This window comes from Lutjanus erythropterus, chromosome 15, assembly GCF_056507025.1.
Source record: "Lutjanus erythropterus isolate fLutEry1 chromosome 15, fLutEry1.hap2, whole genome shotgun sequence".
NCBI classification, from domain to species: domain Eukaryota; kingdom Metazoa; phylum Chordata; class Actinopteri; order Lutjaniformes; family Lutjanidae; genus Lutjanus; species Lutjanus erythropterus.
Window position 1 is genome coordinate 36,755,594 of NC_139331.1, and position 121,896 is coordinate 36,877,489.

At 40.4% G+C, this 121,896-nt stretch overlaps 1 protein-coding gene across 1 annotated transcript; it reads right to left on the bottom strand.

The window, feature by feature from the left end:
• Positions 1–57,936: 57,936 nt before the first annotated feature.
• nmbr (neuromedin B receptor) lies at positions 57,937–121,413 on the bottom strand. The gene is made up of 5 exons (XM_084738074.1): positions 120,986–121,413; positions 94,650–94,791; positions 92,677–92,892; positions 63,991–64,229; positions 57,937–61,001 (listed from the first exon to the last, which is right to left on the bottom strand). Exons 1-5 carry the CDS (start codon positions 121,411–121,413, stop codon positions 60,839–60,841), a joined length of 1,188 nt encoding a protein of 395 aa, XP_084594200.1. The 3' UTR covers positions 57,937–60,838.
• Between the last annotated feature and the right edge of the window lie 483 nt (positions 121,414–121,896).

Here is a 121,896-nt window from a genome sequence, read left to right on the forward strand (position 1 = left end):
ATTCATGTTCCCCAGAGGATAAACTGTAAGAACTTTGAAACAAATTTTCAAGGCAAACCATCAAATAGTTCTTGAGACTTTTCACTCAAAAATACAAATGTGAACCTGACGGTGGCGCTAGATCAATAAAGTCAGAAGAGTTTCTCCTCATTTCTTGGAGATCCATACAACAGGTGTAAGAAAACGATGTGAGTAAAGAGGGAATGAGGACACGAATTTTTGGAGAAATGAAGTGGCCTCTCTGAAGCAGCATCAACAGATCTGAAACCTGTGAGGGAAATGTATGTTTGTAAGACACTGAATCTTTCAGCGTCTTTGGTTTTGCTGTCCTCCTCACGGACGTTGCCCAGAACTGTCTTAAAGTACACATCAGGATGAGACACTTAGTTTGAAATGGACATTGTGTGAGACAGATTGCAGCTGTGACATTGAGCACCTCCCAGGTGTGAATCTTCTCAAGCATGAGAAGTGCAGCAGTGAAGAAAAGTCAAATATTTGCTCCGTCAGGCACCGGCTTTGAATTCAAATTAAAAGCTGCTTGTATCAAAGTGGTTCCTGTGTGTCCTCTTGAATGTATACCTGACTCGTGGGACCACACGTGTGGTTATGTCTATATGCATGTCTCTCTGTAACAGTTTTTTTATAACCATCATGCCCAGGGGAACCCGCCCGGCGCTGAGACCTTTTGCATGTTCCACTTCTCCCGTCTCCAGACAGCAGCGACGACCTTACAAGATGTCAGAGTCGATTCATATTAACGCTCGAGCTGCTGCCGTTAATCCCACTGACGGTAGCAAACACAGCGAGTGTCAGCCTCAACATTACTGAAACACAAACATCCATCTGCTCTGACTTTTCTTAAGTTTCTTTCTTAGTTTGTATTTTCTTTCTTACATTATACATTACATTACATTATGGCCAATGTTTAATCAGGGAAAACTGACTGAGCACTGAGCTCTTTTATACAACACAGCTCACATTCATATATGTATGATACAAATAATAATAGCAATAAAATGATGGAAAAAGGCAGAAATAAAGATGTAAAGTGGAATCTGCACATGCTTTCACAATGTTTATATCCACTTTTACATACAGTTCACTGCAGGAAAGTGACGCTAAACACAGCAAAATTACATTTTTCATCGTGTTTAAATTGAGTCAGAAATAACACATATGGTGTTTGACAATATAAAAGGTCATTTTTCAAGTCAAGAAAGTTTGTCAGTCCCTCCATGACTTTACTGGCCTTTTTTGAAGGGGGCGGGTGGAGGATTGTTCTTGCCTAAAATGCCTGATTTCACACAAATTATGAATATGAATGTGTGGGTTTAGTCAATTTTTTGGGAATAACCCCACAAATTCTGGGTTCACTCTGCTCTGGAGCAGGGCCAACTAGCCCACGGCTAAAGTCAGGGTTAGCCCACTTTCTTCACATGGTGTTGGAGTGGCAGCCACACCCGGTCCAGTTTTTAGGAATCAGTAGTTTAGAGTGAGGCAATGTCACATCATTCTTCTGGCCAACTTCAAACTGATTTCAGTTTTAATCAGTCAGAATAATAAATCACCCGTGTGGCTGTTTCAGAGCTGATGGCAAAACCACAAACACAATTAAAGACTAATTAGTTACAAATTCATGATTCTCAGTCTCCCGTGGTTAGAAAAACAATATTTCACGCTGTAGTGACACCAGGAATTTTTCTGCATTAAAAAAAAGCTGAATTTGTCAAGAAAGGAAAAAAGAAAAACACAAATCTCCATACGTCTGGACATCTTCTCTGGGTTTACGAGGGATCAAAATTTTTCAGCCTGTGGAGTCGACACAGATGGAGTTCGGTTTGTTTTGACCTCACCATCCTGTGCGTTTATTTACATGCTCTCGGTGTTCTGTCACACTTCTGTCTTATAATCAGTTTGTGTCTGTGTGTTTTTTTTATCTCTGAGAAAATTCACTCATCTTCTGCTCCTCAGTTTGTATCATTAGATTTTTGCTGAAGCACCTGTCTGTTTATGATCAAACACGTCTTTTATTTGACTTTGTTGCCTCTAATGACTGGAACTGATGACTGTTACAGAGACGCGGTCGAGCCACAGTGACTGATCATCTGATTAAAAAACTATTTCACTGCTCCGTCGTGTATTTGAACTCTTTGCCCTTGGAAAAGGGACAGCATGCAGGCTTATCGTTTGACCGGAACAACCTGCAGAGCCGCTCAGGTGGAAAGACTTGTTATTAAGGGCGTAACCATGGACTCTTTGGGGGGAGGGTAAGAGTCCATCCCAATACTGAGACACTGGGACAATCTGCCCCCCAGATATTCTGCAGAAAATATGTTAAATATGTCCTCATCTTCTGAACCCTGTCAGCAGATCTGTCTCTTGTCATTTCCTATAGTTTCTTTTCCCAGTTGAACCTTTGGTTGCTGACTGATGAGATGTGAGTTCAAGCTGTGCAGCAAATAATGTAAATTCTGCTGGTAGGGGTCTCCAACTTAAAAATACAATAATAAAACATAGTTCTAGAAGATTATTAATGATTTCTCACGACTTATTAAAAGACACTCATTAAATTTCAACAGACACAGGCACTGAAAGTGTTGCAAGTATCTCAAATTAACATTTTTCCTTGATCTCCGATGACACCATGGTCATTTTGATTATTACACTAAGTATAATATTATAGATTTCCTCTCTAAAACAATCAATGTTGACGACTGGTGTCACACAGAGACTGAACCTCAGTCTCCTGAGTGTAATCCTTGTGTTTGACTCACCTGTCCACCCAAAACTCCTCCTGATACCTGACTGACACTGGGCTGGACCTCCATGGTTAAACTAGACTTTTGAAATGTTGAAATTATTGAAACAAGTGACAAAGTAATATAATTGACTATAAACCAAAACGTACCAAGAATCCACCACAGAGTAATTTACCTGGTGTCTGTGTCAGTGAACTTAATCAGCTCCTTAGCCTCGCCAGCTTTTCAAAACTATTTACATGATAAAAAGTCGAAATTTGACCCTGATGTCCTCCATTTGCTTGAAACACTTTAATTTTCTCTTCAACTGAAATGCTGACTCATTTACATCCCTGACTGCTCCTGAATGGTTTGACAAAGTCGATGACTCATTAGTGTTTCATTGACAAGCCGAATGACAATGTGGAAATTTGACTTTCATGACGTCGCCCGGCCCTCTGTATAAAAATGTTAATGTCCCTGTCAATCTTATCTGATGCTCTGGTTGGTTGTCTGCCTTCAGAAGATCATCAGACTGATATTTTAACAATGTTTTTCCTTACAAATAACTTTCTGGAGCAGGTTTCAATGTGATCATCATTATTTTATCCCAAACCACAATCTTTTCCTAAACCTAACCACGTAGTTTTGTTCCCAACCCCTAACCCAGGGGTCTGCAACCTGTGACTCTCTGACTCCTCTCCAGTGACTCCCTGTGACTTTGCCAAAATATTATATGGCAGAATAAAAGTTATTTATCATTGCTGTAGGTCCACTCTGTAAAAACAAGAAACTTTAGAAAACTCAAACTTAAAGACAACATACTGCAGTGAGTTTTGAGCCCAGCTCAAATTCTCAAGCTTTCTTCTTTGGATAAACTTCAATCTTTGAGTTTTAGAACCCCCCCCTCCCAAAGAGTTGTGTTTAAAAAATCTTTGAGTAAATTTGTTGAAATGTGTCTCAGCATGTTTTATTTTATTGTCCAATTGATGTTTTATAATTCTAGTGAGCCTACATTAGCTTGAAAGTTCACAATCTGCAGTGGTAATGTGTTGACAGTGTACATCCTCAGATTGTGGCCTGATAGTTAACTGGACGTCTGTGTTATCAAAGTATGCAGTATTTCTCTAATTGTACTGGTCTGGATGAGTTAACAGCAGGTACCCAGTGCTTAAAGGACTTGGATTAGGATCAGGTGAATTGCATGTCTATATATTGAATTTACTTGGCAGGGTATCTGGGCTCCCCTCAGGGAGGAGCTGAGGAGCTGAGATAATCAGAAGGAGCTCATAGAAACCCTGTGTGTGTGTGTGTGCGTGTGTGTGTGTGTGTGTGTGTGTGTGTGTGTGTGTGTGTGTGTGTGTGTGTGTGTGTGTGTGTTAAAGGAGCCACTTGAAGTGATCAGGGCGCCTCAGAATGTGCCTTCTGCACACATTCGACTCGGAGAAGACGCCAGGGCCGACCCAGAGCACATTGGAGGGATTATAGGTCCCATCTGGCCTGACCTCAGGACCCCCAGGAAGAGCTGTAGGACATGACTGGGATGAAATCATCTGGATTATCTTGGTTTAGCCTGTTGCTATTGCAACCAAGACCACGATAAGCAGTTGGAAATAGGCTGATTGATCTGGAAGATGGACAGAACTTTTCAGTGCCTCTGTAACTGTTGTATACAGAGATTCATGAGGGTTTTCCACTCTGAGACCCCTGGGAACAATAGTTGTCTTTTAAACATGATCAAGAGAGGCTTTGTGACATTCAGCATCTTGTATCAGAGAAAGAAGCCATAACATGAGAGGGTTTGTTGGTATCAGCAACCGGCAGAACATAAAGTTACATGTCGTCTGCATCACAGTGGAAAATAATATTATATCTGTTGATTATTTGACTGAAAGGAAGCATATAAATGGAAAATAATACAGAACCAAGAACTGATCCCTGGGGAACACCACATGAGAAATGATGGCTGCAGATAGAAATAATTCTCCCTTTAAAACAGACAAAGATCTGTCAGTGGTGTACGACCAAAACATTATTAATACTCACGGTGACTCATGGTGACATCGTGGTCGATATGCAGAACTAAAATAGAGAAGAATTAGGATTGAACAAGTTCCAGAGTCAGTGGTGAACAGTTAAAAGACATCTTAAAGAAACAAGTTAAAATCAGTAGATCCTTTTAGCAGAGCTGTTAAAAATACACACATTCTGTACTCAAGCAGATGTACAGAAAAAAAAGGACTGATTCAACTTCTTTACTGCCGTAAAAGTAAAAAAGTACAGGTTCTGAAATGTACAAAAAAAAGTATAAAAGTACTCTTTCAGCTTGTTGCTTCAGTGAAGAACTATTTTTCTCAGCCATTGTTAAGAAGCAAGTAAGCAAAACTTGCTAACCAGTGTTAGCTTATGTATTCGGGGAGCTGTTTTTCCTTCACCTAAGCCCCGCCCACAACAAATATTATAACATTTACCAGAAAAGGGGTGTATACATCATATTATAATTAAATTGTTTTTGCTCCAGCCTTTATTACGAGTTTCAGTCTCTTAGTGACTTGATATAATTTTGGTCCTGTGTGCTGTAGTGAGCAGCTCCTCCTCTAGGGGTCAGTATCAGGGCTCTTCATGTTGACGTGTTTACAGCTGAACTCTGTCAGATAAAGACAGAGAGATGAGTCATGCTGGTGTTTTGGCTCGAGAGCCCCGAGCCATCGGAACAGACGGCCTCTCATCCACTTCCAAACACATCCGTCTTGTCTAATGACTTTACCCACTGTGACTGGTTTTCAACAGGCGAGCTGCTCCGAGCACAACGGAGACAGTCAGGACCCACTGACAGGGGATGAGGGATGAAGCGTGTGTGCGAAGGATAAAAAAAGATGGAAAGATGAAGTCAGAAGAAACAAGGAGAGGACGAGACGGTGAGGTGAGAGGAAGGAGGTCAGGAAGAGTAACATCCAAAGAACAAAAAAGTGGTTTAAAAGAGGAAATACAGTGCAGAAGAAGAGTGAGAGGTAGATAATTTAAAGGAAAAAAGAAGAAGAAAGCAAGAGAAGAAAGAGGAGGGTGAGAATCATGAGAGGAAGGTGTAGGAAAAATCTGCTATGAGATGAAGGAAGAAATGAAGAGTTGGATCAGAAGACAGAAGATGGAGAGAAATAGAAGAGAACAAACCAGAGGAACAAAGAGATGGTTATGATCAAGAAGAAGAGAAATATGATGAAGAGTACAGGGATGAGAGGAGGGCAGGATGGAGAACAACAGGTTTTCTGCAGGAACCCCTCTAATGCTTTGACTGGAACTGGGGGTGTGAGTGAAACCCCTAAAGGCCCTCACTAACAACCAGGCATTTCAAAAGACACCAGCAGACAACAAGAAACCTCCACCATCCCCAATTCAAAATACACAGTTCAGCAAAGAAACTATGAGTCCTTTTCTCAACAAAAGATCCTCGCAGGGATCCTGAGAAACAAATAAAAATGAGATTCTGTGCCCACAATGACCAACAGAGAGAAACACAACGGACACATCTTCTGTCTAATGTCTTTCGTCTTGGTCACATTCAGCAAAACCTCATCAAACCTCTTCATGAGTTCTGCAACACAATTAAAATACACATTGAATGACTGGGATTTTTACAGTGTGTAAGCTTCTGAGTCCTCCTGGTTTACTCAAAAGCTCTTGTGCATTTACAGTTTGAGGTGTAGACTCTGCTGCAGGGCTCAGAACTTTATGATAAATCCCTCATTTTACTCTTTGTCAACATTTAAGTGAAAGAAAACCCACACAGAGGAGAAGAGTCTGCGTACAGGTGGCATTTATCAGATCAAAACAAAAGATTTAGTCTGTAAATTGAGTTTGTTCAACACTTGTACAAGTAAACCTCACAGGAAGAAGTGAGACGTTCAAGGTAAGAACCCCAAACTTTGATTATATTTGAATGAAAGAAAGAAAACGTGATTAAAAAGTAAGAATAGAAAGAGGGAAATGAGAATGAATAAAGAAGCTGAAGAGGGGAGAAGGAGAGGATGATAGGAAGCAGAGCGACAAAGACTTATAATGAAGAAAGGATGGAGGACAAGAGGAAAAATAAATCTGATTTGTGGAGAGCAAATAGAGAAGGTGACATTGTCAGGAAATGAGAAACACCAGGGGAGGTCTAAGAAAGTAACTGAGGAGAGAGAAGAAGGATGGGGGGTTTGAAGAAGAGGACAAGAATAAAATGAAAAGAAAAAAAGATGGCTTTTCACGTAGAAAGAAATCTAAATGTTTTTCTCTTTGAGTTGTAGGAAGTGAAACTGATGTGGCAGCTCATCTCACCACCAAACCCACCAACAATCATCTGGTTCCAACCAAACATGAGGTCGGTTTCCACTTTAATATATTAGACTTAAATAAAACTGGTCTTCACAGGTTTGACTCTCTTCAGCTGTTTGATGAATCACACCTTCAAGCGACGGCAGCAGTGTTCAGCTGTCCTTGCAGGAAGAGAGTTAGTCAGCGGAGCAGTAATGTGTTCTTGGAGAAGTGTCACAGCAATTCATCACTCGGCCTGAATCGAGGGTGAAAGTTTCACCTCGGCCACAGTTTCAGGTTGATTCTGACAGAATCCATGAAGCTGCGGTGTGTCAGGGAAGCACTGTGAAATATTCATAAATATTCATAGGGAAGCTGTAGTTTTTTTCTTTTTTGTTGTTATTTTCAACATTGTTCTCATAGTCTGTAGAAATATAATTTTAAATATATCTCCTGTTTGTCTTGTGTTCTTTCCATTCTTAGCATGAAACAGGCTGAAGATTCTGTAGAAACATAAACATCACAAAAAATATTTCAGCTTAAAGCTGAAATTATGACCAATTTAATTTACTGGGCTCAAACTTCATTCACTCATGTAATTTTATTATTGAAAATTAGTTGGACTAACCCTATTAAATTAAGTTTAACTTAACCTTAATATTTTAAACAAAAAAAGTAAATAAAAGCAAAGAAGAAGCTGTTGTATTGACCCAGTCCTGGTAAATTTAGTTGGATCCACTTCTAGTGAATAAACTGAAGCCTTGATGGAGAAATATTTTCTTTGAGTGATATGGGGATCTACTGGCCAAATATGGCAGAAATAGAGTATTATATTCATAAATATATTTTCATTAGTGTCTAATCATCTGAAAATAAGAATTGTCGTGTTTCTGTTACCTGAGAATGAACCCTGTATTTCTACAGAGGGCCTGGATCCTCTGTTCAAACCAAACACTGGCTCTTCATTCGGCCTTTTGTGTTCTGTGAGTTTCATGGCCACTGCAGTTTCTCCTACATGCTTGGAAGGGGAGGGTGAGATGAAGTGTTTGAAACCTGCAAGCTCACCACGAAATCCTGCACACTGGTCCTTTAAGCTCTTAATGTGTGAACCTCCCTTCTTTGTCAGGATCCCGAACGAGCTGAGTTTAACAAGTGGGGGCTCGTCTGGGAGCAAAGAGACGTTCACTGACTTTCAAAGGAGACCTACCTGTGTCGCTCAAACCATTGAACAAATACCCGGGAACCATCCTGGATGACAAACTTACCTTTGAAGCCAACAAAGTGATTTTTCCTTAGGAATTCCGGTCTAACCTTTGTTATGATCTGCTGGTTTGGGAAACTCAGAATGAAGAGCAAAAACTTTGAAATTGTTAATGTGATCCAGAAAGTTACTGGTTAATGATATTTGCTCCTTGAAGTCAGAGCAGAACAGAAACTTCCAGAAACCCTTTACTCATTGACTTTCATTTGCTTCCATTGAGGCGAAGGTTTTACCTCCCAGAGATGCACCAGATCCGGATCCAGATCCAGAACCAGATCCAGATCCAGATCCAAATCCAGAGCTCTTTATTTCCTTCAGCTATTGACTTTTTAAACACATGGGCTCCAATTTCTTTTCTCTTTTTTTCTATTTATTTAACTCTCTCAGTATATACGTTGTTACTGTGTGTAGGCTGTTGTCTGATGTGTGCAGTCCTGTGGAAAGTAATTTGTCCTTTGGGGACAATGAAGTCTCAGTCTATTTTCCTGCTGATCTCCCTGATGGTTTCTGTGATGAATGACAATGAGCAACATCGACGTTGGCGTCAACCTGCTCACTTGTGCCTGTGTGTAGGTGTGTACTTATGGACCGCCAGCTTTTTTTATTAATTGTTGTATTTACTATTGACTGCAGTCTGTGAGCCAATTGGCCCCTCGAGGACATTAAAGCTGGACTCTACTCTAATAAAAGACCTGTGTAGATGCACATCAGCCGGGGTTCTGCAAACTGACAATGTTCCAGCTCGAGTGAAAGAATTCACACTTATTCAAACGCTTTATGAATGTAATTCATACACAAACACAGAGGAAATGAAAACCTTTAAGCTTGAAAGCATATTATATAAGATGCATGTAAATTACACATGTGATGCATATTTGAAAAAAAATAAATATTGGACCTCCAGATGGGAGTCTAATGGTACATTTGTGTCATGTGGGCTGAAAGGTGGTTTTAAAGGACGGCTCTGAATGGTTGCATGATTACAGAGGTGGTCTTATGACAGAATCCGTTTCCACATCTATAAAAATTTGAATCGAGTCACCTCGAGTGATGTTTTGACATTACTCGCCCATGTTTGCTGGCTTTATCAGGTGCAAGATTAAATATCTGAGCTTTCAGAGCTTTTAGTAAACTAGGATTTAAAGTCACTTTGATATGACATAAATGCAGCTTAATGGATCTGTCTTTCACTTGTCTCCCAACTCTCTTAAAGTGCCACACTGAGTAACCCTTTAAAGGAAGAGGCCAGCCACCGGCAGCCGTTCCATCAACTTTACATTTATTTATACAGAATTTCACATCTACAATAATAGAATTAACCACATGTTCTCAACCTCTACCTGTATTTCAGAATAAAATATATCAGAGGTGGGACCAATTCATTGTTCTGCAAGTCACAAATCTTTGCACTCAAGTCCCAAGTCCAAAAGCGGAGGAAAGAAACGCCAGCTTTACCTGGCTCATAACAAACAGAAGGTCTCTGGTGTCAGGAGGAGGAATAATCTGCTTTGTTTATTTCCAAGTTGGAATTTCTTCACAAATGACTAACTGACAGATCCATGAGAACTTGTTGTATATTTTACACATGATCACTGTTATTTAACTGTGAATACAGACGATGGTTTTTCAATCTTTATTTCCTGGTTTTGTTTGTTTTTGTGTGGGTCTGCGGTAAAACAGAAAACTTTTTGAGTTCTCTGTTTGTGAGCGTGAACTGGATTGGACTGGAACTATTTTATTGTTGGAAGTAAAACACATCTTGGTAAATTGATTTTAAAAGATGTAACAAGAGTTTTGGAGCTGGAACTGTTTGACATAAAAACATGTAGAGTTTGTTCTCATTGGTTCTTGCTGATGATTTTCTCGGACGTCACAGAGGAGGTGATGAAGTTTCATCTCTGAACGCAACCACCAACCCCACCCCAGTGCATTATGGGTAATTTTGTCCCCCTGCTATGGCACAGTAGGTGACTGAACCAATAAAAAAAAGGCTGTGAAACAAACATGTTCCCAACCTAAAGACACAACAGCAAAGTTGTGTGTGTGCATTTTGTGTCTGTAGCCTGTTTGTTATAGAGTATGTGTGTGTCTGTGTGTGTGAATCTCTTTGTAGACTATACACTAAACAGCAGAAAATAAAGTTAACTTAAAAATGCCTGCACGCACACAGATCTCATTTTTGTGTGTGGTGTTGAGAGAACAGGCTTGGAAGTCATTTTAGGGCACAGCTGCTTTGGCCTTTGATGAACACAAATTTATTGGGAGCAAAAAACCAGTGGTGCAAAAACAATAAGAGACCATTACAATCTACTGACTGATCAGGCTAATTATCTGCCACTTGTCTTCATAGAGACACATTTTAGACTGTAAACCATTAATCAAACCAGTAACTGCAGCCACTGTCACACAACCTCAGCTTTAGCAGTTACTCAGTGTTTCTGTGGCAAAATATAAATAAAAAAACTACATATTAGCTGTTTAAATTAAACTACCTGCACTCTCCAAGGAAAATATCAAGCCAAGCTCCCTTTTAAGAAAACTGACATTAACATTTCCTTTAGTGTCTGCAAAAATACACACGTCTAGAAACTCAAGGTCACCGACTGTCGTATGTTGAGAGTCGTCTCGTCAATTCAGTCTCGAGAGAGAGAGAGAGTGAGAGAGAGAGAGAGAGAGAGAGCACCGGAAGAATTCTGCGCTTCAGCCGATGTTTTCAGGTGAAGTGTGGTATTTTTCTGGTGCATCGACTGCTTTACACTGATGGAAAAATAGACAAACAAATGGGGACAGAATCACAAAAAGAAGTGCAAAATACTGAACACAGATGAAGAAAAAGCCAACGTCAAAATACATCTGCATGAATCTCAAGAATTAAGCTCCTCTGTTTCAGTGCTGCTGACGTGGGCTGTGTAGCTGCTCTAAACTGTTAATATGGCCACTGAAATGAAAAGTAAGACGTTCCAGGATACACAGACACTTTAAAATTTTCTTTTAAAAGAAAAAATCTGCTACTTTCTTTTAAGAGAAGAAAGGCCAGTCCAAAATAGGGCGTGCCAAACTGTCTGTGCTCTTAACAACACAGATTTATTCTCGATATCTGCGTCGGGTGTGAGCTTCTGATGCAGATGAACAAATATTAACTCAAGTATTTACACTCAGGGCTGTGTGTTCAGCAGCCTTTGAGGAAAATCCCAGAGTGCTGAATGTCTACAAGTAAATAAAGATCCTCTCTTCAACAGCAGCATATGGGAGTCAAAGTGTGCACAGATGGTTCTTATGAATGTTTATGATTCGGATCCATTGGCAGCCATATTTAAAATATGATCGCATCATTAAATGAATCAAAATATGCGTGTATGTTCAGCATGTATGAGTGTGAGTGTTTACAAGTCATTTAACTCAACAGGACACAGATGGTCAAGAGTGTACAAGAGCTCATATATGATTATGCTTCTTCACGCAACACTGCATTACCAGTAGGATGCTATATGTGTGTGTGTTGTGTGTCTTGTACTGCATCACAGACAGTATGGATCTTTTTCTCAGACTGCAGAGAATTTTTTTTAAATTTATTTTCAACGGAACAAAATAAAGTAACACAACTAAGATATATTTTAATACTTTCCCCAACATTGACAAGATATCTATCTGACGGATCATCTGACAGAACTTTTGTCACTCAAAGAAGAGGAGAACCACCAGAATTGAGCAGCAGAAGATGTTATGTAGAATCAAATACATCGGTGCTCAGATGCAGATCTGTGGGGCACAGAGCACCCTGACCTGGGCACAGAGTGGGGCTGCTCGCACCGCAGCCCCTGGGACTCCGGGCCTCTCAGACGGAGGGTTTTGGACAGTATACATGATGTTGTAGTGGATTGCTGCACAAAGTCGATAACCAAAGCTGCATTTTAGGCTGAATCAGAGGCATTTTCTGATACCAGCATCAGTACAGGTTTGGGCATCACATACAGCTGACCCATCCTGTTGTGTTGGTAGGAAGATGTGTTGTCTCATCTAATTATTTCTGAGCATATTTAAAAGCCTTTAATACCTTCCAGTTTGTGTCCAGTCTGGACTTAAAGGGACACACCAGCATGGTGACAGATGTGTAACCAGATAGAGTTTGGTAATCACACCTGTTCTTATATGAAATTATCTCATATTTCTGCCCTTTTTATAGAACAGTTTGAGCAACACAGCTGTTCCCTGCCTGGCAGGTGTGTGTGTGTGTGTGTGTGTACTGATATTGCTTTGACAATCAGGTTTTAAATCCTGTCAACGTAACAGAGAGTGAGAGGACGAGTGTGTGAAGCAGACAGATAGATGAGTGTGTGGTTTTTATTTTTGTGTGGTACTTACAGATGACAAGTTATGAGGGTTTACATGAATTAGATGTTATTAGATGTTTTACACACACACACACACACACACACACACACACACACACACACACACACACACACACACACACACACACACTCTGTTCAGGTGATTGATGAGGCTCAGGTGAGACAGTGTCTTTCACCCGATGACAGTCCCATCTCTTTCCACCAGAAAGTGCAGCTCAGTATTTTATCCTTTTATATATTTCAGGCTGTCTTTACTTCATAAAGTCGTTTTCATAAACTGTTTTTGTACCTTTTAAAAAGAACAAAGTTCTATAAGAGCGATATAGATCATGAACTGAGGAAAGACATTAAAAATGTTCGTGTATCACTGAACAAGCCTGCGTAAGGTAGAAATGTAACAGCAGCACAAACTGTCTGCATCATGTTGTCATGGTAACCTCCGTTTGGTGATGCAGAGTCATTTTTCCTGTTTGTTTCAGCTCATATTTACAGTGTATCATCCACACACTGATGGAGCAACTACAGACACTTTGAGTACTGTTTTCTAGTTAAAGTCTGTTCTGCATTGCTGATACTGCAGCTCAGAACACCGATTAGATCTTATTTATCATGGAAAACTTCAGTCATCTGCATGTCTCTGTCATCATGGAACAACATTCAGTCCATCGGTCATTTTCTGACACCACTCTTCTTCTCCTGCTTCATTTGCAGCAATAGTATTTCTTTTCACTGTGATATATTTCTTATATTTTCCACAGCTCTTCATTACAACAGTTTGTTCATCTTGATCGAAGTGAGCGGCTCAAGATCGCTTCACTTTGTGCAGAAGAAGAGTCACATGATGCACCAAAAGCCACAGAGTCTGAAGAAGAAAGCCTGAGTTCACAAAGCAAGCTGATAACAACTGTTGAGATACACATCAGCTTTAGGTTTTGTCTAGCAACTCATGTAAAGAAAGCCTGGCTGCTTCCTTTGTAGTGCTGAAGTCTGTGTCACATTAAACATGTATATTTAGGAGCCAAGTTAACTTCTGGAACGTACTTGAATTATGCCTCATATGTAACTTAACTTGCATAACTAGTGAACTTATTTTAATGTGAATGATGCTGTGGCACAAAGTCATGGTTTGTTCTGGAATTTGTCCACTTTCACACTGTTTCCTGGACTGAATAAAGTCTTGAGAATAACCACATGAATCCCTTCATGCTGTGTGACAGAAGTATGAGGATAACAGAAGGATATGAGCCACTGAGACGAGGCCTGGCTGGACGTTTATGGAGGTTGTAATTGAGCCACAGACCATAGCAGGTGATTCCACTGATTAGCACTCAGAAGGAGGAACACAGAGAGGAACTAATGAGTGAAATCAGCTGCTGGAGTTTGTTGTAGGATGAACTCTCTCACACCGTCTTCTGTCCTCTCCTCTCCTTTGTTTCTTCCCTCAATTTCTGCTTCAAAGGGAATACGAGGACAGTCTTCATCATTACATCCTCACAACCTCTGAAGCAAAACACAGTGTGCTGTGTGTGTGTGTGTGTGTGTGTGTGTGTGTGTGTGTTCAGTGTGTACTGGAGTCTAAGTCATTTCCGTCCTTTTACAGACTCATCTTTCTCTACTCGCACGTTGAGAGTGAGACTCTGCATGAAGTCAGGCTGACTGCTGAGGAGGAAACGGTCAGGAGGAAGGTTATTGAGAGAAAAAAAAGCTAACTGGTAGAAGCTTCTGGTCTCGTAGAAAACACTGAAAGGCAACTAAGAAAAACAGCTTTAGTTGAGTGTTTTGCAGACAGTGTTAACAGACCAACTGAAAGCCAGGTGTCATGGCTGTCTTTATTTTCTTGTGTTTCTTGTGTGTTTGCTCTTTTCCACCTTGTGTCTCTAGTTCTCCCTCGGTCTGTCTTTCTGTGAGTGCATCCCAGGTCTCTTAAATTGCATCCACGTCTCCCTCGCTTCTGCCTCGTCCTTGCATCTTAGTCTGTCCCACCGAGGCTTCATGGAGAGATGTGAGGAGGCTGTGCCTGGAGAGAGGACACGAGGAAATCTGTTTTAAGACACATGAGACGTCCTTTGCTCTGAAGCATTGAATGAAGTGTTGTCCGTTTGTCATGGCAGTGTCAGTCGGCTCTAACAGCTGTACAGACTTGTGATGGAGTCTGTGTCTGCACACATGTGCTCTGTGTTAGTAAAGACTCAGAGCAGGAACCTGTTTAACAAACACAGTGGAACCGTCTGCAGTTTGTTTTATTCTGTCCTGATCAGACGCAGAAAGGGTTTACATTTTTAATTCTTTGTTTGCATCTGTATTTATTGTTGTTCTGATTGTGAATTCATATGATCGGTGTCTTTTGAACATTAGAAATGCTTTACTAAGCTAAATGTTTCAGTGTTTTTCAGCCTTGACTAAAGGAAATGACGATTAATGATGTAAAAAGTTTCTCACTGGGAGACAGACTCTCCTGCTCTCTGTGACTTTAATTATAATCATAATAATAAAAAAAATAGGTCATAAAAAGAAAAATGCGTCTAATAAATGAAGAAGGTTGTTTGTGGTGATTTTTAGTGATGAGCCAATCGACTGACTTTATTTAAATCTGCATGTGTGCATAAATCCTCCACCTGGACCCAGACCTCTACAATGTCACTGTTAGATGAATTCACAAATGCCTGAAAAAGAAACCTACCTTTGCTTTAATAAGAAATATGCTTTATGCATCCATCTGAACACCCAAACAGGTTGTCTTTTTTCTTTCTCCCTTTGCTTGTGATTGAACAAAGCTCAGCTTTTTCTCACCTGCTCTGTAAAAGGATCACAGTTAATCATTTTATATTTTACTAAACTGAATGTGAACGGGGTGACAGGGCTTATTATTAGAGCGTACTTTGCCTCCTCTCATTTTTCATGTCATGTGTGCGATGTGAACTTTTTAAAGGGCAGTTTTCATCATTAATTTCTGACCTGCTGGAATCATTGCTGGAAACACGGAGGCGGATAAACATAGTGGACGGTTAATGGACAGACGAATGGATTGTTCCACTGATTCACATTGTGCTTCCACATCAAACAAATGGCCCTTGTTATTCATTCACATCTCCATCATGAGCAGCGCAGAATTTCAGCGGCAGATAATTAGATGTCATTTTCTTCCTTTATTCAATAATCCACCTCATTCTTTACAGCGTCCCAGCGCTTTTATCTTTTCTTTTATCCTTTTTTAATCAATTGAACTCATGTTTTTTTTCTTTTAGTCTAATACACATTCAGAGAAATGCATTTAGCTGCAGATGAGATCTTCAATTAGAGCTCAGTGTTGCACTTCAATTTGAATTGATTGTTTCAGTGTGAAGATGCTGATTCTTGTCATTATTGATCTCTCTGCACCAAATATCACTTTGAATTTGCATCAAAATACTCTGCACCAATCAAATTCAATTGAATTTCATTTTATTTTAAAATAGTCTCCTGTGTATTTGTGGAATCCTTTTTCATTCCTGTAATTTAGTTAATGATAAAATGGTGAGGACTTTTTTAATGCAAGCTGTCAGTAAAGTGGTTTGGAGCAGGAGCACAGAAGAGGTTCTTGGTGTTACGTTAACAAAGGGGGATTGTTCAGCTTTCTAATGCTAATGGGTGCAGGGTCCTACACGGTTAAAGAGAAGTCCAGACACTGAGTTTGTCATGGTGTTTGGGGACTTTCCCCTGATCTAAATATGTGCCGTCTGAGCAGAAGCGGATCAAGAGAAGAAGAGATCAAACTGTGAAAACAGGCAGTGTTGCTCAAATGTGAATCAAGATTCTGGGACTGCATTGCCTATTTCTCGCTTCAAATGTTTTCAGAAACACATTTTAGCTGTTTCTGAAAAGGCTAACTTTTTTCCCTGCTTCAAAATGGATCAACATGTCACTCAGAGCTACATCACATGTTTCACTGCTCTGATTGGTCAAAGGTCACATGTCAGTGCTCTCAGTTGTGTTGATTGGTTGTCAACACTTAAATTATTTTAATAGTTAATTGCTTTGAATAATTAAAAAAAAAATCAGATCAAATTCAGATTTCAGCTTCTCAAATGTGAACATATTCTGGTTTCTTTAGTCTTCTGATGTAAACTGAATCTTTGGGATGTTTGAGGACAAAACAAGACATTTGAGGACATCACCTTGGACTTGGAAACAGATCAACATTTTCATCATTTTCTGGACCAAACAACTAATTAATTCATTGAGAAAATTAGTTTGGTTTAGTTTATTTGATTTATAAAAGGGCAGTGTGTAATGACATTGATTTACAGGAAACAAAAACATAGTTGCACCAGATTTAGCGATTTAATTTCCATCTGTAGTCCTACAGGAAAAAAGTTGATGTATCAAATAAGAATTCAATGTGAAGTACAGGCTACAGTACATCCAAGAGCCTACCACAGTAGAAACGATAAGAACAAAGTGTACTTCAGAACATACAACATGAAATAATAACAATAACTAGTACAAGTACAAACTGCATGGTACAAAACTATCTTACAAAGTGACTGAGTTACCAGTACAGATGTCTTCCATTAAAAAGAAACTGTAAGGTCACACTGCATGGTCAAAATACAATATGAAATACAGTTATTATATTTTTAAGTGACCAAGTTACCAATGCCTCTGCCTTACACAATGGAAATGGTCGGTACAGGCTGCACAGTACAAATTACAGTAATAAATATACAACTGCTACATTATAAATGGCAAATTATCGACAGATTAATCAGTAATGAAATTAATGATTAGTTGAGGTTGATCAACACTACAATCTGGAAATACAGAAGAGGCTAAAATGATCTTGAAACATCTGAAGATGAATGGATGATGTTTAATTAAGACACAGACCACTTTTGAAATCTAATTATGACCAAATACGGGTTGTTCTAGTCACATGTTCCTAACAGGAGATGCAGAGAAAAAATGCTGCAACATTCTCAGCGGTATCCATGGAGCTCCTGGTGAGGAGGATGTTGGAGCATCCCTGGACTAACACGAGGTTAAGCGTGTAGCCTCAGTGATGCACTGTTGTACTCGGCTCACCTGCCTGTTCGTTCTGCTGCCTCCATTATGGAGCTGCCCTCTGAGATATTCAGCCTAACAGCCTCACTTCTCTCACTGAGAGAATATAGATTCTGTAACAGGTGCAGCATCCTGTTTGGAAAGAGGAAACAAAAAAGTAAAAATACTTTGTGTGCTTTGGCTCCAATGTTGTGGTTTATAAAACATCTGCACATACAGATGTTTTGTCCAGCTAACTTCTATTAATTAATCTGTGAGGACTGTGGAAAAACCTGCTTTTTTGTTCTCTTGAATCTCACCTTCACAGCATACTATCACTTCATTTTGAATCCTTTGACCTTATATCAAACGAAGATTTCCCTGTGAGGAAATTCTCTTAGACACAGCAGGCATGTTTCCATCCAAATGTATCACAAACTTTAACTGATTTTCAAGTAAATCAATGACTGAATGTTTTTCTCCATCCTCTGTTATGTGATTATTAGGAGCTGGTTCATCCAGATAAACAGTAGGTGGCACCAATACTTCTGTAAGAAACCCTTTAACACTCCGCCCCGTTTTGTCCTGTGCTCCAATAACAGTTGTGCAAGTCTGTTACCCAATGGAAAGAAAGAAAGAACCACATTCTGAAGATGGTTAAAAGATTTTGCTGTGGTGACATGAACACATCACACGTCACATCTTAAGTTGGCTAATCTTTGCAAAAGACAAGCTAGCAATCTAGCTAATAATTAATTTAGATTATTTTACATTTACAGGAAACCAGAAAGGAGACAGTTGATCGAGGTTTTTTCAGGCACCAAGCTTGCTCGACTGTAATTGTGAGCAAATAGGGGTGAGATGTAGGTTGCGTCAAATGAGGAAGTTTGTTCTATTTTTATTTTAATTTCTATCAACATTTTCTGCATAACATTTTTTGCATAAATGGAAACACAACTATTGATTATAATGTCTAGAATAGAAAGATGAGCTTTTTGAGAGTTTTACATTGACTGCAACATCCATGAACTAAACAAAAGTTCTCTGTTCAAGAGTTCAAGAGTTCTTTGGATTTCTCGATTGCAATCTCCAATGACATAAGGTCTGAAAACAGCAAGTCTAAGGGGTGCAGCTGCTGGAATATCTAGGTGGTCTCTAATCTGAGCATAGATCGAAACACCTGCTTCCATGAATCAGCCCAACCTGGTCAACATTTCTGGTCAGGGGGCACCACTGATGGATTAACGTGCCAGGTACATATAGACCAGTGACTGCGTTGAATCTGGCTGATGACAGCTGCACCAAACTGGTTGGACAGTTCTAGATGGAGTGATTGATGGTCCTCTCTTCTCTTCATTTTGAACTGCCTGGTCTGAATTGGTCACTGGCTTGACTGCAGGTGAGAATGTGTGCAAACCGTTGACAGAATCTCCTGCTGGTCCACGTTTTGCTGAAGTAGGGCAAATCCCTGTAGGAATGCAACCAGCCTACTCACTACTGAGTCTGAGCAGCTGCAAGCCTTTTAACATCCTCATCTGTCACTTTGGGGAATTTTGAATCTGCCCTGGTCGGAACCAGTTCAGATTACATCATGTTGTGAGTCCATTTTTGCTCTGACAGCCTGCAACAACTCATCAAGTGGTCTGAAACCACTGCTCAAAATTGCAATCAATAACTTTTCTGCACAGATCAGGTGACGTCTGTGTTCTAAGGCAACATATGAGCCCAAGGCAGAGGTTGTCACATGCATCGCAGTCAATCCAGATGTAGCTTCCTGTAGTTCCTGAAGGCATCTCTATCAAAGACAGTAATGTCCCTTATGTTAGGAGTTCTGAGTGAGCGAGTTCTGTCGACCAGAATGTCTCGTAGCATGCTGCTCAGAGGCATTTGTCTTTTTAAACGTTTCCTTCATTGCCTTTAGTTGTTGTGCGTCCGGTCTTCAGATTCATCGGCTTCATCATTTCATCAGTCCCAGCAGACTCCATGATGTGATTTATCTTGCAGCTGCTCAGAACAGATGCCCCTGGGTTACAGAATCTCCCCGCAGAATCTAAGCAGCAAAGACTTTCGGTCCTGATTAATTATCACTAATCATTTGTAAAAAATGTTTTCTTTTGACTGAAATAACCAAGTAGAATTGAAATTTCCTCAGTTTCAAAACTGCATGCCACCAAAAGGTTTTCAGGAATGGCTGTCCTACACGCCTGTGGTGCCTGATAAAAATGCATAAAATTTGAGGGATTATTTCAGGAATGCTTCCATTCACATGATGGGTATCAGTTACCTTGTGTAGCAGCTGGAGATTACGTGTGAATCCACCTTGCCAGGCTCCAAGTTATCCGTTTGTGTCTGCACCAGAGGTGGTGCAAGCCAATCAGCGTCCTCGGAGGAACTATTGGCAGCTACAGGCATAGTTTTAGGTACGCAGACAGCGAGAGGTGTCCATGGCAACGACTTGTCTCGAACAAACATTGATCACCTCTGAAGAGGTTAGCATAGATACTGTGATAGCATCAGTTATATCAGAACTGGAGAGTATTTCTTCTTTGAAAGAAGAACAAAGAACAACACTGAAGGCTTTTATCAGTGGAAAAGATGTTTTTACTCGTCTTCCAGCCAGCTTCAGTTTGGTGATTTTATCTGATTGGCTGAAATTAGCCCATGCCAGATGGGACAGATCCAATCACCTGCCAAGTGTTGTTTGAAAGTGCTTGCCCTTTTCCTAGCAGTCCCCATGGATGGCTCCCCAGATGGTTCTGTGTAACCGATACCTTAACCCGACACGCCAGATGTTCTGAGGAAAACGATCAGATTAACTACCTCACTTTTATCGATGTTAAAGGCTTTGGTACTGGAATAATAATTGTTTTTAAATGATCTCCAGCTGACAAATAATGTCAAATAGGTGCACAACATGACCAGGAATTTGATATTAAACAGTTAAAAAGGCATTTTTCATTTCATCTGGACTTTAAAATAACCAACCATCCGACAGGTTTTCATCAGGGTCGCTGTCAGCTGACCTGCTGATTGAGATCTTATTCCATCCACATAATGAACCCTTCACAGGAGGGAACAAGCACAGAGCACCTGAAGTATCCACAGAGCATCTGCATGTGATCACCACAGAGACACAGCAGCACGTCCACTTCGTTGTCCTCATGTAGAAATGTGTCTTTTTGATTGACATCAGCTGTCTCACCTCTAATTCCTCTCTACTCTCCTGCTGTCACCTCCCATCGAGCTTCATCTCTGCTTTGCACAACCTGCTCCTCGTCTCCCGTCTCCTCCTGTCTCTTTGTCTTCAACCTCAGTCTTTCTGTTCATTTCTCTCTCTTCTCCCTCGTCTTGTCATTCTCTCTCTCTCTCTCTCTCTCTCTCTCTCTCTCTCTCTCTCTCTCTCTCTCTCTCTCTCTCTCCATATATATATATTTATATATATATATATATTCACTGCCCAGGTCTCTCTTTCATTATGTACACCTTTATTTCATGTTTGTGTTGGGATTTTGTATCATTTTTTCAAATTCAAGATTTTATTAAGTGCAGTGACCTTCATCAGGCTCGTTTCTGTTGTCGACTCTTCACCCACACACCTGTCTACCTACAGGTGTGCATAAGTTTTCTGAGATTTAAATTATAAATTTGTCTTAAAGAATACAAACATAAGAAGAATGAGTTTGAAAATTATATATCTGAACAATACTAATAATACTGTATTCATAGTTTTCACGAGACTTCATTTCTGTGTGGGAACGTCCTCTTGGAAGGCAAAACAATGCTGCTGCCTGCCAGCTTTCGACCTGGATGGTCTCTGTTGTTGTGAGATTGGATGCACTGACCGACGAGGACAAAAGCCTGGTCTGAGTTTCTATAGAATCCCGTCCAACACACAAACGCCTGTAATGAGGAGATTTGTGCCTTTAAACGTGCAGTTGTCAAAAAGGTTTTTTATGTCATGAGATATTATGTTAACCCAACAAAATACTGCCTGACTTTAGTGACTCAAAAACGGCATTGGTTGCTGTAAATAGCAAGTGCAAGTGCTTAATTGCAAGTGTTCAAAACATGCAATTAGTTTCCATATTTTTGTTTTTCTTTAGTTGAGAACTGATCCAAATATTTGTGACTTAAAATAGAAGGAAATTTTCTGCTGTGTTTGTGCTGTGTCTCTACGGAGAGTCAAGTGTGAGCCGCCATGTTGGCCCATTGTTTTGCCCTCTAGGTCACAGTTCATATCACATGACTGAAAACTATGAATTATCACATTAAAACATGCCAGCTGTTTGTGTTGTAGTGAAGTTGAAGTCATTGTTTCCACTGTAATTAACAAGATTGTCATCAGGTCAGTTTTTGTTTGTGTTAGACAGCATCCTGGTCACAGTGGTCAGTACCTGCTCTTCCCCTCTCATCTTCATGATTCAATCACCCTCCTTCTTTCTTCTCCCAGATCTCTTCCCTTCATGAAGCTGAACTTTATTTCTCAGAGTCTTTTCATCTTCGTCTGTCTCAGTCAAGAAAGTAAACACAGGGTCGGCTGATATTTATATGCAGTGTTGAAGAAGCAGCTTTGAAAGCACAACTTTGCAAACTACCAATTACTTCACACTGGAGGAAGTTACAGCAAAGCTACTCGAGGGAGAAATCTAGTTTGGTTAAAGGGTAACTTCATTATTTTTCAGCCTGGACCTTCTTTAAATGTCTAATGGGAACAGTAAAGTTTGAAACTGGTCCAGTATTGAGGAAGAGTGCTGCATCCAGCAGAAGTAAAGCTAAGATACAGTCTACTCCCTTAAAGCAACTGCAAGCCATCAAAGTACGTCCACTAAAAGTGTTTGCTTTTTAAGTTGGTGAATTAGTTTTTACCCCAAGTGAGGGAGTTCAAGTATCTCAGGGTCTTCTCAAGTGAGGAGGTGTGAGATGGGAGGAGGGTGGCTGGCATCTCCGTTAGGGATAGGGTGAGAAGCTTAGTCTTCCGTGAGGGACATGGAGTAAAACTGGTGCTCTTTTGTGGACAAAGAAGCCAGTTGAGGTGGTTCGGACATCTCGCAAAGATGCCACCTGGTCACCTCCGTAGAGAGGTGCTCCAGGCAGGTCCAGCTGGGAGGAGACCACGGGGCAGACCGAGGACTAGGTGGAGGGATTATATCTCCATCCTGGCCTGGGAACGCTTTGGGATCCCACAGTCAGAGCTGGTTAATGTGACAGAGGATGTCCGCAAACCAAATGAGTTTAATGCAAAACCATAACCATAACCCTGCACTGCTCATGGTAAAGTGCATGAATGTTAGATTTGACACCTTTGCAGTAGAGAGTGTGTTACCTCTGGGCTTGCATAACTCACAAGTAAGAACATAAGTACATATAAGCATGCACTTGCTTTGAGGTTCCTTCCTGAAACACTTCTGCAACGATTAATATTTTGTTTCCCCACATAAAGAGTTAAAAAAAAACGAGAAACATTAAGATGGCAAGCAAAAAAACATCAGGGAGGTACTTGTTTGATTCCCAGTCAGACCCAGCTGATCTGACCTCCAACATGGCTGCTGGAGGGAATAATCAGAGCCCGATTGAACTGAGCAGATTTCTATTCAGCCCTTAGATCACTCAGCTGCTGCCTCAGTGCCACCAAGTCAAATACATCTGAAAATAGAATGTGTGGGCAAACCTACATCCATTATAAACATCATTATGGTGGGAAAAATAAACAGCACACAATGATAGCATGTGGGATTAGCAAGAACAAAGCTATTAGCTCACAGTTTATCTGTGTGCGCCTCTGATTGGCCCTCAACAGATAGCTAATTAGCTGCAATAGATAAGGGAACAGCTGTCCTCCCGGCTCAGTTTATATGTTAGCTGTTTAACAGATGCTGCCATCCACAGTGAGGAAAGAGCAGTTGGATCATCTGAGTATCTCTTCACTATGACGGTATGGTTTGTCCCTGTCCCGTTAAAAATAAAATAAAAATCATTTGGCCCTATGTTCTGCACACATCACCAACTCTGCTCCTTTAAAGAAACACGTGACATTTCATGTGTAGTGTTATATAATGGAAGGAAGTCTCCACCCATCCCAGACAAAACAACGCTGTGCCAGAAATATTTGGCCCTGCTTCCCTCTTAAGTTTATTAGAGTGATGGTCACTGCTGTAGTTGAGGGCAAATGACTCAGGCTCTACACCAGCCATGTGCATGAGAGCAGGAGGAACAAACTTCAGTTTAAAGGATACCAAGACAACAATATACTGGAAGAGAATATATACAAAAAAAGAAGTGGCTCATATGACATATTGTACAACCACATCAGAAATCTAAATGTTTATAGCTGTTTGACCTTCAAGGTGGCCTTTCAAAGTTTGTCAAGAGGTGTTAGACTATGGCATCGACAGCATACACTTGTTACCCCATGTTAGCATTAGGGTTAACGGCGCATATTCTAGCAATTTACCATAGATTTCAATTGCATCACTGCTTTTTGCAGATGACGTGGTTCTGATGGCGTCACCGGTCTGTGACCTGCAGCACTTACCGGATCCGTTCATAGACAAGTGTGAAGCGGCTGGGATGAGGATCAGCACCTTTAAATCTGAGACCATGGGTCTCAGCAGGAAACCAGTGGATTGTCTACTCTGAATAGGGAATGAGTCCTTACCTCAAGTGAGGAAGTTCAAGTATCTCGGGGTCTTCTTCTTGAGTGAGTAATAAAAGTGGCTGGTGAGTGTATGTCCATGATGGAAACAACAAGCATGTCCAAGCCATGTTCAGCACCTTATAGTGTCCTCTGGAAAAGCCTCTTTTTGTTTTGTTTTTTTCTTTTTTTGCAGGACAGTGTTTTCAAATTGCTACATGTGTTGTCAGACTAGTGAAGATCCATCCATCTGTCATGTGTAACTGCTTATTTTTTCCAGGGTCACTGGGGCTGGAGCGAATCCCAGCTCACATTGAGCAAGAGGCGGTGTGGACAGGTCGCCATTTAATCACAGGGCTGACACATGGAGACAAACGACAATTCACGCTCGCATTCACACCTACGGGCAATTTAGTCGCCAATTAACCTCCTAACCTTCATGTCTTTGGACTGTGGGTACTTCAGCCTCCTCTCAGAGAACAAGACATGGGAGAACAGTTAACTCCACACCACCACCGCCTTCTTGCTGTGAGGAAAGCATGCTAACCACTGCTCCACCATGCAAAAATGTAATAAAGATATTTTCTTAATTTGCTTGTGTTTTCTGAAGATGCAGTGTTGAGCCCTCAGGCCCACTGCGCATCAGGAAGCAGCTCAAAAACAATCTGCTTCCTGATTTCTTTTAGAGAAAACAACCTGAGAAAAGCAGCTGAAATTCAATGTTTCCTCAGCTTCTGTTGTCCAAACAGGTTTATCAAACGGTTTTGTTGCAATTGATGAGGTAAAAGAGTCTGTTGAAAAGAAACTCCATCCATCTTGTTTTGTTTTTTAAAAAGTAGAGAGACCGTAAAAGTCTCAGAGGAACAAACTGCAGTCAGCTGCTGCAGACGGCCGGAGTTTGGGTTTAAGGCTGAGCTCCAAACACAAGCAGTGCACCGTGAAATGTCTTCATTAGTGCGCTGTTGCCATCAGAGACAAGGTGACTCTTTGACTCAGTGAGACCTGCGGACCTTTCAGCATCAGCACACCTAATTTCTCCAAAATGATCCAAAAGACACATAAGGAAAAAGACACCTCTAAATTGGGACAAATTAATGTACATTTTCAAATGCATGTACTTGGACAGATTGAGGTCATTTTAATGAGTGTAATTAAGTAAAGAGATAACAGTGTAGTGTTTTTGTTGCGATATGTTATTTTTCTGGGTTATTTGATTTCTCCTGAGGGAATCATTTTAGCACTGTGTTTTTTATTTTCTCTCATTTCTGTTATGGAAGTTGGAGGGTTTGGTATTTCCAGTTAGTTTATTTTGGTATTTTTCACTGTGAAGCTCTTTAATTGAACAGAATAATAAAACTGCTGCTTTGGACATCCTGTCATTCATTTATTTAGATGCCATCTTCTGGAGTTCAGGGCTTCGGTTGAGTTCCAGTGTGTTTATTTTTCATCGCTTTTCACCCTGAAGCTCAAATAATAAACCTGCTACTTTTGACTGTCATTCTGTCTGCTGGTCAGCCTTGAAAGCGCTCAAAGAGGAGAGTCTTTACTTTTCATGTTGTCTGGGTTGTGACACGATAATAACGAGCCCTGTTTCCAACTAGCACAACCTCAGTGTGGTCTCCACAGACCTGGATGTTTTGACTTTGAAAAGGAAAATGAAAGGAAGGTCTGACTTTCCAGAGTTTTGGCAGAATGTATGAGTGAATATAGCACAAGTAAAAAGAGTAATAAAAGTCAGCAGTGATACTAAATCAGATTTGTGGCCATAAAAACATGAAAATGAAATGTCAAAAGAATCATTTTTGACATGAATCATGCAAACACGATGTTAGACTTTTAACTCTTTTAAGGACAACATTAAGGCTCATTGTAGCTTTGGTTAGAAGATAAACAGTCCCTCCAGGATACTGATGAATTCTGCACGACCTTGAAATTTTGTCTGAACTGTGCAACTTTACTGCAGATTGAATCATCACTGTTCTCTGCATCTTCATCTGCAAATAAAGCAGATTTTGTTTTTTGTAATTGTAAGCCTTTTAAATAAGGTTACTTAGAACTTTGAAGGAATTATATAAAAACAATTGCAACTTTCTTTTGCAATTTTAACTTCTCCTGCAATGCAATTGCAAAAAATACCTTAAAACATCACAACATTCATTGCAGTTTTTTAGGAAAGCTGCTGTGAAATCAGACATTATGGGCCACAACAATCCCAAAGACAGCCTATGAAATCCTGGAGGGACTGGATAAATATCAAATTATTTTTTGTTAATGACAAAATTAAGATCAGTCTAGTCATGCAACGGCTTTGCGATGCTGTTCTTAGGCACAACAATCCTCTGCTGCAGGTTGGTTTTTGCAGTTTTAAGGCGTGATGGAAGTGTCTGAAAAAATTCTGTGCCAATGCATCAACTTAATTACATGGGGTTGGGTGGAGGCAGCATTCATTGTATTTACTTGCACACACATTGACCAATAACAAGAGACATGATAATAAATCCAGTGCCTCTGAGAGGTGCAGTGACAGTGTCCTTATGCATTATCCTTATTAAATCACCAAAATACACCACCAGGCTGTTACAGTATAACCATACAGACCTGTACACACAACAAAACCTCGATTACCACTGCACAGACTCTTGGGCCAGATTATATCATCAGTGCAAGATGGCTCATATGCAAGATATTTTGGCTTTATTTTCTTTACACCTGGAGAAAGTGAAACCACGGTGTGTTTGTGGGATCACAGTGGGATCACTTCATAAATAACAGTGTGTCTGTCTTATGGATATGATTTGAGAAACAAATCTAAATTGCCTGCAATCTGAACACATTCTGTCTCTCAATCACTGTCCCAGTTCATCCCAAAGGTGTTGGACGAGGTTGAGGTCACATCTCTGTGAAGGCCAATTAAGTCTTTCCACACCAAACTGAGAGAACCGTTACTTCATGGAGCTGCTTAGAGCATAAACTGAAAAACAAACTGCTGATGCAAAATTTTAAGAAAATATTATCTAAAATATCACTGTGTGCTGAAGAATTTCCCTTTCTTTATACCTTTATATCTCTTTCTGAAACTTTGTTTATTTCGTAACCACAATTCAAGTTTTGAGACGAGCTGTTTCATCAGCTGCTCAGATCCTCTTCATTGAGGTCAACAATTCTTCAACAAAACTTTTTTCATCCAAAGAACCCTTTCTGGAGGAAAGAGTTCTTAATGGAACCCTTAGTCTTATAAAGAGCCCTTGTTCAACTTTTTTCTGCACAAAAGGTTTCTGGTTCTGGGTGAATCCTAAACCCTCCAGGAAGAAGGTTTTTGTGCTTGGTGCTCTTGTCCAACAGTATAATCGTCAAACACAAACTCTTCTTCTGCAAACTACTCAGGTCCTCTGTTAGTGTCATCCTCAGTCTTTTGCACATTTGAAATCATCCAGCCAGACAGAGGCCAAGAGCAACAAAGACAGACAACAATAAAGGGAAGACAGAGACAGAACCAGAGACAAAATAAATGGGAGCAGAAAGAGAATCTAAAGACAGGAGATGAAGAGCGAGAAGAAAGACGTCCATGGCAGTGGAGAGCAGGCGAGGGAGCTCATTACTGAAGGAGAGATGACCTACGTGGCTCTGTGCACACACTCAGAATGATTGATCCTCCATGTTACCGTCACTTACACTGGAGGAAATCCCATAAGGGCTTAACACTGCGGGACTCAATAAGGAATAAGGTCCTTCAGTTTAAAAGGATTCTCAAAACATTTGTGGATAAAACTGTCCATCAAATTTACTCCACCTGGAAAAAGCTTCCCAACTTTTGATTCCTTTTACTTTTCAGTTTAACTCTGCGTGCAAATGTGGCTGAATCATAAAAGTGCAGTCAGTATCAGAGCAAATTGGATGTAAAAATCCCCCAAAGACATTTATTCATAATGAAAAAGTACTTTGGCTACAATTTATAAGCAAAACTTTTAAGTAACTTTGTCAAACATGGACATGTAGTGTTATGTTTTAAATATCAGCACCATTTCTTCTGAACTTTAACCCTGCGGATGTGTGCAGTCGCTCAGCAGAAATACTGATGCACTGTGTTTGGAAATGAAAGTCTGTTTTTTGTGGCCTGTGCCACTGATACACACACTTTTTTGGTTTGGAGTGCTGTGACAACACATAAAACACATAAAACATGAAAGGTGTCACAGAGACATCAAGACCAAAACAAACCAAAAAGGAGCAGGTCCACAGTTGAGGTGATGCATGTGGTGGTATATTGATAATGGTGGGGGTAAGAGGTTACAGAGCTTTGTTGTTTGTTTGTTTCTGTGTGTGTTTGTCAGAGAGAAGTAATAATATGTGTGTTGAAAGCTGTGATAGGACCTGTGCTGCATATGAGAACAAGGTAGCGAAGAACAAAGATGAAAAGAAAGTGTGCACATTTGTGTGGATGTATAAAAGAGAGGATACAGCGGCGCATCTCATCGCTTTTCCAGAGCACAAATGTCACATCAGCATCACACTTGTGAGGCGACAGCGTTCACAGCAAACTGAAACGTCTGTTCACATAGGATCTTTTTTGTCCAACCATTTCAGAGAGTCCAGCAGCAAATGAGCACCCAAAGCTTCTGTGCAGCATGCAGTCTTCCTTTGATGTGAACATTCTTGATCTATTTTTCCATTAAAAAACAATGCATATGGTTCTGTGCATAAGTACAGCAGTGTTTCTGAGCATAGTGACTGTGGTTGAGCAGAAGAGAAAAAAGAAAAGGGTGCTGTTGGCTGCGCTGAGAGCAGACAGCTGTTTACGATCAGACCGCAGGTATTAAAGTTTAGTGGCAGTAAATGTACAGTTTGGCCATGAAAAAACACTGCAGGAAAAGTCCCTGTGTGTTGCTTCTCAGCCCCTGGCACTGGAGGGCCAATAGTAGATTTTGAAGTTTGTAATGTGCTAATATCTATGCTGATTATCATATATCAGCAACAACAATAGTAGCAATAAAAATAATAATAGTAAACATAATACCAGGGAGTGATGGGGACTTACAGTAGGCCAGACTGGGTCACTCAGGTATTGGCTGACATGCTCCCCATTTATATGATATCGGCACGTCATTGGTCAAGAGCTTTAAAATGAAGCATCAGCTTGAAATGAACATTGGCTGGTAAAATGATGCTGTCATTTTGCACATGCAACTTGAGCATCAGTCATATGAGGAGGAGCCAACAACACTAAGGATTTAATGTCCATCTTAAATGCTGTTGTTCCGATCATGACCATGAATTATGAAAAACAAAGACAAACAAGCACCAGTGAAAAAACATGTCAGCAGAAGATTTGTTATGTTATTAGTACTTATTTTGCTGCTGAATGTGAACATTCTGAAAAGCATTATATTTTGTGTCTCCCACCATGATAAGAGGTATAATTCACAGCAGGAGAGAGTCTCTGCAATTAGGAGGAAAAAGTATGTCAATATCAAATATGTGCAAGAGTGATCATCTCTGCCACACCCTACACACCACTGAACTCAATATTGATTTTACACCCCATAAAAAAGTTTTTTTCCCTCCAAACTTGAATTCTAACTCCTGTCTTCTTCTCTATGGTCTCTAAGCTCTGATCTTCTGCTCTGCTGTTTGTATCTTCAGTGCATCTGTGTGTTTGTATTCTGTGTTCTGCTGCCCTTCACCTCTGTAAGTCTTATTTTGTAGAAAATAAAGTTTCAGCTAACAGCCGAGACCAGATTCAGCCCCATTCAGCAGCCGGCGTCCAACAGCTTCATATGAAAGTTCAGTTATTTTGCCAGCAGCTCAAAGACCTTCTGTTATGTTACGTTCAAGTTTAATGAACTGCAGTGAGAGTAAAAACATAATGAGATGCTTCATCACCAACACATCTGGCTTCAGAGATGGAAAATGTTAATCTCATGTGCAAATGCAAAATGCTCCATGAGTTAAAAGTTATCCTTTATTGATCCTGTTGGGAAATTCATCCTCTGCATTTAATCCCACCTCCCAGTGCCTTTGTCCAACTGGACAGCTGTGAGTACACAAGTTCACAGCTGGTATTTGAATGCGTCTCCACATGTGTGAAGTGACCACTCGTGGTCAGATCTCACTTCCCCGCTCCATATGCAAATAAGAACATTCAACGGATAAAACAAGGCTCATGTTTGTCTGTCCTTTTGGCCCTTCAAAACAAAGTTTCAACTGCCCGTTCCTTTTTTTTTTCTTTTTTTTACTTCTGCTCCACACTCCACACAAACTCCTCTATCAACCCACAGTGAGCCTCATGTTTTACCTGCGATTCAGCCACCTGGTCATTTATGATAATATGAACAGGATGATGCACACTTTCACTTCTTCTGACTGTGAAAATCAGATGTTTTCACCTCAGAGATGACAAATAAAGGCATTATTGACAGTCAGAAAAAGTAAGTGTGTCCCAGTGCACCATGGAGCCTCTCTCCCGTTTGCTCTTCAGAGCAACACAATATTTTTCACTTGAATATTTTTCAAGAAATTCAACTGAATTTACCAAAATGCACACATCAATAAGAATTTGTTGCAGGCACTGTTTCAAAAAGTTTAAAAAGTTTCTTATCATTCAATAACTTTCAAAATAGCTTGACTTTTTTTTTCTGGGGTCTGGGGTTACTAGAGTGTTCATAGCAGACCTTTTAATGTGGCCCAGGATACAGCTCCAGTCCCAGTCTGGCTGTCTGAGATGCTCTGTGGTGCGCTGGGATTTTATAACCGAATATGTGCAGGGCGATGCACACTTTGACTTCTTCAGACCATGAAAATCCGATGTTTTCAGCTCACAGATGCTGAAGACAAGCATTTATGACAGAGTCAGAGGAAGTAAGAGTATGTGTCCCAGCGCACCACAGAGCCTCTGTATTGTCTGCCCTTCGCAGCAACATTAAAATGAAACTGATGATGTACTACATGGTGCATTGGGATTTTATTACTGAATATGCAGAGGGCGATATAACCTTTAACTTTTTTTTTTGACTGTGGGGAATTCTGACTCTGTGATTAATGGCTTTCTTCATCATCTGTGAGGTAAAAAGATCAAAGTGTGTGTCCCAGCGCACCACAGAGCCTTTCTCCTGTTTTCTCTTCACAGCAACAGGATGTTTTTTAAAAGGAAATAAATAACTTAACGTGTTACATTAAATACTGAATTTACAAGAAGGTACAAATGATTAAGAATTTCTTGCAGACAGAATTTCACACAGTTTATAAAGTTTCTCCTCACTCAGTAAGTCTCAAAATAACATGATTTGTCAATGGAGTCTGGGGTTGGTGGTGTCTTCACAAACATCCACTAAAGGTAAGAGAGCTGAAACAGGTATTTTGCATTAAAATGAACCAAACAATGTACTTGCTGGATGAGCAGTGTTCACACTGCTAAAATAATGTGGTCACCTGTAACCACAGAATGCCTCTGAATGTGGTGTTAGTGATCGGATCTTAAATGCATCCTGGGTGTGTTCACAGCTGTACTTACAGCTGTCCACTTCTGTTTGGATCATTGTGGATGTATGTTAATACCAGGTCTGGAAACGACCTTGGTCAAGTCCTCTGACTGGAGATTTACCCTGACATTCATGTTTTTGATGGTGGGGAAACCAGAGCAGCCGGAGGAAACCCACACAAACATAGACAAACATGCAAACTTCATGCGACAAACCTAACTGCTGAAGCTACTTGTGCAGCTCATGTATTATTCACATGGTGAGAACGGATGAAAGAGCTGTTTGCTCTCACAGCCTGCAGTCAGATGACTGGTGTGTAAGGGAGGTGGGACTAATGAAGAAATACTCGAGTGCTGTATTGATTACGTTGGAGCTTCTAAGACGAGGTGTTTTCACTTCACACTCTTCTGAGTTGCCTGCAAATAATGTTTGTGTCAAAGAAGACTCCTTTATTTTTTAGTTTAGAAAAGTGAGATGAACCTTTATTGATTCTGTGAAGAAACTGAGTCTCTGTACCAACAAATATGAGGAAAAAAACTAAGAAGAAAACATCATTTTCAGCTTTTGAAAAAGTTCAGTGAAGATCTTTTCTGACACTCTTTGCCTTTGTTGTGAAATTAGCTCCAGCAGGGAGGTCATGTTTTCTCTGGAGTTTGTTGCTGTTTGTTTGTCTGTTTTTCAGCAGGATTACAGAAAAAACTACACACCTGATTTTCATGAAACTTGCTAGAAGGGTGCACTGGGCCCCATTAAAGTAGCATGGGCCCCAGGGCCCCCCCACCCCCACAAGCACCATAACAACTCAGCTATTGCCTCGTCCAACCTGACCAACAATCACTCATGACTGCAGATTAATATTATGACAGTCTGCATGACTGGCACTAAGTACTTGTCATGTATCATTAAGCCAATAAATGAAAATGTAAAATATTATATATTTAGTACAACAAGTTTTACAATTATTATTCCTGGATTTGCAGTTTGTTTCACCCTTGCATCAAGTGCTTGTTTTTTGTTGCTACTTCCCCAAATCATATTTTTGCTTTGAAGCTCCACAGATTTTCATTCCTCTTTGTCTCCTGATCTTGCTGCAGTCCCTAATATTTATTTTCCCGGCCTTCAAATAATTACTCTCGCCATGTTCCTGTACAGTGACTCATGTAATACACAGTTGGTTTCTGGATTTGCCTCCAGCTGAGCACTGAATGTCGTCACGGTTGTCTGTGTGTTCGGTAACGTCTGTAATCCTCAGGGAAATTCATTTCTGTTAACATGCTCCTGAATCCTTTCTGTCTTGGTCCTAACAAAGTTCAATTTTATCCACGCAGTTCAGACACGCGTCTTATCTGCTCTCGCTAAACTGGAATTGAACCCTTTATGTATAATCTGATGTTTCTGTGTTTCTATCAAGCACAGCTTGTCTCAGAGAGCCACATGTTGTGATGTTTTCTACAGATTCAGACTCAGATTCATGAGTGTAACCACCAGAGCAGAACAGCACACCACAAACAGAGGAGCTGTGTTCATTCTAACTTAATGGATTTCAAGTTTTCATGTTTGTCTCTGTAACTGAGCTGTGATGAAGACACTTGAGTCTTTTTATTGCCTTGAGTGCTTCTCCTCCTTCATTTGCCTGATTAGAATTTGTCCTCCAATCAAAAGTCACACTCATTAAAAATGTAAAGTTGTTTGCAGATTGAAGAGGTTGGGTTTGATCAGTGTAGCAGCGGTGCAAACACAGAAGGCTCCGGCAAAGCAACTGAACTCAGCTCAACTTTTTCTGCAGTGCAAAGTCATGTCATCCTGCAAGGCGCTGTGTTGGCATCAAATACATGCAAGCATGGGCGCCGGCTTGGGTTGAACATGGGGGGGGAATGTCAGCCTATTATATGGCGCCTGCATGTGCAAAGTTCAAACTGCGAGTCTGTGCACCCAATCACTGTTATTCATTGCATTCATTAAGTATTTGTATTTGTGATGCTGGAAGTGTGGTGCAACAAATTAAATGTTCAGTCTCCTGCTGGTTGATCCTTTTGCCATTAGCACTTAAACAGCTTGTTTCCTGCCCCAAAATATATATTTAAATAATTTAATTAATATCATTAGTGTGCAATGACTAGTCGACTATTGGCTTGGATGGATGACTACTAGTCTTGTTGGAAAATCTTTAGCCGCTGGCACTCTAACGGCAGTGTTAAGGTGTGATGATGACGAGAATGAGTTTTGTTTCTTATCTGATTGTCCAATGCACAGTGATCTGAGGGGTCTCTTTAATGAGGAAGGCTTTTATTTTGGTTTTACCAAACGTTAGAACGTACATCTGCAGTTTTAGCACATATAAATGCATGTCTTGTATACACCTTCCGTCTCATTAACACTTGGCTTCACATCCTTTTACTGTATCTTGCACCCTGCTGTTTGCAGAGTTTCTGGGTGATACAGAGGTGTTGCTGTCGTACTCTCTGTCTTTTTCTATAGCTCTCAGTCTGTCCCTTTGGCTCTGCATTTGCTGGAATCACATCTGATGTTTTAACTCCCTCTTTCTGCTTTCATCCTTCGTTGCCTCGACGCCGTCTTTTGACTTGTGGTCACACTTTGGATAAAAGATGCAGCTCTGTTTGGCTCCATAACAGCTTGTAGTGCAGCAGCTGAGCAGGTATAGAGCTTGTTTCTGCTCCTTTAGACTCATGATTTCAGGTTCTGTCTCTGCCTCCGTCTTCAATTTCCCACTTGTGTCTTTATTTTCTACTTCTCTTTGGGGGACGTCTATCACATTTAGCAAATCATTCTCAGTCAGCTGTCTTCAGGGAACATTTGAATGAACACAAAAGAATAAGGTAACGGTTGACGTGGTTGACGGAGAATGCGTTGACTTTTCACACTGATAAATCGGCGAGACGAAGTGGCAAAAATCCTGCAAAATGGCTGCCTTTACTTGGGGGATGCTGTAAAACCAGGACTAAAACAAACATGTCTGCTTAATTAAAGGCAGAACTGGACTGTCCAGGCACAGCACAGCGACTGTCCTCTATTCCAAATACTAGGAAGGGTTAAACGTTGAGACAAGGTGCTCTATCTTTCACTCTACCCAAAGAGGCCCACAGCACAGCACAGCAAGCTGTCATTGCTATTTTCTGCCTGACAATGTTGTTATTTTCATGCCCAGTGCCCACATTGTGTGAGGAGAAAATGTACAGTGTTGGTCTTAAAATGAGCTGTGGTCAGGCACATTGTTGGCACATTGTTATCTTGAGAGAGCAGAAAACGATTGATCCATTCACCAACACTAACCTGGTCTGAAGTCAATGGCGCTGTATTTTCCTGATATTTAAAGGACACATTGTTCAGATAGTAAGATGTGTCTACATCGGAGGGTTCATAACACACGTACACACTGCAGTGGATTGGTTGCAGGTGGGAGATATAGGATGAAGACTGAAGAGAGATACTGTGCGCATTTACGCACAGGGCACAGCAGCTGTAACTTCACTGATTGTTTGTATCCGACAAGAACATCAGGATTTAATGTTAATTACTGTTCTGTGTTTTTCTACACATCCATAAGGTCTGTTATACACACAGTCAAAGTTCATACAGTGAAAATGTTCAGAGTAAAGCAGCTGTTAAATCCTGTTTCATCAGAGCGGTTAAAAAATGATTTCCTCAGAAAAGTTCCTCTGATCCGTCAAATTTTAAACTAAAGTTTTTAGTTTTTCTGCTTAAATATGAACAATATTTGTAAGAATGACATTACTGAGCTCATGGAAAAGTTTAGAGCGACTGAAAGCAGCCTCTCCAATCATTAAATCATCATTTAAATGATGTTGGGCAGTGCAAGTTTTCCAGGTGATTTCTTTATTGTGTATTGTATTGATGAGTGTTTCCTTTAAGGATTAGAGATTAGTCACTGCTGTCATGCTGCTGAGCCTGGTGTGTAGAGTGTCTGCTTGCTGGCTGCGTGAAATGGTCGATGTGGTCACAACAGATGGGCAGGTATGCGGATGTGTACACACTCTGATGACAAACTTTACGTCACATGGACCCCCGCATATCCTTAAACTCTCATGAATGCCAGAAGCATAATACCAGCTTAAAAGCGCACACAAACAGTTGGGACACAGGGAGATGCTTTTTCCTATTTCACCCATCTGCAGCCCGTCATTAATCTATATGTTTAATTTTATAACTCAGCCTGCTTGACCTGCTCTACCCGTGGGTTTGCTGAAGAATCACTACCAGTGGGTCATTTCACCACCTCTGGTCGCTTCTCCAACTTGGTAAATGTATCATTTAAATAGCAATGCACAACAGGCAGAGTTTAATTCATGTTAGGCCCAAAAGACACCTCATGAATTATTAAGACAATGTACATTGTGCTCAGATTAAGTGCTGTTTAAACAGCAAAGTGGGGTTGGACATGCCCTAATGTCACTATACGCTGCAGTCTGTATGATTTTATATGAGACAATAAAGTTGACCTTAACCTGTACCTTTTAAATATTACACCAAGTCATCTGTGACATAAAGTGATTTTAAAAATGATGTAGAATTAATGCTTGTGTGCACACTGAGATCTATGTTCATGTATATGTGTATGTGTATGTTTTGCTGTGTTAGAGTGTGTATGTTTTATTTCTGTGACTTTCTTTGTGTGTGTGTGGTTAATAGCTGAAGTGGTCAATGAACTCTGACAGCCCCAAAACTCCACTTTCCTTCAAAAGCATTTTAATGGGTTTTCTGCCTCATTGCCTGATACACCAAACAGCAACAAGACAGAGGGAGGAAGGGGAGAGGACTGCCACCGGCACAGCCCGACGTTCTGGTTTTTACTGACAAAATTAACCCTACAGCTGCAAGATCTTTGTGGAAAAAACAAATTCACTAAAGATAAGCTGCAGCACAGACTAATGTTTGCTGCAGCTTGATGATGGAGGAAGATCTCAAAGTCAACATAGTGAGCAGGTCTGCTGTTGGCTCCATGTCAGACCTCATGAACACACATATGGGGGAGTATTTTACGAGCAGCAGCCATGTAGCTGATGACAGATGGAGATGATTGGTGTTTGGGTGGTTGTTCCAAACCACTTTGTTTGGATTTCTTTTTGCCAACCATGGAGGTCTGCATGAAACTGAGCCCAGTTTAATCACAAATGCTCAAAGCATGAAATTTGGTACACTTGAAGTTTGGCACCCTGAACATTTTCAGAAATGGAGCCATTGCAAAAATGGCTCCATTTTATTTCCTGCCTTAATCAAACATGCAAACACAGAAAAGATGATATTCGTCTTCAGCTGCTCAACAGTCCACAGTCTCTGTTGTCATATTTTGTGCTTCATAATGCACCACACATTTTCAATGGGAGACAAGTCTGGACTGCAGGCAGGTCAGTCTAGTACCTGAACTCTTTTACTACGAAGACACGCTGTTGGAACACATCCACAATGTGTCTTGGCATCGTCTCTGAAATAATCAGGGACGTCTCTGAAAAAGACGTCAGTGATGGCAGCATATGTCTCTCTGAATCCCTCCATACCATCACAGCTGCTGTCTGTTGAAGTCAATGCTGGGAACAGTCTGGATGGTCTGGATGTGGACTCGTCAGACCACAGCACACTTTTCCACTTTGCGTCAGTCCATCTCAGATGAGCTCGGGTCCAGAGAAGTCTGCAGTGTTTCTGGATGTTGTTGATATATGTCTTTCTCTTTGCATGGTAGAGTCTGAACTTACAGTTTGTCTCTGCATCTACAAATGTGTTTACTGACAACGGTGTGGGTTTTTAATGCAGATTTTAATGCAGAGCTGCCTGAGGGGTCAAAGGTCACAGACATTCAGTTTTGGTTTTCAGTCTTGCTCCTTAAGTGCAGAGATTTCTTTGGATTCTCTGAATCTTTTAATGATATTATGAATTGTAGATGGTGAAATCTATACATTCCTGCAGTTTTGTGTTGACAAACGTTGTTCTTAAACTTGTGAGTGGTGAAAGTGGTGAATCTCACCCCATCCATGCTTGTGAACCAGTGAGTCTTTCCAGGACGCCCCTTTAATACCCAATCATGATCCTGTCAGCCTTTACCGACTCACCTGTCTACCTGTGGAACGTTCCAAACAAGTGTTTTTGGAGCGTTCCATAACTTTCACAGTCTTTTATTGCTCCTGTGCAAACTTTTCTGAAATGTGCCGCAGCATCAAATTCAGAATGAGTGTATTTTTACAAAAAAAACAAGTCGATCAGTTTGTACATTAAACATCTTTTCTCTGTACTGAATTCAAGTGAATACAAGTCATTCGTATCACAAGCTGTTGGATATTTAAATAAACCCTCAGGTTCAGACCCGCAGCTTGAAAATAACCACTGCATATGGTTAGACACACACACACACACACACACACACACACACACACACACAGAGGATTGACCCGGAGGTGAGATGAGAGCTGTGAAGGAAGAACTGCTGCTGGTGTTGCATTAACCTGTGACGCCTCATGAAAGCAGGCCAGTCAAACTGTCAGTGACACCACACACACACACACACACACACACACACTCACACACTCACACACACACACAGTTGTGAGAGCTTCTGTCAGTGTGATTAAGAATCCTTGACTTTTAATCAGTTTAATTAGCAGCTGTAAAGGTCAGTGTGTGGTTTACTGGTCAGAGCGGCCGGCCTTTGTTCGCTCATTAAACTCAACAACGTTCGATTTAGTTTCTAACCTGCAGGGACGACTGTTAAATCTCTGCGGTCGGTCCTGTTTCACACTGAAGTTACACATAATGAGGAGAGAAGATACAGAAGCTGAAGACAGCATTGTCTCTTTTATTTCCCTCTCAGTGGCAGCCCGCCGAGTCTCCCCGCTGCAGACTGTTTATTTATTATTTATTCAAGGTTCCCTGTGGAGTTTCCTTATAAACACACTCATGTTTACATGCACCAGCTTTAGCATGCACAGAACACTTCCCAGCTTCATGTTTCTGTACTAAAATGTTTGTAGGCAATAAACAGTTGCCACTATGTTTTTTTAATATATATACGAAAACTTTTTGCTGTTTGTTTGTTTGTTTCAAGATAAATATGATTCATAACACCCACACTTTAAAGTTTTCTCTTTTTGCATAAATAATGACTTTATAATGAAATTACACTCCAATGCATTATAGAAAATGTAAATTAAAACATTTATGTTATTATGTTTGCTACTGGGGAGCAACGTGGACTTCAGTGTTTTACCCAAGGACACTTCAGCATGTGGACAGGAGGAGCTGGAGATCAACCCTGTGATCAGTGGATGACCTTACTGTAACCTGAACTGTACATTTACTGCCACACTGATAACATCATGTTTAAGATTCTGTTCCGCTGTGAGCAGCATCATCCCTCGCTCACTCTCCCTCACTTACACACCGCACACACTTACATACTTCCCTAAAGGAGCTATGCTACGCTAATGACAATATGCTTCAATAAAGTCCAATGAAACATAAATTTTAAGGCAGTCGTGGTAAGAAAAAAACCTTACCATCTCAGAATAGAAGTGAGGGCTGATTTGCTGTCACGTTAGCTCGAGTTGATAATGTCACTGCTACTGGTGATTTCACACTTAGTGTGGCTATGTGGACAAAAACTCACACACACACACACATTCACACACATAATTTCCTAAATCCATGGCCAACAAAATGTGTGTGATTTCTCTCACCAATGACATGCTAATTTATTCATGACTGTCTCATTACAACTGGAACCTGCTAATGGGAGTCCTGTGAAATGGCAGTGGACGATTGACTGTGTGTGTGTGTGTGTGTGTGTGTGTGTGTGTGTGTGTGTGTGTGTGTGTGTGAGGGGCCCAGGTCAGTGGAGATGATTGAATATAAGAAGATTTATTTTCCTGGATGCTCAGTTTCTTGGTCTCTCACTGTATCTTTAGAAAAAAGAAAAGAAAAGAGCACCATTCTAGCAATCTCAGCAGCAGTGAGAGAAACACAAATACACTCAGTGATGTTGTGTGTGTGTGTGAAGATGTGGGCGAGTGGATGATTATCATTAGGCAAATAACTGGCATATAAAACTGCAATTACAATCAATCGTCGGCCTCGGCTGTCAGAGAGCTTGGCTGCAAGCAAAAAGAAAGACAAATCCAAGGTTCTCCTCTCAGAGAGAGTTTATCAGCTTTTATTGTGGCTCTTCATGCAACATGTTTCAAATTAAAAGCTGCACTTATGTGTTGAAAGGAGATACATCTTCATTGCATCTGTGAAGGTTTTAAAGGTTAATGTTAAAGACGTTGTTTGCAGTTTGACAGAAGTTCCTTTAATAATGTTGTTGCCTTGGTCCTGGCCTTTGAATCCTTCAACTCCGCTGAGTTGATTCATCTGGCATTATGATGCGAAACAGCAGTTTTTCCGTTTAAAAAGAAATCAGTCCGATCAGCATCCTGACCAGGAATACAGCTGTTGTCAAGCTGTGCACTGTTTACCCAGGTCTCTACTGATTGGTTTGATTTAAGCATGTTTCTGACATGACTTTCATTTTAGAGTCAAACCAAATTTCAGCTTCGTCATTTGTCATGCAGTGTAATGGGGTGAGCAAGGACCAATCAATGGTCAGAACAGCTATTGGAGAATCAGAATGTGAAAGTGACACAGCGACATGATGCATCATGTGGATAGTAAATATGGACCGTAAGACGTAGCTAGCCTACGTCCTGTTTTCTCTGTAAAATGGACAAGCTACATCTTCCCCACCACATGTGAGTCCATATACACCGGGGCACAGATGATCAAGGCAGCAAATTTCTGCCTTGTAAGCATTATTGCTAACAAACATCTACCTACCTACTCTTAAAATGAGTAAATGCAGACTTAAAATTAAGTTCAGTTCTGTTGCACTGATCCCAGTTGAGTAAATCCATGTTTACTGATGTAAACCAAAAGTGAACTGACTTTAATTAATATGGAGCTGCTTGCTCAGCCAAATTAAAAAACATTTTTTATGACACCAAATGATGGAGTTTGTGGATCTGCCAGCCTCAAGATGTCCTGTTCAGCTGTGATAGCGGTCAGCTGGAGGAGGAGGAGGAGGAGGAGGAGTGCCAGGCTGATGAAGAAGAGGTGGATGTCACAAAGACAAAAAGGGACAGGAGGAAGATTAAACACAGAATGACCTCTTGTAAACCACTCTATAATTCCAACTAAGACTAATGATTATTTCTCAAAAAATGTTAATATAATTTCCAAAGTTACGTCTTCAAATCACCTGTTTGTGTTCCTCCAACAGTCCACACAAACATGTTTAATATTGTATCATATGTGACAAAGAAAAATAACAGAGTATTTGGTATTTTTGCTTTATAAAATGGCTGAGAAGATGGACTGATTATCAATAAAGTTGCATGCTGTAAGTCTGCTGATGTTGACCCGGGTTGTGGATATTGTTACTTGCAAACACAAATATTAAGTCATTTCAAATTGTCCATTGACCTTGTAAATTCTCTTTTCGGTCCAGCCGTTTAGCACAGTCCATTTAATTCTAACCTCCTCAGGTGCGGAGTGAAGATAGCTGCTCTCACTCTGATATTTCCTCCGGCTGCCTGAGCCGAGGTCCAGCTAAGCGTCCCGGTGTGGAGACACAACTGAATGCTTTTGTGAGTGACTAATAAAGCATGACAATGGTGTTAAGAGAATCAGAGTCACTTCCCAGTTCATTTAAATTCTCCTTTTTTCATTTCTTGACAGGAGCCGGCAGAGGGAAATCTCACCAAGGAAGAGCTGTTTGTTTTAAGATAAATCCAAAAAGATTAATAACAGCTCATATTGATAACTGAACGTCTTTGCTGCATGTCTCTTCCTCTTCTCTGTCACATCTTCAGCTTTCCTATCAATACAGCATGAAAAATAATAACTATTGTTAAAACAATCAACATAGATGACTGGTCTAACCTGGGAACTATGGTTGCAAATCATAAGCTCTTCCCTTAATTGATCATTGGTTAAATTAACAATCAATTAATCGACTAATCGCTTGCATTTACGAAACAATACCAAATGTTTCCCCTCAATCAAAGTTTTATTTCCACAGCAACATGTTCCACATTCTCTGACAGTGTTACATACACACTTAGAAATAAAGGCGCTAACTAGAACCGTATAGGGTTCTTCAGCTTGTCCCTGTAGTAGAGCCAACTTTTTTTTTTTTTTAAATAAAAGTTCACTTGGAACCCTTTCAAAGAACTCTACAGAGCACTCAATATAAAGGGTTATACCTGGAGGCATCTGTGAAAGGTTTCACCAAGAACTCCCTACAAAGTTCTACAGAGAACCCTTTTATGGTGCAATGGTTCCGCTTAGAACCCTCTCTGGAGATTCTATCCAGAACCTTTCTACTTTCCCAAGGGTACTAACAAGAACCTACCGAGAACCTTTTTATATGTTATGGGTTTTATCTAGAACATATCCAGGGGGGGGACAGACAGATGTGAGCTCTAAGCTGTAAGGAGTGACGAACAGAAGAAGAAGCAGAGACAGATGGACATGGACACACAGAAACAGAATAATCATGTGGGTCTAGGCTGAGTGCAGTGTAGCTGGACAGGTGATTTAAGTCCCATTCTGCCTGATAAAGGCTGTGGACAGATCAATAAGGTTTTACCCCAGAAGGTAATGAACATCATCTTCAGCCCAGTGATTCTTAAATGCCTCATCTCAGTGCGGCTGAGTCACAGGAAAGTCTTATCGCTCTGAATCTACAGCAGGAAATGGTTTGCCGCCCACAGACATCACTTTGGTTCAATAGATGAAAGCCGAGCGGTCACATTCCAGATCGCTTCGTATGTCACCCTCATTTTTCTCTGCACGATTTTCCATTAACGAATTTCACTTATGTCTTTGTCCGCCTCTCATATGTGCCTGTCCAACCATGAGCCGTTAAGAAGCAGCCACATGGAGGTTTAATCAGTGGAATCAGCTGGTGAAGTGCTGGTTTTAATGGAAATCTTACACATCGCTGTGCACTGGTCACAGCTGGTCCTCAGCTGGACAGACCTGAGTCGAATGGTTTTCTACCTGTTTGATTTATGATATACAGCATGACCTTTACATTTCTTTTGTTCTGACAGACAGCTCAGACCTCACCCATGATTGGACTGAAACAATTTGAGAGAGAAAATGCTCATCACTGTGGTCTGAAGTGGTTTTTAATCATACTCAAAGTGATTATGACAATAGTGTTATGATTAATGTTTCTGATTGATAATTAGATGATGTGGAGGAAGACAGAGTGTATGACGTCCATTCTGACACTCTCACGTCGAGTTGAGCCACACTGACACGATCCTGAAAAGGTGAAAATCTTGATTTCTTATTTTGGATTGTGTTACAATATGGAGGCTTTTCTGTCCCTTTTACCCCTAAAATAAAGTCTTTTCTGCCTCCATACACTGATTTCAACTTGGAAGTATAACATGGCTTCACACTCAGACGCAACATGAAACACTTCACATTGTTGGGACCCAACGGGTTGCATAAAGCTTCGAGCCCAGCTTGGGTTGGGGTTGAAATCAAACCATGCAGGATAAAATACTCTCTCATTCCCAACTTGTCCAATATGACTGCAATTGACTTCAAATTATGATGCTGTAGGTACCCCTCTACTGTCAGGTTTGCACATGCAGGGCTCCACGGTCAAGGTCACAGTAATAAATATGCAATATTCAGGTAGACTTTCAAAAAAAAGAAAAAAAAACCTACTTGGGTCAGGTTTTAAAAAGCCAAAACTATTTGGTTAGGGTTAGGAAGAGATCATGATTTAGGTTAAAATAAGTTAGGTAACATTAAGCAAGTTTTTTATGTTTGAAGACATGACCCACTCTCCTTGGTGAAAGTCCTGTGTTTGTTTGGCCCATCCATCCACCCTGCCTCCTCCATATGTGGACTTGGGGAACAACACACACTCAGGAACTCAGCGTCTGTGGAACAGCCACTCTTGATTCTTATCTTTGTTGGCCAAACCTGGTTAACATAAGTTTTTCTTTTTTTGTGAAGGAACCTTTCCAAAGCAAGCGTGTAGCTCGATATATATCCTCAGTTTCAGGTCTCAGATTTGTCAGCACCAGGTGAGTTCAGTCACATCGGGTTTGAAATGTCTGGGTATGAACAGGGTCTCAGCTTTAGACCCATGCAGAACTTCATGTTATTGACCACGAAAAAGTACAGTTGAGTGAAGCTTCATTTGGTCAACAGAAGTTCTGTAAAACAAAATCCATGTCAGCTTTTTCCACAAAGACGAAAGATTTGGAGATAAGAAGCAAAAAAATACACCAACACTCTTTTAACTAAACACACCCTTTTTCTGCTCTCTCACTTGTATTTCCCTTCAGTTGATTTATTTGTCTTTTATCGTTTTATTTTTCCTTTTCAATATTCTTTTGCATATTTGGCCTCTCTAATCCAAGCAGCCTCTACGACCTATGAATAGAGGTGGACGTGAGCAGACAGCGTCTGCCCTCTCTGAATGCTAATCTGTCACAGCAGGTTTACGTGATGAGCAGAGGTCGTATTCACCGTCGGTTAGACCCGACTACTGACACCACGCCACACTCAATAATGTTTGTTTAGAGGCTCAGGTGGGTGGGGTTTAATATGTCAGGACATTTTTTAAAAAGAGTATAAAAGTCAGTTTACATCCCTGCATCGGCCTCCTCTAAACATTCTGTGTTTTGTCAGATGTGGTGAAGGTGTCACATGGGGCATCAGAATTAGTAGGAGCTCTACAGGTTCCTCCGACCTTCTGAAGTCTTGAATCTTTTATTCGTGTTTTCATTGTCTGAACTCTGCTTCTCTTCTACTTCTCTGTCTGTCTCACTTACCATTTTAACCTGGCTTCAGTCTCTACCTGTCTGTGTGTGAACGCTACAGGACTGCGGATGTTGATGCTCTTCCCCGACATTAAATCTAAGTTTTCTCTGCTGCATTGCAGTCATAAATAAAATAGTGTTTTTTAAGGACCAGTGTGTAGAATTAAGTGCTTAGTTGCCAACCGTGACACCTCAAAAATAGGGAAGATTTCAAAACCAAAGTGGGTGTTCTTCCCCAGAAAAGTGGAGTTTGATAGACTTTGTTTCCTCGACCATTCTTTAGAATTCAGACCAATCACATCATTTGGTCTCCTCCCTTTAATGGACCGTATGTAGACTTTTTTATGTGTCTTTTGTTTTTATCTGTCTTCTGCCCTTCAGGGACAAATAAAGTTGAAAGTTGAAGTTGACAATAACAAGATACAGACTTGTTGCATGCAGGGTTTCTGGCTTGGGCTAATTTGCCACCCTGTCCCTGTTTAGGCTTTTTGACTACAAGATCATGACATAAAAAGACAACAATAAATTAGTAAAATTAAGTATATAACAAATTGTGACATCCATGGACAGAAAACTGTGATCACAGGTTTAGTTTGTTTTTTTTAGCCAATGTTTCACTTTTTCCAAATTTTTATTTCCAAAAATGTCTTCCAGCAAATGACTGTCTTGAAAAGGATGACTGACCAAGTCTTTTTTTTTTTTCACTGTGCCGCTCTGCTGATCTCCTGATGGATTTATTTATAATTTATTTTTTGTGACATAAGTGCAGCTGGGTCAAGATTGTTCACACATTTAAAAACTTTTTAGGGGTCAATTGTCCCTTTAAAATACATCCTGCATGAACCCACCTGCTGCAGATTTAATTATAATTCATGCACAGGATGGGTGGGGGAGTTTACTCACCTGTAACTGAAGGAATGGACTCTATCACTCACACAATATGTCCTCCCACAAGACAGATGGAGACAGTTGTTGTTCCAGCTGGCAGGTCCATCATATTCATCATGTGTCAAACTGTGTGAGATCAGTCTCTGTCTCAGTCAGACTCATAAGCAAAGATTTACATAAGGATGGATGTCCTCTACTAACAGAGATAAAATAAGCCCCTCTGAAAGCAGCCTATAGTGTCCTATCAATCATGTCCACTGCCAAGTTTAGTGCCAATACTTTTCTTATAGCACGATGTTCAGGGCAGAGATGAGTCCACTGTCTTGCAAGTCACAAGGAAGTCTTCGTGAGCGTTGAGTTTTGAGTCCAAAACAAGTCAAATTCACTTTTCACCAAATGTGCTGCCATTTTAACAGCAGAGCAACTGCAACTTCAAATGCTGAACAAAATTGGAAATGATGCATCTTCGTCTGTCTAATTTTCAGGCTGCATGTTTTGCAAACTGTATTTCATTTTTTGTTGACCACCTAATAGTTTTCTTTTGTGAATGAAATGATCTTTCAGTAACGTATCATTAGTTTTTCATGGTTCTCTCTGAGGGACAAAGACAAAGAAAATTAAAAGGGCACCAGCTGTTCATGACGGGTCACCAGCACACTGACAGATGTATTTATACAAAATCAGTTCTAATGCCTGGCTTAGATTAAAATTGTTTTATGTACTACAGCAACTGCTATTCCGTTATAATAGAAACAAACAGGGAATTATTAGCTATTTAAGTCTTTGGAGGCTAAACTAATTTCCTAGCTGTAGAGCCAACAGGATATATGACAGAAATATTGCATTTTTTCCATTAGAAGGGCACACTGGAGCACTTTATCATGTTTTATCAATTATAAGGGCGTCCAAAGATCCAGAAGTGACTGTATGCACAGTCTTTAACCTTTATTTTCTCTCAAGGATTTCAAAAATCCCCTTTTGGAAGAAAGGTTTTGTAAAGGGTTGTTTATAAGAACCGTTTTCATCCAAAGAAGAAGCAAATTGTCAGGGTAGAACCACAGCCCTTCAGGAAGAAACCTTTTGGAACCCTTACTTCTAAGAGTGTGGCCTATGAAACATAAAGGGTGACATGTTTCAGAAGTTTATTTGATAGAAGATCGATTGAATATTACATGATTGATCAAATTCTTAACAACTGATTAATTGTTCTAACCTGAACTTTACACCTCTGAGCAGGTGTTTCTCTTCTTTTTTTCTCTTGTTAACAGGTGTCACAGTGAAATCAGTGAGCGGTCCACAGTCTTCATGCGTTGCCAGACAATCAGTGAAAATCCTGGAAGTCAGAGCTCACAACCAGCCATGAAATCACAGCATGTTTTACACTTTGGTTTTTGTAACGAATAAACAAACGTGTTAATCAGGGAGCTTCAGGGCTGCCGGCACGTGGATTTTGTTACATCTGGAGAGAGACAGACTTTCCCCTCTTCTCAGTGTTTATGCTAAGCTAAGCTAACAGCTGCTGGGTCTCGCTTCACACAGCTCAGACATCAAAGTGACATTTCAACCCTGTCAAGAAAATAAATGAGGTTATTAACCCACAAAAACTACAGTATTCCTTTCAGATTGTGGTTGTTCGAGGCAAACCCCTGTGTGGATGTGCTTCTGCTGATGAAATGAGGTGTTCTGCTGGTACCGTATGTTCCATAATGAGTCTGTGTAATGTGAACAGTGTTACCCACAGAGAATTATTACCACAACATTTCCTCTCTGGTTCAGTCTCAGTGTTTTCAGCAGCAGCAGCAGCTGTTTGCCTCAAACAAGCTCATATAAACCCGTCGTACACGACCTGCTCAGCACCAAACAGCAGAGACACACAGTGAGACATACAAGCCGGACAGAGAGACATGGTGGACACAAAACTTGAGCTAAAACACAAACATGACCTCAATGTTGTTGAGTTTTCTGTTATTTCTGAATGCAGCAAAGCGAAAGTTAAACACTAAGGCCAAACAAGACCAAGACAAAATGAAGATAAAGATGAGACAAGAGGACAGAAAAGACACTAAAAAGCAGGACTCAAAATGTCAAAACAAATATGATATAAATCAGGTATATATGACAATAGAAATAAAACAATAAAAGCAATTAAATAATGGAATAACAAGAACAATAAAGCAATAAAAAAATTCAAACAAAAGCACCCTGACATTCAGTAACAAGGTGAACTGACTTTGCTCCAGTGTGTGAATGTGTGCACTAATCAATAAAAAAGTATTTCCTCACGTCGTCCTTGCTGTTGGCGAACCTCGACTCGTCTCCTTTTTACCACAAATCACAAAGTCTCACAGGTTCACCGCTGGCAAACACAGTGCTGATCATGAGCAGTTTAATATAAAGCAGCGTTGTTTGACCTCAATGATAAATACATCACAGACAGTTTAAATAGATTGTATTGATCAGAAACAGACCACGGAGGGACTGAAACAGAAAAGCCATTATCAAAATGTGCCACTTCTCCGTTCACTCTCTGCACCGTTCCTCCTCTATTACACAGCAGATCAATAATGTTGATTAGTGCTGTGTAAATGTGATGCTGCAACATATTTTTTAATTTTTTTGGTGTATTAGTGCAGTGAGTGGTTGTTATTTAAGAGGACATTAAATCTTGGATGTTTATAGCAGAAGGTGAATTTAATGGGTTTTTTTTAATGCAGTATTATGTTGATTTACTGATGTATTTGGTCTTTCACTGAGGCTCGAATGTGTCTGAGCTCAATTAAAATGTTACTGTATTTGTTTCATATCACAGAGTAAAGAAACTCATCATAAAATGTCCTGAAGACAGTCATAATTGGACCAGTATGTAGGTCTGTGTCTTTATTCTCCTGTTTTATCCCTGTAAATACAGCAGCCTATTTGATTATTGGGCTCTGAGTTCTCCAGAAGTGACTGACAAACATTAAATACTGTTCCTGATAAAGACCTCTGCTGTTAACATGCTGATTTCACTACACAGGCTGTTTATCTGCTTCACCAAAGAGGTGTGGTTTACAGCTACGAGACAGGAATCCATGTTTGGAAACTCTTCAAAAAACTATGTGAACTCATTGTACTGTTAGTGATCCGTTTCACTCGGAGAGGTACAGTGACTGACTAGTGCTTCCACGTTCATAGCTTTAACAGTTAGCTGGAAGGCTACAGCAGTTAGCAAACTAGCCGCTAGTGGTTGCCAGATGTACTGAACTTTATGCAACATCACCAGTGTTGTTGATGCACAGTGGACTGAAGGAATCAGTTTGCAGCTAATGAACGGGAACGTGATGCAGACTTGCAGCAGAGAGAGAGAGAGAGAGAGAGAGAGAGAGAGAGAGAGAGAGAGGGGGAGAGAGAGAGAGAGCATGCAAATATGGACAAAAGTGTCAACGTGATATAAAATGTATAAAATGTAGTGACATTATTACACTACATTTAGTTTTGGTTGATTTTTTTTACTGATAAATAATTGTGTCTCAAAGCTGAATACATTTTCATACAGTTGTGCAGTCCTGACAAATGATGTATTGATTTTTCTTCTTTAATGTTTATGTGTCTTCACTCTGCTCGCCTGAAGGATCATTTTATGCTGCTGCTGTTTTTTGAAGTGTTTCTCGAGGTTCAGTATCACAGAATGGATCCGCTTCCATTTTAATCACATGTATGATCCACAGCTGCTCTCAACAGGAAGCAGCAGCGTGGGTTTGTAGAATCAATGAATAAAAACAACACTGGTTTGCTGACTGTATATTCCTAATGTACTTAAACGACTTTGCTCTGTGAACAGAAAAATAATTCTGATGGTTATTCTGGCATCATCAGCTCAGTAAAATCGTGACTCCAGCTGACCTGTAAGAAATCCAGTAGAGCTGATGGAAATTGATGTCAAAGGTGCTCTGCAGAGTTTTACTTTTCACCAAAACACTTCACATCGTATTTGGAGTCTTACAAATTTCTCCTTCGTAAAAAACAGATGCAAAGCTAATTTTTTTTATATATTTTAAACCTACATTGTTTACATCCATGTTTCCTTCCTTTCTTGCACAAAACAAACAAAATGTGCATCTGCTTGTAAAGTCATTGCTTCATAGTATAGTGCTCCCAGACAAAAACTGCACATGGTATCTGTTAGGGAATGTTCCAAATTTAGGTATCATACATCGGCATATGCAGGATCAAACCAAGGCCTTGAGGTCATCGGGAGGCCTGCACTAAATCTTAACAGTGAGGGCTTTAATGGATTGGAAGAAATATCTAAAAAGTTGACTTGTTGTGGATTTATGGAATATTTCACCTTTACAGAGGGGTTGTGGCTGTTCAAAGTGTTAATGAATTCCTGAAAATGTGTGATTGTGTGGCCATGCTCCAATGATGTCGTCAAGATAACAGAGGTAAAATGTGGGTTTGAGTTTGCATTTGGCCGGGGCCACTCACACGTGTAGATATTAGCGTAGGAGGGTGCATACCTCTGACCAATGGCTGTTCTGTTCACCTGAAGGAAGTGGTTGTTGTTGTTGTTGTTGTTAAAGCAAAAGTCATTATTGGTTAAATAGATATGTAACTGTTGAAGGTGTTCTGGGTTTGGTCTGGTTTGAATGACCTGGATGCCTAATTCAGTGTTGATATTTGTATGTAAATGGTCTATCAATCATGAAGAGGCATGTTTGGGTGCAAACAGCCATGGCTCCAATGGTGTCTAAAAAGTGATATGTGTCCTTTAAATAACTGAGGTGTCCAGTTGAGAGGGGGCCCAAGAAATAATCTATGTATTGTGAAACATCATAAGAGGTGGTATTGCAACTGGAGGCAATGGGTCTGCTGGGAGGAACTAGAAAAGGAACCGTCCAGGTTTGTGGGTCTATGTGGATTTTAGGGAATAAATAGGACTGATGGGGGTGTAGGTGATCAGGTCTGAATAGATCATCTTTGTTTAGTGGTGATGAAGTTCCTTTGGTATAGGGTTTGTATAATGGACTGGCGTTGTACCTGTGTGGTATGGGTTTGTAGTACTTTGTGTCTGCAAGTTGCCTGTGAGCTTCCAAAACATACTGTTGTCTGTTCATGATCTTTTTCACCTTGACAGTAGATACAGCGGTCTGCTCCTTTTGGGGAAAACAGGAGACACCCTAATAGTGTTGCTATGGCAGCCAAGGTCAGAGATGTGTTTGCCTGTCTCTCTGAATGGAGCAAAGGTAACTGCAATCAGGGATTGGTTACCACTGACCCTGAGGAATGGGAGGAAAGGGTGCTGAGCCATATTCTCAGACCTTGTGCATTAATACTTCCCTTGTTTTGGATTTTCAGTCGTTAGGTTTCACAGTCGATTTGGAGAGAAAGCTTCCAATAAATCTGTAGCAAGAAAGCTATTTGTGTCTGCCTGTACGTTGAGGGAATTATAATGGCAACAGAGAGGTAAAGACCCTCCCCTTCTGATGTCCCCTACACTTAAGAAAAAATCAGTAGTCAGTGAGAGACTTCTTTTTTGATCCCATTTGAATATTGGCAGGAATTAAACATATAGTGTTAATGAATTTATATCACCACAAAAAGGACTTTGACTTCAGAATTTTAATTTTTCAACAATGAAGAGGTGAAATAATCATTTTGTATTTTAATATGTCATTTACCTCAGCTGTAAGGTGCTGGAAAAGATTGAAGATTGATGCAGCTTAAATCACACACACACACACACACACACACACACACACACACACACACACACACACACACACAAACAAACAAACACATGGCTGTAAACCTGTGATTGTACTTTATTAAGGACACATTACAATATGCATCAATGTGGTGGCAACACATTCAGAAAATTAACATCTGTGTGCATGTCATAAAAATACACAAATAATACAGTTAATCAAAGCAAAACCACATTTTATTATAACACTTTTACACACAAGATATGATTCAACTTTCATTCACTTCATCACTGAAAGACTTTCTTTAATTTTAATCTTTAAATGTTTAGATTTGCCGTCAGTGTTCTTGTCTAATGTTCTGAACAGATTTATTCATTTTTGTCTTTTTTTTTTTTTTGTGAAAATAATCATTTCTTCAGCTACATTTAAAGTTTTCCAAGAAGTTTTTCCTCAGTCAAATTTTTACCAGCGACGTTTCCTCAGAGAACTTCACCCGTACGCGCTGTAACTCAATTTGACTCCTGGACCGTCGCAGTAAAAGATAAAATTCAAATGTTCTTACAGGTCACAGAACTTCTGATCTCCGCTAATTAAATTCTTTAATGTGTTAATTGAATGTCGGTCCTGCTGGCCCCGCTCCCAGAACCGTGTCCTGGTCCTCCCTTGTTCTAACAGAGCAGGAACAGTTTCCCCTCCTGATACACCCCCGTCTAAATGTCAGGCTGTGATTGGACGAGCAGTTAACAGTCATTCTGTTAATCTTATTTGTTCAGGGAGTGTTGGCTCCTGTTTCACTCCACAAAGAGCTTCTCATTTATTAGGCTGCTCAGCCTCTGGAGGTGTGATGGCTTTAATTAAAGCGATCAGTGATGAGACAGCGCTTAAAAAATGAGACAATAAACTGTGATTCATCTCGTCTCATTTTAAACTACCATCAGATTATATTACACTGCTGCACATGATGTGCAGTTTGAGCTGCAAGTTACATTTCAGTGCTGCTGCAACAACTGGTCCTCCTCTGCATAGTTGGTTTCCTACAGTTCCCAGAATGCATCTCAGCATTGTATAGATTGTTTTATATATATATATATATATATTTTTTTTTTTTTTTTTTTTTTTTTTTTTGCTGTTCACATATTTTTACATGTATATTTTATTTTTTAACATATCTTTACATAATTGCAATTTCTATTTCCATTCCTATGTTTTCTATGTGTTTCTGTTCTTGTATGGGATCAACTGTAAACTGCAAACAGTTTCTCCCAGAGGATCAATAAAGTTTTTCTGATTCTGATCACAGAATTTTGTTTATTCAGCTGTGGGTTAAAGGAGGTCATTATTCTGTGTTTTTCTTATTCTCACCAAATCCTGTGTGCAGAACCAAACCAACGGTTTGTTTCTTTATGACTGTCTGTCTGTTTCAGCCCCGTCTCTGAGAAATTACATTTATTTGCAACTGGTTTGCAGAAGCAAATATGTTTTGAGGGTGTAATCACTGCCTGGATTATGTTGAGAGACGTTTCTTTGAGTGAATAAACATGATGTTTATGTAAAGCGCTGGAGGCATTCAAGCTGGATGGAGGACTGTGACACCAGAATACAGAGTTCACATCCAGACTTTTCACCTTTTCTTCTAAACTGTGCGAATGGCGAGTCTAACCTGACACTCCACTCCACTCCACACTCCTCTCCTTAGAAACTGTTTGGAAAAGGGCAGAAGGGCAGAAGTCGAGTGAAAACTTTTCCATCGATAAAAGCCTTCAGTGCCTTCCTTTGTTCTTCTTTCAATGAAGAAATACTCTCCAGTTCTGATATAACTGATGCTGTCACAGTATCTACACTAACATCTTCAGGAGACGCCATTTTTTTTGGGAGACGAGTCGTTTCCATGGATGCTTCTTGCCTCTGAGGACGCTGATTGGCTCACACCAATTCTGGTGCGGAAACAAATGGATAGCTTGGAGCCTGGCAAGATGGATTCATGGAAAGTTGCCCCCATACAAAAGTTGTTGCATTGATTTGTCTGTTATTTGGGGGATTTCTCCTTGTGTTATTGTTAAAGTTAAAAAATATAATTATTGTTATTTCTCTCCTTGTTGATATAATTTCTCCACTCTGAAACTGTCCTGATTTCCCTGATATTTCCCTTAGCTAACTATAACTATATTTGCAAAACATCACTTAAATATAGCAAAAATCTGATATGAAATGATAATTTGTGTTGTGGTCTGTCTGTTCCTGTCAGTGCCGACCTAAAATGCTCCATGTGAACACAGCAGTGGGGTAACTGTTAGCAGCAGGAACAGCTGTCAGCATTAAAACACATTATTAGAGAGTGGAGGGGAGAGACGGTGGGGAGACATGGGGGGGACACAGACAGGCAGAGAGGCTGTGGGAACAGATAAAGAGGAGATGGAAGACAGGGACAGACAAGTGCAAAAGAGGTGGAGAACAGAGAGTGACAGACGAAACAGAAGAGCAAAGAAGGAGCGAAGGAGGGAAACATGAGACAGAAGCAGTGAGACACAGAGATAAAAAGACAGAGTGAAAGAGGAAAAAAGAGGACAAGTGTGAAAGAGAAACAAGACTGTAAGTCACTAGATGTTCCAGCTGCTCTGTGAGGCAACAAACCAGTGATTTTTAGCACAAACACACAGTTTGATTAGGATCCTTTATTAATTATTAGTATTTGTGAAATATGTAGTGATCAGGACTTTGTATAATTGAATAATAGACTTGTCACCACTCTCTGTACGACTGCTGTCAGAATTAGTGAACTGCTTTACTGCTTCACTTTGATCAGATAATATTCTCCTCTTGTGTGATGTAGTGCTTTATAGACCATCCATCGCTTCAGGTGTCATGTCTCCAGTAAACATCACAGCACAGTCCGCTGATGACTGATGTGCTGCTTTGTAATGTGACGCGTCTTTTGATTCCACAATGCCAGCCTGATGTGAGGACACACTGGGGCGTCTTTATGCCACTGCTGGTGGTCAGTGGAAAACACAAAGCCAGTTTAAAGGCGAGGCTTTGTTGCAGCGATATTGTGGGATTTCTGGGTAAAAAGGTTCTCTGTGGAGCTGACCGTAAACTTCACCGCTAGCTAACTAACTTCACTGTTTGAAAACACCTTTGTGATTATCAAAATGATCAAAAATACTGACGACATGCTGTTTGCACACCACACACATTTCAGACAGTGTGCATGTGCACATGAACAAACTCCAAAGGATCTACATTGAAGATTCAGGCTGAAAACATGGTGTAAATAACATCATTTTAGTCAACTTGGGGCTTTAGGAGACTTGGATTATCTGTTGTTTTTTTTGGCTGCAGGTGAACCTGAGGTGCAGGCAGAGCCAATCACTCCTAATTCTTAATGCATGACACCTGCTCTGAACACCTGAGTTTATAGCACATTAAAAGTGTCATAGCACATTAAAAAATGAAAAGTGTTGGCACTCCTTCAAAGTCATTCACTGAGTAATGAAGTGTTAAATAAGTGCATATTTTGGATAGTCTGTTCAGGTTGATGAGTCAGACGATCACCAAAGTTGAATGGGTTAGAGTTCATCCTCTGGGGACCACAGAGATCTGTCCTCATGGCTCTCCATGTTAAGAAAGTTTTAGTAAAGTGATCACATTCACAAAGAAGGAAAGATTTCAGATTTCCACACAGTTCCCTCATTATTTCTGTCATGGCCACAGTTGGACAGATTGGTGTGATTGGATGCACAGAAGGCAGCTATTATCAGAGAATGAATTATAAGTTTTTAGTATAATAAGCACTAAGCTAATTTTATGCTCAGATGATCAAATTAAATACTGGTTATCGCCTGTCCTTTTTTTAATAACATGCATGCACAGTTAGTCTCCACTGTATTTGAAACCCATCAGTTTGTGGACTGATTCTAAATCTTGTTCTGATGCTGCCACACGTCTACGAGCTGGTTTGAAACATGCAGATTAAATATTTCTTGACCAGGAAAACTCCAGATGAGCTGAGATGTTCAAATACTGTTGTCAGGATGTTGAGGTTGAGTGATTTGACGTGACTTATACTCACAATAAATTTTGCGTTCCCTGTGATCCTGAGAGGCTGAGCTGTATCATGCAGACTGCTTAGCTGCTCAGGAGCACATCTGTATCACTGATAGATGACTAGAGGAGGCAGTTAACAGACTGTTGCTGAGGCTGATTGAGACAGACTGAGCTGTGATTGTGACTGCAGCTTCAGGATGACAGATTTGTCCGGCTGCGGTCTGATTGTTATGATTATAATTGTGACGCATTAGTTTTAATTGGTGTAACACTAACTGCATGCTGGGGCTGTGGTTTGCACTGGTTGTTCTGGCATCCTGAGGTGTTTTGGTAACACATCTGTCATCTCTGATAGAAACGCCGCAGGTTCAAGTCCTCTGTGTGGCTTAATTATGCTTTCTGCACTGATGTTAAGAGGAACATTAAAGAGAAGAAAGAACATCTCCACAGTCAGAGATTCAGCCAGCAGAGCAGCTGCAGCTGTGCTCACAGCCAGCAGCTGTACACCGTCACAGCTCAGGCCTTTTTGAAAGGAGGAATGAGCCATGAATGCATCGTGTAAAGTGTCACATCATCTCTTCTTTCTGTTGTACCTGCAGAGCGATTTCCTAAACTGTCAGTTTATTATAACTGGATGAACACATTAATGTTGCGCTCAGACTAAAAGATTTAAAATCCTAACCAGCATTTTAATCGGTGAAGTTGACCTTTTAGATTAAACAATTGCACTTCATTATTTTACCCTGTTAGACATTTGTGTGAAATAGAAACACAGGAATTCTTGAGTTATGGGCAAATAAATGTTTTGTGAGGTCACAGTCACCTTGATCAGGTCACAGTAATCCTGACCTTTGACCACCAAAATTTAACCCAGTTCAATCTTGAGTCCAAGTGGACTTTTGCACCGAATTTGAAGAATCAAATCTCCAGGTGTTCCTGAGATATTGCATTCACAAGACTGGGACAGATGTGTGGTAACCATGACCTTGACCTTTGACCACTGAAATCTAATCAATTCATTATTGAGCTCAAGTGGACGTGTGTACCAAGTTTTAAGAAATTCGGCCAAAGAATTCTTGAGATATTGTGTTGACAAAAATGGGATGGACAGATGGACATCCCATTGTCCAACATGTCCAGTCATGGCAAAGCATTAGAGCTGGAGGTGAGATTTTAACTGTCAATTTTAACAGTAGTAAGCTAGCTAATATTAGCCTGGAGGGCTAGAATGCTAACTGTTGCAACACCATCAACATCTTGCAGAGTTTTTCCTCACATTGGCTAATGTGGTCCTGCTTGTAAAGTACTGCTGTAATAACCCAGATTTTAACTCATGAATACCAAACCTGTTTGAAAATTATCAGGGCAGCCCTGATGAGTCTGGAAGGTTTAAGACTTGTGACCGGCCCTGGAGTCATGACTTGACTTGAGTCATGACTTGTTTGGTAATGTGAGGGGTTTACAGATCCCAACCAATTAATTTAGGCTGAACATCATTACTGACCAAGGTCATGGACAAGATTTCTACAGTGCTATTGGCTACTGTAAACGCCAGTCAATGATCATAACAAGTTCCTTGCTAACTGCCTGTTTTACAGGACACCTGTAACCAATAAGCACTCCACCAGCTGATTCATGGGAACTTTAATGACAACAGTCATCAACATTCATAAAGACTCCTTCATGTTCATGACAGGAGTCATGCACCAAACTTTAGGCTGAGAATTATGTATATATTTTTTTAAGACCAAACCAGACTTGGTGACTGTTGGGACACGGTAATATAATGTTGTAATATATGCACTAGCTAATATAAAAATATATTTATGATTCCCTGTAATTCCTCATTGCCCTGCTTCTAGTCCCGAAGGCCTGTGTCAGTGGATGACTTGGGAGTTTCATATGAAGTGAGACAGAAAAAAAAAACTCTGTACAGTTCAGGAGAAAAGGAGGAGTCAGAATAATTGGATCATTTCTTACTTCGGGGGACAAATAAAGGGATCTCCATCCCTAAACAGATGAAGTTCAAGGATTTTTCTTCTCTTCAGCTCTCAGTCACATGTTCACCCCCTAAACTGGCTCTTAGCCATCAAAACTTTGAGAACTTCTAAATTAGAGCATTCATTTGCTTTGTAAAGACGAGACCCCTGACTGATAACTCTATGCAGCTCCTGGTGGATTTAAGAACTGAGTCTCAGTCGTTTTAAGCAGTAGACCTGTTGTACTCGGCGGGTGAAGCAGGGCAGTGCTTACACCATCAGATTGATCAGGAGGTCTCTGACAGGTTAAATCCCTCCAATAAATCATGTCAAAGTGTCTGAGTGAATCACTGCACCTCTGTCCTCACTTTTAATGAGTCCGTCTCGATGACGTCTGCAGACTTATTCAACTTCCTGCCGGATAATGACACATCAGAAGTTTAGAGGAAGCAGCAGCTGTCGAGGCACCCACGTCTGCACCGTCGCCTCCTAAGTACATATTGACATCCAGCAACAGGTGCATTCAGATGCTCTGACACCACCTTCCTGCTGTAATTTCAGCTTCTCTTACACCTGATTGTCTGTTTGAGGAGCTAAGAGCCCGATGTGACAACCAGTAATTAATCTGCCCTGAAACATGTCTTGTCTCGACCTTCAGTGCTGCTTAAAAGCTCAGTCTGGGACATGGTTGTGTGTGTGTGTGTGTGTGTGTGTGTGTGTGTGTGTGTGTGTGTGTGTGTGTGTGTGTGTGTGAGAGAGCGCTCACGCAGGAACATTTATTATGTGTGCTCATGAGATTCAAGCATAATTTCCAAACACAGAAATCTGAAGCATGCCTGGCACTGATAAATACAAACATTTTAAATAAGAAGAAGAAAAAAAAACATCGAAATGCAAATCAAAAGTACGTCACACAATCATTTTCTGTAAGTGGTTGTTTTTGAATATACGACACGTCGATCTGTGGACACGTACTTGAACACCCATCAGTTCATGCCAAAGCAGCAACACAAAGCACTGACACAAATCACACAAACATGGTCTGTTAGTCTGTGCATCCAACAGGAACGTCTCTAGGTCAGATTCTTTAAAGAGTCACTTTTAAATTCAAGAAACTGTTGCATGTTGACAGATCTTGGAGGGGAGTTTGGCACTCAGAGCACCAGATGTTGGAGCAGTGGTGGCCATCTTCTGTCATGGAGAGAGAAGTCAGATTATCCCAACACATGACATTCAAGTGATTCTGCTTTGGTTGAAAGCAAATGTAGGTTGCAGGATTATTGGAAAATGTCTAAAAATGTGTGTCATTGACTTATTAAATATCTGTACATTTTAGTAAAATGCCTCCCTTTCCTATGCAGTGCTCAACACTATTTTTAAAGGCTTTGTATTTTCTCAAAAATTTACAAGAATCTACTTTTTCCTGGAATGTAATCTGGTTTTAATATAGGCCAGTAAAAAACAAGAGACCGAGGTTAATTGATATACAGTTAATTAATTGCAAACACTTGCTAACCTACTCTGGGGTGATTTTTAGTTTACAGCAAGTCAGAAGGATCATTTAAAATGTAAATGTATATATTAATTTTAAATTTTTGCATTTTTTTATACTGCCTGATAAATTCATGTTCTTGTGAAAAAGATCCCAAGACATCTCAGCTTCGTCACTATGGGGCATGAACACGCTCCAACCCAGACAACATGATCTCATGGGATGAAATATAAATAGCAGGTCGCTTTTAAGGATGTTTCAAGTGTCATGTGTGCATTTTTAGTTGGACATAAAAATAGTCTGACCTTTTGTTGTCATGGTGATCTTTGTTGTTGGTTGGTATTTTATTAGGTTTGGGTAGCAAAACTGCACAGAACACCTGGGGTTGTTCTGATACCAGTATCAGTCTTTTCCCCAGTCTGGTACCACATAAGTCCAAAACAGGACCTTGCTACTTTTTCCATAGGATGGCGAAGTCATGTCCTATGTCATTCAATCTCTATATGTACTTAATCATGTGTTTGACCTGAGCCAAGCCATACACCAGTGATAATGATCACATCACATCCATACACTGGTATCAGATCTGCACTCAGTGTCGGCCAATATGCAGACCACAGGTATCAGAATCGGTATCACAAAGGAAAAAAATGGTCTGAATATCTCTGAACGTAACTACTTGGTTAGTTTAACGGAAAGTTCACGATTTGTTTGAAAATATGTACATTAGTTAAGTTACATACAAAAGTTCAGTGTGTTACCCAAGTTAACTTGTAACATATAATATGACTGAAGACACTGGCTTGTGAATTCACCACTTGGTGAGACCAGACTGTCCCAAGAGAAAAGCCCAGATTTCCGGTACCATGACTTTATACTTAGAGATAATGACTTTCACCCCCGCTGCTTTACACTCAGGTGCATCCCCTGTGTGCCCGAGTGTCACAGGCAACTGAAGCTGTCACAAAGACATTTTTCTGCTAAACCCAGAGACACAATCGTAAGGCCGCCACACTGGTCTCTGTCCATGGACAGAATCCTGACAAGGCACAACCCCAGTCTATTAACTGCTGAGAATGTGTTGGACTTCCTGCCGAGAATATGGACACAAGTTTGGGTTATTGTTTCATGGACCAGTAGGCAAAAGTCCAGTAACCTGTAAATCCACAAACTCAGGCAGTCTTTAACTGCACAAGATTTTAAAGACTTCTTATGTTAAACGCTAGAGTGCACCCATTGATGTGATGCAATGAACAACAGAAAGTGAAGCGCCTTCCACAAGAATGTGTTCAGAGTCAAACCTGCTGGACACAGAGACTAACAGAAACCACAAACCAAACATTTCACAGGTTTTCCTCCACACTGGGAGATATTTTGGTTTACAAGGCTTCGGGTAGTTTTAACTGCTACAAATGCATTCCATTAAACTCCAGGAAAGTTGTTGCAGTAGTTCAGAGAGACACCATCCCATCACCAGAAAGTCCAACGTTCAATCCTTCGTCAGATCGAAGCACGTCTCTGGATGAGGACTGACTCGCTCAAGTCTCTGGAAACTTTGCTCTTCATTTGACCCTCCTTTCCAAGAGGCAGCGGACTAAAACACTAAATTCCCCGTCTCGCTCCATGGATCAATACAGTGTCACCAAATAGATGCAAATGGCTTTTGAAATCAATCGATGATGAGCATTCCAGCAACTTAGCACAGAGAAACAAGCTTCACAGCAGACATGCACGTGTGGTAACCATGCTGTCAACAAGACTGTCTGTCCTCTCAGCCTTGGACTTGTGGTTTGTTTGTTTTGCAAGTTTAACTTCCTCCAACACCTGAAGTAAGATAGTTTTAGTAAACATATTTCAATATATCTGGAGAATTGTGGCTGTAGAAAAGTGAAGTGTTGGGTTTTGTTGTTCCCTTCGATGTCTGACCTTGTATTCCCAAGAGGCACTTGTTGTTTGGTTGCCAGGTTGAGGATGATTAAATCCGATGTGACAGGAGCAACTGGTACAATCATTCAACCGGTACAAGGCCTGTAAAGTTTCCTCTGAGCTGCAGGAGTCATGTGTCTGCAGAGCTACCAGGATGAGGCTGATGAAGCTGAAAATCATGGACTTGCAGCCTTCCACATCACAGAGCCACCTCCTGTCTGCTGGAGTTGCCGTTGGCTGTTGGAGCGATGATAGCAGCGGTAGGTGTGGTCTTCTTGATGGACGTGAGGCGGATGTGGGAGGTGCTATGCAGGTAGCTGGCTTGGCGCTCGGGGCGGGGACCTCGACCACATCGCAGCTGACTGAAGAAGAAGAAAGAGTTAACTGAAAGTATCTACAAAGCCTAGAGCAGACAAACAACACATTTTACTTCATGTTGTTTATCAGGAGTGAAATAGTCACAAAAAATTAATCTAGAAATTCATGTAATTCATATTTTGTGCAGATATTGCATATATTCACAGCAGTATTGTTCTGTAGGATAATAACCATTTTAGATTAATCTAGAATTACTCAGACCCAGAAAGAGTTAAATGTATTTTATAAGATTATGAACATTACTTTAACATGAATATTCACAAATTTCCACCTAGAACCATCATAAAGAATAATCACAGCCTACAAGAAACGGCTGGAAATGAGTACAAAAATACTGTTTCAGAATGTCTGTGGCTTACGACCTCTCCTGTTTAATTGACAGAGACAATCATAGTTGCTAAGCAACCAAGATGCATCTCCAACTGTGCAAAGAGTAACAATAGCGTCAATTTCCGTGCGGTCAATGTGACCGCCTGTGGCTGAAATAAGTAAAAATAATCACATTTTCTTTCCTTTTTGTGTCATTTATATAAAAAAACATTAGAAATGAAAATACCAGCAGCGTTTTCTTTTAATTCAACACAGAAATGGTCAAAATGAGCGTCTTGGCTGTTATAGTGTTAAAGGGGGCTGACATCGCTGGACACGATGAACATCTCAGAATGACAAATGGTTTTATCTTGTATAGTGGACCAGACCGCAGGCCGAATGGAAAGTCTGCATTACGGCAGTTATAAAAAACATCCAAGTTCCATCCAACAGAAACAATTGGACAACAACTCCAGTAGTCAAACTTTTTAATGTGTGTGTGTGTGTGTATGTGTGTGTGTGTGTGTGTGGACTGATTTTGTTTTTCAAAAAGTTACATTCCTAAGAAAAGAGAAATAAAGATTGTTAACTAGCCCCCTGGGTATTAAAGGCAAAAGCTTAACATCAACGTACTTTGTGGAAATCTTCACACTTGGACCAATAACTTAGTTGACTTGAAACTCCCTTTTGAATAATAAGAAATAAATCCAGAGACAGGTGAATTATGGCACGCGCTTCATGCTCCAGCCCCATTATAATTGCTTCCCAAAGGTACATTTTATTTTTCCTACCGATTCTGTGCTGCTGCAGAGGTGTCAGGATTTGCCTGCAAATCTGACCCAAATGAAAGCACAAAGCCCGTCCCCGGGTTACTGTGTCTCGCTGTGACAGTCTCTGTTTGTGCAGGGATTGTGCTGGAGTTAGTTTTGAAGAGTTTCCATCCTGCAGAGGTGGAATAATAAGTTTCAGGATGTTTAGTCGAAGTGGGAGCACTCAAAAGGAGATTTAGAAAACGACGAGGCCATGATTACTTCATTTCGTGATGAGGGTATGGAGTCCATTTGCAGTGCAAAATGAAGAACTGTTTTTTTTCCTGAATCTATTTTTGAGTTTGACAAAATGTTCAGCCTCCTGGAAAGTTTTAATCAGCCTTAAATTGCAGTTTACGGTGGTCTGTACACAGAATGAAAAATATCAGAGACAAGCTGACAATACTGAGCAGCAGAGACGAAGACAGCGGTCTGCAGCCATTTGGATCTTTATCATCATGATCTATAAATATGAAAATATTGCATTTTCTTGGCACAATAGTTTAAGATATAAAGAATTGTTTATGCATTCATTTTCTTTATGTTCCTCATCGTTTTTATGCTCAGGGAAACGTATCAGAGCAACAATAAAATGTTCTCTTTTCTCTCCTGATGAGAAAACCATCCTGTCAAACTCAGATAATGTCTGTAAAATATAAATGCTTTAACTACTGAAACTCTCTAAACTCTTCTTAGAATGTGTAAAACACTGAAGACTTGATGCAGTCCTGTATTTTCAGGTTATTCTCACTACCAGCTTGTCAAACATGGCTGCCTGGTCACTGCCCCTATGCTTCAAACTATGGCGCTGTAGTTACACCTCATTTCAGAGTTGCTTCTTTGGCGTTAGTTCGTCAGTCAGGTGATGCATAAAGAGTGAGAAAGTCTGTGTATGGAGGAGGAGGAGGGGAGGAAGGAAGGGACAAACAAACAGGACTTTAACCCAGGAGACTGATCAACATTAACTTCTTTTTAATTTCCTCAACATATGCAAGTTATGTAGCTTTATTATGACACATCTCTTCCATTTTTTAATACTATTGTATTAATAAAAGATAATGAAAGTAAATTTATCTCTTTGTTAAATTTTGATGCATCGATAATTGTTTTATAATCACATCATAGTCCACTGATTCAAATCATCAGGAGCCCAGGGACCACCCCTACTTCCTCTGTGCTATTTTTGTAATTGTTGATTACATTAAGATCTAATCTGGCAAATAACTTGAACTTAATCTAATGAAACTTCCAGAGCAAATTAAAACCAGAGTCAAATTCCCAGTATGTGTACACATGGCTGGCCAATAAAGCTGATTCTGATTGTTAAAGAGGGATTAGCTCTTAAAGGCAGAGTGCTTGTTGTTTGTCAAACTCTTAAAGAATCTGAACTTTGTCTGCAGAATATACCTGGATAGCCTTTTACTGCAAACGTGTTCATCCACCTCGGAAAATAGTCCCCAACAAATACTGTATTTCTTGCCATTTCAGTAATGTTTGCATAAAACTACCAGCTGTTTGAGGAAATTACTGAGTCCCCGTTTTTTTATTTGTTTGAAAAGAAACAGTATTTTGTGAGACTTTTCTTAAAGATATGTGTCTTTAGTCGGGGGCACCAATGGGCTTGGAGCTGAGAGCCACAGACAGGAAGTCAGGAGGCATTGAGAGATGGACTGGCAGACTGTTACTTTTGGTCTTTCCATGGGGTTTGAAGACATAAAATTAAACCAGCCTTATCCTTTAATAAAAATTTGTATATTTGTTTTTATAATTGTTAGTATTATTCTTGGACATAGGTAAAGGTTAGACTGAAGTATGGCAGGATGCAGAAACTCTAATTTGAGAAGAGATATCCGACCTGTTGAAGTGTCTGCGGAAGCTCTCGCTGAGCAGGTAGAGGGCGAAGGGGTTGACACAGGACGAGGAGAAGCTGAGGACTCTGGCCAGCAGGGTGATGACGAGGTGAGCCAGCGACAGGTCCATCTGGTGGTAGTGGAAGGAGCGGTACATGTAGAGCACGTGGTTGGGGAACCAGCAGAGGGCGAACAGGCCCACGAACACCAACACGATCTTGGCCAGACGCTTCCTTGTCTCCATCTGGGGGAGCAGAGATAAAAAAAAAAAAAAAAAAAAAGACACAATGAAGAATAGTCAGCCTGGATGGATGGATGAGAGATAAAGGAAGATTCTGCAGCTCATTCATTTCAATGTGAGACTAACAGGAGCTCAACAGCATGATTTATATTTTATATTCAGGGAGATGAACTGAGAGCTGCTCAAGCCTCCAGAACTACATCAATCTTAATGTGTGTTCTTTATGTGATACTATTCATGTGCATAATGAACTGCAAATACAATATGTAACCCTCTGGCTCTGACTGAGTGCGTGAACAGACATCTTAACTGGTGATGACTGATTTAGTTCATTTTAATGCTTAGATTAATTCACATTTCATACAAAGCCCAGTTCCAAAAAACAGTTGTAGAAACATAAATGAAAACATAATGCAATGATTAGCAAAAACAGTACAAAGACAAGATGTTTAACGTTCAAACTGACTTGTAATTTTACACTCATTCCGCATTTGCTGCCTGCGACATGTTCCAAAAAAAAAAGTCCTCAGGCAAGACACTGAACCCCAGTTTTCTCCCACAATGCATTACGTTGAGTATCCCCACAACCCAAATCGCCAGCCCCAAGCCTGGGTAAATGGCGAGGGTTGCATCAGAAAGGGCCTTCAGTGTAAAGGCAAGTTGAATTGGGTGAGTGCCAGTGAGATTTTAAGAGAAAAACCTGGAAACAGGAGCTAACTGCCAGCCTGGCTCTGTCCAAAGGTCACAAAGTCCACCTACCAGCACATGTTGCTCCAAAACCTGAATGTACCTTTCGCTATTAATGGGGCCTTCACAAATGTGACAGTTACCCATGATGCCATGGGCACTAACACACTGCCATACCATCACAGCTGCTGTGTTTTGAAGTGAGTGCTGATAACAATCTGGATGGTCCTTTTTCCTCTTTAGTCCAAAGGTCATGACATCCATGATTTCTGAAATCAGTCTGAGGTGTGGACTATGCTAATACAAGTCAAAGGATCGACAAATCATTGCATTTTGTTTTTTATAATGTTCTACACGGCATCCCAACTTTGTATTTCTTCTAAATTACTTTCAATATAAATGTCTCTTCTAAGGTCTGAGACCAAGAACATAAAGCTAAGCTTCTTTATTCTTGGTTGTACCAGAGACTTAAGACAAATCTCTTTCTTAAAACTAAGCTTACTCCTTGCAGCTGCGTTGTGCTCCCTGTGCTGTTTGTCCTTTTCCCTCTCCTGCTCTGCCCATCTGATTGCTCAGTGAGGTGCACCTGTTCTGGCCTGAGGGGGAGACAGGTTTATAACCTCCTGTGTAGCATCAGAAGATAAAGAGGCTTCTGGTGTTGGGGCTGTTGGTCTTTTTCCCTCTCAGCCTGGGATTTAGTTTTTGTTTGTGCGACTTTATGTCTTTTGTTAGTCTTGATACAGTGTCTTAGTTATTTCTGTATGGTCATGTTAATAAAATCCCATGGATCTGATTGTTTTAAAGGTGTCTTTCTGGGTTTGACGTGGGTCCGTGTTGGATCTCTTGCTTCAAATCATTGATGATTTTTCAGTATTTTACCAAAACCATCCCAAACCTGGACCAAGGGGACTGTAGCCTGACTCACATTACATTTCTTTCAAATAAGAATAATAGCATATGAATTCAGATTTTATTGGATGGGGTTGGTTTTTGAAGCTCCAAACTCAACCTGTCTATTTTTCAGAGCAGTTGAGTATCAGTTTCTTTTGTCCAGTTTGCCAACTCTCAAAATAATGCAGGCAGAAAGCCACTAAATGCTAAACAACTGCATCTCTGGGATGTTCAGTTTTTATCTTTAAATGGGACCAAAGTGCCTCTAGGTTCAACTGGACAGACCTACAACCAATAAGAGCAACAGAATGCTGGGTAACATTTCAAGCAGGAAGAAAATGGCAGCCTGGTCACAGACTTTGTCAACTTGCAGCTAAACAGAGACTAAAATATGTTCTGGCAGTGCAGTAATATTGATTCATATTTGATCAACACTGCCTAGACAGTTTTTGATGCTTGAAATGTGGGAGCGGTGCCTCGTCTGACTGTCATCATGTCAAACAGACCTTGTATTAAACAAATCAGCCTGCAAGAGGCAGGGCTGGTGGACATCTGTCTGAATGGGATGGTCACCAGACGGACCTTCCAGAGCAAATTAAAGATTCGTCTGGTTCCCAGGCTAAAAACACGGAGCTACAACTGGCTTTCAAAATCCATCATTTATGATGTAGGAATGTTTAAAGTAGAAATAACTGACACAAAATGTAAATATGGTTAAAAGCACCCAACATTCACTCACTGGTGGAAAAAGGTTGCTCCCAGAAGACCTGCATGCTAAAAGCTTCCTCCAACTGTCCGATGATGAAACTGACAGAAACAGAGGAAGATTTGGACGGAGGAAGAGAATGGATCTGGACTTGTAGACGTAATGCATTTGGTGTTTAAACACGACGACGTGCATGCAGTTTGACCTTGTCAGACGGGTGCTCGGAGATTGCCAGAGACATATTAAAAGGTCATTTATGTCAGTCATACACTTGACACAGGTCAGCCATCTCTGCACGTAAAGATTCAAACACACACACTGAAATGTCAACAGTGTTTATCAAAGTGCTTCTCGGTGTATTGCAGACGTCAAACACGTCAGACCTCCTGACCTTCTGATGGAGAGGTTTCAGCTGCGTGTTGCTGCTCTTTTCTTTTTACATCCTTCAAACCCATTAGAGTTGATGTGCAGAAATGAAACCCTGCGGAGCGCGTTAGGCCTTCTCACCCCGAACATACACTGCATGTATAGAGAGGTATAAACTCAGCTCTACAGCACATATATATTGTTGACATGAGGCCACATGCAGCGTGTGGTGGAGGAGTTATTTCCCTCAGGTGCACGCATGTTTGATATTTCAGTGGATCACTGAACTTGACGTCACTGCAGTGAACTGGAAGGAAAGACGAAGAAGTATGTGAGCTGCAATCAGCCAGTGCAGCGCAGCAAACTTGTGTTTCCACTGCTGATGATGCACAATGAGTCTTCAACCATGAGGCATATTTACAGGCACATCAAAAATATGGACTTAATGTGATGAAGACCAAAGTCTGAACTGAGTTACATCAGTAACACCTTGTCCAAACTGCATGTGAGCATCAGACTATCACGTTGCATCGCACACTCTCTGTCCTGAATCTGAATCTGCTTGAATATGCAGGTCTGTGACAGACGATGATCAAATGTTTAACTGTCTCTATCATTAGTCCCATTATGTTGAGAATATTACGCAACTGTCAGACAACTGTCTGAGTCTGAGTCTGAGTCTGCATCACACTCATCAAAACCACTGGAAAGGACGTCTTTCACTCTGTCTGATCAGGGCCATATGCTTTAGTGATGATTGGATCTTCAGTCGCTTAAAAAATAGGTTGTTATTTTTATCAGGCAAACCTTTTTTTCTCGCTTGGAGAAAAGAAAGTGGTGGACGATCACTCCTGTGTGCTCCAGCAGTGCACCTGTGCTTCATCAAACCACATTCAGTGTGGGAAATTAGGATCAGCCGCCAGCAAAATGCTGGTAAAATATTAAAGTGAATAAATTTCAGATACAGAGTAATAATGACGATGAAGGTAAATTTGAAGATTAATCTGCCAGTGGCTGGTAGATGTTCACATTTTCTGGTAGAAGTTATTTTCTCATCATTCTACATTGATCAGCTGTTCAGTCTGAATCAAACCGGAGACGTGACCACTCAGGTAAAAGGTGTGAGTACTTGCTCCCACGTCCACGGAGGCGATTCGTCTCGAACAAACAATGGCGGCTCCTGGAGATGTTAGCGTAGATACTATCAGAACTGGAGAGTATTTCTTCACTGAAAGAAGAGCAAAGAACGACACCGAAGGCTGAAGAGTTTGATCTAATTAGTTAAAGTTGGCCGACGTTAGATATGATGGACCGATGATTCATCCAGTTGTCTGGTTCTGAGGAACAAACCATCTGGCGTGACAGGATACTCAAACCCCATCTCCTGTGTGAAAGTCCTGAAATTTCTTGGGCTTGGGCCTTTTCAAGCTCAACTTTTCAGGCTGATTAAAGTTCTAGTGAGGATAAAATGTTAGTATGAAAGTCATACTGCAAAAAAAGGAGACAATTCATGTAGATCTAATCATTTCACAAACTGCTGTAAGTCGTTGTTGTGTTGGACACAGCAGTCCAGATGAAGTCAGGACACATGCAGCAGCCATCATGCGCCCAGAAAAGTGTGTTTCAGCTACTCTGAAGCCTTTTTATTGATTGTTATTGCTGATCTCGCAGGAGATTTTCCTCAGGGCTGACATGAATCGGCATGTACTGCAGAGCGTCTACAGAGTCTGTGTTACCATGACAGCAGATTCTTCATTGGTTAGTAGAAATGTCATTTGCACACAATGAGAAGATTTTGAGACTGTGGTGGAAAATGTGATTTTATTTGTTTGTTGTGAGTTAATTTTCACAGTGGACTCTTCTTTAATTAATTTAATTCTGCCAAGTGAGGAACAGATGCACGTTCCAGCTTATGATTGTTAAGTTTAACGGCACCCGGTGGCAGCTCACCTCGCCTGTTAAAGACAAGAAACGATTAATTAAAAAAAAAAAAGAAGAAAAGAAAAGAAAAGGAAGAAGAAGTTATCCAACAGCAAACTGTGCTGATTACAGAGCGGGGATCATCTCTGCTCTCCAGGCTGCCTGCTGCTGATTTGTGTTTGCCAGCGGTCGGGCAGAGTTGGCGCTTTTCCAAAGATCCTCTTAGGCACCTGCAGCTCCGGGCCACAACTCATCTGGATGGCTGGATTACGTGAATCTGCATGTATGAATGTGTGTGTGTGTTTATGTGTGCAGGTATGGATACAGTCTCTTACTCGTATATATATGCAGCTTCATATGTGTGTGTCTGTGCACCTGCAGCTGCGAGTGTATGCAGATGTCTATAACAGAGTTCCTCCTCAGCTTAGTGATGATAAATCTTCAGAGTTCTCCAGAAGAGCCGATAACCGCCGCTTTTGTCACTGAGGAAAACGCCTGCGGAACCACCTGGGAGCTGCATGCTGCCATCTCCCATTAGAGGCACGCTGGAGATGGATCGACACCTGAGGTGACCGAGGTGCAGCGAGCCGTCAACTTGTCATATTTCTGTTACGCTCCGAGGACTGAAAAACTCCGAAATTCAGAGCCAACGTTTCATCATTTGTACAGTTGTTATCCTGTCAGGTTTGTAGATGAAATACAGCCTCCAATCATGTTCTCAGACGTTCTTCTGCATCTAACAGGCAGTTACTTTAAAGTTCTAAAGGCTGAAAAGAGATACACATAAATATCTTAACACACAGACAAGTAAAGATAGGAGAACCATTTTTAGTATACTAGAACCCAAGGATCATCTACAACCCAAAAAGAAAGGCTTTCATCTAGAACCCACCCAGGAGGTTCTACCAAGAACCCTTTTGTATTCCAAGGCCTTTCTCTATGACCTATCCATGGAGTTCTACCAAGAACCTCTTTTATTCCAAGGGTTTTTATCAAGAACCTGCCTGGGGATTCTGCTTAATTTAAACATTTAAAAATACAATTTGAAACATGAATGAACATTTTAATGTTTGAGGTTGAAGATTTTAAGAACTCTTCTCTCTAAAAGGTCATAATGGAACCTTCAGTCTGAAAAAGAAGCAAATGGATAGAAGCCCTGGAGTTAGAACCTTTTTGGAACCCTTATTGACAGGAAAGAAACAGAGAAATGCAGTGAGTGAGCAGAGAAAAACAACAGACGGATGAAAATATCTCCGATGTATTCAGTGACGTGTGTCAGGTTCATGGTGTGAGTGTCTCAACAAACAGAAGAAAATTAGCATCTTCTTCAGTGTCGCTCGCTGCTCAGAAACAATGAGAGCCTCGTTTGTCTTAGGATGTATTTACCTTTGAGCTACTAATTAAGTGTAGTGTGTTATGTACTGTGATTACAGATGTGACAGATAAAATGAACAGTGTGTGGCTGCCTGACAGTATATGACTCATATATGGTGCCAGTATTCTTCAATGCCAGCAGCTCTGTGAGGCTGAACTTGAACTGTGACTGAAACTATTCACTAAACAGTATACAGGAAATAGTGAGTGAACTATGGTCCTGTGTCCTCATCACAAGCTGTAACAACACAGAAGCTAGTTAGTTCACAAGCTAGTTAGCTCATGAGCTAACAGCTAGCACCACCTACCATATAACTGCTGCATCAGTGGCTAAAGTTGTTAGCTGATGTTAACATTGTCACTGTGATTGCTATAATTGTTTTGCTGCAGTTGGTACAACTTCTGCTTCTCAGTCACAGGCAGAGGTGAAGGTAAACTCGCAGTAGACGTCTAAAGTTAGCGGCATCAGCTCATGCTGCTGCCATCTTTTCCTTCGTCTTTCTTCCTTCTTCTCCAAATACACAACCATATTGCATTGTGCTATACGAGAGAAACTGTAGGGTACATCATCTGTTCATTAGATTTTGGAGCTACAATTATTAAATTATCTGCGTTCCTCTGAGACGTTTCTCTTTTTTTGGATGTTGCATCCACGGCTAGCCAAGAGAAACCCGACACTACTAATACAGCTGGAGATAGCATAAATTAAAATGTTAAAATGTATACATTATTTCTTTCTATATAATAAAAAATATAGCCGCATGCAGCTCCAGAGCCACAGGTTGCAGACTCCTGCATTAGCCCCACAAGACCAGCCACTAACCTGGTGAAGACAACAGTACATGTATGAACTACCTTGATTTTTGTTTCAAAATATGGAAGTATTTTTCTGTGTTGCTAACATAGCTTTGGCCTGATGTCATTATCACCAAATCCATGTTTTTATTTTTTATTTCAATCATTATTAGCTGAAGGAAAATTATACTAGTCTGTGTCTGGGTGAAGATTTTCTGTGAACCGTTTTTGAACTGTAGTTACCACATTTAACAGTGACTGAAGACAGCTGAACTGAGAGTGTAAGGTATTAAACTTAAAGTGCAACGAATGTTTTCTCACTGTGAACCAGGCCAGTGTCAGACAAATGCATCTGTTTATGATGATTATTCATGAGTTTACCGGAAGAAATACCGGGAGATGTGCATGAAATACAAGAAAAAACCTGTGAAAAACTGCTGAGTGTTCAGTGTGTGTTGAGTGTTGGCAGGTATGATCCTAAAAAACCAAGGTGGGTGATGTTGATGATTTTAGATTTTTGTATAATTACTTTAGATTACTGAATAGGTGGCTAAATAGCAGCCATAGACTATTGTGTCTTCAGTCTTTTTTTTAGTAAAGACCAAATAAGTGGCTATAATTGTCACCTCACACCTGCTTCTCATTGATTGGCAGTTTAGACTACAGAAGTGTCTTTGAAGTGTTGATTAAAGCATTTATCCTCCCACCTCAAACGTCTGCAGTGGATACTGAGGAGCTGCAGCTCCGTTACGTTCATCACTTTGAAGTTTCTGCAGAGAAACAAGGCCTCATCTTAAACCAGCCAAATGATCCAACATCCAATCGGCCTGTGTTGTTTTAATCACCGTCCCAGGTGTACATCAACTGTCTTCATGCTGCATTCATGTGACATAGTAACATCAATGAGAGCAGCTCTTGAAGATTTTAGTTTTCTCCAAACATCCTCAGTCTTCGTCAGTCACGGCAAAATGTAATCTGACTTTGGTTTCTCCTCATCAGTTTTCTTCCTGCTGAGCACACAAATCAAGTTTGAGGCGACGCCACCAAGCTGAGAATTTCCAGCGACTCCATCACTGCAACGTAAAGCTTAAAAGGGAAATCAATCTGTTTGTTTGTCTCCTGGCTTTTTGTGTTTTGTAGAGACAAAATTAGTTATGTAAATTCTTTCTTTTATTTATTTGATTGGAATTCAGTCAGAGAAGTCAGAGAAACCACAAGCATTTACAGATTGAAAAGTGAAGAGTCTGAACTCCCTTCAAAATCTACTTTCTGTGAGACAGCTGTATCATGCTAAAGGGTGAGGGTCACAAGACAGACAGGGCCCTTCCAGTGGGCAAAACCTGGTAAAGTGCCTTCTAAAGTGCCCTTGCCCCTCAGACAGCCTTACCACTGGTCTGCAGTATTGTGGTGATGCTGTGGTTATCATCACAGCCCCAAAACTGTGTCAGTGTCACGTCTTACCTTGCCTAGATGTGAATGTTACTCTGATGTGCTTGTGCTTCTGTATTTCCAGAGTTAAACAGAGAGACACCAGCTGTCCACTCTGTGTCCAACGGTGCAACAGTGACAAACAATCATGACATGCTTAGGTTAGTCCAAACCATGATCCTAGCACTAACCAAGCAGTTTTGGTGCCCAAACTGAAGCAGACTGTCTGTTATCTATGTGTTAAAAAAGGTTTTATTGCTGCATCTCATGAAGATGCTAACTTGTGCATCTATATGAGAAGCAGAGCTGTGTGACAAAGCAGAGTGATATTTGATGACCTGGGGTGAAAATGTGTTGTACTGTCCCATTATACATTGCATTGGCTGTCCTGCATGGCTGTCAGGCTACTAGAGGTTGGGCTTAACTAGTCCCACAGCAGGTGTTAGTTCAAAGGGGCCGTGCAAAATTAAGTGAGACAATAAGGAGCAGGTGTGGGACCTGAAGCTGCGACAAGTGGAGTTTACCTCTTTCCATGCAAAGTTTGTTTCGAGTCAGTGTCTCCAAATTAAACTATCACTGGAGAAGAGAGTGAGCCGACCGAGTGACGAGCGTCTGGTGAGCCCTGCATGCTCTAGGCAGCCGAACCCTAAGTTTTCTCTTTCTTTCATATATGCATAGGCGACCAAGCTGAAGCCCTAGACAAGCAGCTGCCAAGTTTCCTAGGGTTGTGTTGCTGTGACAACACACACACACACACACACATTTTGTACTTTTGAATGAACAATAAACTCAAGAGGAAATGAAAAACTACACGATTTCATTCACAGACGTGAAAGACGTCACAATACTTTTGTCTCATTGTGCAGAAACACACACACAAACACACACTGAGTGAGTTTTGTTTAGCTTGTTTCTGTAAAGTGTGTTGCTGCTCGAGGGTTTTTCCGTCTGTTCTTTTGTCGAGGTTTCATGAATAAACATGAACTCTTGTCATTGTTTTTATTTCCGAAGCAGGAAAACAAAACTGCTGCGACGAGTTTTCGTGTTTTCTAATGTTCTTTTGTTGTCGATGTACGTGTTACTATTCCGACTATTGTTTCTGTTTTTGTCAGGTTGGTGCAGAATAATGTGTGTATTCTTCTGTCTATATATAGACTGAGAGGCTGAGACAGTGTGCATCGCTGCATTACATTTTTGACAAATAGTTCATTTATCCACAACTTACAGCTGCTAGAAGGATGTCAGTGGTTAAAGCCACGAGCCTGAATATATTCCTCTCAGCAGGTGTGATAGAAAACAGCAGCACTGTCACCTCTTATGAATTTAACACTAAAGTTTTGGAGAGAAATTGTGTTTTGTGTCATCTGTTCCTCTCACATCAAGACAAACTGGGGATTCATGTTTTAATTTGTTTTGCAGCTGTTTATTCTTTTAGATATTTTTCATCATTCATTCTGAATGTTAAAAGCTGCGTTCTGTCTTTGGGGACAGGGTGTGGACAGGTTTAAACCCTTTACGTCTGCAGGACACTGCAGTGTTTCCTTCAGTAAAAACACTTCAGGGAGACATTTTTGACACCGTTTGCTGATTTCAGCTCAGTATTTATCTTAATTTCCTCCATGAAGCTGACTGAACACTCTGGGCCTGAGAACCACATTCTGAACTGAAGTTTGTTTGTGAGGAAGTCCAATATCCAGACAGTTCACCTCCTCCACTGTAGTGCTCCACACCGGAGTCCCTCAGGGCTGTGTGCTCAGCCTCCTCCTGTTCACACTGCACACCCATGACTGCAGCCCCCCCTTCAAATTTTATTGTGAAGATTAAGATTTCTTATCAGGAGGAAAGTTGGCAAAACCAAAGAAGCAAAGACACACAACTCCATCTACATCAGTGGAGCTGAGGTGGAGCAGGTGAACAGTTTTAGGTTCCTGGTAACCAACATCACAGAGAACCTGTCACAGACGTCACACATCTCCACCCTGGTAAAGAACGCTCAGAAACAGCTGTATTTCTTAAGGAAACTTAAGGAGGCAAAATTCCTGTGCAACTGGGTGCACTGCCCAGGACAGAAAAACTCTTCAGTGCACGATTAAAAAGTACCCAGAACATCACTGGTACCCATGTACAAAAAAATCTCAACTGAACAAAATGTGGCTGCTACAAACTACATGCTGTACCTGTGCCACAAACAAACATTAAAGCAGAACAAACTGCAGTTGTGCCTCACAGTTCAGACTCAGTGCAGCTTGTTCAGATGATTTATGGAAGCTGAAGTGTTAAAACTCAACACATGAAAATTCTTCCAACTGCAGTTTGTCCCTTAATATACAGTATGTCATTTATTTTACATCGTGTTAATGTCAGGACCTAAGTTGCCTCTAAAACACTGTCAGCAGACTGATGATGATGTTGGACGACACAGTGAGTTATTTAAGATGAGCTGATGCGTTCACCTGCAGCTGGATGATGTCAGTAAACTGTCAGGATGTTGATGTTTTCATACTGAAGGACACCGGAGGGACGACAGGAGACGCAGATGTAATATCAGAGACCCTCTGAGGACGCCGCAGAACTCAATCTGTTTGTTTTTCCACTTCTCACTTTAGTTTGAAGGGAATAAGTTAAGAGTTGGTGAAACTGTTTTCAGATTCAGCCTCGGGTCACGATTTTCACTGACTCGTAACTCAGCTTTATCGTCTCTCATGTGCAGAGAAAAAAGAAAAACACAAATCCTGGAAGTTTGGGGTTTTTAACTCCTGCTGTTTTTTTTAATTTATTTGTGATGTGATGTTTTTTTCAGATAATTCTGCTGTTTTTATTTTGTATTCTTTTATTTCTGTGTATTATTACTGAATTGTTTCTTTTCTTGTTCTGTTTGTTCTTATGTCTTTTATTGTTCCATCTTATTTCCACTTTGCTTTTGTGTCTTTTGCTATGTATTATAGTTTTATAACACAATTGTAGCTGAATTTTTTCTTGCTTGTGTTTGGACTCACTGTTTTATCTTTCAGTATTCTGCTCTTGCTTTGTCTGTCAACACACTTTGAACACTCTGTTTTAAAGGTGCATTATGAATAAATTTAATTACAGGTTTGTCTGACATCTCTGTCCAGACAGCTGCAGACTGCAATTCTGCCCTTGTAGAAATAAGGGTTCCTCCTGAGGGGTTGAGGTTCTACCCAGAATCATTTGCTTCTGAGGAACCCTTTTTTGATGAAACAGTTCCTCAAGTTTTTTTTTTATATATATATAAGACTAAGGGTTCCATTAAGAACCCTTTCTGGAAGAAAGAACCCTTCAAGAACCTTCAAAATCCTTGGAGAAGTCTTTAATCAAGGGTTCTCTGTACCATAATATAAAAGGGTTCTCAGCAGAGACCCCGGGGTGGGTCCTAGATGAAACTCTTGGAATATAAAGGTTGGTTGCTTGTCTATTTAGTCCTTGTGTTTCTCTTTTTCTGTCAGTTTGTCGTTGCTCTTTTGTGTCAGTCCCCTGTGCTTTGGCTTTATTTTGGACTTTGCATTTGTTTTATGGATTTTTGTGTTCCACTTTTGTCTTGTTTGGATTTGTTTGCTGTTTTGGATTCATCTTTGAGTTAGACCAGCAACTCTTAACTCTTGTTGAATTCGACACACTGTGACACTTATTTAAAGTCAAAAACATTTGACTCTTTTTTCGGGGTTGACTCTGAGCAGCACCCTCTAGTGGATGTTTTGCTTAACATCCATGCCAACATAAAGGATGCATGAAAGTATATGGGCACTGACGGTTATATTGTTTAAAACTTAAGCGTCTATTTTTGTACAGTAAGAGAGCTTGAGTGAACCTTATTAGTGTACTAGGGCCCGTCTCAGTTCTTCTGTCGGCTTGGACCAGACAGGCATCAGTGAACCCTGAGCACCCGTGACCCTGTCACCGGTTCATACTGCAGACTGGGACCACCCCAGAGCACCTGGAGACACTCTGACCCAGTTGTCTAGACTTCCCAATTTGGTCCTTGTCAAAGTCACTCAGATCCTCACGCTGCCCATTTTTCCTTCAACTCCTTTTTCATCAACTTGAAGACCGTTTACTCACTGCCTCATATATCCAACCTCCTGACAGGTGTCGGTCTGAGATGATCAGTGTCAGTCAGTTTACCTGTCAGTGGTCTTAATGATGTGGCTGATCGATGTGATTGTTGCTGTTTGTGTGTAAATGTAGCAAAGATTGAAATTGACCCGTCTGTCGCTCTGCAGACGGAGGTTTGTGCTGAATCGGCCTCCATCAGCAGAGGACACGGACGATGGCGCTGATGATGATGATGCAAGCTGGCATATGAGGCAGGGAAGTGACGAAGCCTGTTGAGCTTGTGTGTTACATCCCAGAGGAGGGAGGAGCAAAGACTCAACATTGATCTGCAGTGTCATCAGTCTTTTCAGTCAGATTTTAGGTCAGAAGGAGACCTGAACTCTCAGAAGTAGACGTCTGAAGTGTTTCATAAAGTGACAAGTTATCACTGAAAACTTTTGAGGTTTTCTCTGGTGAGAGCTCACTGACTGACGGAGCTGCTCTTTTTGGCCTGAAACCTGCTCAGTACCAAAACCCGCCGTCATCTGTTGGCCACTGACAAGCTCCTTATGAACACTCCTGTCCACATACTTCTGGACTTTTGTTTCACTTGTGATCTGTCTGTGCATACATCATCTGTTATTGAAGGTAAGATCAATCAGGTGGGCAGGCTCACATGGTGATACTGCATTATAATCATAAATCCTGACCTTCTTCTCAGGCTGAGGATACTTGATCTTACTATGCACTGAATGAACATGATGGCTGCCTCGTGCATCCCACATCTGTTTGAAGCGTTGGTTGAGCACATCCTCAGAAATTAACACAGTGAGTCCAGGTAGCTGTGAAAAAAAAGACTAGACTAAAAGTAAAAGTAGTGATTCAACTTCTTTACTGCAGTAAAAGTGTAAAAGTACAGGCTCTGAAATGTCAAATATAAAAGTTTTCACCTTTATCACCCTCTGATAGGACAGCTGAAAAATACATCTTCACAAAGCTGAAAACAGGGCTGTTTTTCTGGCACCATGAAAAGTTGACTTTATAGAGCTGCATAGTTCTTACAGGACAGTAACACTACAAACATATAATGAACTTATGGAATATCAACCCTGAAAATATAAGCAAGGCAAAACAAATATATTTTAAGATGTGAGTGAGCCCTAAGAGGAGGGAACTTGAAACCGACATAAACCCCTGATTCCTCAGGAAAAGGCTGTCCAGCTCTTAGCGACAACACCGGATGGAATAACAACCCCCACCACTCTTCCCAGATAACCACAAATTCTTCAATCCATTAAGAACTCTTTCTTCCAAAAGAGGTTCTTTAGCCAGATATATATTTGCTTTTAACTGCACTTTTGCATACGCACCTCTACATATCCCAGCGCATCATGGCTGCCTCATGTATCCTGCGTATATTCGGAGCGATGGTTGTGCATGTCCTCAGAAATTAACACTGCGCACACGCGGGTGCAGACATGTGGTTAAACAGCAAGTATATCTCCAACCTTACAAAGAACCCTTGACAAACCTTTTCTTCAAAAAGGGGTTCTTTAGATGCAAATGGTTTAGGAAGAACCCTTATTTCTGCGAGTTACACTGGCCTGAAGTATTTTAAATCTAACTGAAGGCTCATTCATGCCCCCTTTATATACAAAATAGATGTGTCAAATGATGTAATGGTCACTGCCCACAAACTTCCATGCATGCATCCAAATTTTCCACCAAGCAACTGTGAACACATCAACTAGTGACGCAGACATATTCACCCCCTCACCCCACACACCCAGCAAGTCTCAGCAAGGGGATGTGCATGAGTGCGGAGTCTGCTGTGTCATGTATGCTATGTATGTTCGCTATGTACAATAAACAAAATAAACTCACAAAGTTTTGAGAAACGCCATTTTACATATTACAGTTCCAGCAGGAGACCCCAGACTTTCCTTTACCTGGCCACATTAACCAGCTCTGACTGGAGGCGTTCCCAGGCCAGTATGGAGATATAATCCCTCCACCTAGTCCTCAGTCTGCTCTGTGGCCTCCTCTCACCTGGACATACCTGGAACACCTCTCTAGGGAGGCGACCTGGTGGAATCCTTACAAGATGCCTGAAGCACCTCAACTGGGTCCTCTCTACACAAAAGAGCAGCAGCTTCACTCTGAGTCTCTCACAGATGACTGAGCAAGTCACCCTCTGCCTAAAGGAGATGTCAGCCACCCTCCTGAAAGAAACCATTTCAGCTGCTTGTATCTGCGATCTCGTTCTTTCGGTCATGATCCCTTCATTACCACAGGAGAGAGTAGTTACAAAGATTACCTGTTAGATCGAGAGCTTTGCCTTCTGACTAAGCTCTCTTTTCGTCACAACAAGCGCAATACCACCCATCTCACGCTCTATTATCCCCTCACTCAAGACCTTGACATACTTGAACTTCCTCACTTGGGGTAAAGACTCATTCCCTACTCAGAGTAGACAATCCACCGGTTTCCTGCTGAGAACCATGGCCTCAGATTTAGAGGTGCTGATCCTCATTTCAGCTGCTTCACACTCGGATGTGAACTGATCCAGTGAGCACTGGAGGTCACAAACCGATGATACCATCAAAACCACATCATCTGCAAAAAGCAGGGATGCAGTCCTCAGTCCACCAAATGTGATCCTGTCCATGAATATCACAAGCAGGATCAGTGACTGACTCTACAGGCTGTTTTCCTCTCACTCATCTGCTGGATGAGAGTGTCACTGAGCAACAGCTCTCATTCGTTAAGACCATTAAATTAGCAAAATAAGATGACAAAAACAACACAACCGGTGATCAACTGAGCCAGTCACTGATAGCTGATGTATTTGTCCAATCACTTGACCCTATTTCACACCTGTAATTTTGGTCTGGACCAAACAAGGCAGGTGTGAAAAGGACCTTCAGTCCAGGGAAGAGAAATTTTGATGCTGCAGCATACTGAGATATTAGAGACAACAAGGTTCTTCAAGCCAGTGTTTCACCCTTCTGTTTTAACATGACTGTATCGACCGTCCTGCACAGAGAGCACATGATGACTTGTATTTTTCAAGCTTCTTTGGTATCATGAATAAAAATAAACACAAGTAAAGCTTCTAATTTCTGGACTGCACTCTTTTTGTATTTTTGTAACTTTGCATTTTGTGTCTCACACAATTAAGCTCAATGATAGATCTTGAACTTTTATTAATCTGTATCTCTTGCATTTTCTGAAAACCTTTTGCAGACTAAAATGTGGTTTGCTTCTTCTTCGGTACCTCCTGAATCTTCTTGCTCTTGCAGAGTGCAGTGAAGGTCTTGTTTTTTAATGCTGTGAGTCAGGGTGATGGTGGTCACAGCCTGAGTCGTGGCAGCCTGCCAGCCTGAGTGTCCTGCGCTCTGCATCACTTGCAGCCAAACCACACAGACAGTGACAATAGGTTTGAGGTGGCTTCTGTCACCCGGCTGGTGGTGAAATCATTTTGTGGAATCCTGCAGCTGTCAGTCAGCTGTCACTTGAAATGACTCAAACCGTACGGCTGCTGCACTGCACTCAGTCAGGAACAGAAATAACACTCTAGATTGGAAGCTTTAAGTAAAGTCAATGTAACTCTGGTAATTATTCTCCTATTCAGCGGGGACGAGTATGACCAGGAGAGGTCTACTCATTTGTAGTAATTGTGGAAGTCATCTGTGATCTTAATCATGTCTCTTTGATTTGGACGTCCTTCACAAATGAGAATTACAGAAGCTGCGTTGACAGTTATGGCCGACTTTTGGGTGCATATTCAGGTGGCTCGCCTCGCTACACAGTGTAGAGACTCGCAGAAAGACGAGGCTCAAATCCATCAGAAGAGCAAAATCTGAAAAGCAGATAAGATGGATGACATGCATGTCAGCCTGCAGTAAAGAACATTTTTCTGTCTTTCAGCAGGCTTGACACCAAGTGCAGAGTACATCTGAAAATTGTGTGCACCATTTTGCTATGGTTTTGTGGGATTTAATGACACTTTTTTCACTTTCTCTGTTTGACTCTGATGAAGACACAGCTGGCATCAAAACATTAATCTCTTAATAAAACGTTGTCGCCTTAGTCTTTGTCCTCCTGCATTTTTGGACCTATTTTCTAAATCTTTCCCATGACAAACTTTAATTTTAGAAAAGTCGGGATGTTGTGTAAACCCTAAATAAAAACAGAATGCAATGATTTGCATAGTCAGGTCTGGACTGCAGGCAGGTCAGTCTAGTATCTGAACTCTTTTACTACACAGCCACTCTGTTGGAACACGTCCACAATGTGTCTTGGCATCATCTGGCTGAAATAAGCAGGGACGTCTCTGACGTCAGGGATGACAGCATTTGTCGCTCCAAAACTGTTATGTACCTTCAAGCATTAATGGGGCCTTCACAGATGTGACATTTACCCATGATGCCATGGACACAAGCCTTTTGAGGATGCCCCTTTAATACCCAATCATAATATCTCCTGTTTGTCTTCTGCTTTTGTTGCACCTGTCCCAACTTTTTTTTCAGTCTCCCCTTTAATATCTTACCCAAATCTCTGCAGTTATGACAGCGATCCCCTCTAATCCCACATAAATATCTGAAAATATCCAACAAATTATTTCCATAGATGCCTCTTAACACCTTTATGACAGCTCATACATATACACAACGGGCCATACTGAGGTCAGGGAAAATGATTGGGGTCACGTCCATATATTGTACCATTAGTTGATAACATAATTGCAGTGACAGGCCTAAACATGCTGAGACTGATTGTCTCGACACATCAGACTACACTCTAAACATATAAGAATGAGTTCTTCCAGATTTATTTGTTAGGATGAACCTCTTGAGATGTACCATATTGTTTTCAACAGGGTGCCAACATACGTATATCACAACCACTACATAACAACAGAGGTGTGACAAACAAGAACAACACTCATCCACATGGAGATTTACCAACAGACAACCAATATTTTCTCTTCTGATTGCACTATGCAATATATTTTTTCTGTTCTTGCAAGGAACATCTTTAACATGAACAGTTTGCTCCTGGGGATCAATAAGGTTTTTCTGATTCTGATTCTGATACTGAAAATATCCAAAATATCTATATTAGTAGGCTCCATCAGTCCAAATGCAAAGCATGTGCAAACCTCAGTTTTTCTTCCTAATAAACTTCAAACTCTAAAGTAATGTTTTAACTTCCGTACCAACAGTGTTGGAGTTGAATCCTGACTCTGCAGCTGAAGGTAAACGGATTCATCAGCAGCCATTTTTTGGATTCTGTGAAGTGTTGGAAAGCTCTGCGTACCAAAACGCTGACTCATATCTAAAATCAATCGCACTTCGTCTGTCTCAGTTTTTTCATTATTCATTATCAGCTGTTTGGTGCCATTTGCTAAACCTCCTGTCATCTGAAGCAAAGTTGTTCTCTGTGTTTGTTTTAGATGTTGAATGCCAATAAGTAAGTTCAGTCACTGCCGGCTGCCAAGTCGGTGCCTGTAATGGCCCTCCAGTCTGATTGATTCTGCAGCCAAATCCCACAGAGAATGATAATCGTTTATATGTGTTTTTGTCAGTCAAACACCTGAGCACACAATTATTCTGTTGTTCTGCAGCCGTCAACCTGCTGTCACTTTAAATACGAGTCAAAGCTGCTGCTGCTGGAGTGCACAGTCAATAATGACGTCTCTGAGGCGAAGAAACTTCAAGTTATTATTATTTTATATGACACTTTATAAAATGTGTTAAAGCTTATTCATATTACACTGTAAAATTCTTCATATGATCAATTCATGTTCATGCATATGAATCCTGAAATATTTATTTCTAAATCAAGTAAAAAAAAATCTCTGCATCTCTTGTATCTGTGCATTTTATGAAAGTGATTTCTGAGAATTCTTGTTTGCAACCAGGTGTAGAAGCAAATTTACTTTCACTTGTTTTAAGAAAATTCGATGTTTAAAATAAGATGGAAATGACACGACTGCTGACAGGAACTTAGAAGCACTGTCAGTCCTTATTCCTCCAGGCTACTTAATTTCCTATCTAAATAATATACTATATATATAATATATATATAATCTTTTGAATTGTCACAAAAGCAGCTCATCTATGAAAGCTGACAGAAGTCGTGCTTGAAAGTATTTTTAAATGCCTTTGACTTGAGAACAAAAGTTAATATTCTGTTATCTCAAGATGACAAAGCTCCTTTTCTCATGAGAACAGGTTAATTATTCTGTCATGTTGAGATAAAATTGATCAAGATAACGAGATAAATTATCATGAAAAACTGATCACTGACGTGCACTCGCCTGTAAAGTTTTCTCCTTAAATGTTTTATCTCTAATAACCAAGAACAGTCAATAAAGATCTGTTTCAGAACTAGACTTTCATCTAGACTTTGCCTGATGAAGGTCCAGGACCGAAACATTGCAAATAAATTGTGTATATATATATATATATATATATATATATATATATATATATATATATATATATATATATATATATATATATATATGTATATATATATTGCAAGTTGGACAGTGTGCAGGAGTCCTTTTGCAACTATTTGCAGATGACATATTCTTTTGTAGTGCTGCTAATATTTAATATTTTGTGCACTCCGTCATACCCCTTTGTGCAATCTGCCTCTTCAAGGCAACAAAGTTTACAGTGAAAGGTGTATATATTGTAAATAGTCTTGTGTGTACAGCCCTGTACTTAGTACTATACACTGAATTCAAATTAAACAAAATTAAAATAATATACAAACAAAAGGAACTTAAATTACATTTCTTGGACTAATAGCAGATGATAAATTATGCTGGAAGCCACATATTAACACTAAAATATCAAAGTCAATTGCAAAGATATATGAAATCTTTCTTCATCATATAGATTGTATCACAACCTGCTGTGTGTGGAGAAAAATGTTTGCTGTTAAATTAATTTGTTACTCTTATTTGTTGCCTTTTCTTTTTCAACATGTTTGAAATAAACTGATCAAAGTCTGTTTTTCTTCATAATCAACTAAAAACTCTAAAGTAAAATGTTAACTTCAGTACCAACAGTGTCATGAGTTTGGGTTAAATAATGTATGTTCATTACAAATGTGACATAAGCGAAGTTTGTTATGAGTTGAGTTACAGTCAGTACGTTATGTAAGTATGTAAGTTAAAATAAGTCAGTGTTGACTTTTGGTTTCATGCAGAACATGAACAGCGTTCTCCTAGGTGAAACTGCAGGTGTGATTTATATAATAGATTGATTATTGATGGATTAGTATAGATTAGAGGCCGGCCTATACAAGCATGTTGCTTCTTCCTGCTCCTTTTCAGACATCAAATGTTCATTTATGTTTCTCATTATTTTTTAATTGTTCAAAATAAATAAATAAATAAAATTTCAACCAAACATCCACCCTGACCTCCTTGTGCAGACTTTATTGCTCTTTATTCTTTGAACTTCACTACTTCTGCTTCTGTCATAATTACTACGGCCACTAGAGGTCGCTGTTTAAGAATAAATGTAAAAAAAATGTTTAAAATAAAGCATCTTCTGGTGAAAATGGCCTGCCGGTGTCTTTTATTTGGACTCAAAAGGTCAGAATATTTTACCCTAAGTATTTTTCAGTTAGTGCGGTCCACCTAAACTCTTTAAAACATATTTAAATGTTTTATTTAGCGACACTGAGGATCTGCTGCAGGCTGCAGTTTCTCCTCCAGCCTGTAATATTGATGGTTACAAACCTGAGGAGCCGGTTTTCAGCTCTCAGGTAAAAACTCCTGCATGTCAGCTGTGTTTAACCTCCAGCAACATTAGAATTCCTCCTCCATCACTCTAATGTGTTTCATCTCATTCATTTCATTTCATCACAGTTAAGTACATCCTTCTGTCTGCAGGCACGCAGCAATGCTGAGTGTTTCCTCTAATGGGGTTCAAAGTCACACACACATGTGCACACACACACTCACACACACACACACACACACACACACACTACTTTAATGTCCACCTCCAAAAAAAGGCATATTACTCTGATGGGAAATTCCCAGCTGATGTATAATGACAGCCTTTCTGCATACAAATGAACCAATTTAAAATACAGTTTCCAGAGCAACACATTCTGTAATATTACATTATTATAATTGTTAAACCCTTCCATTATCTTTGGGACCAGTTTGACCCCCTTCAATGTTTAATGTCTCTGTGTAAATGATTTTAAGTAAAGGGTGAACTGAACGGATCAATTTACAATTAATGAACAACTCCTGAGAGAGATAACAGCGCTGATACAGTCAGCTGATTAAAAACATAAGTGTGATTGCAGCAGAGAGAGAAAAAGAGCGTGTGAATATGGACAGAAATGTCAAGGTGATATAAAAACTTTGTGCACTACCATGAAGTGTGTGAACCACTATACACTGCAGACTGGAGTTTGTGTTACAGTGAGAAACTGACAAAAAGATCTGCATCAGATTCACTCGTCTCCTCTGTCTCGTTAGGGTTGGGTTTGGGTTGGGTTAGGGTTAGGGTTGGGTTTGGGTTGGGTTAGGGTTAGGGTTGGGTTAACACTCAGTTTGAACTGGAGAGTCAGAATTTCAACTTGCCAGCAGAAAATTTCAGGATGTTATCTGCTGTAGGGTAAAATGTTCTGAAATGTTCTGAACTTCTTGCAAATTGTTGTTAATAACTAAATATTTAAGTAGACCATTCTATATTCATGTTTGAAAACAAAAATTGGTGTTGGTTACACTGATGCTCTTTGGGGTAAATTTGCTGTTTTAGTCATATAAAACCTAACATATATAAACATTTTACACACATTTGTCTTAGTTGGCTGATTTGCTGGGGTCATAATCTAATATAACTTAATTATCTTCAAAAACCTTCCCTAACCTAACCAAACCAACCTGATGAAGAATCAAGAACTGCTGATAGTTCATACGACATTTCTCGGTTGAGAACTTTTATATTTCCTATGACTTGAGGGAAATGTGGAGGGGAAACATATTAAAGTCTGCACAGCTGTCCATCTGTCTGGGTGCACAGTGTGCGTTGTCTGTAAATCAAAAATTACCTGTGAGGTTTCATCAGAGCTGTCTGACAGTGAAAGTGTCAGAGAGAAGAATGAGTCTGAGACTGAGGACGATGATGATGATGATGATGGTGATGGTGAGGAGGAGGACCCAGTGAGACCCTCAGGTTTGGCCCTGTTGTCTCTCAGCCACCAGTAGACTCAGTTCTCTCTCAGCTTTAATCCTTTGGCTGTAAGTGACTGGAGGCTCAGTGTTTATTCAGCTGAGACGCTTTGGTTGCTATGATACGGAGAATCCATGGAAGTGCTTCAAGTGCATCATTTCACAGATTGTTTGTGATCAACAAATACTGAATGTAAAAATGTCAGCACATAGTAGAGTATCCGCTCTGGATGAAGAGAAGGTTGAAGCTCGTAGTGAGAGAGGACAGACCCCGGGTCTGTTAGTGGACGAGTAAACTTCTCGTTTCCACCTCGTCTGGTTCAACAGCTGAAGTTTTGCTGAACCCGGTTCATGGAGTATTTTAGTGAAGATCACATCAACCCATCCAGGAACTTTGCTCCTGCTTCAAGCTTTCACCCCTTTTTGTGAGAAAACAAACGCTCTGATTTGACTGTCAGTCAGCACAAAGTCTGAGGTCTTTCCCGATTTAAAGACATAAAATAGGAAAAACACAGTCAGGTGAACAATCATGATTTGTCTTTGCTGATCAGCGTCAATACAGAGAGAACAAATGAAAGAAATAAAGGTTGGAGAGTGTCTGCCTCCATCACAGTAAAAAACAACTCCACCTAGAGGTCAGAGGTGGAACATCCTGACACACGCAAGTACTGTGTCACTTTTTAAGACACTATTTTGCTGATTTAGTCGTCTGTCCAAAGCGCCATCATGGTAAACGCCAAAGTTTTAACGGCGCTTGTTTTCACCCAAAATGTGGCATTGTTGAGGGAAGTGACATACAGCTGCTTTGATCCATGAGCAGGACACAGTTTGTAGAATTTGTCCCGCCCCGTCCTCCACTCTGATTGGACGGGTGGATAAAATGTGACAGTGACGAGCACAGTGCTTCAGATATAAGAAGTTTGCATGCAGTGTCCAGTGCAGAAAAATACTCAGAAAAATAATTTAATTTAATCCAGTAGATCATGCCTTGAGTTTTCAGAACAGGTCTTTGTTTAAGCTTTTAACTTCCTACCTTTCCTTCCCTAACTTATAGTTTGCTTTTAAATGTGTTTTTGGGAAGAAACAGTATTGAGCAGACTGTACCCAGCACAAAATGAAATCAACCTTACACCAACAACCACTAATGCAAACTGTGTGTGTATGTTTTTTGCCAATATGGTGTGAAATATGTCTTAAACTGCATCCATATTGGTCTTAAAAAGGTTGTAAAAATGTAACGTGTAGAAATCTGCAGAAACCCTGGTAACTGACGAAATACAGCTTCAAAAAACCTCCTGCTGTTTTCTGGTTAATGACAAGGTCTGAAATGTTGATTTCCAGCTCTGGTGTGTGTGTGTGTGTGTGTGTGTGTGTGTGTGTGTGTGTGTGTGTGTGTGTGTGTGTGTGTGCATGCCCTCTAACGTCTTTCTTATCTCTGTGAACATAATGAATTGGCTGTGTTCTCAGATAAGATGGTGGGCGTGTTGGGTATTGATGTGGGCGTCTGCAGTTAATGTAGCAAATGGTTTCCAACCTCCGTCGATGTGGAGATTCGAGCGACGCGTGAAGAGGCTTTTCTCATTAAAGAAAGCAGAGATAGCATCGCTCCCCTGTGAGGAGCAGAGATGGATTTAACTGTAATGAGATCAATTAGACCAAACAAGATATGATGTGACGATGGAGATACAGACGGAGGGAGAAGATATAAGAAGATGTTCAGCACTTTCACATGTTGTAACAGTGTCTAATTTTAAATCCATGTTCGTTAATCAGCTGCTCTAACAGCCTCCACTCATGTTGAACCAACTGCAGGGATTTCTTCACATTCAGACACTGCTTTAAAAATTCACAGGGAACTACAATTATTGGTGAAATGTGCGGAAAAATTGAACAAAAAAAGTATCTGTAATCTGATTGTATCTTTTTCATCTGTAACTGTAATGGAATACTGTTACTTTTGTTTTTGTATCCAGATTACATATGTGATGAGATCATGTTTATTGAAGTCATAAATCCAGACAGAGATTGGGCCATTTCCTCATAAGCTTACATAAAGTCAGATTTGTTTTTGCAACCAGTGGAGTCTCTTATTTTTCAGTGTTACAGTGGCAAAGAGGAGAGAAAAAATATAAAGAAACATCAATAAAAATAGAAAATAAAATAGAAAAATATAAAGAAGGGTAAATCTAAAAAATCTGATTTAAACAGAGAAAACAGGAAATATAAAATGTAGCAAAATAAACAATATAAAGACTCAACAACTGAATGTACACCATTACATTGGGGGGTTTAATATTGTACACTGACAATGAAATTCACCTGTATGAAATATTGCAAAGTATGAAATGAAGTGATTCTACCTGAATAAGTTCTAATATCACACAGTTGGTGTCCACTATAGAGCTGTCAAGTTGTCACTTGACTTGTGCCACACCTTCACTTTTCAGACACAGATTTAGTTTTTTTGACATCGAAGTGGAAAAACCATGGCAACACTTTATTTCACGGGTCTGTAATTTCTAAGGAGTGAGTCACGAGGGTTGAGCCGAGCCTTTAAAAAAAAAATCTAACCTTTGTTTGTCTTCTTGTCTGGTGCGGTCAGACATTTTAAAGTCTCAGTGCAGTGAGGGAAGTCGTTCTGTTTTGTATTTGTTAGTCTGTGACATGATGGGAACCTGGATCAAATCTTTCACCAGTATAGATGCAGATATTAAGTGTCTTCTACTGTCAAACACTTTAACCCAGAGGCTTAACTGAAGAATTAGATTTGACCAGTTTCCTGTGACTCTTTCTATAACAGTGGGTCTCGTTCCCAGTGTGAGAATGTCAGTGGTGTGTATTCTTATTGATCTGATATGTTTGTAATGACCTGACCTGCTGGTATTTGACTTCATGTTCACCAAATTCCATTAATCCCATCAAAAATAAGTCTTGGTCCTCTGTCCACAAAGGTCACTTCCAGCTCCAGAAAAATCTAGGAGTAATATTTGACTCACATCTCAGTTTCCAAACACACATCAAAAAAGTTGTTCAGTCCTGTTTTCTCCATTTCTAGAATCAAACCACTGCTCCTGTACTCTGACCTGGAAACAGTCATCCACACATTCATATTCTCCAGACACCACTATTGTAATTCACTCCTCTCTGGCCTCAATCAAAAATCACTCCTCCTCCAACTGGTTCAAAAGACAGCAGTGAGGCGTCTTACTGGTTTTAACAGAGGACATCACATCACCCCAGTCCTGGCTTTCCTCCACTGAAGATGAAGATGGACATTATTATGTAAAATATCATCATTTCTTTGTTGGAATTTAGTCATCTGGACCAAACCAGGAGAAAAAGAACATAAACAGGGGCATCCACATACTTTTGGCCATATAGTGTATCTCATACTCAAGATCTGGAAAATACAAGCGTGTTTGCTCTTTTTTTTTTCTTTAAATAAGTGTGCTGGTTCTATTGTGGGAACAGATGACTGGATCAATAACGTCTCATTGAGATATTTTCCTCAATCAGAGTCTCAGGAACATTTTGAGTTTCTCTCTTGAGATGTTTCTGCTCCTGATTCTTATTTCTGTTACTGACTGGTTGCAAAAATCAGCACTGAGGGGATCTGTGATCTGTAGCTGCAGAATGAAACAGTATAAAGTCAGAGCTTCGCACGCCGGCTGACCATCAGAGGATATTTTTCACGTTTCAGTGATCGTCTCTGATGATCCTGCTCTTCTCTCCTCTCTGAGCTCTCAGGAGTTGATTCACTGTTTGTTAGTCAGCGATTCTCCATTAACCCCGAGTTCATCGAGGTCGACTTCACTGCAGAGTGTCGCCTCAGACCTGCAGAGCCTCACAGGGCTGCAGCAGATCTCTGCTCTGTATGTCACTGACATGACTTCACACTCTGGGGTCTGATTTACTAAAAAAGAGGAGCGCTAAATTGTGTGTGCATTCTAACATATTGCATGTTTGATTGTTGTGTGTTTTCTGGGTGATCAGCTAAGAATAACTGAGTAAATGACAACAGGTGCAAACACTGTGGAGACGGCAGGATTTAAATGAGCGGTTTGCAGGTTTCCATCATGAGGAGTTTGGACAGAAAACAGAATGACTGCAAGCACAAAATGAAATTAGTCTCTCAGAGATGTTAGTGCAAGAAGCAAATAAATATATTGTTGGGAAGATGGTAAGATATAAGATGAAGAACAAAAGAAAAACTGGCTTATAATAAAACTTCTTCAACTATCTTCAATAAATAAATAAATAAATACAAATAACAATAATACATTGTGGAGGAGGTGCGCTCTGTGTGCGCTCAGGTGGGACACTGAGGCTGCTGTCAAACACCAAGCAGCTGGTCGGCCTGTATCTGCTCTGACAACCACCATAAATGTCCTGACAACAGGGACTGAAGACAGGCAGTGGTGAGGTCTTCCAGTCCAAGAGAGAGAAGAGTAAGGGAGAAGAGAAGCGCACTCGTGAAGAGGAGCGCACTGGAGGCAGAGATGCACAACTTGCCAAAAAAAAAAAAAAAAAACTGTTCAAAAGAAGGAAATAGGAGGACATAATAAAGGTCAGTGTTCATTTTCTTTAGTCTGCAGTGGCTGTGAATGTTCAGTTTCGTTTGGCTGCAATAAATGTACGTTTATAATAATAATACTGCAACTACCTGTGCAACTGCAGGACTGTGCTGTTCCTGCTGGGACTTTTTGGGTCTTTCTGAGACGAGTCCAATTCATGTCTCAGGTCATTTTTACAGTCTGAAGCCTTCTGGAATACGTCCAGTTGCAAGTCATATTTAAAAAAATGTAATTTATTTCCTATTTGCAGTAGGTACTACATTGGAAATGGGGTGCAAAAGCCCATAAAACACACAAAAACACATAAATCACACAGACAGCAAATAAGACCAAAAAAAGTACATGATAAAACACGGGATAAAAGGAAAAAGAGAAACAAATGCAAATGCCCTGCATGGATAGGTTCAACACATAACCCAGCTCAAAAGTAAAGTCCACAAATAACTGTGCAACAATCAAAGTGTTTATGCATAAATTACTTTTGCACATGCATATGTGACACAGAAAGGACAGCTGATATGAGTAAAAGCAGGAAGAACCAGAAGTTAAAAGTTGAAGTGCACAAGTTTTAAAGTGCAGATGGAACAACTTGTGTAAACATGTGAGAGACGTCAACAGAGTTAGTTATCTGATCTACATGTTCCACCAGGGAACCTGATCAGTGTCCTGATCTGTTACCTCTGTTAACAATTTAAAAATGTAAAAATAGCCAACAATTTCTGCACAGATGTTTTATTAACTTTCAGTAGCTCAGTTAGTATATTCCCTCCCTTTCCTGGTAGACTTTTAATGTGAAAAATCTACAGGAAGTATAGGATCCGTGCTGTGGAGTTGTATCATTCTGAACTGATCATTAACACTGGTTATTAAGATGATAATCTCCAGAGGTGCAGCAGCTGTATCACTGATCTACTCCACCTGATGTGACCTGCAGCTGCTTCTTTAATAATTCACCTCCATCTCTCTCTGACCTCTCCTCCATCTGTGAAGATCAGGCTGCTGCTGTAAAGTGATTACTCACTCCGACTGACACACTCCTCCACTACACCTCCTTCACTCCACCCGACACACTCCCACACTGAACCTCCCTCATGGCTCAATATTTACTGGAGTGGGAGGTGTGGGTGCAAAAAGCTTCATGTCCCAGTCAATCCCAGTTCAACCAAATTTCCAGACTGTTGATCTTTAAGAAACTGCAGACTCCACTCAACTTATTTAGCTATTTTCTGACTTCTCTTTCCTCCAGATTTTGTTGTTGGGGGACTTTTAAAATCAGACAGCCTTTATCCATCTTTCTGTTTCTCTCAATCAACACGACTTTCTAATTTTCTCCGTTTATCAGAGAATCCACCAGCAGCCTGATTCCTCACAGAGAAACAGGTCAGGGTGACTCCCTCCTGCAGGACAAAGCAAACTCATTCAAATGCACCATTTTACTCACAGTCTGTTCATTTTTATTTTGAGCAGATTGATGCAGATTCAGTCTGACATTTTTATTCAAAGTTTGATTTTGCATTTTAAATAAAAAGTGTTGGTGGACACGGAATTTTAATGTTATAATCCTTGAGGTCAAACATCATTTTATAATAGTTTACTTCCTGTCCTTGATTAATATTAGCTGAGTCTAGGGATGAAGGGATTACTTTTTTAACCAAATGGTCAAAGACTAACTATAAATTTATCATTGAATTTATCATTAAAAAATGTTCTAACTGCAGAGTCCATGTTGCCACCTAAAAATATTTATGCTTTAAAGACTGTAATGGAAAACCTAATTGGTTTGGCTTTACAGAAGGATGCAATTTAATTTTATTTTTGTACAGTACTTCATTTATTTAAAAAAATATTTAAAAGAGTGCAACTTCCACACTGTAACTTTATATCTGTGGTGTGAACTACACTATCAGCTTGAGTTATAACAACACATTACTACAATATTTTTATAGTTATAGTACTTGGAGTGGACAGCCCATCATTTCATGGCCATCAGCAAGGAAATTTCAAGTTTTGTATGTTTGTTTGGCACAGGTCTGGTTCAGGGTGCAAAAGCCGTCAGTGCAATATTTTCCATCCTCAGCTGAAACTACAATCATAAATTGACAACTGCGAGGTGGTGCGAGGTGTCCTTCTCCATGTGCACCTCTGAAACTGTTAAATGTGTCACCTTTTAAGATGCATTTGCTGCCCTCAGTGCTTCATACATGTGTCTTTTCCACCTGAACTCAGTGACTTATATCACTAAAGCAAACTAGCTGTTACAATAGTAACCGCAACTAGGGACACACACACAGCATGTGTTCGACAAAGTGTCCTGTTAGATGAACTGTTGTAGTTTGTCTGGTTGAAATGAAAACCTGCAGAATCTCATGTGACAGAGACAGAGGAGCTCATTCATGCATTCAGTCATCAGCTGATTCATTCATTCACTCAGCGATCAGTCACCTGTCTCTTGGTGTGTTCGCTGACTTCTCCCGGCATGTCATGGGCGCTCTTGATGAGCGTGCGGGCGATGTGGTAGTAATACACCGAGATGATGGTCAGAGGAACCAGGAAGTAAACCAGGAAGATCATCACTGAGTGGATCTTTGGATGCATCTGATTGGACAGCGGGTACGGCACGCAGTTCACTATGGTGACGTTAGTGTTGTCCCTGTGACCCTGGGGGGGAGGACGGAGGAAGGGGGAGGTGAGAGGAGGAAAGAGGAGGAGGAAAGGAGGAGACAAGGAAAGGAGGAAAGGTGCAGACAAGAAAATAAGGAGACATGGAGGAAATGGGAGGTGTGGAGTGGAAAAGGAGAAGAGGAGGCAGGGAAAGGAAGAGAGGAGAAAAGAAGGAAATGGGAGAGGAGGAGAAAAGGAGGAGAAGAGGAGGCAAGGAAAAGAGAAATGAGGAGATAATGGAGAGTAGGGAAGGGGAAGACAAGGAAAGGAGGGAAGACAAGGAGAAAGGGGAGGAAAGAAGATGAGGAGAAGGAGAAAGAAATGGGAAAGAAGGAGAAGAGGAGAAAGGAGATGAGGAAGATGGAAAGGAGAAAATAAGAAGAAAAGAAGATAAAATGGACAGAATTAAGAAACAGAGTGACAAGTCAAGAAGGAGGAGAAAAAGAAAGTGGTGAAAGAATAAAGGACAGAGAGGAGAAGAGGAGAGGAAAGAGATAACAACACATCAGTAAAGATCATAAAACAGATTGTAGAGTTAAATGGACGCTGTTGACGTTCATAAATCTGACTCTGAAACTGTTTATGGCTGTTTGTCTGCTGGGAAACTCCACAGAGACGCTGCTGCTGTGTGATGAGCCTTCAGCAGTAAGTGATGAACAACACATCCAGTGTGAATGAGCAGGAGGTCACAAACACTCTGCCAGCAAAGGCTGTGACCATCAGATTATGTGATTATGGTCAAATTGAGCCAATGTTTGTCACAGTGATCAGTAAACACAACACGTCCTCATCCCAGGATGTCAGATACAAACGCAGCCGTATGAGACATCGACAGAAAGTCTTTTTAACCTACAGTTTACATTGTGAAATGGTTGATATTTAGATAGATTTAGGAAGATTGTAGTTAAACAGGTACATTACGTACCATTATATAGAATCTAATGATTATTATTATGAATACTATTGTTGTGTTCACTACCTGTTCGCGAATCGGTTATTGCAGGTTGAAATTTGGACAATATATTATTGTATCTTCATAATACTACATGATTCAACTAAAACGGGGGTCTGTGTCTTGTGGCTCCAGAGCAACCCTGTCCAGAGGCTCTCTGTAGCAAAAAATTGCATGTAAATGAATAACATTTTTCTAACATTTTAATTTACATTTATCAAAACAGTTGAGAAAACTCAGAATTTAAGGCGACTTAAAGTCAAAGATTCAAGTTTATCTTAAGCGGAACTTAAGATTAGAAGCCAGCAAAACTTTTTAAAGTTTATTTTAAAAGTCAGAGAGTTTGGGTTTGTCTCTTTCTTACTTAACCACTGAGATGTCTAACTGAGGAGTGACCTGATTGATGCACCTTGCTTTTAGTTTGATGACTAAATAAACTAGCTATGGATGCTAAAAAAAAAGTCATCAGAGAAAAGAGAGAATTGAATTTATACAGTTTTCTTTTATTTGGCCAAAAGTGGGTCTTTTTATCTTAAAGTTTGCAGAGCCCTGCACTAAAATTTGATATAATATATAATTCATATAACTGATGACTGTATTGAAAAATAACCAGGCCTGATTCAAATTATTCATGGTTAGGGGCAAAATTAAGGTGATGGTCAGATTCTGCCAATTCTTGAGAAGAAGAGATGAATTTGCCTGAGAAGAATATCTGTATCAGGAGCTTAGAGACATTATTTAACGTAGTGGTTGCTGTTGTAGTATTTGTTGTACACTGTGTGTGTGATTTTTTTTTTTTTACCTGCATGGAGACAACTTGTGAGAAAATGGCCTCAGGGACGGCCAGCAGGACAGACAGCAGCCAGATAGAAACAGCCTTCAGACATGTCCAGAAGACAGCGCTGGACGTTTGGATGTCCATCGGGTTCACAATCGCCTTATACCTGATGGAGACACAGAGAGAGTGAGAGAGAGAGAGAGAGAGAGAGAGAGAGAGAGAGAGAGAGAGAGAGAGAGAGAGACATCAAATTCATGTCCAATAACAAAACAGAGCAACAAATAACTTCACAATCAGCATTAAAATGTTGCATCAGCCACTGACGTCAGGTCAAGGTGAAAAATAGACAGGATGAGTGGAAGAAAGAAGATATTAAAACAACAGTGACTTAACCTTAATGGACACCAGATGTTGGAAAGATACGCGTATGTTTCATATTTAATAAATGACCCACTGAATACTGAATATTGTTTGCCTGTTTGGATTTCCTCGTAGTTTCTGTAAAGGCCTGATCACACCAGAAAGTGGCACGGCAAAGTTAATTTGTGCATCTTCTTGAGATACTTTGTTCAGAAAGTTTAGTGGTGTTGTGAACAACCCACAGGGCTGGTTGCTACTGCAGCAGTTGAGCTACCTGCTAACATGCAAGCCAGCCAGGAGGGTCACTAACATAATAGGTTCACATGTAGACTTTCTCCACCATGGAATCAGCACTGTTCTGGTTCTTGAATTGGATTGGAACACAAAACACTGGTTCCCAGCAGGTTTTCCTTGGGAATCAAAGTCTCTATTTCATATTGTGTGGGTCATTGTGTGCAAAACTACTGGGAATGTACATTGCTACTATGGAGATGAAGGTCAGCTCACAGGACCAATGCATCAACAATATGCAAAACTGGACTTTGGCATTGGCACTGCATGGTATTCCAAAATGTAAAGCTGTGTTATTTTTAAACAGATCAAAGAGAGCTGATAGACTTTTACTGATTACATTCTGCTCTGACTCAACCTTTAACCTGTATATTGACTGTAGACTTCCAAAAATGCTCCATCACAAGGTTTTGCATTTGGATCCTCTCCAGGATTGCCAATGAATAAAGCATGATCATCAGTAAATACGTGAACAAGACTGACTCAACAAAACTCTCTGTATTTGTCAGCCTTATGTCTGAGTATTAATATTTGCTGTATTATATCTGCTGTTGGTTCCACTTGACACCTGTCTGCCATTACAGTATATTGAGGTTACTATAGTGAATTAAAACGAAACTAAAAAATATTTTAGTTAACTGAAATGAAAATAAAAACTAGACTTACACATTACAAACAAAAACTGACAGAAACACAATTATTTACTTAAAAATGAACTAAAATAAAATAAAACTATACAGGAAATGTCTTAGTTTTAGTAATTTTTAGTCAATTTGGTCTCAATCTGTGAAGACAAGAAACAGGAGGAGGCATATTTTTATTGAGACAGATGTCTACAACATGACAATTGCCTTCATAAAGAGTTGTGTTGTTGTCTCCCCTAACAATTATCCCCTATGTTTAATTTATAAAAAACACTAAAACTAACACTGAAACTAGTAAAAACTATATTGAAGCAAAACATTTTAAATAATAGAACTGAAACTAAACCTAAACAAGCCAACCCCACCTGGAAACTAACTGAAAATAAACTGAAATGAAAACAAAAATTTTAAACAGAAAATAATAAACGATACAAAACTGTAATAACCTTAAACACAATCTTTTAATAACCTGAAACACAATCAGGTGAAACACCTTGCAGCAGTCCTGAAGGGCACAGCTGCGTCTACAGAGCAGGTCACAAAAACATAACTACAGCCTCTTCTTCATGTGCTGCTTTCACAAACCCAGACACTCTTTATCATTCTGCAGCACACACACTGAGATATTTTGGCCAAATTTCAACATGAATCCAGGAATAAACAGATTGAATTAGACTTCAAAAGGCTGCCACTGTTAAAATCCACATTAATAAAAGAGTAAAAGCCATTATGAAACAAGCCTGTCACCCCCTCTCAGGATTTCTGGGCTGAAACTGAACATAAATCATCTAATAATCAAATTAATTTTCCTTTTGGCAGCATTAGTGGCTCCAGGCTCATTGTTAGTTAATGAGAAACTCTAGGAGCCATCGGACGGATGGCTGTGGCTGCAGATTGGAGGACAAAGACAGGAAACAATGGGACTTTGTCACTTTAATATTAATTATTATTTCTGTGCAATCATTGTGCTGCATTTTAAATTCTGGACAGAGTTATCAGTGATTCAGCTGGACAGAGACGCAGTGTAGTTATCATGTGGTCTTCAAACTATAAAAAGTAAGTGTCTCAGGACACTTTTAGCGGTCAAAAAATGCATGCTGGAAGGTTTGCTAATATGTAGATCACGTTCCTTTAAGAAACATACTTTAATGAGTTGATTGAACTCTGTACAGTACATTCATTCAACTCATCATTTCATGTCAAAAGACTTTTAATTAAAAGGACTCATGTTTTTAAGTTCTGAGTTTAAGTAATTAATTAACATGAATAAATAGAATGTAGATTCATGTAAAGTTGAACAGGAAAGATGAGTTAATTTCACTAAACTCCTGTATGATTTTTCTACAGTGTATGATGGCTCTTGGAGACACCAGTGGAAGACTTTTGATTTCACACAGGACACAAACAGCCGTCTCCCGGGTGAACGTCTGGGTGTGTTTTTACCTACACAGACTTTGTGTTCCTTTCTTATCATTGGGAGGACATTTAAAATGAAAATGAAGCATTATAAATCATAAACAGTGTACAGTTGAAGTTAATGTTTTATCGATATTAATATTTTTGTAACTTTTGTGTTCCATGTGCTGCTGCTGTCTTCTCCAGGAGAAAACACAGATGAAAGACTCTCAGTGAGGAACTTCTCCTGATTAAATAAAGTTATATCTTTGTTACAAAGAAGTTTTTTTTTTCATTCTCTGTGTATAAAAGTGATATGGAGCTCTGTTTCATCCTGCTCATGCCTGTATTAGACTGTCAGGATGTGTTTGTCACTCTGAGTGTTTCCAGAGACTGGACCTCATATTTCCAGTAGGACATCATGCACCTCTGTCAGATTACAGTTGGATTATTTGTCCTTCCACATATTAAAAAAAACATCCACTGGTCCTCCTCCTCCTCCTGCTGTATCCTAATCAGAGAAACACAAACAGGGTCACAGTGAGGTTGGATCAATCTGGGGTTTCACACACTCTGTCATATACATAAATCTTACAACACTGTGCTGCTGTATCTCACTTCATGTTTTATTGATGCAGTGATTCATTGATTATTTATGTCATGTCGGAACTGTAAGTTTTACATTTTGTCCCCTGACAGTAAAGTTTGGCACATAAAGTCCAGGCTGACTCCAGGATGCAGGTGGTTTTTAGGTGGAAACTGTGAGGAAAGAAAGACTGCAGCAAATGTTTCCAGAGATCGACATCGTGTCTGAACAACGAGGGCAACAAGTTTATCCAAACATCACATCCACATGTGATGGTGTAACACGTGACTGGGGCATCCACATGTCGACCTGCTGCAGGATTTGATCCTATTCAGACTCCGGAGCATCACTGAGGTCCAGCACTGGTGCCGATGGATCAGATCTGAAGAACAGTTTTTGAAAGGTGTCTACCATAATATAAATGGGTTATTGGAAAAAAACCCTTGGTGGGCTCGAAGATGAAATCCTTGGACTATATAAAGCTTCTCAGTAAACCCGCCTACATGGGTTCTACATAAAACCCATAGAGTATAAAAAGGTTCTCTACAGAACCCCCTGGGTGGGCTCTGCATTGTGCAGTGCCCTCTGTTGCTGACATCCTTGAACAGAACTGGTTCAAAGACCAGAGCTAATTTGATCCCAGTTTGGACCAAACAGCCAAACTTTGCTCTGACTGCAAGAGCCAGTCTTGGTCTGGTTCAGGTTGTTTCTAGTGTGAAAACAGTTTTTAGATGGTTTGACTTCAGTTTGATGGTTTGACTTAACCTCCTCATCCACAGCTGCCTGAACCAGATAAGTGGTTGATCACTGAAACACTAGATGCTGTTTCTACTGTGCTTCCAACATGTCTGACACAGACAATGTCCTGTTGTGTGCTTCATGTGTGAAAGGACAAATTCAGACAGTGTCCTGACCTGATTCTAAGAACAGAGTTTATCTGTGTGTCAGAGTGGAGCACAGTAAATAAACAGCATTTTCTCCTCCTTCATTTTCACCACTGATGTGGTCTTCAACCCCAAACCGGTCCTTCAAAGCTTCCTCAGAAATGGAACAAGTATCCAACCTTTGACAGCATTTTTTTTCATTCACAGGAAGTCTGAGGCTGTGTGACGTCCCCGCCTTTCACATGTCTACATGTTCCACTTAAAAGCTTTGTAATCCAGCAGGGGGCTGAGGTTTTGTAAGATTGAAATCCAGAGGTGTGCATGGTGCTTACATGGCCCCATCCACCAACATCAACATCTGTTACCATGACTACCAGTCCGGTGCAAACCTAAAAACCATTCCTCTCTATTCTCTAATCTTTTTTGTTGTTGTTGTTAAGGAAAAGCTTTGTCACTGAGCTGTAATTGCAGCTCAGAATGCCGGCAACACTCTGAACATGTGGAGAATGTAATTTTCTCTACTCTGATGTAACCCTGAGGCTGTGAGTCATGAATCAACCTGCGGACGCACAGACGGAAAGACAGCACCGTGTCTCCGTGGAGCTGCTCGGCCATGAATTCTCAAGCTTTTTTAGATTCAGGTTAGGTGTTCCCTCATCTTTGTTTTGATGCAGCAGAAATAAAAGAGGGGGAAGAATATCTTGCCTGAAATAAGGATGATTAGATCTCACCGAAGTTCATCAAAAGGGTCAGTCTGGTGAAAAGCAGCAAATGCAACAATTATGACTGACAACTCTGTTTTTCCTTTTTGGTTTACTGGAGCTTCTCCAGTCAGAGCCCAGACATTTATCTTAGTGCTGCAACTAACACTTTTAATTAATTTCTCCATCAATTTATGTGTTGTTTGGTCCAAAAAATTGGTGAAAAATATTGATCAGTGTTTCCTCAAATGTCTCATTTTGTCCACAACTCAAACATATTCAGTTTACTGTCAGAGAGAAACCAGAAAATATTATTTTAGGAAGCTGAAATCAGAGAATTTTGACTTTTCTTTCATAAAAAATGACTTTTTTTTTTTTTTTACATTGACTACTTCCTTTCTAGTAGAAAAGAAAGTAAGTTCTTGTAGATTCTAAAGTAGTTTTGGTACATTATACTGCAGAAAGAAAGTATTTCCTACTTGAAACTGCTCACAACAAGGTCTGTGGATTATTTTAAGCAACCGGGTCACGATTTCTGGGCTCAGACACTCGACTCCAAAACAATCCAAACAAACTGATTAATAGTGCTACAGGTAAGAGGAAAAATATGCAGGGATGAATGCCTAAATGGTTGAAAGGGTCATAAAAACAAGTTGTTCAAATGTGTCTATAACAAATTTGGATTTTTATCATTTTAGTGGCGAGGTTTGGCCTTGACACTAAGGTCATCAAATAAAACCATGAATTTAAGTCCATAGAAATAATGTAATTAGAAGTTTAACTTAAAGCACCTAGGAACTTTCATTTGTTGTTGATTTTGGAGCCCCCTGTGGACAAAAGTGGTAGTGTTTCCACTGTCATAACATCAAAAACAAAATTATCTAAATAAAAAATCTCTTCTTGCTTCCTTTTAACTGGCTGATGTTCTCACCTATGGTCTTGTTTACATATGTAGATCATATACAGTAAAACACAGAGTTGTATCACTTTATTTAGCATCCATTTAAAGAAATATGTCCAAATCTCTAATCAGAATTATTTTAATCAGGTTGAAGAAATATTGTCTGTGTAATAATGACAGGACAAACCTGTTTGGTTTTTGCTCTTTCTTTGCTTTGTATTTTCCATCGATCGCTCTTCAGCTCAAGTCCTGTCCTGTCAAATCACTCTGCTCTCTGTTTCCATCCCCTCTCACAGTTTAAGGACCTCTCTTACTCATTCCACTTTTCCACTTTCTTCCACATCCTTCAGTTTCTGTCCTTGTCATATCACAGCTGACCTCTGCTCCTCACCTCTGACCACATCTGACAACAAGCCATCAGCTGTTATTAAAGATGGTGTTTTTAGACGCCACCATCACTCCAAAAAGCAGAGCAGTATATTTTCTTCCTCTTCAGAACTCCTGCTGTCGATGCTTCAGTGGCAGAAAGCTGAAAAAGAAATCAATTCCCTGAACAAAGCTGGTAAGAAATCTTTTCTTCCTTTTCAACTCAGCTTTGATTCCTTTTCCTGCCAATTCTCCATCACACAAACTCGTCGCCCAGCCTGCAGGAGTATTTTGTGCTCTCTATTGTCAGGATGACCTCTGATCCCTGATTTCCTCACTGGTTGCTCAATAATGTTGATGATCTAAGAGTCAGTCTCTCAACAAGAATCAAAAAAACAGGAACAGCGAGGACAGAAGTACGGCTCTGCCTTCTGATTAGATACTGTGTTTGTGTTCCCGTTCCCAAACTGGCAGGAAGGCTGCGTCTCTACCTGCTAAAACAAAATAAAACCATGCTGTGGGATCAGACAAGTATCAACCACCATCTAAACGGTAATCGTAACTCAGGGGAAAAACTTACTATGATTATTTACTGATTATTATGTCTATCATCCAATTCCAAACTTATATGTCTGGGCGAGACTGGGGTTCATTTCTGCTGCGTTCTCAGTGGACTGTTGTGTTCAAGTTTTCTACATGCAGCTCTAAGTTAGTACAGATGTTGATTATTCTGTCACTTCATTATAAAACTGCTCCTACTAGCTTTTCTGTTGTTTTTTTATTGTTTAAAACTGCTGGCGCTGATCCTGCTAGCTGCTCCATACAAAAGTCCAATAGCAAAACTGCTGATTTAAGGTAGCTACAGAGAGATCCTTATGTTGAACCAAATAGTTGTGTTTAATGAATTGAATCATGGAGTGCTTTCTTATATCAGGCATATATGCATTTCAGTTTATGTATTTTCTGCACAGAAGTCATAATATTTCATTTTATTTGTTGTTTAGGCTTAACAACTTTTGCTTTTGCTTTTAGCTAAAATGCTGTATTTTTTGACTGGGATGTGGATGAGAATTTGTTGTACAACATGAACTTGCCAGCTCAGTGTATGATAAATTTTTATCATGTTTTGTCATATCTGTGTTGAGTTTCCTGCCGTCCCGTCGCTGTCTCACCGCCTCACTCCAGAAGTCGCCCAGCAGCAGCAGTCAGCTCGTGTGTTTGTGGACATTTCCAGCTGTAAACAGTGTTTGTGTGCAACATGTTGATAGGAAGTGATTGGGGCTCCAGTAGCCACTCCAATCATTATGCTAATATGCCATTAAGCTCGTTATGCTCGTCAAGGACCTTCAGGCGAGTTAGGAGCCGTTATGGGCTCGTTAGTGGCCTTTAGTCTCGTTAGGGGCTCATTAGAGGCCATCAGGGTCAGACACACAGCCGGATCGCTGCCTGCAGCTGTGTGATGAGGAAATGAGTTTCCTGTTAACAAGCTGATATTACAGCGTTTTAGAGGGACGATGACGCTGGCTGGTGGTAAACAAACTGGAGCACAAAGCGAGAACAGGAGTGAGACTCCACTCACGTCACACAGCAGAGCTCTGAAAATTAAAACTCATTCATTTAGCTTCAGAAGTCAGGAGACCGTCCTCCCAAGAGACGTCACAGCGTCAGTTATTTTTGCCAATAATGACATGTTGAAGTGACACAGGAGGAAATATTGTGATGATATTAAAAAGGATGAGGGCAGATGGACAAGATGTCAGACTTTGACTGTTGGTAGGAAACAGGAAGCAAACAGACGTCTCGTCAAATCATGCTGGTGCTGAGATGTTGGAACTTCAAATCTGAAGCCTGCAACATGTCATAGAAGCTTCAACTGATGTGTCAAATAAAGCACATCAATTATCGTTTTTAGTGTATTTAGGCCTTAAGTTCCATTAAGAACCCTGTTTGGAAGTAAGAGTTCTTTAAGAAATCTTGAATTCCTTAAAGAACTCCTTTGTCAGGTTCTTTGTACCATACTATAAAAGGGTTCTCTGTGGAGAGGGTGTGTTCTAGATAAAACCCTGGGAATATAAAAAGGTTCTCAGTGGACGCACCTTTATTCTAAGAGTGTATCCAGGAGAGTTCAGTGCAGACAGTGAAGATACGACAAAACTAAAGTCAACTTTGATAAATGTAAAAACAACAGAAGCAGTGGAACATCTTTCAAATGTTCACATCAGATGCAGATAATCAGCTGCTGTAGAATAAAAGCTGTTCTGATTTATAGTTTCAGAGTTTCACTTATCAGGATCATTAATATTTAGTGCAGCTCCTCCTCTGGACTGCAGGAAGAAATCTGATAAATCGCTTTTATTCTTCAGTTTGTTAGGAGAACTTATCACAGTTTGATAAATACAGGCTCTGGTTTTTATTCTTTTCCCTTTTGTGTTGTGTTGCAGGATGAATACACAATCACAACATGAACTTTTAGGATTCACTGTATATTTGTGTGTGTGTGTGTGTGTGTGTGTGTGTGTGTGTGTGTGTGTGTGTGTGTGTGTGTGTGTGTGTGTGTTTGTGTGTGTGTGTGTGTGTGTGTGTATCTGAGAGAGTTTTGACATTGAAATACTGGATGCGGGTTTCAGGCCAGAATGAGGTTGGTAATATGGGACAAAATTTCACACCTTTCTCATATCGATTTCTTTCAGTCGAGCTGCCGTGATGTGACAGGAGGGTTCATGTGTTCTGTGTGTTTGAGAACCCTCGCTGCTGCATTTTCCACCAGTTGGAGGCGGCTGATTGATTTTTGGGGGAGTGTTGCAAATGATAAATTATATTCATCTACCAGTCCCTCCAGGATTTCGTGGGCTTTTGGAGTGATTGTTGCAGCTTAAAATGACTGATTTCACAGCAGCTTTACTAAAAAGTTGCGATGCATGATTCAATGGTTTTTGCAAAGAAATTGCTTTTTTTGCATAATTAATTAAAAATCAATTCTTCAATCAAATCAAATTTGAATCAGTTCAATCAAATGGTTGGACAAGTGAAACACAGAAAACAAGTGAAACACAGGCTACTGTGTGTGTGTGTGTGTGTGTGTGTGTGTGTGTGTGTCTGTGTGTGTATGTGTGTGTGTGTGTGTGTGTGTGTGTGTGTGTGTGTGTGTGTGTGTGTGTGTTCTCTGCAGTAAAATTAAAGGTCAGTACATTATGTGTCATTCTGAAAACCTGAGAATGTTTGTCAAACTCTGGATTGGAAAGAAGGAAAGGAACATTTAAACACCAGCTCGCTGTGTGTGTCCGCCCTGAAAACCATGATACCACTGAAGAAGAAGAGGGCGCAACAAGATAACGTAATTAAAAAAGCACTGGTCTAACTTCAAAAACAAAATAGAAAACAGGAAGTAAATCAGACATTTCTGGTAGTTTCATGTATTAATGTGAGGAAGGTTCATAGTCAGAACTTTTTCAGAAAAATAGTTCTGATCTCTCATTAAGAGAATTAATTCTCTTTAGAAAAAGGTAAAAATAAATAAATAAATATCCTCCTGTGAAGCTGTGAACACATCAGTGATGTGCTCATTGACTCTGCTGTATGAAGCTTTACGTTTTGCTGACTGTCAGTTCCTTCACATTGAGTGTTTTCTGATCTGATGCCTCGATCTGCAAGAAATGATCATTTATTTCTGATTATTATTATTTATTTAAGGGTTAATCTCACACTTTGTTTTAAGTCTCTTATGTCTGATCACTGACAACAGCAAAGAACTTCTTTCCTTCAAAGTTGACTCGTTCTTAAAGGGATAGTTCAGCACAAAAGCACTTTGGTTTAGCTCAGGAAAGATTGACATTTTAAAGCACTTTGTAGATCATCATTTCAGTTAAATATTAATAAAAAATTCTCATGTCACGTCTACTGCTTTGTCACACAGTAACAGACCAACAGATGCATGTCCATCATATAAAAGCACTTCTATTAATCTGAACTGCTCCTTTAAATGTAAAGAGATGTTTGATTGCTTTGATTTGCTTTTCTTCTTTAATATTTTCATTATTCAGATGACTCTTGATGACTGTGGACACATTTGATGATTTTCATTTCAGATTCTGTCTGTCAGCATGTAACCCTGAGGAGCTGATCACTAATCGCCCGTCCTGTCATCAGGCTCAGGTGATCCAGCTGATTTTAAACAGCTGCTGCTGACGGTCTTCAGGGACGCACGTGTTGTCATTAATTAAAAGTGCTGCTGCTGCTGCAGTTTGTGACCCTGCAGCTCAACTCACAACGCTGCCAGGAAATCATGTCTGCAGGAACACGAAGAACCTGCTCGCCGTGTTCCCTGCAAACATCCAGAACATCTAAACCAGGACTTAAGGCTGATGTGAACAGATTCATCCTCACGACGAGTCAGTAAACAACAAGACATCATGATAAATGATCATAATTTAGGATTCATACTGTTTATTGCTCTAAAGCCAGATGTTGAAACTACACACAAGTTTTAATTAATGATGTGACGGCGAGCAGCAGAGAGAAATACATAAAGCTGCTTCTGCTGTGAAAAAAAAAAGACTTTTTTTTTTTCATTCTGTTTCAGTGACATTTTGCTGGTGAACCAAAGTTTGAGAGGATCTTTCTGCAACAACAAATCCACACTGATGTCCTCTCTCTGTGGATATTATTATGTATTACACTGCACAAAATATTACAGGTGTGATACAGGGTGTGTTTTTAAATACTCGCAACTTCAACATTGAATCAAATAATAATCAAAATGAGCTTCCAGGCAAAATCAATCATTTTCCCAGTATGTTTTTTTTTTCTCTCTCCACCCCTATTTGCAGCATCCGCCACATGGACGAAAAAAAACATTTCAAAGATCTTTTTAAAGAAGAATTGGAAAATGTAAATGACAGTTGTCAGGACATAAAACCAATAATTTTTTGATTTTAACAAATCAAAACTCGGCAGTCTAACAGTGGCAGAGCTGTGAGCGATAAAATAACGTTTAAATTGAAAAATAAAATGAAATCTATTAAATGTAATTATCTTCTATCTAAATAGCAATTTTTTGTTTAAGTAAAAAAAGAAATCGATCAATCACATCATGCATCACGTCACAGCTCCTAAAGACAATGACTGACTTGTTGATTGTTATACTTTCTGACTTTGAGACCTAAAGAAAAGGGATTTGAATTTCAGACTTTGGCGACTTCTAAAGACTGAAAATGACAAACAGCATTTTTATGTTAAATAATTAACTATTAAAAAAGAATACAGAATATTTTACCTCTCTAGTGTGAATTTGCACAAATCATTTTTGCATTTTTCCCCCTCAGTAGGAAAAGACACCTAAGATTTTACAAAATGCATGTCCCCTTTCTTTTAAAACTTTCCTTAAGAAATGTGACTCATTGTTTGCAGACAGTCTGGTTTGGTGCAGCTGTGTTGTTGTCCAGGTGGAAACGGTGAACGTTTGGAGTCGAAGGGCTTAGACACTGAAAAGAAAGGTTGTGATGATGAAAAGAAGAAAAAAATGTGTGAAAATTTGTCATAAATTGGGAGAAATCCAGGACAGTTGTGACATGAGTAACCTCAGCTGCTCTTTGCTGTATGTGTGGGATTTACTAATGGGGAACTGATCCGTCTATGTTATCAGTAGCAGAACAGTAATTTCACCTCACAGAACACAGAACGTGCTGATCAACACATAACAGATACTCTTTCCACTGCCCCGACAATCAGCAGCTCTGGTCAGGTTGATATAAACCACTGACCTCCTGAGTTATACTGCTGTTATATCTCTCTCCTCAGAGCCACCTGGTCATTAACTGTGACACTCATGCTCTCTCTGTTGCTCCCAGCATCCACCTGTCGGCTGGCAGCTGTTAATAATGCAGGTAGTGTAGCAGTGCTTCCCACTCAATGGTCTCAGTTACTGATTTTCATTTTCAGCCTCTCTCTCTCTGTGTCTCACCCCTATTCTAATAGTCTCTCGCCCCCCAGCTCCACTACAGTCACACCATGTTTCGTGTGCCGTCAGCTGGTGTTAAAAATGCAGCGACGGTCTGTATAAACATCCATCTGAAGCTCGTCGAGTGGCCAGAGCTGCAGCTGGAAGTGAGTTTTACACACTCTCACACCACTTCATCCCTGCATTTAGTGTCACATGATGACTCCCTATTCAGATGCCACTCGGCTCTGTGTGTGTGTTTGTGTTTGTGTTTGTGTTTGTGTGTGTGAGCGACTCTTCACTCGCTGCTCTCCTCTCCTGAGCACTCAGGATGTTTCAAAATCAGCACAGGTGACAGTTTTAAATATATTTCTACAACTTTTTATTAACTTGCACCAGACTGACGCATTTACATGTTAAGCACATGCCCCAGACACACAAACAACATTTTCCACACGGCCCCCAAAAAGCTAGAAACGGCCCTGAGCAGCATCCCAACCATCAAAAACTCACGATGGACGTCTGACCTGCTCTACATGTTACAGAACCAAAACGAGGAAGATTCATCATATTTCCAGATGGAGTGACGCAGCGATTAGGACTAATAAGTGACTCAGAGTTTCAGTCAGCATGACTCAAGTCCTGAATGTTATCCAACCTCATTTACAACCTAGATGGACACGTCCGTTCAAAGGGAAGGAAATGTAAAAATACTCATTCTCCTCCAGACCAGTGAGGGGAAATCTTAATAATACAGCATAAAACCACATGCGGCGCTCATGTGAAGACGTTGTTTAGGCTTCAGTGTGTTCTTGTGCTTTTAAGTTGTGATGTGGAAACAACATGGACGCTTTGTGTGGAGTTAAAGTTGTATTTGTTGTAGAGTCTGGCTGAAGATTCATGTTGCTGAAACAGTTTGAAGTGATTTTGTTCCAGACTTGCACCAGTACATTCCATAAACCACTAAAATATAAAAATGCCTGACTTGTTTTCAGGGTTAATGTGAATAAATAACTTTAATAACTAATTTAAGTCATTCTGTGTGGACAGAAATGAAAAGTAACAACCTTATACTGTATCACAAATTACATGTGAGCAAAAGCTTTGTATGCAATTAGTGAAAAACTATCAGCTGATCATTTGCTTTTGTCCACCATGTTTCAACAAAAGATAGAAACTCAGCAATTCCTGTTCCAACATGAGAATTTTGCCCATTGGGAACTAATTTTTCTGATGATTCTGACGCCACATGAATGTAGGAACATTTCAGACAACAGTGTTCATCCAACTTTCTGGTGACAGTTTGTGTTTGACCTTCTTCCAGTGTCAACATGACAGTGACAACATGACAACAAGCCCAGCCAAGTCCTGACAAGACCTCCTAAATGACACGACAAAACACGTTTTTGCCACAGTTGGCAGGAAAATATGAGCGACTCTCAGCGCCTTCAAAAGCTGTTACAGATCACAGTAAAATAACAGCTGATTTATACTGTATGAAACATTCTGTAGTTCTATAAGTAGATTCAAGAACAGGACCGCATCACTCTCTCCCAAACTCTATCAACAGCATCTCGCTAATCAAACCACCTGTGCCTCCCACAAACCCAAATTACCTGTCTCTCATTAGTCACCTGCACCTTTCTACTCCAATCACCTGTGTATACCTATATAGGGACGTCTAACTGTCTCCCATTTGTCTCAGTCCCTATGAACCCTCCCCACCCCAAAACCCAAGTCTCATTTTTCTGCAGGCTGCTCAGTGACGGCCCACAACGCTCAACAAGAAGGTCCCAGGTTAAACCTTATCCGTCCCAGCTTCACTCGTCTTCCCTGTGTCCACTTGGTTCTTTGCCAGGAACCTCAAGGGAACAAAGCACCAAAGCTCATCGAGACATGCCCCCCACCCTGAGTCTCATCCTGCAGCTCAACGTTGAACCAACCCCCTTCACCCCTTCATCCCTCAATCCCTTCATCCTTCTCCTCGACTTCATCTCCCCTCAAATGACTAATCCCTCATCTTCATCAGTGCTTTTTCCTAACAGCTCAGTGAGCAACATTTTATAAACCTGAACTCAGACAGAGTCGTCCTTTCTCATGTGGTTTGGTTTTGACTGAAAAATGACTTAAACTATCCTGGTCATGAAAAAAACAAAACAAAACAAAACAAAAAACTGGGTTTATTGAGCAGCAGTCTCTCATATTAAACTCAGATGTTTTTTGACCCATCCATCAACCTCAGCCTCGCCCCTCTGTGGCTCTGTCACATCGTCTCCACATTCATCATTTCTGTGGCCATTTGAGGTCTTTGTCACTTCAACACTGAGCAATAATGCTGAAACAGCTGGTGATGTCATTTTTCTTAGGAGGACAGTCTCAGTCAGGATCAACAAAAGACGTTGACGACGAAAGTTGTGGAACGCTCCAAAACCTCCTGTTTGGAACGTTCCACAGGTAAACAGGTGAGTTGGTAACAGGTGACAGGATCATGATTGGGTATTAAAGGGGTGTCCTGGAAAGACTCAGTGGTTCACAAAGATGGATGGGGTGAAGTTCACCACTTTAAGTTTAAGAACAACGTTTGTCAACACAAAACTGCAGGAATGTATAGATTTCATCATCTACAATCCATAATATCATGAAAAGATTCAGAGAATCCAGAGAAATCTCTGCACGTAAGGAACAAGACTGAAAACCAACACTGAACATCTGTGACCTTTGACCCCTCAGGTAGCACTGCATTAAAATCTGCATTAAAAACCCACATCATTGTATAAAGCAGGGGTATTCAACTAAAATTCAAAGAGGTCCAGTTAGAGAAAATTTCTTAAAGCAAAGGTCCGGAACATCATAATGTCTAACTTGTGTTATGAGAGTGATATATACTGAAGTAGTGTAGTAGTTGTATCAACGTCTACATCAGAGGTGTCAAACTCATTTCGTTTCAGGGGCCACATACAGCCCAATTTGATCTCAAGTGGGCCGAACCAGTAAAATGTTATATAAAAATATTTTTTCCATCACAGCAGGTCAGTGATCAGTGTTTCAGTGACTCTCTGTGGTTCAGTGAATAGTGTTTTATTTATGGCGGCCCACCACATTAAAAACATCGACACCATGACATGATTTTCTATTTTTGGAGCTGCACCTTTTTCAGTCGTGTCTAGAAGGTAACTCTTTATTTGCACAACTCTCGCGAGATTTGTGTTCGTTATTTCTACTAAAATAATCAAACTCGCGCGATAATTCACGGGTCTAGGGTTCCCTTCTAGACACGACCCTCTCTGTCAAACTACAGACAGCAGACTGTCTGTAAACAGCAGGATGTTTCACTCTGCAGTGTTTCACACAAAGACTTTATTTGTGTGGACACCCAGGTTTGGTGTGTTTTTTTAATCAGTCCGAGAGGACGACGGTATCAGTGATTGATTAGTGATCAGTCTGCCCTCCTCTCCTCCCTCACCTGTTCACTCTGCTGTGAGAAGGTCTGAAAGTTTCTCACAGAGAAACACAGACTCTCCTGTTTTACGTATAGGCCTCTTTATACAGTTGTTTAATTTTATAAGTGCATCTGGTTAGTGATGATGTCATTAACCATTACGTTAGTTTCGACTGTTCTAATACACTTGCAGCTTTTCTGCAGTTGGTGCGTTTCCTGATCAGCTAAATCAGCACCAGAAAGACTAGAAAAGTTGCGCCAGTTAAAATAGAAGCATCCCGTCAATATTTAAAATCTATTAATAATTTATTGGTTATAGGTCCGGGTCCGTATAGGACAGTGTCTGGGTCTGGACTTGGACCGTGGTTCGCCTGTTAGGGACTAAGGGTATAAAGGATTCTACATGGACTCAGGAACACAGTTTGTCTCTGCATCTACAAACGCTACAAAGACTCTACCATGCAAAGAGAAAGACATATATCAACAACGTCCAGAAACACTGCAGACTTCTCTGGACCTGAGCTCATCTGAGATGGACTGACGCAAAGTGGAAAAGTGTGCTGTAGTCTGACGAGTCCACATTTCAGATTGTTTTCACTAATCATGGACGTCATGTCCTCCATCATCAATCATCCAGATTGTTCCCAGCACTGACTTCAACAGACAGCAGCTGTGATGATATGGACAGATTCAGAGAGACATATGCTGCCATCACTGACGTCTTTTTCAGAGATGTTCCTGGTTTTTGCAGCAAGACAATACTGAGACACATTGTGGACGTGTTCCAACAGCGTGTCTTCATAGTAAAAGAGTTCAGGTCCTAGACTGACCTGGACCTGAAGTACAGACCTGTCTCCCATTGAAAATGTGTGGTGCATTATGAAGCACAGAATACGACAACAGAGACTGTGGACTGTTGAGCAGCTGAAGACGAATATCAAGAAAGAATGAGAAAGAATTTACCTTTAAAACTTCAACAGTTAGTGTCCTAATTATTAGTTGCAGCCCTAGCAAAGACAGATAACACCTCTTCCCCATAATATCATATCATTGCACAAATTTCTGCCACTCAGATGCTCATTGAACTTTTCACCTCTGGAAAAATCAAGCTCTTGCTTGTTGTATTGAGCCAAAATGACTTTTTAACCTTATTAGCAGTTATATGAAAATCCAAATTTCTCTCATGCCTACCCACTATGTCACACATGTTTTATTGGATGTTTCAGTGGTTTCTGGTTTGCAAACTGGTGCAAGTAAATCAGATTTCTCCTCAGCAGCCCATTAGTCCCTGTGCCGCCCTGAGGGACATCTGGCTGTCAGCTCTGCTTTACGTCCCCAAACACAACGACAGTCTGGCAGTTTCTTGTTTTCTTTCTTCTGCTTCTTTCAGAGAGTTTGCAGTCGGAGCTGACCTTGGATTAAAAGCAGGGAGGAAGTCTTTAACAAGGCGTGTTTAAGTGATGCTGAGAGCTGAATATTTCACACAGAATTAAGCTGTTAATTGGTAATTAAGGGAGCGTTTCATTCGTCATCAGAGTGTTGGATTGGTTAGGATTAGTTCCTCACTGGTCAGGAGTAACGACATGACGAGCAGACGGGACGATATCCTGCACGGTGGCAGCAGCAGAAGCAGATATCACACACCGACATCCAGAGAGGGAACACACACACACACACACGCCCAGAGGCGAATTATAAACCTCCGTGCATCTTAAGTGTTTGTCGAGTGTCAACCGCTGAGTTGTTGCCATCTGCAGAGCCTGAGTCAGCCTCCACGCTGCTCGGAGCATAAATTCAAAAGCAGTTCTGCTCTAAAGCGCCGGGACAGCAGCGGCTCGGCTTCACCTGCCAGAGGACCGACACCAGAGGATTTACAGCCAGGTGTCGTTCTGTTCTGTAGTCCAAAATCTGATCCTGTAGCTTTTATTATTTATTCATGAGAAGAACTTCCCTCCAAAATGAAGGATTTGTGGAAACTTGATTTGTGTTTACTCAGACTGTTAGTCAAATAATTCATGACAGGAGAATCTTTGGAGATTCAAGACAGTTCGAAGATTCCTTGTTTGTTGCAGGGAAATTCTGATCGTTCAAGAATTGCTTGATTTATACTGAGGGAGGAGACCAACTGTTAATAAACTGCTGCACACATCAGCCAAGACTTGCAGTGTTTCTTCAGCTGAGGGACAAAGGACAAAACAGCAGATAAAGTTATAGTTCTTTAGGAGGATTTGTGATAACCAAGCAGTAACCTCTGGGGCTGAAAAATGAAGCCAACACAGTGTGCCAAGGTGCCAAAAACAGACGTTTTAGCAAGGTATACTTCAGGGTTGGGCTGATGAACGATGGTATTGTCCATTGTGATGGCTGACAGTCATCGACCACTGAGCCCTGTACTGCTGAGGTCATTTGTCCCCTCAGAGTTGCCCTAGAGTTGTTGCCAAAGTTCCATTTTTGACTTGAGGGAGAGAAAATAAAAAGAAGTTTTTTCCGCTCTTCATTGAATCATGTATCCATGTTGTGATAACGAGCTAACTAGCTAACTTACAGGCATGTTGTGCAGAAACGACCCTTTCAGACCCACCAATGATATCATCATCCATCGTGACGTTTCACTGTTGATCGGCCTGGGGGATGTAACTATTGATCATGTAGGTGACTGAAGACGTGTTGTGTACTCCAAGAGGTGGAAGTGATAAAATGAGTTTTCTTGTATTAGGACTGGGTGATACAGACAAAATAAGATATTTGAACAAATACATCAATATTGATACTGTGATAATATTGTAGTGATGACTATTGGTGCTTTCATAAAATATTAACCCAATTAGAATTTTTGATAAATAATCATAAGTGTAATGATTAAGTGGGTAGAAACAAATGACAGAGCAGCTAAAACAGTTCAGTAAGTTCAGAAATATATCATTTTACTGTAATGCAGCCTTTAAAAACAGGAAAAGACAGCTTTACGATATAACGATATCCAAAATCTATCACAATATCTAGTCTCGTATCACAATATGATATAATATTGATATATCACCAAATCCTAACTGTGGACATTGTCATGTGCCAGACATTGCTCAGTCTTAGTATGTGGTTTTATGGCAGCATTTGAGTAAAAGTTTTGCAGCTTTTATTCATGACAAACTCAAATCTGAACAGTCCATTTACTGCCAGACTGACAGCTTCTCTGCTCACATTTTCACCATGGCTCTCTGCCACCACAGACAATAATCATCGCTGACCAATCAGTGGTCAGCAGTCTTTGCTAGCTCACCTTTATCATTGAGTCTGGCCATGTTTCTTATTTACTAGTTAGTCCTGTAACTTTATCCAGACAGTATATTTCTGCCTTGTCCACCAGTAGAGAAACCGACCTCTAGTGGTGTGTGCTGCGCACTACAATAAATCACCTCAGTACAGCATCTCTGCATCTGAAAGAGGAGTGTCTGTACTGAAAATCATATCATCAGGATTTCTACCATCATTTCTATGGTAAGACCTTTATACTGCTAAGCCTTTCACAGACACAGCTGGTTTCCAGTAAAACACACAGTAAAAACACAATGGTTCATTTAAAAATATTATGAGGGAGTGAAACAAAAATATTCACCCAGTATTAATGTAGGCTAAATTTGTTTTTTGTTGTTTTTTTTGTTGCACGTCTTCCAACCGACTCAACCAACAGACAGAAATGTAAATGTTGAAGAATCCTGGAATACGTTCAACGACAACATTTATTCATGTCAGATACCGAGCTGATGATGGAAACTTCTTGCTCTCTGCAGTATCTGTGTGTGGGTCTATAAGTAGAACTGATACCATTAGTGTTTCTATTATCTCTACTATTCCACTTAATGGAGGCAAGAAGAATGCTCTGTGTTCTTATGTTTGTGTCATTTTTCTCTGGGCTGAGTTGACTAAACCATATTGTTGTCTTTAAGAGGAGCCATAGACTCCGAGGACAGGATGAAGAGGAGGAGACGAAGCAGCCGAGCAGCTGATGCTGTTGTCAAACTCAAGTAAACTTTCCAGCTCTTCAGGCTGGAAATGTTAGCCAGCAGCAGACTGACAGTTAGAATCTCACCTCCTGTTCTGGCTGAAGAATAAACACAACATGTTGACCAAACGCGTCTCCACAAACATTTTCCCGTCCAGATTCATTTAACTTCTGCTTTGTTTTTTTTCTCATTCCAAAGCTTTACTACAGCAAGCTGTTGCAACATGTCAGTCTCCTGGTTGTTTACATTTGCTTTATACATGAGATTAAATAAGATCACGTTCCCAGTGAGATCACGTGACATCCTGCTCCATCTGGTACGTACTCTTAACAATATAATGAGGCCTGGCAGTAAAGCTGGAGCGCTTATTAGAGAATGTAAAAGTTAAAATTTAATTTTCCATTAAAGAAAAACTAAAAAACATATTTGTTTATTCCGTCCATTACAGCTCCTACAAACAAAGGAAACCTGAATCGGCCAAAATCAGTCGGAATCGGCAGGTTGACCAAGAAAATTGCAGTTGTTGCCTCTCTAGTGGAGATCTGCACGTGGAGCTCCTGATGCTCCTGATGTTGAACAGGTGAGCACCACCTTCCCTGCAGCCACAAGCATCAAGACTCCGCCTACAGCCAGACTGACGATGGTCACTCTTTTGTCTTTCTCTGTTTCCTTCCATCAGATTCAATTTCTCAATTTGAATTTTCAGTTTCATCATTCTGTCATCACTGATTTTCCCTCGTCAGGATTGTTTCATGTCTTTCTGATCCTGACTGCTCTCTGTCTCTCTCTGTCGAGAACACACACTCATCCTCTGTACATAAACACACACACACACACACACACACACACACACACTTCTTATGCATCCTTCACACAGACTCTGTATTCAGGGTTAAAATCCTGAATGATTGACAGGCGTCTTTAAACTTGACAGAGATTATAACATGAGCGAGCTGCTGAGGGACTGAACTGGATTTCTGTACATGTGAGGACCTTCGTTGACAATCTGTAACCTGAACCTCATTATACCATCAAATCACCATAAAAACAAGCATGAAACCTTAAAAAGTCCTGTGAGGATGTGAGGACTGTACAAAACATCCTTACTGTCTTTGTAGAACTTTCTAAAAACATCCTCAGTTCTGTCCCCTTCTATCTGATTATCCACGCAAACAGCTTATTCATCTATTGTTTCAATCAGGAGAGACTACGAGTAAAAGAGAAATGGTTTATTGGCACATGCATGATATATGAAACATGAACAGTCTTTGGCGGTTAGACCCCATTGAGGTGAAACAATATGTATATATAAATGGGGGTGATGAAGCTGTAGTGAAGAGAACCCCCCGGGGTCTAGACACTGGTGGTGGTGGTGATGATGAGGTGCAAAGCAGAGACTGGTGAGGTGAAGTGGCTCTGGACTCCTGCTGCCTGGACCTGAAGGCTGGAGGAGAGGGCGTCAGGGAGGATCGAGGTGAACATCTTCTGCTACCTGGGTCCAGTGACTGGAGGAGAGAGGGGTGGAGGAGGGTCGCGCGATTGACTGAATGACAACTGATGGAGCAAAGACAGAGGCGATTTAAAGATTTGGCAGCAGCAAATTGACTGGCTATCGCGACCATGGCAAAATCTGAATGGATGGTAAAGACGAAGGTGAACGCCCACAAACAGCTGATTAGAGGGAATAGGAGGAGAGAGGCGGAGTAAAGGAAAGTTGTGAATGAAGGCAGCGTAATAGAAGGTCTTCCTGATTGAACTTACGCTGAGCTACATTAGTAGTATAAAGAGCAATAAATCCATGTAGAGGGGAGTTCAAGGTGGACAAATGAGTCAAACTTTAAACAGGACACCACTGTTTGTGTCTTCTGTGAGACCAAAAGTCATTGTTGACTTATTTAACGTATATACATTAACTTGTATAACGTATTTAAATTTGTTACAAGGAGTTTTTAAATGGATGTGAGCAGTGTTGGGCAAGTTTCTGAAATTTTGTGATTAGTTACAGTTACTAGTTACTACATTATGAAAGTAGTTAGTTACTAGGGAAAGTAACTTTTGTGTTACTTTATTCTCTTTTTTAATACACACATAGCTAGATTATTTTAATGTAATTATATATTTTATTGTTACTGTCAAATTTCTATCCATGATTGCCCTCATTATCATTGATGGGGGTTATTATTCTCTCAACCACCAGAGAGCAGGAACAACTAGCATCCACCTGTAAGATACACTTTTATTACCTGTAAGTTACGGAGCAGGTTGTAGAAGAAGAAGATATACATGTTAGCTGAGCATAATGTGAGGAAAGTAATAGTAGTAGTTACTCCTAACACTGGTTATGAGACAGTGATAATTTAATACTGATGCCTCTATATGATCCACAGAGAAGGTGGTGCTCTATGACAGCCATACATGTTACTTTGGGAGTCACTGACAAACAACCTATTGTGTCCTTAAGGTATGAAGACGTGTTGAATGTTCTTACTTCTTGTCCAAAAATGTCACTGCTTTCAAGAACGGTTCTTATTTCCAAAAGTTTACTACTTTCCAAAAATGTCCTCACTTTGCAAACTTGTCCATATCAGAGCAGGACTCACAGCCCAGTCATCATGGCTGTCATGTCCACTCAGTTCAGCCTCACGCTCCTCAATAAGTCTCTGCTCTGAGGTCACAGTGGCCTTGATGCCCCGCCCACACTGCCCCAGCTGACTCCTCTGCTTCCTTCCTGTCAGTACAGTTTTTAGACACCAGTGTCTTTGCTGAGATTCTGATCAGGCAACAAGTGAAGTGTCAATGTGAAGCCTGATGTTACGCTACAATTCTGTGTTTTACACTGCAGACTAGAGTCTCTGTTCACAGTGACAAACACACACCGTCCTCACTGGAGAAACATAATTGTTGGTTGCAAGTGCAGGCAGCTTATGTCCATTTAATGTGAGGCGGCGCCCCCTAGCAGATTAAGTAAGTATGATAACAGGAGTATAAAGGGCAATAAAGTCTACATTTAGAGGTGGTGGCTTAGATGTTCAGCTCAACCATACTGAAAGTCCTGTGTGGAACTAAAAGTCTGTTGTGTCATTTCCATCGTGATGTATGTAACATAGTTATCTCAACCCAAACCACAATCTTTTCCTAAACCTAACCAAGTAGTTCTTGTGCCTAAACCAACCAAACTGCAGCATTTTACAATGTAAACCACGTGTGTAATGTCATGTGACTTACACAACATGGTTAATGTCTGTTGCTGCTGGTGCTCTCCTCTGCTGATATGTATTGTTTTGGGAGTAACTGACAATCAACCTATTTTGGTGTTAAGGTATGAGGATGTGCTGGAAAAAGATCTGTGTTGTCTAAGTTCATCTCTTCATTGCGCTGCTGTAATGATTCATTTTGAGATTTAATTTTGAGAAAGTTTCACATTATTTGAGATATTAAAAATGTGCAGTCATTCCAAAAACTGTCCCACCTCAATCCTAGTGTCTAAAACTGTAAAGAAGAACGCACACAAACACACACAACTTCTCCCATCTTTCCAAGTGTCAAGGGATGAAAATATGAAAACATGTCCGACAACAGTCTTTTTCCACTCTGCTGCTTTCTTTTTGCAGCATCCTTTTTCTTGCATCACTTTTCTCTTCAGTGTTTCTTTCTGCTCCTGCTCCTTCACCCTCTCATCTCTGTGTGCTCCTCCTCTTCATTCACACCAGAATGAACATTATCTAATACTAATCAATGCTGCACCACAAATCAGCTTAAGCAGCTATAATTATGCAGCGTAGAACATGTGAGGCTCCAGAGGCTCTTTGTCTGCAGCTCTGAGTAAATCACAAATTCATTAAGGAGTCATTTTAAAACCAACTTCAGCTCCATGTTGAATCTGTTTTTTTACCTGCAGACTGTGAGTCCCTCTAACACGTCCTCACGGTGACAAAATGTGTATTAGGTTGTATTTTGGGGACATTCAGCTGCTCCTCAGTAAACACATTGAAACAGCAGCAGTTCAATTTATCTTCATGATCACAGTCAGAGCAGAGAGTCCCGCTGTGTGTCCCTGAGATGGAGGACGATGAAGCACAGATACTTCACAAATCTTACAGATAATATCAGCAGACTATAGCCTGATAAGATCACTGCACACTTGAATGAAATCCAAGAGTACGAATACAGCCACAAACAACAGTTTGCAGGTTCAAGCACATTTGCACACAACAATCGGCTAAAAGTGTTATTTTAAACAACACAACCATTAGCGCCTACTGGCACATCCTGTACTGGAACATCACAATCTAACCACAAGCCTGTCAAATAAATAGGATTTTTTCAGATCTGGGTACAAAACAGATCATTTGCAGGTATAGTTTGACTGGAGAAGTTTCACTACTTGGTACTGTTTTGTGTCAGTCAAGATCTTCAAGGTACTGAGTACTGATACCCAGCCCAGTGCACTTCAGCCTCTTGTGGCCAAAATTAGTATTACAACAACAAACACTTGAAAAACTTTTTTGCACCTGTTTTTCGTGGCTGAAAGAAAGTAACATGGGCCAGGAGTTTTAAAGTCTTTGACTGTTATTTGTGTGGTAGAGACTTCCATTCACTGAAACTGTTTGGAGCCCCACCTGTTTTAAATTATAAACACAGGAGAGAAAAAAGTTTAGATCAGACTGATCCTAAATGAATCACCAAAATATCTTATTCATATTTTATAAGATGATTATATGTTGCACTGCGTACTCTGTAAACAGACATGAACACATACTGCACATGATCATCTGCTCCATGTTCACCCATCCATCCACGATTCTGATCCTAAACTGTCAAATAAATGGAGTAGGATAATTGTGGTGGAATTTCTCTCATAAATATAGAGGAGAATAAAGTTGCATTAAATATAAATACTTACTTGCTAATTACTACTTACAAGTAAAACTACTTAGTGGTAGTTTGCACCACAAACTGGAGAGGAGGAGGAAGATGAGTGAAGATGTGATGCAGGTTGCAGCACATTTAACTCACACTGTGACTCTCAGCAACAATCTGAGGTCACTGATGGAGGAAGTTTCCACATCTGTTCAAAGGTAGAGTCAGCAGGGTTTGTCCGAGCTGTTCGTAAACGCACCACAAAGACGGCCGATGGTTGATAGTGTGGGGCCCACAGTAATGTTAACATTTTTATGGACACTGGACACCCCCATTACCCCAGATATTATTTTTTATTATTGTGGATTATTATTTTGTTCACTTATAAACTGATGTATATTTTCACTGGTAACAGTAAATTTAATGCTTTGTGATGATATTGAGTAAAACTCACACAGGCACTTGTGGCAGCCTGGAGGTTCTTTACGTTGAATACAAGGAGATACCTGTCATTCAGTATCACTATCCTGCAGCACGCAGCCACATTACTCAGATGTGTTTGTGTTTCTGTATTTCCAGTGAAACAGGAAGAATAAAGACATTCTTTTAAACTTATGCACACCTGGACGTCTGCTCTGTGTCCAAGTGTGCAACAATAGTTGAGTCTCATTCTCAGGACGTCAAATACTGACATTTTGGGCTGGTAAAACATCCTGAGCAGGAGAATTATTAGAAAGTAAGTAAATACAGGCAGAGGTCTGCAGAGTCTCTGCAGGTACAGACACCAACACACTCTGACAGTGAGTCACAAGTGATGAGTGGAAGGTGTCATTGTGTTTATAAGAGTCTATGCATTGTTTTGTTTTGTTTTTTATAGGAAAATGATTTATACCTTTTAAGTAACAAAACCACAGTACTCTGTTACAGGTAAAACTACCTTCAGTAAAAAAAAAACTTCTGTCATGTACTGTTGCACTGTCCTGTATTATGCTGTTCATCACACACGACTTCACTGTTGTAGTTGATCAAAATAGAGATGAATCTATAACAATGCACCATATTTTAAATGACTTATTTTTTTATGTAAAACAAATTTAATTGATTAAAAAATCTAAATATTTCCCTTTGAATTGCAGTGGAGAACAAGTGTAAAGTGGTGAATGGAAATACAGAGTACTTCATCTGCATACAAGTACAGCACTGAGTAAATGTACTTCATGTTCCATCACTATCAGACAAAAACAATGTATTCTTTATTATTATTATCCTATTCATGCATTTAAGATGCCGATCATGTAGTGTCATATGAAATAAAATTATGGATTCAGTCACTAAAAGTTGTTTTGTGAGAACTATAAACACTCAGTGTCTGGATATGAGAATATTCTGAGAATAACACAGTTGGTAATTAAGGGAAAAATAAAAGAGTTATCAGTTAACAGTTATGTTCCAGTACTTGTAATATTAGTGTTGGAATACTACAGGAATACTTCAATTACAGGTAAACCTCCTACATTCAAAAGTATCTAAGTATTATCAGCAAAAAGTATCCAAAGTAAAAGTACTCATCATGTGTGATGGATACTTACAGGAGAGGATAAATTCAACACAACACTGGAAACACTCATTATTACTGGCTGATGATTAATCGATGGAGCACTAATAAATAATGAACAAAACAACCAGCTAGACCTTTAAATCTAATTGGACCTGTTCTGTACAGTGTGTGTCGATATGAGAATATTCTGATGAACAGTTGGTAACTGAGGGAATCTCACTGAGGGACAAATAAAAGATAAAATGGGAAAGAAATAAGAAAAATTAAGATATATTCCAGTCTTTACAATATACACATGTTAATTTCGTTATATGTGGGGAATAATGTTGAAATACTGCAGGGATATTAAAAGAAACGTGTTCAAAGTAACATGAAACCGGCATGTAAGAATTGTAGGACAAGAAAAGAGGATGAGGATGGAGTGATCCACTCGTCCTACCTGTCCGCGCTGAGCGCCGTGAGCGTGAACACGGACACGCCGACCGAGGTGAGCTGGATGACGGGGATGAGTTTGCACGCAGCCTCGCCGAACACCCACTCCTCGGAGAAGTAGCGGAACGCGTCCACGGGCACGCAGGTGACGAGCAGCAGCAGGTCTCCCGCTGCCAGGCTGGAGATGAAGATGTTGGGGACGCTCCTCATGGCGCTGTTGGTGATGAAGATCTTCACCAGGGTGATGTTTCCCAGCAGCCCAACGGTGATGATGAGGATGTACACCGAGGTCATGACGCAGCGCACGGCGAAGTGCACCGTCTCCCCGCTGTCAGAGGACGCCCACCAGCCCGGCTCCTCCGTGGAGTTCGGGCTCAGAGCCTCCGGGTCTCCGGGAAGAGCCGGGGGCAGGTTGGACAGGAGCTCGTCGTCCATCGCCAGAGATATCCACAGAGGAGCGCGGACAGAGAGGAGCAGAACAGAGAGGAGCAAGACAGAGAGGGACAGGACAGAAAGAAGCCGGGACAGAGAGGAGTAGGACAGAGAGGAGCAAGACAGAGAGGGACAGGACAGAAAGAAGCCGGGACAGAGAGGAGTAGGACAGAGAGAAGCCGGGACAGAGAGGAGTAGGACAGACAGGAGGCTCTGCGCTGCGGAACGATCCGCGCGTAAAGACGCAAAGACAACCGGTTTTTACTCCGATATGACCTGCAGAGAGAGAATAAACTTTATCTAACCACTAAATCTGACCGAGAACTGTTGATCTGACTGACTGACTGACTGACTGCCTGACTGACTGGAGGCTGAGAGGACACTGACGCTCGTAAAGAACAGGAGTCTCTACTTTGACACTGGTTACATGGACCCTCTCTCTCCCTGTGTGTGTCTCTGCCTCTGTGTGTGAGAGAGCAGGAGAGC

Excerpts from the sequence above, each read along its gene's own strand:
- nmbr (XM_084738074.1), bottom strand. The coding sequence starts at position 121,413 with ATGGACGACGAGCTCCTGTCCAACCTGCCCCCGGCTCTTCCCGGAGAC. Across the intron at positions 94,792-120,985 it reads ACGGCGCTCAGCGCGGACAG|GTATAAGGCGATTGTGAACC; the intron begins GTAGGACGAGTG and ends TGTCTCCATCAG. Across the intron at positions 92,893-94,649 it reads CACAAGTTGTCTCCATGCAG|GGTCACAGGGACAACACTAA; the intron begins GTAAAAAAAAAA and ends CCTCCCCCCCAG.